This window comes from Adiantum capillus-veneris, chromosome 2 (assembly GCF_014529385.1).
Source record: "Adiantum capillus-veneris isolate H3 chromosome 2, ASM1452938v2, whole genome shotgun sequence".
Taxonomy (NCBI): Eukaryota; Viridiplantae; Streptophyta; class Polypodiopsida; order Polypodiales; family Pteridaceae; genus Adiantum; species Adiantum capillus-veneris.
In genome coordinates, this window is record NC_140932.1 from 108,891,750 (window position 1) to 109,035,928 (window position 144,179).

General features: G+C 40.8%; 4 protein-coding genes and 1 pseudogene across 7 annotated transcripts; all 5 read right to left on the reverse strand.

Moving 5' to 3' along the window:
- Positions 1-42,425: 42,425 nt before the first annotated feature.
- Positions 42,426-43,304, reverse strand: LOC147463366 (uncharacterized). Its single transcript, XM_086496318.1, has one exon. The coding sequence runs from the start codon at positions 43,302-43,304 to the stop codon at positions 42,426-42,428; it is 879 nt and encodes a 292-aa protein (XP_086352444.1).
- A 115-nt stretch (positions 43,305-43,419) lies between these two features.
- On the reverse strand, positions 43,420-44,613 carry LOC147463367 (uncharacterized). Its single transcript, XM_086496328.1, has 2 exons — positions 44,139-44,613; positions 43,420-43,871 (listed from the first exon to the last, which is right to left on the reverse strand). Exons 1-2 carry the CDS (start codon positions 44,611-44,613, stop codon positions 43,420-43,422), a joined length of 927 nt encoding a protein of 308 aa, XP_086352454.1.
- A 3-nt stretch (positions 44,614-44,616) lies between these two features.
- On the reverse strand, positions 44,617-45,663 carry LOC147463368 (uncharacterized). Its single transcript, XM_086496340.1, has 2 exons — positions 45,259-45,663; positions 44,617-45,189 (listed from the first exon to the last, which is right to left on the reverse strand). The coding sequence occupies exons 1-2, from the start codon at positions 45,661-45,663 to the stop codon at positions 44,617-44,619; spliced, it is 978 nt and encodes a 325-aa protein (XP_086352466.1).
- Positions 45,664-60,020: 14,357 nt separating this feature from the next.
- On the reverse strand, positions 60,021-60,636 carry LOC147463369 (uncharacterized; annotated as a pseudogene).
- Positions 60,637-82,283: 21,647 nt separating this feature from the next.
- Positions 82,284-121,001, reverse strand: LOC147463370 (uncharacterized). 4 transcript variants are annotated; one of them, XM_086488418.1, is made up of 13 exons: positions 119,862-120,999; positions 99,053-99,419; positions 98,120-98,975; positions 97,963-98,003; positions 97,808-97,876; positions 97,610-97,710; positions 97,459-97,537; positions 97,234-97,332; positions 97,073-97,141; positions 96,909-96,958; positions 96,747-96,828; positions 82,958-83,052; positions 82,284-82,870 (listed from the first exon to the last, which is right to left on the reverse strand). In XM_086488418.1, the coding sequence occupies exons 1-13, from the start codon at positions 120,782-120,784 to the stop codon at positions 82,786-82,788; spliced, it is 2,916 nt and encodes a 971-aa protein (XP_086344544.1). In that variant the 5' UTR covers positions 120,785-120,999; the 3' UTR covers positions 82,284-82,785. The 4 variants fall into 4 exon arrangements, with proteins under 4 accessions (XP_086344544.1, XP_086344570.1, XP_086344562.1 ...); XM_086488444.1 differs by having other exon boundaries at positions 119,873-120,072; XM_086488436.1 differs by lacking the exon at positions 82,284-82,870 and having other exon boundaries at positions 96,928-96,958; positions 119,862-121,001.
- Between the last annotated feature and the right edge of the window lie 23,178 nt (positions 121,002-144,179).

Genomic DNA, 144,179 nt, shown 5'->3' on the forward strand with positions numbered 1-144,179 from the left:
CAGATTCCTGAGATGAAGCAAGAAAGATTTTGCGAAACTTGGGGATTGATTACAATTCTATCCACGCTTGTCCTAATGACTGCATTCTTTTCAGAGGGGAATACATAGACATGGAGAAGTGTCCGAAATGTGATTCCGAAACATATCGAGTAGATCTCCACGGGACAAAAATTCCACAAAAGGTTTTGCGACATTTTCCTCTGCTTCCTCGCATCAAGCATTTCTTCGAATGTAAGTCCATGGCCGCCCTAGCATCATGGCATGAGGAGAATAAATCTTCGGATGGTGTGCTATGAATTCCTGCAGATTGCGCAGCCTGGAAACATATAGATGGAACATGGTCGGATTTTGCCAGGGAAGCTCGAAATTTGCGCTTAGGCCTGGCTATGGATGGCGTAAATCCATTTGGTCAAAGATCAACATCTTACAGTGTATGGCCCGTTGTCATCGTCAACTACAACATTCCCCCGTGGTTGACTACGAAGAAGGGGCACCTATGGCTAAGCTTGATTGTGTCAGGGCGATATAAAGTGGGGAATATGGATGTGTATCTTCGTCCACTATTGGAAGAGCTACAACAATTGTGGATTGGCATAGAGGTGGTGGATATGAGCCGACACACAGGACGACGGAATGCTTTGATCAGAGGCATTCTAATGTGGACCATGCATGACTATCCTGGGCTAACAGAATGCTCAGGTGATCTATTGACACTCCTCACTCAGACACTGTAAATCTTGTTTTTTCCCATAGTTGATCTATTATCATGTGTATACATGCAGGGCTTCAAACAAGCGGATACAGAGCATGTGTCACATGTGGACCTAGACTGAATGCACGTAGGGCACCCTCACTGAAGAAGCAAATCTACGAAGGTCATCAAGCGTATCTTCCTGAGAATCATGTGTTACGCGATGGCTTTTTGGGAAGAGAGCCACCAAAGATGTCTGCACAAGCATGGTTAGAGCAGAAGGAGATGTGCGATGACGGATTGCCTCCAAGGATGAAGAGACTATCTCTATGGTACGAGTTACCATACTGGCTCCGACTCATGATCAATCACTTGCTCGATCCAATGCACATATTCAAGAATGTGGGTAATCTACTATGGGACCATCTGACCGGCAAGAAAGATACTTTGGGAGCCAGAGTTGACCTTAGAAATGTGGATCGTATGGAGCAATATTGGCCGCAAACAGCGTCTGATGGATCGATAAAACTCCCTAAAGCACCATGGATTTTCACAGGAGCCCAAGAACGCAAAGTAAAAGAGACCATTCGATCTTTGCGGACCCCCACTGGCGTAATGCACTCGCTCCGAACGTGTTTTACTAAAGAAGGAAAGCTTACCGGTTTGAAGTCACACGATTGGCATAAAATGTGTCAAGTACGTTCATAGTGGACTTTAATATCATTGCATAAAATGTGGACTTTAATATCATTGCTGCACATACTTTACAGTTTATTTTACCGGTTGCCATTGAGGGATGTTTGTCTCTCGACATCCGTAACACAATCTACAAACTTGCAAAGCTGGTGCAATGGATCTCACAAAAGGAGATCAACGTAGACTCCATACCATTTGCCAAACTAAATGCTGCGGAGCTTGTGTGCATGTTTGAGAAACATTTTCCTACTACCATGCTAACCATTCAGGTGCATCTTCTTGTTCACATAGTTGATGAGGTGGAAATAGCTGGCACAGTTCATTCCAGATGGATGTTCTTCTTAGAACGTTTCATGAAAACGCTTAAGGGATATGTGCGTCAAAAGGCACGTCCGGAGGGTAGCATGGCAGAAGGTTGGTTGGTATCAGAGTCCCTAGTGTACATTGGAGAGTGGCTAGACGGATTTGATAAAGCTCGGGACACGCTATGGCGAACCATAGATGATGAGCGCATATCTGGGATTGTCATGTGCAATCTCGGTGTTGAGAAGAAGATGACGGAAGATCTAGAGGCTAAAATCAACCGATTTTGCATGCTTCACAATCCAGTGATGCAAAAGTGTATTTCACAATATGAGGATGCAAAGCAAGAGCGACAAAGGGCAGGAATCGAGTGGAGACGGGGAAGACGACCACCGATGCACTATCCAGCGGTTCTGGAGAGCCTACCAACCTTCATGAGCTTAAGATGGTTGCACAACCAATTGAAAAGCACACAACAATGCGGTGACGAAGTGACTGAGGAAGAGTGGGAGTACTCTCGGGGTTGCGCGACCAAGGTAAGTTTGCAATGTACGACTAGCAAGTGACTTTATTTATAAACGTTTGAACGGACACTCATAATCTTTGTTTGTTGTAGTATAAGTCATACACAGCAGCATGGTGTAAAGGTCGACATTTTAGGGTGGAACGAATCGACAAAGAGCGTTTTACTCAAGATTGTGGAATCATGGCAAAATTTGAACAGTTTAGTCGACGACGTTCCTCTGATGCAGATCCTGCGGTGGCGGAACTCACTTACTTCGGCACGCTGCAAGAGATTTTGAGGATCGATTACAGAGGATTTTTTGTCGACTTGTTCGACGTGCAATGGTTCAAGATAATCATGGAGGGTCGCAACGCTACTGTGCGTAGAGGAGAGTCTGGTTTTCTTGAGGTGGATTCTACTAAGAAATGGACTGACCTAAGAGACACTTTCGCACTACCCGAGCATTGTGAACAAGTAAGTATGTAAATAGTTAACATCCCCCTTTTACAAGTTATGTGCTTGAAAGCTCTCATGTAAGTTATGTGGCTCTGGCAGGTAATATTTCATCCTACAAAGTCTACATCAAACTGGTGGTACGTCATAGAGGTAGCCCCTCGTAGTGCAAGGACGTATGAAGGCTACCATGTGCCAATCACAACGGCATCAATGGAGGAGATCAGAGAAGATGCTCAATCAGAAGCCGCTGCAGTGGTGCCAGACGAGCATCAAGATGCTACTACTCTATATGGGGTGCATGCAGAGGAGCTACAAAATGAAACAGAGGATATGTGTTTAAACGGAGAGCTCTATATAGATATAGGAAGTTATGATGAGTTATGCGAGGATGAGAGAGAGATCTCTTAAAGCCACAAATATTGTATTTGAACAATTTTGCTCCGTGTTGTAAAAGCTCTGGCTCTCTAAGTACCTTCCATGGTGTATAACGCTCTTTTCTACTCGCGCTCACATCTTTTGATTGAAAATTCTGAGTTTCCGACTTGCCTCTTCTATCACTCAATTCATTGCGTCATTGTATTTATATGCGTCATTACGTCATTGTATCTAATGGTCTTTGCGTCATTGTCTACTCTATTCATTCAATATTAAGGTTAAATATTCGTGTGTTTAATGCAGGTATGGATGATGAGGAGTTTCTTTCTTCTTTGTCACCGCAACAGAGACAGTGGTACGTGGAGCGTCATCGCTCTGGCGCATCATCGCGCGTTCCTACTCCATCCGCATCTCCCTCTCTTTCGGAGCATTCGGCGCGCTCCGAAGCTTCGGCGTCGACGAGAGGAGCTTCACACTCGTCTAGACACCGGCGCTCTAGTGGTGGCGGTGGCGGTTGTTGTGGGGATTCCGCCACCGATGCCTCCACACCGCCTAGTGTTCGACGAGGCTCTTTACCCTCCCCTTCTTTGCCCGCCCCCACACCAGCCACAGCATCGCCATCTACGCCAGGTTTTGCACGGCTGACTGTTCCTAGAAGCTACACACCTCTACCTACTCCGCCAGGAGCCACCCCACTCGACACTCCTCGGTTCGGGACCCAGACGCCGGTGGAGACACCCGACATCCGTACCCCCATCGACACGCCGCTAGAGACCCCTGCCGGGACACCCAAATTCACGCGTCACCGGCCAGAGGGCTTGTCTTACTCCGTCGACTTCAGCGGCGGCATCATCATGGATGATGACGGCAAGAAGGTGATCTCGCGCATGCGTGGTCTTTTCTCTCAGCTGTTTAGACACTACATACTAAACAAATGGAGTGAAGTACCAAGTGATTTAAAAAACAGAGTCATCAGCATACTTCATGATGAGTTTCGCGTTCCAACACGGGATCAGCGATTCAATGAAGACCTGATGAAGATTCGAATGCGCGAATACTGCAAACACAAGCGTTCCGAAGTGCAAAAAGCAATCAAGAATGGGTAGAACAGGCCAGATTGGCTGGCCAAAGAAGATTGGAAGAATGCGAAGAAAGCAGCGCACGAGAATCCCGACAAGTGGAAGCAACAAAAGGATGCAGCCAGAGCGCGAATAGAGGCAGGGAGCTCGCACCACTTGGGGAGCGGTGGATGGGCATCATTTGAGGCCGATTTTGTAAGTGTTTTCACATTGCTCTTTATGTTCGATAGTTTAGGGTTTATGAGTTTTTTAATTCTAGCATAATGAAATCTTTGTATATTTTGACAGTGGTCGATGACAGGACGTGATCCCACACCGTACGAGCGCGAGTACGCAGGCAGGAAGGGCTTAAACGCCCTGATGGACATTCTCAGTTCTCGCGGCGGCATGGTTAGTATTAGGGTTTACTCTTTTCTATTTTTTGTATTGTTTTATAAATGTCGTTATATGTTTATACTTACTGAAAGCTGTCTTATTGTCTTTTTTTGCAGAATCCGACAGATACGCCGCTTGGACGCGATGAGACGTCTGACTAGACGACGTCAGTTTAGCCGTAGCTAGATAGCATTAGTTTAGGGTTTCTCATAGCTTATGTATCATGAGACGGATTTTATACGTCTTTTTGAACCATGTATATTATTACATTTGTCACCGCAGTTCCTTTTGCCAATCAATTCTTTATGCCTATGATGTTGTACAATTGTCATTATTACATTTGCCAATCAATTCATTTTGCCTATGATGTGTACAATTGTCAATTTTGCAAACAATGCGTCTTGTGGGTGACTATTTTGGGTCTATTATCTACCCTTGCACTTTTTTTAAAAAGTGAATCAAGTACAATATGGTTGATGGGTGGCAGGGCATTCAATGCCCTGTCACCAAAAAACAATTCTCTCGGGCGTCGCTATAACCGTCGCTATTTATGGCTCTGTAGCGTCGCTATGAGCGTCGCTATAGTCTTCTGTGTAACCGTCGCTATGAGCGTCTCTATATAGCGACGCTTATAGCGACGCATATAGCGACGCTCGTAGCGACGGTTTTAGCGACGCCGGGGGTTATAAAAACCCAGTGTATTTTCGTCGCTAACAGCGTCACAAGAGCACACAACCTCTTGTAGTGGAAGGCCAAACAATTGACCTTATTTCGAATGGAGACTCCCTTAGTGAGTCCAATAGATCCTTCATATGTTGTTTCACCGGGAGTCTCAATACAGTCTGAGCCCACAAGCAATAGTTTTACCTTTCCAAATTTAGATCATCTTTCTCTCACAACAACACAACGGCCACCATGCCTACCCCAGTGAGCATGGCAAAAAATACACCATGGACCTCGTTCGTTAGTAAAGCACGACTACCTAGTAGCACAATGCCTACAACATTACCTACAAGTGTGTATCAATCATATGTACCTGTTGCCCCTCATGCTCATTTAGCTCCTACACCCCAATTGTTTCAACAACTTATGCTCCATGACCACCCTATCCAAGCCCTTATTCAAATGGGGCCGTACCGGCTAGCATTAACATGTCACATTCTGCGTCTGCTATGCCTAGGGCCACACATATGAACTTCGGGCCACCGCTTGGCACAACATCGTACCAAGCCTCGCACCCAAGGACTGCCCGTATGTCAAACCCAATGTCAGACCCTAATCCACCTGCAGTCTTGAAAGCACTGCTACCCACTATACCTACTCACTTGGGTGACTTGGAAACATTTGCTGAAGCCAATTGTCGATCTATTGCTGAAAATATGCATAGCACATCTGATAGAGAGCCTAGAAGCAAAGCAGTACAAGTAGCTAAGATCACACAAAAATTTAGTAGAGACGAAGATGTTAGAAAGCATATCAAGGTATTTGAACACGTATGTGATTCTCTGGAAGAGCACAATGAACTACATAAGTGCAAGGCTTTGAGCTTGACTCTGAGTGGGAAGGTAGGGGATTGGTATAGAACCCTAAGGAATGAAGAGTGCACGCACTCTCCCGCTCTTAGGAGATTTTTCTTGAAAGAGTACATAGGAGAGGTAATGCTTTGGGTTGTAGCCTCTCAGATCCAAAAAGGACAACGAGAGGAAGGTGAGTCAGTGAGAGACTTTATTAGTCGCTTACAAAATTGAATTTCCATTGGTATCAAAACGAGTGTTTCAACAATAACCAATTTCTTGATAGATTCATTAGAGGACTATGACATGAGGACATCTATATTGGCCTAGTCATTAGAGGTATCTCTACGTGGGAAGTAGTAACCACCAATGCAGTCCAATTGGAAGACAATTTAATGATTGCAAAAGAAAGAGTGTCTATTGAGCCAAAGTCTACTAGCTCGCAAGTGATTGGGCAAGAGCTGATGACCATAAAACCCATTGTCAAAGAGAAAAAGCAATCTGAGATGACTTTGGCTGACCTCACCAAGGCTATTCCACAAAACAATCATATGTATTGAAGAAGGGAGCATGGTACTTAGTTTGCTTTGGTCCACACAGTACCAGTGAATGCCCTACATTTAGAGTAAAATTTAATGGTAATTGCAATGCATGTGGGAGGTATGGTGATCAGCCAAGGATTGCATAGTGTACAGCTCGGCTGCCTACATTGATGCATGTCCCACCTCTTGAACAACCATCACATCACATGGTCTCTAGAGTCCAAAATGTTGTTCAAACGACACCATTACCATCTCTAATGTTAGGACTGCAACCCACGCAACTGAGAGTCGCTCATGTGAACCAAGTGGGTTGCGAGTCATCTAGTGCTTGTGTAGAATGCGAGGACGATATAGAACCTAATATTTCCTATGGGATCAATGCACTTGAGGAGTGTCCACAATACTACATGGAAGGGGATAAGTCAAGCATGTTTGTAATGGAATTGGCCTATTTAATTTGAGAGTAGCGGAAATTAATGAGAGTACTTTTGAGAAATGACTTTGTGAGCATAGCGGGTGAACATAATTGAAGATAGCAACATAATCATAGCAATTAGTTAACTTGGCATGAACAATACTTTTGCAAGAGAGAGAATTTAGAGAACATGACAACAGTTGAGGACCAGATTTATGTGGAGCCGGTCCCCCCTCCAATAGGCATTTGTATTATGATTTCTCCCATTACGAGAGACTTGTTACAATACAATCTTTGTGTTCCTTGTGACCTAGGTGATGCTATGAAGATGGAAAGCTTCATGCATCACAAACATAACATAAACTTGAAGAAAGCTTTAAATATCCCAAGCCTCAGTCCCAAGAGCTCAAACACCTTCGAAGGTGGAGAGAGCTAGCAGGGAATGAGGGTAGGGAAAAGGAAGAAGAAACATTTCGTAGGAGAAAGAATTAGTTCCTCACTTATCATAAATCTTGTTGCTAGCATACATAATAGCATAGTAATGAAGAAGAAGGAGATGGCAAGCTTAAGCATTGAAGCATGGCTCTTGGTTGGATTTGCACTCCATATCCAAGAGTGTTGGTGTAAGCTCTCAACCTCTACTTGCTTGGAGAAGGAGAGGGAGCTCTTGCCCTTTGCATAGCACACAATGAGAGTGTTTGTGAGTGTGTGTGGGTGAGTATACCCCCTAAGCAACCCCCTAGCTTGCTTGGGTCGACCCCCCCTTGTAGCTCCTGCTTGAAGCTCATTGGACCCCTCCAGGCCTAGCCAATCACAAGCAGGAGGCATTACAAGCAGCAAGGGTAGCCTTGAAACAAGTGTCCCCCTTTCCCCTTTGAGAGAGAGGGCTAGATAAATGCTAAATCTCCTAAATTATTATTGGACCCCTTGGGTGGCCAACCAATAGGCTTCAGGCACACCATGAGGGCAACATGAGGAGGAACTTGACAAGTGTCCCTTTTGCTTTATTTGTACCATGCATGCCTTGTGTGAGTGTGTGGGTGTTCTCTCTCATCCCCCCTCATGCAGGGCTCACCCCCTCCTTGTAGGGCTTGAATCTTTGACTTTTTGACACCTCAAGCCCCTCATGCATAGGCCCAGTTCCCACCACAAGCTTGGTTCATAAGCAGTTTAAGCTTGGGCTGGGTTCTCATCTCAAGTTCAACCTTAGCATCTCAAGCATGTCAAGCACCTCAAGCACCTCAATGATTAAGCACCTCAAGCACCTTAGTCATCAAGCATGACAAGCACCTTGAGCTGGGTTGGGTTCCCACGCCTCAAGCTCAGCCCTAGCTTACCTAAGGTCAAAGGCCTTTTACACACATTATTGGAGGTCTTCAATGAAGCTAACCCTAAGGTCTTATGCTCCATTTGTTAGCCTTGCTCTTTGATAGACCATCTCTCATTTGGGCCCCTTTACCATTGGCCCGGTGTTGAGAAGATCTATAAGCACATGTCTATATCTTAACATTTGTTCCCCTTTATTCTCCCACATTAAGTGATCAATTTAATATGAGAAAATCATTTGGGGTTGGTTAGATATTAGATATTAGATTTTATGACATGTTTATCAAGTAGCTTCTCTTGCAACAAGAGGCCAAAATATCAATCTCACTGCCAAGAAGGCTGAATGACAACAACTTGGGGGGGGGGGGGGGTCACCTAATAATTATGTGACTATCACATGAGTATAGCAAAAGGGGTTGTTAAATTTTAAATTTTCTCACATTTTCACATACAGAAGGGTATCATAAAATGGAATTGGAAAAAAAAATTATATTGAATTAGAAAAGTGTGTATTTTTTATTCATAAAAAAATTATAGATAAGGAGTTCTATAAATAATCCTTGAATGCACATGATATACAAAATTTATACATAGTGACCCGCCACAAATGCTTGTAGTGGAAGTAGTGTGTACCATTGAGGATACATTTCCTTGATCCATTCGTGCTAGCCAAATCCACCCCTTGGTTCACATGGTCGAGGAGGTTGCTATATGTGGAGTAGTGCATGGACGATGGATATTATTTTTGGAGAGGTTTTTAAAGACTCTCAAAAATTTTGTGCAACTATGGGCCCATTCAGAGGCATGCATGGTTGAAGGATGGATCGTGTAAGGGGAATTTGTTTATATTTCAAAGTATTTGGTACAAATTGACCCCTCTATGCCTCACAGATGCGAAGGATGTAAGGATGGCGTCGGACTTGCCAAGTGGCAAGGGAAAAATAATTTAACATGGATATGGATCTACGCGAGTGATCAAAAACTTTTGCATCCTCAATGCAAAGGTTATGACCAAGTGGGTGGACTTATGGACAATGGCAAAGGCAAGGCATTTGCAAGAGAGTGAAGCACAAAAGCAAGCTCATGGAGGCAGGAGGGCATCCTCGATTCCTCAACACCTTGCATGTTTCCTAGATCTCATCAGTGCCAAGTGGATTCATGAGAGAATGGCCAAAGCAAAGGCATGTGGAGAGGACATCACCAACAAAGAATGGGAGTATGCACGAGGTTACATGCCAAAGATAGAGTACTCATACACTTAAGCCATATTCTATAGTTTTTTCTTGATTATAGATTTGTAATTGATTGTATAATTTTTTTTGTTTTTTAGTACCTTTCCTTTAACTCTATGTGATCAAAGGGTCAACACTTTCATCCACGCCACATTGATGAGCATCGAACCGCCATGGATTGTGGCGTCATGGGAAACTTTACCACAAATGTTGATGAAGCCAGATACTATGGGACTATTGAAAGGATACTAAAGGTCAATTTTTGACCCTTTCATACCTTCATCTTCGAGTGCAAGTGGTTTGTAAATGTGTCTAGGCGGCATGAGAATGGGCTCTACATGATGGTGAACTCTAGTGTGCATCACACGGGGAGGTATGCCAACTTAGTTTTGCCATGCAATTGTGAGTAGGTATATAATTACCTTCTTTACCCTTATTTGCTTGTAACATGATACCAATGTCAGTCCTTTGAACTTATCTTCTACACGTCATCTATATCCCATCAATCCATCAACCAAAGATTTGGTTCGTAGTTCTAGTAACACCTTGGGGGAGAACCATTTTTGCCACTAATGAATTGGAGACCATTCTCAACCCTCTCCCATCTACTACTTTAGATGAGGAGGAGATAAAGGAGAGAGAGATCGATGAATCAAGTCCCACCGCTGCCAATCTTAGTGAGGATGATTGCTCATGATGATGACAATGAGATAGAAGATGAAAAATTCGCATGATGAAGCCAAAATGTCCACAAACAATGATTTAGTTTCTCTTTTTATTGATTTAGGAGCCATGGGTTTAGATTTAGATGAATCTACTTGTAGAAATATTTCTTAAGATGATTCATAAAATTTTTGTATATTTTATTCTATGAAAAGTTTTTGTCGTGTCACCCATTTATCGCTTTCCCTCTCTCACTCTCTCTCTCTCTCTCTAATTTTATCAAGCATGTTAATTTATGTTAATCAAGTGGATGTGATTAATTTAATGATAAAATATCTTTCATTTTTTGTACAATTATTTATAAAAATAAAAAATGCTTTGCAATTTTTAAAGAAAATAGAAGGAAGTACTAAAGCATTGGCTGATAATGCTAGAGGTAATAACAGTGGTTATAACCTCTCTCCCGTTCTCACATACACTTGCACACATTTTCTTCTGTTGTTGTTCTGAAGAGTTATGGGTGCAAGTGGAGCTAGTGTTTTGTGTTGTGCACAGTGTGAGAGTGCTTCCACTACTAAAGACAACTTTGAAGAAGAGCTCCTTTATTGTGCTCCTTGCTCAACACCTCTTCATAGCAAGAGAGCTCATTACCACTACTATGTAAATATTTTAAAATATGCGATAAATGCAAGGATGCAATTGCTCGGGTGAAATGCGTGGCGTGTTTGGGAGAAGATTGCGTGTCTCTGCGAATGCACAATACGTGTCTTACTTGGGGTTAGACATTAGAGACAAAGAGGCCAAATAATCATCGTTTCATGTCCCAATACCACTTTTTCTCAATTTTTTCAAAAATCAAATCATGTTCTTTAAATTTTTTCACAAGTAGAATAAAAATTTGAATGTTTTAGCAACAAAGCAGGGAAAGGGGTAATAGCAACGGGAATAAGCATGGTAATACGAGCGGAAATATTGATGGTGATATGCGTGGTAATATTTAATTTGCAAAAATATGCCCTCCGTCCCTCTCTCTTCTTTGGCTAGCCCATTTTGGACTCTCTCTCTACAAAATGCGGTAAAGGACCGCGATAAACCATTTGGAAGTTTTATAGTGTAACCATCTCATCCCAAATTTTTTTACTTAGTTCAACTTCTCACAAAATGCAGCAACCTTTGAGAAGAAAGCATATGCGTTTGCATATGGAGAGAAGCCCTAGCTTCACCTCTAGAGAACACATTCAACAAAAGTATTTGCATCTTAGGTGCTAGCCTCCTATTGTATCTTCCCTTTCGAAAGCCATCCAAAACTTTCTTGGCTACCTTTGACGAGCATATCCTTCTATAATTGGTACATTGCAAGAAACTACACTTTGTGCAAGTGTACCCTAGACCTAGCCTTGTTGAGAGCATATTTTGCAAACGATGAAATTCTAGAATGGAAGCTCATCAACAACTCTCAAAAGTGAACCATAGTGGGCTTATGTTGCCTAAAGCCTACCTAAGCATGATATTTTATTTCAACCACCTCATCCTATATGTATTTGCTTGGCCTGTCTACTTCTTGAATAATTCCACACGACTTTGAGATGCAAGCATAGGTTTGCCAGGCATGATGTTTATGCCCATGAGCCCCTATCTAGTCAACTCATCATGAAAAGTCAACTTTGTGCATACTACTACACATCTTTGAGATACATCGATAGGTAATAGCATTTGAATCAAAGCCCTATGTTGAATTGCATGGAACACATTCACCAAACTTGCTTTCTTATGGGCAATAACGTCTTCTAGTAAGTCTAAAGCTATCATCCATGTCAATGTCTTAGGTAATGACACATGCCTTCAAAAAGCAAGCATGGGTGATATTATTTGGAGAGTAGCCTTGGCTAGCTCTGCATTTCAAGAGCTTCTTTCTCTACCAACATGTTTAAGTGCAGTTGAGAATAGTCGAGTGTTCCTTCACCTAGCCCTGCATTGTTGAGCATATTCTACAATCAATGCAATCTAACAGATGATATACCTCATGGCATACATGTTGAGGAAAGAAATTCAAGGCACAACATTTATATCTAGGAGCCTTTGATCGAGCTTGACATATATGTCATGTTTTTTCATATTGTAGCGCATTTGATGTACATGTCAGCTTTCAAATGTGTACCACATTCGACAAATATGTCTTCTTGAAAAATACCATAGTTTGGAAAGATGCAAGCACATGTTATTTCATTCAGAGGGAGGGCCTCAATTTGCATCCCACCTTGACAAACAATCTCATCATAATTTTGTTTACCCATGCCATCGTGTTGCATAACGTCACATTCCTTCAAGATGAAAACATGGGCAATTGCATTGTTTAGAAACCATGGTTGGGCCTTCATGTGTTCCACATTTCAAGAACTTTTGTCTTTGTCAAACCTAGAATAAATGCAGTCCAAAAGAGGCAGTGCTTCTTGGCCCGTGCATTAATATGCTTATTCCACAAGTAATACACTTCAACATATGATATACCAAACAACACAAGCATTCATGAAGTAGATTGGTAAGAGACCACATCACAAAGAAAAAACTTACAAATGATATTTGCATATTGTATGTACACATATCATACACATGGACGCAAGCATGCCCCTTTTCTAACCTCTTTATGATTTTTTTTGCCAATGTCAGAACATCTTGTATAATGCTACATGGATTTGGGATGCAAGCATGCACAATCACATTTCAAGAGTCCCTTGCTTTGCATCATATGAAATTTTCCAATGTAAACGTCTTGTGGACCTTCCCATGTTAGGCATCTCCTACAATTGTTGCAATCAAAGTGGGGATTCTGAACTGGAAGCATGTTAACACTTGTAGTGCTTTCAAAAGACCACAATTAGCATACACGCCTAGCAAAGCTCCTCCAAGCATGAACTTGTTTTCAGACACCCTTGGCATAGAAATTTGTTTTCCCCATGTCACATGCTTTCAAAATGCACATATAGAAGTTCACAATTGGCGATAAAACGCCAGCTCTACCTTCACTACAAATATAAATAAATAAATAAATATTAATATTAATATAAATACACACACACACACACACACTTATCATTGTTTCTGACTTAGATTAATACATCTAGTTACACATACCTATACCTAAACCATTGACTTTGTTAGTTGCTGCTATATCGTGTGGGTAATTACCTGCCTAGGATAATGACTAATAATAAACACTTACACACACACACACACACACACACACACACACACACACACACACACACACACACACACACATACACTCAAGCTCTTGTCACCTACTATTTATCGACTGCTTTTTTTCTACACCTTAAAAAACTTACTGCCCAAATTTTAAACCTAACCTTGTTAAAAATAAACACACCCCCTTTGCTTATAGGCCTTAAACTAATTTCCTAGATGAAACCTAGCCCTAAACTAGTTTGACTTGGAAACCCATACTATGGTTTGCTAACCTACACACACTTAGCAACACCTTTGGGTTTAATTATACCCTATTGGACTCTATTGAGATTTTGCGTTGGGGAACCGTCCCTAAAGGGGGAAAAACAATTGAAAAAAAGGGGATATTTTTACCCCTGTACATTTCCTTATGTGACCTTTCATTAGGTCTCTTATCCCAATCGCGATGGTCTTCAATCCCACCACTGCTCTCAAGGCTCGACGACAGCCCTTGTTGCTCTACGTGCATGCCCTCTCTCGTGCACTCTCTCCTACTCTCATGGTTATACCATTGCCATACATTGGCTCGTGTGCATTACTGGGGCTTACAATATCCTACCTTCTTGGACTCTGTGTGGATCTCATTAGCATGATATGAAAGCATCTTTGCCTGTTTGTAGCTATGTGGCTCCCCTATTTAAAGGTGAGGGAAGCTCTTCCCCTCACTTAGCCTTGCTTGCGTCGTGGGTGTCTTACGAAAGTGAGTTTTGAGTGCTTCTCTCTGTCGAGAAATACTGTTGATTAGCATCTTTGCTTCATGGAGTTAGTTGAGCAGGGCTCTACGTCTGAGGTTGGTACTCTACCGTGAAGGATTTCTTGAAAAGGTTTGTTGCTACTACAGTTTAATCCTCTGGTTGATTCACAGTTCGCTTAAAATTGTTAGTGAATACCTGTCTTTATACTTGCTATTGCTACACTCATCTCTCTCTCTCTCTTTAAGCACTGAGCGTTTATGGTTTTCTACCGTAACTGGCTAATTATGAGAATGTTTGAAACACTGCAAAGAAGAATGTGTCATGTTTTCATAAGGTGATAAGTTTATCGGCTGTAGCATTTGGTTGCAACTTAGGTAACTTACTTTGAAATTATTTTGGATTTGAGACAATACTCCACTTGCTTCTTTCGATAGTCTTGAGATTGATTGAGCAATTGTAAGCTCCCTCTCTATTATAATGGTTTTTTTCTAGGTGATGATTGGTCATTTGCCGGGTCGGATTGCTTGTTAATATGGAGCTATTAAGATCTCTTACTTGATTTTGTTTTGTTGTTTGTATTTAAATCTGTGCACATTTCCCCTTTAGGGTTATAAAGGGTGTTTTATCTCAAACCGAGACAACCATTGATACACACTTTGGGGACTGATGGTTCTTCACTTGCATGATGATGTGTTGGTAACCAAGAAAGTTTATTTCTTTTAAAAAATGTGGATAGATTTCATTAAAAAAACTAATTTCGTTCATACAAACTCTGGTTCTTTTTTATACCTCAGTTGGTAGCTTGTCGACTTGGTTTGATGTCCGAAAATACCCTCAATTGAGATGCCTAAAATCATATAGTTCTTGATTTTTTTTTTTTGAAAGAGAGAGAGAGCACTTACTCTGATAGACATGGAGCAATGAAGATCATATGGTAGATGTTGACTAGTTGGGGGATCATATATACCTCTGAAGTGGATTTACAAAACACAAAACTATATGGGAAAAAAATAGGGATAAGACACTTGGATTACAAGGGGTAATGGCCTTCTTATCAAAACTTAATCCTCAAAACTTTGGGTAATTAATAACCTTATAACCTATTAAACTCACTTGGATCTAAAAAAGAGTGATGACCTTTTTGATCTCAACTTCAAACAAATCTAAAAAAGGAATGATGACCTTTTTGATCTCAAGTTAAAAACAAATCTAAAATGAAATATAAAAAACACACCTTTCACTTAAGGGATTGGGCGTTGGCTTTGTAATTGCAAAAAAACATGCAATAACTTCATGTCATTGCTTCCTTTGGACATTCACAAATTAATTGGATAGTAGTTTAAGTTTAGAAAAGGTTGTAAAAGTAGGACATGTATAACAACTGATAGGGTTTATCGACACCTATAATACATATTCAAGGCTAATGAATATGTTGTCTTGTTTACATGGATGTAGATGAGGACTGTATCTTTACTTAAGATCTTTTTTGGCTTAGCTGATGTTTGTCATTGATACGACTATCCTCTTTCACTCCCTGAATCAAGTAGTCATGATTTTCCTCTGTATAAAAACACTGAAAAATGATACCTCATTCTTACTATAATGTACAAAAATGAATCAAATACTGAGTCATTTTTATGTTATTTGTTGTCCCTTGTCTAAAGCCAATTCTCATTTGAGTTGATATGTTCTTTTGTGTATATGTATTAGTCTAAAAACAACAACACACACATCCTAAACACAAGGTTTTTTCAGTTTCTGGAAGATCGAGACGTTGGATTTAGAAATTTTTGGGACTATAGAGCTATAATGGACCCATTGTCTATAATTCTTGTTTAGGTTGACTAATGTTAGGGTGTCCATCTTAGACTATAGTTCTCGATTCTTGCTCGCGGCTATCATAATCTTTGGACTAATTTGCCGGTTTTAGGTTTGCAGGTTAATCCATGCCTACTTACCTTGGCTCTGATTGATATTTTAGGTACTCAATAATGACAAGATGACTGGTTGCATGAGAGTCATCTATGACCCACTGAAACATGCAAAGATTATGGAACAAATTACTCAATTCTTAAATAATTAAAGTGATCTCTTATTCAAAGTAGTCACATCCTAATCTTTTAAACTTCTAATTACAGGCCTTATCCCTTTCCCAAGGTCTTGAGTCATCTTCAGAACCTCTTTTTGTGCTAGCTCCCTTGTCCTTCGATCTATTAGCAATTTGGATGCATCACAATGTATCTATGAGTCTGCTTTGCTGCTGACAAAAAGTCATCCATCCTACATATGCTTTCCTTCAATGATTGGCTCAAAAATTTGGTGACTCTAGGCAAACATACTAGTGATGGTGTGTCTATAATTTCTCAGTATATCTATCAACTTCCGGTATTAACCCTTCAATACAATCAAGACCTTACTCGTTTTTCTTCCTCTAGTGTTGGACTTGCCAATTTTCTCAAAAAATTGTGTGGCCTTAATCCTACTTTCATTAGTACCCCTACTAGTACTATTGTTCCACAAACTGGTAGCCTCTTTTGTAGAGACAATGCTACTCTTGAAGCTATTAAGGAAGTTCAAAATAATATGTGCACAATGACTCTATCCGTTTAGAGATGGTGCCTAAAGTCTCTAAAGTTTTCCCTTTCTTTCTAATCAGACAAATTGAATGGAATCTTTTAGTATGGACCATGATCAACTATGGATTCTTCCTAACAAACCTTTTTTTTGTACCTATACGCATTGAAACTTGGGTTTCTCTTGCCAACTTACCAGCATCTACAGTTAAAGACTGTAGACTCAAAATTTTAAAGGCGGATAGTTTTTGGACAAAGGATAACTCATTAAAGCCCCTTTTAACCTCAACTTTATTGATCAAACTAAATTTGCCTCTATTTTTGGCCTTTACATTCACACAAAAGGAAATATGGAGTTTGCCAAGAGAAATCTTGACTTCTACACAAAATCAATCTAGAATGTCTATCGTCCTTACTTGAAATGTGATTTCACGTTCCTTGACCCAAAAGCTTCCCATGATTCTAATATTCTGTGGTTTGATCACACTATTTGGTACATTCTCACCATTTAGAACAACTCTTCCCTAAGAATTTCATTTATCTTTTATTTGCTTCTGGCTTGGTGGGCAAGCTAAATCCCTTGTTATAGCTCAGATTTCTTTCAATGCCTTTCAAACCTTGATGCTTGACATTCTCAAAGAACTTAAATATGATGAGCCTAGAATTTACCTCGCCACCTATGCCACTACAAAGGTGTCAGAATCGCCACTGGATTATTCAAACCCTGCATTGAGGAGATGACTCTCCTACCCTCAAAAGACCTAACTCATTAGCTATCCCCAATACCTCTTTTACATCTTTTTTAGCACATGGCACTTCTACTAGCTTTAATAGAGGGAAGTCTCATAGTTTTACTAGAGAAAGAGGTAGAAGCACGCCTATTCAACGTCTCCTTGACATGTAACTCATTTTGATATGCATGTGAATTTTAGTCCCTGTGGAAGAAAGACCATTTCTAGCAAATCTTTAGTGGTTCATCATATCTATCTACTTTGTTTATACCACAACAAACTCTTAGATTGTTTTCACCCAAATCTATCTTTTGTGAATGTTTTGATATACTTTTTAGCAACCATAACTTATTAAATAATGTCATGATTGGATGTACATATCATCAACCTATTGAGAATTTACTGTACAGCAATGAATTTTTACGGTACAATGACATCCCAGAATTTCTTGTAAATACGTTGTTTGTTGCAATTGGTGATTTAGGTAAGTATGTTTGCACTTGCGATCTTAGAATTATTGATAATCTTAATGTTCAGAATATCATTGGTAAGGGATTGAATCACATTCTTGTGCTTCGTAAGCACCCTTACCTTGCCCTTTCTACTTTACTTAACTGTTTGACTGACATAGTCAACACTCTCCAACTAGAGATGACAGTCCTACTGGACTTGACCAATCTGGTTTAAAAATGTTTTCTACAAAAAAGTTGCTCTCGTGCCATATAACTGGTTGTCTACCAATTGCATTTGGATCACACCAGAAATTAGCTTACATTTTCAAAAATTGTCAGTTAAATGGTTTATAGTGGGCCTTGATAAGGCAACTAAATGTCCTACTTTTATATACAAAAACCTTGGATGGAATGCTGCTCACTCACACATCACTGGTGATGAGTTCTGTTTACTTAAACTATCTCCCAATACTGTCACTAAACTTATTACTAATCATTGTAGAAATCTAGGCTATTCTCTGGAGGTAGTCAAATAACATGTATTATTCCCAACTTATAAGCACCGCAAGCATAAATTTCGATGGATTTTAGATGGTTCAAATGGTATCTTTACACGCATTACTAAGGACATTACTTTACTAGCTTAGGTCTCATATTAGCAGAGTTTGAACTAGTATGTGTAAAAAAACAAAAAATGTGTCTGGATTTTCTCAGAATCCATCACAATCCTTACTAGCTTGTAGCAAACTTTACACAAGTAACACTCAACCTCCCTAAATAAAGTTTCTATCTTTTCTCAGCAGATATCACTCAATGTTACAAAAATATTCCCCTTAATGGTGATCTTGGGTTAAAAAACATTTTGAAAAGTTGATGAAAATAGCATTTGATAATGCTAAACTAAGAGGTCTTTCTCACATTTCTCTAGCAAACAAACCTAGATAGGTTAAAAAGACTAACACAACACATAGTGCTCACTTTAGTGAGAATAAGTTGTACGACTTTATTTCATGGCTTCTCAATAACTGTACTATGCAATTTGGTGGCAGATGCTACAACTAATGTCTTGATATTCCTATGGGTTTTCTTTCTCTCACCTTATATGTAACCTTTACCTTGCCTATATTGAATTCAAGTGGTTTCTTAAAACCATAGAGAACAATAGCATAAACCATAAACTTTCCCTCTTTAACTCACACCTATAGGTATGTGGATGATATTTTTATCCTTGATACTAGGTCTTTTTACAATGAAATCACATCTATCTATCCAAACTACCCTAAAATTGAACCTACTTTAGGTATAGGTTTTGATACTCCTTCAGATTTCTTTTCCACCTCTTTACAATTTTTGAACTTCTCAATTTCATTACGTAGCTCGTAAAATGGCAACTATGATATCCGTTTCAATTGGAAATGGGACAACCTAAAAAATATCCACTATAGAATTTGTAAAAAATAAAAGTAACCGACCACATAAAGCTGCACTAAATTCTTGTATTAATTTACTTTACTTCATACTTTATTCCTCTTTTGATAGCTTCATAGCTTGGGAGGATATCAATCACCTCATTAATAAATATTGCCTTAATGGTTTCAAAAATACTGACCTAATTAATACTATCACAAAAGCTATTCATATAATTATTGGCCTGGATTTGAGTGGTCAAGAGCCTTTGATATGTAATTTTAACCACTATTTTCCATAAGTTATGATTTACAAGGCAACAACATAGGAACATAGGATAGTTATTAATGGAGAGATATGTAAATGGCATTCAATTATGATGCATTAATAAATATTTGTGTGAGATGGCTAATAGGTAAGAAGAAATTTAAACCATTGAATTATCTAATGGTGAGATCAAATGCTCACAAATAAACTCTCTCTTTATAAACTCTTTCTCTATTCTTCTAACATATTTGGATTCGATAAATAGGCTCACATGGGTTCATTGAGGGACTCAAGTGTTTTGGGGGGGGGGGGGGGGGGGGGTAGCCTTTGCCCCCAGTTGGTGTTGATCTTCTCCCATCTTTTTCTCATCTTCTCTCTTGTTATATGCATAACACTCAACTCTAGGAGGTGCACATGCACACGATCCCGTACTCTCTCTCTCCTTTTCTCTATCTCTTTTAAATTGTGCACATTTTTTTTTATCATGCATATGTACAATTCATCAGGTACGCAAATTGTTGATTATGTTGCTCATATACTATGTTATTTTGTCTGTTGGTAGGGTCGTCATGCACTTTGTCTATAGCAAAAATCTTGGCCCAAATCCAATAGATCTAGTGAGCCCTAAGAAAACCAACAAAAAAATGTTGGGTATTTTGTGTATTTGCAAGGCCTCTACACATTCTATTACAAAAATCTTGGCCCAATTCCAATAAACCTAATTAGCCTTGAGCAAACTAGTAAGAAAAAGTTGGCCATCTTTGAACACAGAAAAAAGGTCAGGTGCATGAATGGTTTAGCATCAACTGGGAGCATCAACTTAGAGCATCAACTGAGAGATTATAAAGCTAATCTTACTTGAGTTTTGGGGGACCTAATATGCTATATAGCATAGTATATGATGATGGTTGAGTTTTTTGATTGCTGAAGAATACGATACATTTTAGAGTAGCAAGTATAACTTTCTCAATATTGCTAGTTCCTTAGGCCAATTGTGTTTATTTTGTAGGTAGTAACCATATCTAATCATAGACTACAAACTTGGCTAGATATTGAGTAGTTTCTATGGGTTTCTAGAGGTCATAATGCTCAACCCAATTTTTTCATGTTTGTTGTATTTAGCACTTTATCATTGCCCCCAAGGTTCCAATTCTAAGAGATTCATTACCCTTTTGACATGCTCCATGGCTCCTTTTGAATCCAAAGGCCCAAAGGGAACCAAGAAAACCTGTATATAGTATCTGTATTGAGCGTGACTATAGAAACTTTGATGATAGGTCCGCAGAATGGCAAAAATGCAACTTTTTTGTACCTATTTTTTTTGCCCAAAAAAAAATTAGTGAGGTAAAAGCAACCATATTTTTTGGTCACCAACCCATTGAAGTTAATGGGGCATTTTATCTCATGTCCTACAAAAATCCCAACTCTTATTTATATGCAATCAACCGTAAGAAATTGCTGTTTTGGGCAAAATGCAATGGTCCATCAACTTTGGAGGTTTGTAGTGACCAAGTGATGAGAAAAATTACAAGTTTCTCATTCCCAAAACCCTGAAAGGACACTTTTATGTCCTGTTAGGTTACCATTCTAGTGTTAAACATAAGTACCCAGATGCAAGGAAAGATAACTCTAAAACAGGGTCAACATCTAGAAGTAGAGAGAGAAAATAGCTTTCAAGAGAAACAAGTCCGTAGCAGCCCAAAGTAAACCTAAGTTCATAACTGGTGGATCACAAGTTTGACTACCATTTGAGTTCAGTAAAAAAGACCACCTAAACCTAGTATATAATGCTTCAAACTATGAGTGCACATGTGGTGCATGCAAAGTGCAAGTGTGGGCGAGGGAGGATATGAGTGCACACAGTGTTGGTGGAGCTCAGTGTGAGGATTAACCCCTCCCTATTATTATTGTTCTCTATTACCAAAGAATAGTAAGGTTAGTACGATCAGTGTGATACGTGTCCGGCTAGTTGGCTAGAAACCTAACAATATTCCACTTGAAGACCAACATGGCCCATGTGGTGATATGTGTGAGTATGTACATATGTACAACTATCAAGCAATCTTGTGGCTTCACCCTACACTTGTCATCTCCTTGCAATGTGCAAACCACTCTGAGGGTAGGCTCTTCATGAGAGAATCTATAGGGTTGTCATCCGTATGAACCTTGACTAGCTCAATGTACTTGATAGCCAATATGTCTCGTATCACAGAAAATGGACTTCTATGTGTTTTGATGTGGAGTAAAACATGGGGTTCTTTGCTACCATGATTGAATGACTATCACAATGCAACACTGGAGTTTGAGTAATGCCAAGATCTCCCACTAAGCAAGCTGATCACACACCTTTCTTGCTAGCATAAAAAACAGTTCCACATGCCCTTCTATTCACTTTGCCTCTTGTTCCCACCGCCATAAGTTGTATTTTGTTGTTTTGAGTCTCGTAGATTCTATGTGAGATTTTAGGAGAGTTTTCCATGAAGATATAAAGTGACATTCATCTTTTGAAACTTTCTTAATTGTGACTGCACTTCCTTGCATGCTTCATTATCCTTTGATGTGTGCTTTCTCTCTCTCTCTCTCTCTCTAGTATAATCATTTTTAGAGAGAGAAAGCCATGGTAAAGATGAAAATTCATCAAAATTAAATTTTAATGGCATAACCCTCCCTTGAAATCATACATTTTGTATATTGAGATCTTAGTTTACATTAAGCCATGAAGGAACTTGTAGTCTTGCAATAAAAGAAGAGAATCCTTTGACTAGGGTTCTACATCCATTTAGCATCTTCAAGTGCATAATTTCCAAACTTAATAAAATACCTGCGTATTACCTTTCCAATTCATAGAATGGTGTCTTTGTGTTAAGGATTGTTGGCTTCTTGATATCTTTCCAACACTTTCAACACAACTTTGATTCATTAAAACAAATAAATGCAATAAAATAATTGATTGAATAATCACAACACAGGACACCATATTGGGTACCAACCATCCCCCTCAATCAATATGATTGAGTATTTTCTTCCATCTCTTTATTCATCTCATGGAGCATGAATTACAACAAGATAAACATATGACAAATTAGAGAGCATGAGATACATATTCAAGAGAGTGTATGCCATGATTAAGAAAGAAAATTACCATAAAAACGATAAAAAGTGTATCTTCTATAGCTTTGCTCTCTTTGCTTTGAAAGGGGGCTAAATCACTTGGCCATGCTACTTTTGGAGTGCTCGTCTTTCTCGTGAAGAGTCAAAAAGCTGATTCCTACTGAAAAAGTGCGGTGCATACGAAGACACAATTTCAGGATTCTCTTTCTCTCTCTTCATGCATGCACCCAAAAATAGAAGTGGTTGTTTTTCACTTAAACTTTAAGAATGGTGGGTAAAAGAGAGTTCTATTTACATTGCTTCTTTTGAATGGGTTTTTAGAATAAAACAAAATCACAATTGATAAAATATCCAAAAGTAGTAATTGATGACAAGAATAGCCTCGGGTTGTAGGATTTCCTCTTGTTCATCAAAATCTGGAAAATCCTCTTCAATGGTGTCCGTTGGAGTATACTCTTAAACGGTGTAAGTAGGCTCACATGAAATGCATTATGTATATGCCAATGTTTAGGCAACTTAACTCCATAAGATGTTGTATCATGGATTCTTTACAAAATTTGGAATGGACCATAGTACCTCTTAGCGAGTTTAACATAAAGCTTTTGATGTCTTGTGGGTTTGCCTTGCTAGTTCTTGCATGTCTTTTGATAATGGAGCCTTAGGAAATTTCTTCTTTTTGAGACTCTAAAAATCTTCTATGATTATCAAAAACTCTTTTTTCCTTTTGTTGTGATGCTTGAATAACTTCTTTCATCTTTTGAAAAGCTATCTTGATCACACACATTTTCATTAACTACTGCAAATATCTTTTGATGCACTTTTAAGATAGGTAAAGACTTGGAGCGGACTTCAATTATATTAAACTATACCAAAGGTTAGTATTTCTCTCACATTCATTACCTTGGTCCTTCTTTCCAAAATAGCTTTTGAGAAGATCAAGAATAGTCAAATTTGCAATTTCACTTTGGCCATTCGTTTGAGGATGATATGTTGGATAGAAATTAAGATATGTACCCATATCTTCAAATAACCCCCTTCAAAAGAGACTTGCTATATGTGGATCTCTATCAGATACTATTGTTAGAGACTATTGAACTTGGCATATCATGATACTTAAAATTTTGAGAAATAAACAAAGTAGCCATGTGATGCAATTTAATAGTCTTTTAAAGAAGAATAAGATGAGCCCATTTACTTAATCGATGAACCATTGTCCAAAAGCCCATATTTCCATGTATAGATTTTGGGAAATGAAAAATGTAGCCATGTGATTTTCTTTAATAGTCTTTTTCATAGGAAAAAATGATCTTTTTACTAAATCGATCAACCATTGTTTAAATGCCCATATTTCCATGTATGGACTTTGGCAAGGCAAAGATAAATCCATAGAAATACTCTCCCATGGAGCTTCTGGGATCCAAAAAGGTTGCAACAATCCATGAGCCTTGTGTCTATCATACTTGACTTTTTGACATATTATGCACTGCTCTACAAAGTTTTGGATGTCATGTGTTTGTATGATAAAAGGTGTGCTTAGCAAGTAGTGCTTCCATGTATCTAATGCGTGAATAATTGTAAGCCATTCTTTTTCATAGATCAAAGTCCTTGTTCTTGTGGATGTACTCAGAGACTTTCATACGAAATGGGATTTCCTTCTTGGGAAAGGACTTCCCCAATGCTATCACCACAAGCATTGCAATGGACCTCAAAAGGCTTAGTGAAATCTAGTAAGACCAAAAGTGGCTTTTTCATAAGCTTTTGTTTGAGCTCATTAACGGCATGATTCTCTCTAATACTCCACTAATTCATAACATTTTTCTTAGTTAAATCAAGCAGTGGAGTGGCAATTATAGAGAATTCCTCTATGAATTGCCTATAGTAGGAGCACATGCTTATAAAGTTTTTTAGCACATGTAAGCTCTTTGGTTGTGGGAGGGTTGTGGCCAATCACTTATTACTCTAAGTTTTTTAGGATCCATATGAATTCCTTCTTCAGAGATAATATGACCCAAGCATATTATCTTATTTATAAATAATTCCCTTTTCTTTTCATTTACATAATAGATCTTGTTAGCACGCAGTTCTTCAAAAACCTTTAAGTTCTCTTTGTGTTCTTCCAAAGTCTTGGAGTAAATGATTTTATCATCAATGAACACTATTATGTATGCTATATGCTTTTGAAAATTTATTTCCATCAACCTATTAAAGATTCAAGAGCATTGGTAACGCCAAAAGGCATTACCAAGAAAATTGCATACAAAATGCGGTCTTGTATATGTCGCTAGGTTCACAATGGAGATGGCATAGCTGTCGGTTGGTTACGTCATGCCCTTTTCAAAGATAGAAAAGGAGGTGAGCTGTTTGTATGCGGTATGCCGACCTTCTTTGAAACATTTCCGGATAGCCACTTTGAAGGTCAATTCTATTGAAGTAAGAAGAACCTTGTAGCTTATGAAATATATACTCTATGTGAGGAACTAGAAATTGATTCTTTAATGTGCTCTTATTCAGTGCATGATAGTCTACACACATATGGTAGGACCCATCCTTCTTTTGCAAAAAAGCACATGTGAGAAAAAAGGACATGAAATTGGATGTACCATTCCCTTTTTTGTAAGCTCATTAACTCGGAAGATAATCTCCTCTTGTTGTGCATGGGAAACATGATAAAGAGGTCTATTATGAGAAGTAGTTTCAGGCACTAACTCAATCTTATGGTCATTATTCCCTATTGAGGGAGATAATTCACTTGGGATAGAATCTGCAAAGCAATCACTATATGATTGAAGGAAAGATATGTGATTCATTTCATCATTAGAACATGGCTTGCTATTAGATTCCATAGTAGTGGGATAGAAGTCTTTGACAAAAACCATATACAAGAAAAGAGAAGACTTTATTGATTTTTGTATAGATACATGTGATACCATTAGAATTGTACCATTAGAAATACATCCCCATGGGGAAAAGAGATACAAAGAATTATTATTGGTCAACGTAGCTGTGTACATGGAGCCTTATCTTTTTAACTAATGGTGTGATTGGAACTTGGTCCACTTTAAGGTCCAAATGCATCAAGTGCCATACCCAATTCTTCAATTCTTATACCCAAAATTTGAGCTGACTCAACCGAAATCAAATCAGAGAGAATGAAGGCACTTTGATCCCTAACCCTACCCCAAGCACAAGAGACATGGTTGGCATAAGGAGAGCCCTTCTTGGCAGTTTTTGTGGGGCATACATGATAGATGTGCCCTTGGTCTACACACTTAAAACACCAATTTTCTTGAAATATGCACTCATTGCAAGGATCCTTCTCACTCTTCTCATATGCCTTATCTTTATAAGGCATCTTGTTGGAAGAGAATATCTTGGTACCAACCAAGATATGAAGTGGTGGATGACTTCTAAGATTGTCTTTGGCTTTTGCAAATTAACATATGTGTGCATATCCTCAGAAAGCCTTGTACAATATTGTTGATTTTGCTCTAAGAAGTCAACTATTTCTAAGACAGTAGCTTTGAAATGGTGATCCTAAAACATGTCTGCATACATTTGATTTGACCCCCCTTTCTCGGGAGCTCAAGGCCATGCCAAATCCCTAAGCACACTTTCTTTGGCTTCATCAATGAAGAATTGCCATAAAATAGCAATTCTACATTCTTTCCTAGTCCCTTGGATTCGCATACTAGCCCACCAATGACAAGAACCTTATTTTGAGGCGGAGTCCTTGTGGTAAGAACCATGCCATGTGCAAACATCAACCCTTGCACCATGGGTCTTAAATTGGGATTATGTTGAGCTTCATGCAACCTTTGTACTAAATAACTTTTTGCATGAGTTTTTTTTGCCAAAGCTTCATCTTCCTTAAACTTTTCATGACAATTTCTCTCATTTGGTGGATGGTTCTCCATGGTTATCTTTAAACACCTTATGCCTTTTTTTCTCTTTATTTCAATCAAGTATCTTAGAAGCTAAAGAAAAGAGTACTACTCCCAAAGAGAATATGCTAGAACCATTATCTACCCTCTTCAAAAAAGGAAAACCTTATAGTCTTTGATACCAATGAAATATTTTTTAATTTTAGATTGTTTTATGCATAAAATCATTTTATTATGTGTTACATTTTTAAGTGCATAACCAAGCATCATTTCCACATACATATTCAAAGTAGCATGCTTATAACCAAATTAAGGAAAAGATTATTAATTAATACATGAGACAACACAAGACTGAGGGGCAAATTTCATAAGGCTAACCCCCCCCCCCCCTTCAAAAGGCTTTTCATTACTCATGCTCTTGGAGCTCTTTACAGTAAAGATGAGCTTGAGTATATATAGGACCATGGAGACTCTAAGATCTCCATGACCCAAGCAACTTAGCAACTTTCTTGATCATCATTTGTCTTTCTCCTCCTCTTCAAAGCATCAATGAATACTCAAAATAACTATATAGAAAAAAAAAGGAGTAAAATCCATAGGGCTTTGATCATGATTTTGACAAAAAGAAGCTCCATTGCATGGTAGTATTATAGGGAATACTAGTAGAGGTTGTAAAATTTTAGACAATCTTTGAGAATCTCGTCAGATGACCTCTGTAATTTTAGAATTAACTCTTGTTTTCTTCTATGAAGTTACAGAGTGTGAGAAGAAATTAATTTTGACTGCAGCATTTGTTGAACTTGTGAGTGATGATTTCAAGCACCAAGTTCAAGACTATGCAAGTGTATATGCAAGCAGCTGGGGTGAGTTTTCTACAGCTATAACACGGGTATTCTTGGAACATCAAGACCAAGAGATGGAGCAGAGTGGAAGTGGATGTAACCAGCTAGAGTTGGTGTCTCCTGTAAGCCATGCAAGTGTCAACACATCCATACAGGCCAATTTAGAAGCAGTAATAGATGCATATCTTTTGCAAGATGCAAATTTATTGTATGCAGATGAAGCAGACATAGTGCAAGCTATTTATGCACGTTTGGGTCTTGTAACCTTCGTATCTCAAGATAATGACTCTCATGATGCTATCCAAGCTCCTGAAACGGCTCAAAGCGACTTAGAGGATGATGCAAACTCGTCGGCTATGATAGATGATTTGGACACTCCTTTTGATTCGTTTGAAGATACACATGAGTGTATATACAAGGATGAGGATGCTATGGTTTTGACAGAGGATGTGAAGGGAAAACAGGTGGAAGACGGCTATGTTAGTGATGTGCTACAATCTACTTTTGAGCAGATCCAGGAACTTTTACCAAGTTTAGAAGAGCCGGATGCCTATACTGAAGACATATACCAGGATGAAGAAGCCATTATTAATGATTTCCTATGCGAGTTTGATGCATGTGGTACTACCCAAATGGATATGCCTAGCTGCAAAAGTGCTAATTTAGAGAGGGTGACTGAAAATCTCTTCCTTTGTGAGTATAGCTCTGCTAGTAGCATTGCGGATTGTGAAGTACCTCAGTTAGACGAGGTGGAAGAAGAGGAGTGCATTGATAGAGTAATATGTATGTCTTGTATATATAGAGTAGCAGATGTGATGCAAATGACTCATGAAAGTGTGCCTTATTTAGAGCCAGATGCAGCAAGCTTTCACAATTCCATGATAGAGGAAGGAATGACAGATGCAGATTCTATGCATGAGGATTGGGGTTCTGCAGATGAAGCTATGAATCTTCAAGATTCACAAATCAAAGATAGAAAAGTGTTTGGTTATGCTATACAGGTTGAAGTGACATTAGAGGATAGAGTAGAAGAGCAAGAAACCTCTTCGGATATGGTCTGTGATTGGGGTGATATTTCTTATCTGTGTGAAGATGCAAATAAAGATGCTTGCCATAAAGTGCCTACTATACAGGGTTCTAAGAAATTCGGTTGCCTGCAGGTATGCAAACAATATCTGAGGCATAAAAGGGATTTAGGTCTTGTGTCACAGGGTATAAATTGCAAGCAGGTTTGTGAGCATCTATCTGCTATGGATAGGAAGGGTATACATGGTGATTCCTTGAAGCAAGAAGAGGATGCTAGCTCTATGCTGACACCAAAGTCATGTAATGAAGAAGGGTTCTCCCTAGATGAGTGGAGACATGATTCAGTTGAAGATAATTTAGCGATGAGTCAAAAAGGAAGAAGGGGTGAAGATATTGTGTCAGAGACTAACTCCAAGGAGGTTTTTGAGCAGCCGGTTACAAGTGACCGGGAGCATACCTACCAGGATGATTTGGAAAGGGAATTAGACACCATATTTGAGAGGTATGCAAAGTTTTATGCTATAAAGCTAGAGAGGTATTTGGTAAAAGGTGAGAGAATTGATGAGAGGTTTACCATGCACATTTTTGAGGTTTCTCTCGATGTTGAGAAAGGCTATCTAGAGGATTCTTTTGAGAATGAAGATGCAGATTCAGACTTCTATGCGATAGAGGTACATATGGATTTACAGGTTGGTCAGAAGGTTGAAGTGCAGTTTCAAAAATCTTTCAAGTATATTACAAGAAACCTGGAATTGTTTTTTGAAGAGGAGGATGAGAAACTTATGTCTCTACGTCATGAAGATTTTGCGCATAATGGAGATTTGTTACAGATGTTTTGGAGACAGATGTATATAACAATTCCTTCTGATCCGAGAGCAATTAAAAGATGAGGAGAATCTCAATGCTTAGTACAATACAAGTTTTTGAGTTATCCATATGATCCTGGAGGAGGTCATGGGATGACAGGGGATACAATTGCTTTCACAAGTTACCATGAGGTTGGCACATGCCGGAGGATGTGCAGGTTTAGAGGGGGTGGATGTCGTGCTATGACACGTACATAGTGGGAACGCATGCTACAAGATCTATCTTGTATTCTTTTAGATACATAATTATATTTCCTATAGTGTACATATGCATATTTAAGTATAATAATAAGCCTTATATCTCATCCTATTATTTTTCTCAAGGGTAACATATCCTTACTTTACCATCAGAAAATGCTATGGGAAAAGCATCAATAGCTCCGCCTCTTTAACTTGGGGCAAAAAGCATTGATTCTTTATTTCTACTATTTGATTATCATCTCACACCCTAGCTAGATCCTATATCTAGGGTAAACTCCAATATATATATATTCTATGTATTTTTTATACTTTTCTTATATTTCTTTTTAAACAGCTACTAGGAGAGAATCAAATCCTAGTGGGACACTAGGTGGCATGATTTCAAAGATACACTTATTTTAATGCATTATTGCAAGCATGATTACAAAACTTTGTCAAGGAGCAATGTCATGCTTTCATATGGCATGAGGTGTCCTTTGGAATTAAATGAAAGTCTAGGCTAAGGAGACCACATGAAGACTTTTGCTGCCATAAATGGACCCTATTGTGATGAATTTTTTACACAAGGTTCCGATCCGAATCGGAAAACGATTTTAAAATGAAAATCGTAGCTAATGAGCTGAAGTTTTTGCCCATATTTTTACTTTTTTATTTGGAGCCACGGTTGAGGAGATATGATCAAAATACTGGACCCCAGTCTGCCCACATCATGCAGGGACAGCTCATTTCCAACTTTTCCAATTCCTGTTCACACTGGCTCCTCTCTTCTTGTGTAAACCTTTGTGGGTTCCCTTCACCTATAAAAGGGGACCTCTTCTTCCTTGGAAAGAACTCAAGCATTCAAGCCATTGATGAGAGGAATTCTTGAGGGATTGAGTAGTAATGCCTAATTGTACTTAGCCCCATTAACATAAGCCCAAGCCTACACTTTCTCCTAGAGGAAGACTAGCCATTCTTGTACACTATCCTTGGAAGATCAACTCTAATCAAAGAAGGTGTTGTACTTGGTGTATCAATCAAAGTTCTTCTCTCTCCCATTAATAATGGTGCCGAAGGGTTTCAAGTAAGATGTGTTCTACATTGATGTTTTCTTGATTTCTTGTTGTTTTCATTTTTATCTCTAATCCAACATATATATATATATATATATATATATATATGTATCTAATCTCATCTCCTTAACCAAACCTATCTCTCTCATTCTTAGTAATTCATCCTCTCTAGGTTCTCTTTGCTACAGGTACATCTCTCCCCGCAGTATCCTTATTGCCTACGGGCAAGAATAGGGTTTGGGAGGGAAACTTCTCATCTCTTCACTTCTCTCATATCTACATTTCTCACATACTGTCCTAGATGAATAACCCACATGATGATCATTTCTATCGCTTTCACTCTGTACGATCTATTAGAATTAACGTATGGATTAGCCGTAAAATACACTTTCAACAGCGTATAGTGTTTCTCTTCGGCCTTGAAAGGCTCAATGAAATACTTCTATCACCGGATCCCATCATACTACCTCTCATAGACTATAATTTTTCTTTTGATGTAAGCATAGTTATCTTGCTATGAACCAAGAGTATTTGTACACACAATTAATCCCAATCACTAGACAAAATATATATATTATGGTAAGCACAAAACTACAATTCCAAAGAACAATTCGTAGCCTATTTGGTCAGCCAAGATTGAATGCCATTAACTCATCCATTAACCCTTTCATATTACCCATGATATGATATGACCATAGCCTTGATGTTTTCATCTTCGTATTGTTTTGACATTCTCTTTTGCGTTCTTTCTTTGTGTGTGTGAGTGCAAGAGAGAAAGAGTGAGTCTTCTTTGATTGCACTTCTTTCCAAACCCTAGTCTTCATGGCATCTATGGTTTAACTCCTTCATATAGTTTTTGTTGAGTTCTCTCACAAACTCTCACAGCCATAAGCCTGGTGCTTTCCTGGCAAGACCGCAAATTTCTCGACAACGCACAGCTTGAACTTGGTACTGAAAGATTGGTACAATAGCAAACAAACCATATGGTTCACCAAAATAATTGATACAGCACGTCAGGTTGTGAAATTTATCTTGAAATGACAGAGAGTGCTCGATTTGTATAGGATGCGCATGTCAGTGATGCTGAAACTTCCTTTTGAAACTCGGTTTTGCACACACTTTTATACCTTAGAATCACTTCTCCGTAATAAATGTGTTGTGATTGACACATTCAGTTGCGCGTCCTTTGATGAATGGCAGCTTGAGCAGAAAGAAACAGTGAAGGATAAAATTACATGTCTACGTGGCAATGTAAACAAGGTTGCTTGGTGGAGGAATGTAATGGATGCATACCATGTAATGATGCCCGTGTTCGTGATCCGCAATCTTGATCAAAGGGCGCCAAACTTGGGCAAAGTGTGGATGACATAGTGTTCAGTCCAACAGAGTCTTGAAAATTCTGAAGAGCTGAAAGAGTCTGTAGTAGATAAGGAGTGGCGGTTACCATTCTCTGGCAAACAGCGGAAAATTTTGGCTAAGTATTTTCATGCAAGGTGGAAGAGCGCTCATAGTCCACTCCATAGCGTCACTTACATGCTCGATCCAAAGTATTGGAATTTAGATCTGATGTCCAATACAGAGGTGGTAGACGATTTCTATCACGTTCTACTCCAACGTTCAGGACCGAATTGATTGCATCAAAGAAATGAGTGCATTTAGATTAAAAGAAGGTCCTTTTGCGAATGATTTTGTACAGGTAATGGCAAAAGAACAACCTGCATGGAAATGGTGGATGATGAATGGTGGAGAGCATTACTCTACCTTATGTCCTCTTGCAATGAAAGTACTCGCACAATGTGCAGCAAATTCAAGTTCAGAGAGAAACTCGAGTATGTACAAGTATGTTCACAGCACTATTCGCAACAGACTATTAGCAGACAGAGCAGAGAAATTAGTGTATATGTATTGCAACAAAAAGATACTGAATAACATCGAAAGTGCTGGCTACGAGGAAATGCCAACCTGGTTGTATGTTTGTCAAAACGAAAATGAAGAAGATTTCAATGTTGGTGTATCTCAATGCACTGTAGACGAAATAGAAGAGAATTTGATAATAGATGTGGAGGTTGAATTACAAGGAGAACTACAACACTCAGAATTAGAACCAGATAACAACTCAACTGATTCAATATAGCTTGAGAGTAGAATGAGCAAATGTCAAAAACCATTGTAAAGACCTTGCATTCAAATGTGTTTTGAGTAATTACAATGCTTCATATTTTCGATAGTACATAGTTTGTCGGGATATTACATAGTTTGTCAATCTCAATTGTGTTGCCCTGAAGCAGCATCTTGCTCATCAAACAGATTTCTAATTGTGTTAGGGGTATCTGGGCATGCTTGCTTGAATTTATATTCATTTTCCATGCCAAACATAATATACATTCCTTGTGGAATATCTTGTGAACACATTGCGCATCGACTATTGTTTTGCATCGAACGAATAAGACAAACTAAATGATAATAGTGACCACATGTCAATGTATAGTGCCCACTCCATCCATCAAAATTCTTGTAGCAAACTGGACATTGGGAAGATGAGGATGCATCTGAAGTAGACGAGGGACCAACTCTGGATGCAAGACAAGGTGGATGATGTGTGTCCCTTGTACAGGTGTTGGATTCACTCTCTGTGTTAGGGTTTGAACGTCCTGACTTAAGCGGTGAATGCTTTTCTCCATCCGGACTTGTGAGGGTTGCGGTGTTTGGGTGGCTATAGAAAGACGTGTTATTTCTGCATCTTTCTCTGCCAACTGTGTCGTGTAAATATCCTTCTCTTTCTTTAACTATAGGTCGGCGCCTTCCACTATCAATGCCAACTCATCTCGGGTGAAAGTGACACAACTCTCCCTTAAATCATGAGTGGCAACAATTGCCTCCTTTGACGAGAAGTCTACTGGTCGCTGTTGCACAAAGTGAACATATAACATTTTGGCAAAATATAGCGCACAATCTGCATTGTGCAGGGGATGGCCATAAACCTCCAAATAAATCCTCTCAGCGTTATCTTTTATACCATCATGTGTGCACTTTGAAATTCCTTTCTTGATCTTTGCATCCTCACATGGCCATATTGTCTTGATTATGTCCTTTGTCACTTCTTTATTGATTTCTTTCCACGGCATATGGTTTGGATTTGCCCACTTTGAGAGTCGGCGAGCAGTACACGTCGCTTGTTGTGCCGACATGCCGTGTGCCAGAGACTTCATGCGCTGAAATGCATTAACAGCCGCTTGTTGTTGATCATCAGGCATTGATTGGGTGCCAATATCTATATCTTGATCGGCCATTTTCTCTTAGAGCTGCAGTCAACAGAGTGGCAAATATTCAATATCATTGGCAAATATATATTCTCACTCATTGGGACACTGCGCGAAATGCACTAAAAACCACCAATTCAAATGCGACTAATTGAACCACAAGGCAAATTTGAAATATTGACAATTAAATGACAAATTTGAAATGATTAAAGATAATTGACTAAAGATGATTGACTCAATTAGGTGAACCACTTCAAACTAGATAATACACTTCAATAAAAATTTGAATACACTTGACAAGACATGTATATCATAAAAATGTTTAAATCGGATAAAATGATGGTGCAAGTTCAACAAGTGGACGTTGCACAGGATTAGGGTCTGTCTTTAAATGTTCTTTGGAAAACATCAACACGTCAGAAGCATTCCTTCTTTGGTCCCGATCTTTTAACTTCATCCAACAATCTACTTTAATTCGAATAGCCCTCATAACATCTTGGTCCAGGTGGTGAAAAACATCGTTTGGAAAATAATTTTTTTTTGCTGCACTCCAAAAATCTGCCAGCATGTCGAACAGGTAGCCCAATGCATAAATGTCGCTGGATTTTGAGTATGCATCTGCGCCCGGTGGATCGTATAGTTCGAGAGCAATCCACGGTCTCTTAGCCATCTCGGTGTTCCCTGCTCTCTATGCATTCAAAACTGCTTCGTCCGACTGTGCAGTTGGAGACAAATAATTATTTGCCACGCGCTTAGCAGGTGTTCTCAGCATCATACCCCAATCAATGATATTGACGCGGGGTTTATTGGCGCGAGTAAAGTCCAACATTACGTTGAATGGGTGCAGGTCACAGTGCACTATACGGGCTTGGAGGATAGTCGCAACGCCGTCGATTAAGGCATGACAAATTATCGGCATCTGCTCGACCACTGCTTTGATCCGCACCGTGTCTATCTCGCTTACAGGGTTGTTTGCTACAGGCAATGACCTCCAGCCGTGTTATAGCATGTGCATGTGTCGTCTGAACAATCCGTGAGCGAACAGTAAGCGGCACATCATGTCGCCCACGGTACCCCCATTGTAGTATGGGAATATCGTGATCCAAGGAGACTCTGTAGTAAACCCAATGCACCCTACAATGGAGGGGTGAAGCGTTTGCACTCCCTGCTTTGTCTGAAAGCTGTCAAATTTTGCCTCACTCCCTTCCTTGTAACATTTTCCCACATATGTAATGTGGTCTGGAAAAAATGAGATGCCTTTGACAGTGTACAATGTGCACACACCGAAGGAGCCAGCTCCAATCCTCATAACTTCTGCCAAGGCTTCGTGAGGGATACCGACAAGATGAGCGCACTTTGCATTCAAAGCAGTGCGCGTGATTGTCCCGATGCCGCTCGCATCGGATCGACCTCACAAAGCTGCTTGTGCATCTTGTGCCATCTTCAATCTCTTGGGTAAAGCTGCTTGGTCCTGCGCTTTCACACGCTTCATCTTTACCTTCTGTTCTTCCCACAATTTATCCCAGAGCTCTAACTTTGACATGTGGCAAGCAGGTGGGATATCTTCCTTTAAGTCTCTGCAACATACTTTCATATTGCCCAACATTGTCTTGACTTTATGGTGGGGGTCAAATTCTCGTATCCCAGCTGGACTCAACAACTCGTATTGGCCTTCAAGTCGCAACCTATGCTCTGTGTTCTCCCATATAGCGCTAGTGATGTCTTTGATGTAGACATCGCTTTAACTAATCTGCTGTATGCGGTTAGCTGCACATGATGAGATTGCCAAAATACATTCTTTACGAATGGCACGCATAATACATTTCTTCTGATATGGTGTCATATTTGCACTAGACAATACAAAAACAATATATCAAATACAAATTCATGGTTGCGAATGACACTACCACTCTCACACTATCTCAGGTAAACTCTTAACCATCACTTGAAGACTTTAACAAATGTTATGGAAATATTGATAAAAATTGAATATAATCTTCACTTAAAATTGTAATCTATTACACGTGTAAAAAGCAGTTCAAACAAATGGTTTATAAGAACTTAATTCAGATCAAACAATACATGTTAACGGTCTTTAACATTTCAGCATATATTGAATTTTGTATCTTATATTTTTCTATGTGCGCACATACTAATTCAAACAAAGTACACACCGACTTAAAATCTTCAAAACATTTAAAACATTGAAAGTATACAAATTGGACTAGCAAATTGCGTTCACACACTTTTTTACATAGCATTTATGTAAATGTAGCAATCAAAAAACGATGATAATTGATGCTCTTTAAAAAGATATAAAAGAATATTTAACATGCAAATTGTATGTATTTAGATTTTTGCAAAAAAATTTATGTAAATGAAGCATTAAAACTAGCGATAATGCTTGAGAGCCCTTTAAAAAGATTAAAAACAAATATTAAACATGCAATCTGTGTGCAAATATTTTTTTTTATGTAATTTATATAAATGGAACATTTAAAATAGCGATGATTGATAAATAAAGTATTCTATATAAATGACACATTTAAAATAGCTATGATTGGTGAATAAAGTATTCTATATAAATGGAACATTTAAAATAGTGATGATTCATGAATAAAGTATTCTATATAGATAGAACATTTAAAACAGCGATGATTGATGAGTAAAGTATTCTTTTGAATATGATTAGCTAGTATATAATTTCAAATGGACAGTTAAAAACAACAAAATCAAACAATTCATACATTTGTTATATGAAATACTCTTCACAGTCGCGTTACCGACCAAGTATTTCATATACTTAATACTTAAAAAATTAATTGCTCATGCACATACAAATTATATGACGTTCGTACGGCCGGGTTAACGACTTGAATGCCACATTTATGCAAAAACATATGCTTCTAACAAACGACACTCTATTAGCCGCGTTACCAACTGAGTGCCGCCTGAATCTAAGGAAAAACAATGGCCTACATACGAACATTTCTTAGCCGCGTTACCAACCGATGCCCATATGTAAGGGGAAGGGAAGTTGACTTACCATAAGGATACTAGATTCGCCACGATACCGACGTAGTACCCAGACAGTAAGCCAATACTTACCACAATGACACCATCTTCCCCGCGTCACCGAGGTGATGCCCCCGTGATAAGCACTATTCCGGAGAACAGCTTACACACACACTTCCATTGTGTGATAAGATACCTTATTACTGTCGCGCACTACGACAAAAGGCATGCTACCACACAACGTATACACACATACACAACACATACCCAGACCGTGTGGTCAGATACTCTATTGCTGCAGCGCACTGCGACGCAGAGCATGCTCCCACACGACCCCCTCTCTCCCTCTCTCCTCTCTCCTCTCGACGTACCTGCAAAGGTGGTGCAAGCGCTCTCTCTCTCTCTCTCTCTCTCTCTCTCTCTCTCTCTAACCTCTCTCTCTCTCTCTCTCTCTCTCTCTCTCTCTCTCTCTCTCTCTCTCTCTCTCTCTCTCAGAAGGCGAAAGCGATAATACACCCAGCGGGCCCGATCGGGCCCGCGTATATATAATGCAAACAGCTCGCCGGGCTTTTTTGCTTCCCCGACGGGCCTGCAGGGAAAATAATAAAACCCAACGGGCCCGCCGGGGAAACAGGAAAGCCCGGCGGGAGTTTTCTGGGTTTGCAAGTCACCCTAAACCGGTTTCTATGTGATCATGTTTACTATGATCATGTAAATGTGTCAATAAGACCTTGTGATCACACAAAATTTGACGTAATTACGTAAATATTAAATCCCTGCCTAGAATTCTTATGAGATCTTCAGAGAAATTTTCATGCACATATAAATTGGCATTCATTTTTTGACACTTACTTCTACCCATTAGTGTACTTTCTTGCTTGCCTCATTGTCCCTTTGACATGTGCTTTTTTGTATCGCGAACGGTGTCCTTGAGAGGGTCGCTACAATAAAAATACATATCACATGGATTCAACATTAGGGATTATTTTGTTCTATATTTTCTCACATTTTTCACATACAAAAGAGTGTTGAAAAATGATCTTGAAACAAAAATTGAGTAGAAAAATTCACAACTAAGGGATTTTATAATCAGTCCTTAAGCATATGCGATATATAAACTTTACATATAGTGAACCCCCCCCCCTCCCCCCCTTTGAGTTTTTTATGCTTTCTCTCTATAAAATAGTCATTTCTAGAGAGAGAAATTCCATGGTAAAGCCTTAAATTCATTAAAATGAAATTTTGATGACATTTTTGGGTCTATGGGTACAAATACTGTGATCTCCTTCTATAGTAAGTACCTTTAATCAATGGAAAAATGATTCTAATGATTCATCTACCTATTCAATTTATTACTTGCTAAAGGATTTGTGTGCTGAGTTAACATTGTTGCTGAGTCCAAATGAGCTAGCTTTATTGGTTGAACACTTGTCCTCCGCGACCTGAGTCATGGGTTTAAATGCGGCGAGGCGACCTTGATAGTGGTCATGAACGCTCATTGGATCATGCGAGTGGGGATGCTTGTGCTGCTACAAAAAACAACATTGTTGCTTCCTCAAAAGGGATAGAGATCTCTCCTTTTTACAAGATTCTACATCTGAGATTATATTGGATCATGCTCACACTTGCCCTTAAGGGATTCAAATAACTCACTTTATAACTATGTGACGCTAAGATAGATAATTAATCTTTAGCACTCTACTTAGAGCGTATGCTACCACATTATATCGTTTTTGATGATATCAAAGCTTTTAATCATACTTTTGAAGGATTTTTTATGTTTAGCGGTGCTTTCCTTCATATCCATTTGAGATGTAAATCATTTAATACTCATGACCAAATACAGTCTCAAACCCATGTAAATAGGGTCACTCGTCCTTTTGATCATGGAGATTTGCATATAGTTCTCTCTCATAAGCAAATTAGAACTCAACGAAGTAATTTTGCCTGGTCTATTTTAATTTTTACTCTCAAAAAGCCACGGGTCTACCATCTTGAGTTAGAACTGTGTCAATTGCCCAATTACTAGCATTTATTTCTAACATTAAGGGTTTGTGAGGATCCACAATCTATAAGACAAGAGTAATAGTACACACAAATATGTTGTAAGCTTTGTAAGATTCGTAATAGATCATCATTTTTTGAGGAACCGTAACCTCAACATGCTACTATAAAACTCTATCACTGCATGCATGAGCTCTGTGCACGGGTTCGGAAGCTCTAATGAGGCTAGGGCATATTCGAGCATGGTGCGCACGGTGGCAGAGGTGACTGGGATCTGCCTTGCACAAGTACGGGGCTATTCTCGGGTGGGGAACCCTGGCTGTACTTTGCCCGTTGCCTCTTCTGCCTTCCTCAACCTCGTATTTTTGCCCGCAGTGGCTCAGCAATAGCCCCCCTTCTTTCAAAGGGCCTTATTGGTGGGTGTGAGTTATCTATTTCTTGGTGCTGTCGATCGGCACAAGGCAGTCATGTGGTGGGTGCTAACTCCGTGGTAGCAACAATTGGCTTTGGTTGGTCTATGTGATGGTGCTTGGCTCTCCACAAAAGCATGAAGGGTTTTGTGTTTTGGCTTCCCGAACGGGGTCCTACATTTGTGTCAAAGAGCGGTCCAACTTCTCCCCTTGCGACAAGCTTCTCATTCGATATGCTTCTCTGGCTTTGTGTGGGAGGGTACCTATCCTACAGCACGAGGCTTGTGCCCTGTGGCAACCATGCAATTTGTTTTGTGGTATTATCTATGATGGTATTCTTTGTATCTTGGGTTTGAGAGCTCCCTGCTGCAAAAGCCCTCAAGACGATCTGGCTCCCTTATTACCCATGGACCCTTGAATTTTTTTTGGTCATGGCTCAAGTTGAGCATGGCGCTGATGTGGGGGTTTTTTCTTGATATAACCTCTCAGATAATGTGAGATTTGCTATTCAAAAAAGAGACGAGCAATAGTAAAATCTACTCAAAGCCTATCAAAGTCTCATTGTTTCTCTTCTTCCTTGAGGCATTGATTGGTTTGTCATGGGAAGTGTTAGCTTAATAGATTTATTTGCAATATTAGCTAGGCAACTCAAGAAAATCACATAAATCTATTGGCTTGTGGAAGAACTTCATTCCTCGGATCCATCCAAAGAGCTTATATACATAGAAATATTATTGTATTTGTGTCTCTAAAACATACTTGTGCTCCTTTGTATTGAGATTGCCTTCAAAGAGCAGTTCGAAAACCAGGTGTGCATTAAGACGCGATTCTAAACATGTTTGTTTATTATGCATGGTATCCCAAACATAAAGCAATCTCAAAAACTTATTGTGTGCCTCACAATCAATTAAACAATTCATCACAACTTTTTTGCAGACACTTGTTCTTGATTACGATAGCATGCCTGCCTCAATAGTCTACACATGAATGCATAGAACCATCTTGCTTCTTCACCAAAAAAATTAGTGAAACCCATGTCGAAGGACTATTAGAATTAATTAATCCACATTAATGGTAGTTAGCTAACTCAAATTCCACCTCCTTAGCACCTTCAACACTAAGCCCATAGATAGACTTACGAATAGGGTTGTTGCCCTGTACAATGTTGTTGTCATACTAAATTGTACGCTCAAGGGGAAACCTAGCTGGTAGTCACGAGGAAAAGCATCTTGAGGTTCATTCAGTAGTTACTAGATCTATGTTGTGTAGATTCAGATAAGAGAAAGGAAGAAGGAAAAGCATGTGTCATTGAGGAATTTCATTGATGGTTCCCTTTATATTGCGTGACAAAATAGTGTGTGGTCCTAATTAACCCCTTTGAATTAGGATGTGGCATAGAAAATAAGACATTGGTTTTCTTGAGTGTAACAGAGCCATTTGCTCCATCACGGGGCTCAATAGGCTCTATTTCATAAGAAATTGTTTTGAGGAGAGTCCCCTTGTACATGGAGATGGACTTGGGCAAAGGGTCAGACCATATTTTGAAAATTTGTGGCATCCTTATGGTAATGTCCCATTCTTTCTCAAGCCGCAACAATCAAATCCAAATGAGATGTTCAATGTTGCTCATGCAACACGTCAAAGGAGCAAGTAGATCCATCACTTGCAAACCTTGCTCACAAACAAAACGTACTCGCATCCACATGAAGAACTACATTTGGGTTGTGATGCATTTCTCTCCACTTTTACAGAAGAGGATGTGCATTATCCTAGTTGCACTCAATTTTGTGGCCACTTTATATATGACATCATCAAGATTTGGTATGTGGTATGGCAGTGCACCTCATTGGCTTCATGCATCTATGCAACATCTATATTGTATAGATGTTTCACCATGCTTAATAAGAGCATGCTTGCTGAGAAGAAGTTCCAGAAGTCTAGGAGGCAGTATATGAGGCCAATATCTTCTAGCTCTACAAGTTAAGGAAAAGGTGGAGACTTCTTGCTAAAAAAAACTAATTATCCTTGGAAAGGTTTAAGATTCGGGATAGATTATCTGTGTGGCATAAATTTACCCATAACTTGCCTATCTTTTGTGATAAGATTTAACTTGTCTATCTTTTGTGTTTCTTACATTATAAGGCAAGTGAACCAAAGGGATAAGTTATGCAAATGAACTTATAGAACTATGGCCACAATGTCCTAAAGCAATTCCATGCAATTATAAGCAATTACAAAACTTTTTAAATTTTAAAAAATTCTAACGGGGTTCCTTGGTATGTAAAATATATTTTTTTGTGCGAGGGACCCGCCGGGGGGGGGGGGGGGGGGGGGGGATCCAACTTGGTTTGCACACTACATTGGACCCCCCATTTTTGCATATTTTGGGTTTGCCTAGGTTTTGCCCAAATTCATGAGGAGGGGCAACACGTTAAAGAGGCCCATCGATCAAGATACCATGAGGTGCTCTAGGGCTCTAAAAGATAATAACATGAAAAAGAACCCCTTCAACCCATTGTATGATCCTTATAGCCATTTTGTTTTGGAAGTCGAGTGCTTTCCTCTGATTAGGTTTCTTCTTCAAAATTTGCATGTTTATGGCCATTCCCATGTGACCACACACAATTGATCTTAGTTAAACAGAAACCCATTGTTTAATTTACACGCTCCAAAAATACTCTAAATATCAACTCTTATCTTTAGAAGTGCTTATAAACCAACTAATTAATTTAATAGATGCACACTAAAAGCATCTAATAGTCACTTTCTTTAAGAACTAGCACTAAAAAGTTGTTCCAATGTAGAAAGCGTAAAATATTGGCACATAAACAAATTTTAGTGAACTTGTTGCGATTTGAATTGTGAACTAGTATGGCCGGCCGCCTCCGGCGGTCTCTCTCTCGTGCAGTGCTCAATGTCATCATGGTCACAGGGCACAGTGGCCAGAGCATACATGATTTGGTTTGAATCAAGTGTGTGTGTTTGTGATGATTATTTGTGATCACATTTTGGTACAACAAAGAAGCCACCAAGGCAACAAAAAAGAAGAGAACATTCCCAAAAGCTATCAGTAAAACACAATAAATTCTTCCAATTCCCTCAATTATTTCAATTATAGTCCTTCAATAAGAGACAACGAAAAATAGAATGACAAAGACCCAAAATATACTCAAGCTTACACGTGGAATACCCATGGTCCAATGTTGTGAATCTAACCTTATATATTTGTTAGTTGTAAAACCTCTTTGTACACAATGTTTTGAGTGTAAACCATTGGTGGCTCTGCGGATTCATTTATATTCAATCTTTGAGCATCATCAAGAACTATTTTGATGGCAGATGAAGATCTCACACGGGACATTGCAACATATAGCTGACCATGAGTGAAAACTGGTGTAGCTAGATACAAACCCAAAACTTCAAGTGTTTGACCTTGTGCCTTGTTGATTGTCATTCCAAATGCAAGCCTCACAGGAAAGTGTCTACGCTTCATTTCAAAGTGTAGTCCATGAGAAGCCCCTATAATAAAGTCTATTCTGGGTATGAATACCCTTTCTCCAGCATGTGACCCAGTGATTACTTCTGCATCAATAATCCTGTGGTGAAACTGCTTACATATCAACCTTGTACCATTGCACAAACCTTGTTGAGGATCCAAGTTGCGAAGAAGCATAATTGGGGCATTCTCTTTCAATTGCAAAGAGTGTGGTGGAAACCCTCCCCCAAGATCAAGAGAATTCAAAAATTCAGTTGTATAAAGAATACTGCTACAATCAGATGAACATACTGAGTCTGCACTCACATATTCCTTGAATATTCCTCTCATTTTACCCATGGCCAAGTCATTAATGGCATCAACCTCCTTATTGCGAGGAGCAAGGATACCTCTATCCTTAAAAAACCTCTTGTAATCTTGAATGTGTTGCATATCTCCATATATACAATCAATGAGCCCTTCAAGACTATTTCCTAGAAGAAGCATGTTATTTGCCAATGGGACATGGTCATTCAAATCTCCATGACCATCACCAATGCGAAGTATCCAATCTGCAAATTCTCTTGCAAGTGAATTATTTGAGCCTTGAAACACACGCATATTGTCTGTTAGCCGCAAAACCTTTATATATTTCCATATGTGTGAGTGACACAAAGATGCATTCACAATATCTGCACGACTTCCTTTGCAGACAACAGGCAAGATTTGTCTAAAATCACCCCCAAACAAAAGCACTTTTTCGTCCAAACAATAAATCATTTTGCATCACGTCCCTCAACGTTCGATCTAGTTCCTCATAAGCATATCGATGGGTCATGGGAGCTTCATCCCATATGATCAAGGCAGCTCTCTTCAAAAGTTCAGCAAGCTGACTGTTCACTTTGATACTACATGTTGATTCCGAATGTAACTCTAATGGTATTTTAAACCTTGAGTGAGCGGTCTTTCCATTGCTAAGAAGTAAAGCTGCAATGCCGGATGATGCACATGCCAAAGCAACCTTTTGTTGACCACGAATGCGAGAGAGCAAGGCGTTATAAAGATATATTTTTCCAGTTCCACCCGGTCCATCTAGAAAATAAATACTTCCTTCTGCCTTTTCAACTGCCTCCATGACTTCATTATATGCAATGTGTTGCCCTTGATTCAAAGAACTCTCCATTTTATCTGCCAAATCATTTTGTTCATGTGCATTGAATATTGTCTCCTCACTTAGCAATCCACCACTACACTGGAATAAACGTGCTTGATCTATGCTAGGCATTCCAAAATAGTCAGCAAGTCATTTTCCATATTGTTGAAGCATATAATATAGGGTAGATAATGCTTGGTTGTTTGCTATTTCATGACGAACATGCTCATCAAGCGTACGTGTGCACAAAGCATAAAAAATGTCCTCTGAAAGATCTTTGGAGAAATTATTCCATAGAGTACCTGGAGACAAAGGCTCACAAAACACCAAAATGATCACAAATAATTGTCGCAATTGTGGTCCCAATCGTTGCAAGGATGCCTCCTGTAGACACATTGACCATTCAGCATCATTTTGTAGTAGGCCCCTAGCATTGCAAGCTTCCTTAAAGGTAGGGTAAGTGTGCCCACTAAAAGTTTGAAGGTCCTCAAAGTTCCGTGAACCCTTGCACTCGTTAAGCAACATTCGAAGGTAATAAACCTCCCCAGCTGTGGGAACAATGTTGTACATTCTTCCGATGGTGTTGCCCTTTTGTCTGTGAGCCCATACTTTTCTGCGTGCACTCCAAAGCCATTCAGTAGGAAAGTCTGTGTAGAGAAAATAATTTGCTTCCGGATACCTTTGATTTTCCACAAACCACTCTGTCAGTGTTGTCTTTCTATTTGCATCATTAGTGACTACTCTCGCCAAATCTGCAGCATCTTCAAAAGCTACCATATTCTATAAAGGAAGATGAACTTGTAATCGCATTGTATCGGGCTTCTCAACATGTAGGTCAAATCCAAATATCCTCCAAATTGCCTTCAATGTCGATACATAACGTGCCTCTAGATAGCTCTTAATTTCATCAAGAACACCTTCACCATCTTGCAGCAAGACTGTGGCTCTATCATGGCCCTTATACACATATTTGTAAAGATATTTTACAGTTGTGATAGTCGAGAATATCTCGACATTGATATGAGCTTTATATCTCAATGAGAGAAGTGGATTATATGGCACAACCCATCGATTATCCAGCTTCATTTGTTTTGATAGCACATAATTTCCATCATCTCGTCGCATGTATGTTGGATATCCAACGCCATCAATGCAAGTTTCTGCACAAAACTTGCGTGGATATTTAAATCTGCACCTCCCTTCTACCATGCATGGTGCATTTTGATTCAAGACACCACATGGACCGTGAATGTTACAACGTGTTATAACATTGTGCAAATCAGGGAACCTGTCTTTGTCTGGTAGCTCAGCACAAACCATTTTATCATAGTGTGAAATATCAGTGGGCTTGTACTGAGATGCAAGTATCAACAAAATATGAGCATGAGGAAGTCCTCTTTTCTAGAATTCTATCACACTAACATGGCCAATGACATCTCCAAAAATAGAACCGTGTATAAGCAATTGCATCAAGTCTTTAAACTTATGATAAAAGACTCGTGATGTCAAATCAGGACGATCATAAGCACTTTGCCCTGGCAATAAGGCATCATCAATCTCTTTCCAGCGTGGATTGCATGTGAAAGTTATAAATAGGTCTGGCTTCCCACGCTTGCGCACAGTTGCCATGGCATCTTGATAGAGCTGATACATATGTCGTGGTCCACCCACAAAAGACGAAGGCAAAACAATCCTTTGTCCAGCATTAATACCTCTCACTCCTTCCACCACATCCCTAGCTGCCACCATGTCTGGAAGGCCTTGACAAGCTTCAACACGAAGTTCCTTGTGATGGTTTTTCAACCATAGTAGCCTAGACTCCTCCATTGTGTTGTAAGCATCAACAATGTATTACTGCAATAACCTAACCCCTCATAAAAGACACTCTGTGGTCTCACTCCTTACTTGTATCCTAAAGGTATAATACTGCTTTTGAGTCATAAAGCGTGTTCTCCTTTCAGTATTCCCACTGGCATCATCATCGGGGTTAGCATCATTATTGATATTGAGAAGAGGTATGTACGGGTGCCAGCCATCTTCTCCTCTTGGAAACAACAAAACATATAGTAAAGGCATATATGAGCGATGAAAGGAAGAAATTCTTTTAAGTCCTCCTCTTCGATATTTCAATAAAATATCACGATGCCCCACATTTCTTTCATCTCCATGCCCAGGTATGATTGATGCAACTTCTGAACCACGGGGTGCTAGGTACTGCCAACCATTTGAACGTGCTTCAGTAATTACCATCTGGACCTCAGGTATTATAGAATCTTGCATCATTGTAGCGGCATGACGAAAGGCATTTGCATATGGGTTCTCACGATGCATCATCGTTTGCAAACTTTGCAAAACATCTCTATCCACATTTGATACATGGTGTAATCAATTATTCAACTCATTCTCTGTGTCAAAAAAGTACAATTGTGCAAAGCGAGGGATTCGATCTATTGTTTCCCCTGGAGTCATAGGCCCAATATTATGGTACATAGATCCATGAACTTTAAAAGTGTATATACCTCTCCCTCTAGAAAATTGCTCATCTACATGGGCCCCCAATGATGCAAAAGCTAATGCATTATTATATGCCCTTATGTTTCTGAGAAATCTTTTGCTTCTAGGAGTAGTCCCCTGCATCAACTCTTTAAGCTCCATCGGTGGATCACTTAAATTCAGCAAAGAAACTTTACCCGATGAGCAACAGTACTTTCCCACAAATGTTTGTATTATGGTACATAGATCCATGAACTTTAAAAGTGTATATGCCTCTCCCTCTAGAAAATTGCTCATCTACATGGGCCCCCAATGATGCAAAATCTAATGCAGTATTATATGCCCTTATGTTTCTGAGAAATCTTTTAATTTTGCTTCTAGGAGTAGTCCCCTGCATCAACTCTTTAAGCTCCATTGGTGGATCACTTAAATTAAGCAAAGAAACTTTACCCGATGAGCAACAATACTTTCCCACAAATGTTTGTATTGACCTCCCTTCTACCTTCCAAGAAAAAGCACCACAGATAGAACATCTAAATTCCAAGATGCCCAAGCTGTGTAGTACGCATTTACCATGGTGAAGAGAAAGCATGGAGCTATGCTTTAAGAACAAGGAATCTGGATACACTGTACGAAATGAAAGGTTATATTTCTCAACTTTGGAGAAGTCACCCTCTCTAAGAGCATTGTGAGGATTTGTGTGGACATCCTGCAAGGGTCTATAAGTTTCAGTATTGTAGAGATTATTTTCAAAGTTAGCAGCAATTGGTCCTTGCTCATTGATAGAAACCCTTGATGAATAGGGGTCATTCGAAATATGAATTCTTGATGAAGAGGGGGCATTGATATAGACCATTGATGAAGAGGGTTCATTTGAAAAATCAACCCCATGCAGAGATCTTCGAGCCCTAGACCGTGCAACTTCCGGTCTTGCTTTTCGAGTAGCATCACACAATCTGCTACGTCTTGCATGTCTAGGAGTCAAAGAACGTGGTTGAGAAGACACCATTTGTTTTTGTTTCAAATAGAGATTGAATTATTCTCACATTACATTACAAATGAATAGCATACATCATCATCATCAAAAACATTCTTAAGAAAATCAATTGTTCTTAACATAAACATCATAAGTATCATAGCTCATCATTCAATAAGAGCTTACATATTGGGTGCATTACTTGGTGCACCTGGACCACTTGGCATAACTATACGACCAATCCTTTTGTCAATTGCATTCAAACGACTAATAGATACTTTTAAGGATTGAACTTCATTCCCTAGTTTGGTTACTTGCTCTTTCAAGGCTTCAACTTGCTCCTTGTGCTCTTTAAAGAGTAAAGAGAGTTTCTCCATGACCTCGTACTGAAAGGTTTCAGTAAACCTATAGAGCTCATGTTGATTGAGCTCCAAATGTCTCATTGTTGAGAAGAACTCTTCTCGAAAAGTCTCTTGGTCACTTTCACTTGTAGGTGCTTGAACCTCTTTCCAAATTTTACATAAATATTCATTGGACTCGTGTTGGTTAGATTCATTACGTTCACAAAATCCTTGAATAATGTGTAAACTCTTTGAAGAACCTTCATCATCCCCATAAATTCTTGATCTAGCAAGTTTCTTTTTTGCTTGTAGGCTATTACGATCTGGAGGTGTAGACATGATAACCTCATCAACACCATGTCCTCCTATAGCAGCAATTGGAGAACCACCGGAAGGGCTATCCATCACTGCACGGACATATGAACATGAGTTATTTGAAAAAGGAACATTTATATCTATCATAGACTTTTTTTTAAATTTTTACTATCTCTTTTTTACTACACTGTCATTTCTCTCTATTTATCCCATTCTTTCTTTATTTTTGCATCGAGTTTAATTTCTATTAATTTCATTTTTTTTGCGATGTTTACACTAAAATGGTCATCTCTTAGTTCAATCCTTAAAAGTACACGACTAATAGATACTTTTTTTAAGGCATGCTAGAGAGAGAGAGAGAGAGAGAGAGAGAGAGAGAAACTCCCATGCTTGCAGTGTTTGCACACAACAAAATCATAAACTAAAAAGGTCCATAGTACAAACCTATGTCAACTCACTTGCTGTGGGTCAATAATACTTACCTTGGCCAAAATTGTAAGCATATAGATTGGCAACTTCTCTCTCTCTCTCTCTCTCTCTCTCTCTCTCTCTCTCTCTCTCTCTCTCTCTCTCTCTCTCTCTCTCTCTCTCTCGCTCTCTCTCTCTCTCTCTCTCTCTCTCTCTCTCTCTAGCATGACCTTCGAGAGGGTTCTGTAGTGCTCGAAAAATACCTAGGTTTAGTGTAATCCCACCTACAAATTTTTAAATTTACCTCTAAATTTATATTTAAAGGTGAGAAAACCTACAAAAATTTGAAAAAAAAAATAGTGTAATTTTGTTATTTTCTCTTCACAACAGCTAGTACATCTAGGTCTCCTCCATCTTGCACATGCCGACCTAGCTAACAATATTTCAAAATGTTAAAATGTGCGCTATGCTACTCGCTTTTCCAAAGCTAAACAGGGTTACTCTTGTAATAGAGGACGTTGGGCAAGCGATAGGCTTGCCAAGTTTTTCAAAAAAAGTTTTTTTCGAGCGAGCCACGCCAATTACAGGAGCCCTCATGCTATCGCAGAACGCCTATGTGCCACCCTCATGTCCATGCAGGACCGCCTTGGCCTCGAATGCCTGGTCGTAGCATTGATAGCAGGGAAGGCACTGCACCCACTCTATGTCGCCACCCTCATGCTCTCGTAGGGCTAGCGTTTCAGCAGCGACAAGCCAACTCGCTATGTCGCTGTGTCCCACCCTCATGCTCTCGCACTGCACCTACGCTATGTCGCTGCATTTCTCCCACCCTCATGCTCTCGCAGGGCTAGCGTTTCAAGGTGAATGCATGTATAGGTGGACTACTTTTGCCACTATATAGTATATAGTTTTTGGGGTTGAGAAAATGGGTGGTTTAGGCGTTTGAAACAGTGGGATTAAATTCAAAATTTATGGGAAAAAAAGGGTTAAAATTTGACGTGTACTAAGTGAAAGCGCTTAGTGGTTAATGATCACCTCAAGGTACTTTCAACCACTTAATGCAAATATTCTCTCGAGTCTCGTCCCTCCCTCTCTGTCGCGCTCGTTCCTCCCCCCTCTCTCTGTCTCGCCCGCGCCATTCAGATTTCTGATTCCCTCTTTCCTCCCTCCTTTGCGTTTCTCTGCTAGCCGAAGCAACAAGCAGCAACATCACAACAACAGCAAGCAAATTCAAGAGGAGTACTTTTTGTTGGGCTGGTCATCAACTTCAGTAAAAATCCCCTGCAGGCAGCAGCAACAGGTATGTGGCATCATGTAGCTTGAAGCATTCTATCTCGAATGTTGGTTAAATTTAAATGTGGATAGTTTTCCTAGGTAGCATTTCCAGGTAGCATTGATCCATGTTTTAACATGCTTCATGCAGATGTAGAAGCGTTGTATGCTTGTCTCTGAATGTGTGGCAAGATAACCAAAGGGGGCTTGGCCTAGTGGTTAAAGTGAATGGGTGGGTGCGTAAGGACCCAGCTTCAACCCCTCGCGATATGGTCTGCCCTCTGTTGGGGAGGGTATTGCAAAAAGAAAAAAAAAGTGTGGCAAGATAATCGTGGATTGTAACTATTAATGATGCATGTGTGAGTTTAGAATTTATTTATGGAATGTATATGCATTGTGCACATCTAATTGATCACCCTTGTGAATGCTTTATAAAAATGCATCATCCAGTTTGAAGCATCATGCAGCTTGAAGCATGAATGCAGATTTTATCAACTGTGTGTGCATGCTTATACGAATGCATCATGCAGGTTCAAGCATGAATGCATTTAACTATTGATGTTGTATCTATGTGGCATTTGTGATCTTTTCAGGATGAAGAACCAGGCTACAAAAGGACCTTCAGACTCTGACAAGGGTACACCTAGGAAGGGAAAGAGCTCTACGCAGGAGTCGCCTATCAAAACAGGTTAGATGCATTGGTTTTATGTCTTGTAAAATTTCTGAATTTTTTGCACATGCATGCTACAAAAAGAACTTCCGAGTCCCCCAAGGGTACACCTAAGAAGCAAAATGTTCAGCAGGTTAGATGCAGGTATTTCCCCCATGGATTCAATTAAAGTGTTGCTTTAGTAGGAAAAAGTAGTGTGCACACCACTAGTAAATATCAAGTGGGTGAACCCCACTTTTTATGGGTATAGCACCACTAATAGGCTGTGTTGAAGTGGTGCACCTGCAGCACCCTTTAAAGTTGGGCAGAAACCATGGTTGCGTCACTACATAGTTATGCTGATATGGTGCACCATCTCTTAAAAGTGATACTAGACCACTTTAAAGTGCTGGCAGCACTAAAAATAGGTAAGGCTCTAGTAAAAACTGGCGATACAATGGGTGGATCATTTTCCAGTGGAAAACCCTAACTATTTTGTGGTGAAGCATCACTTTTAAGCGAAGCATCATGATGGTGCACCACTTTTCAGTGGTTCTACACACTTTTAAGGTACCGAATAACGTTCTAGTTAAGAAGCACCACTTTATAGTGGTGAAGACCACTATAAAGTGGTCAACACAACTATAAAGTGGTGCTTCTTAACTAGAACGTTATTCGGTACCTTAAAAGTGTGTAGAACCACTGAAAAGTGGTGCTTCTTAACCTGAACGTTATTTGGTATAAAGTGGTAAACACCAATAAAGTGGTGTTCACCACTTTTTGTGGTTCAAATCACATTTAAGTGGTGGTGCGTGATGGTCAACCACTTTGAGTGCTATAGAACCAATTTTTAGTGATGCTTTACAAAAGTGCAATAATCTTTAGTTCTGCATCTTTGCTAAAAGTGGTGGTTAAGTGCTTTTAAGTGATGAAGCTTTACAAGGAGATACCACATTCTATTGGTGTAGCACCAATAGAATGTGGTGCTACTTTTTAGGAGTGTAGCACCACTTTTTAGGAGTGTAGCACCAGTTTTAAGTTGTGTACAACAATTCACATCGGTGTAGCACAACTGAACAGTGGTTCAGCCCACTTTTATGTGCTGGAGCACCACTTTAAAGCGGTGAAGAAACACCAAAACGTGATGTATCACCAGCAAATAGTGGTGTAGTAGGACTTTTTAGTGTTACCTAACCAGTTTTAAGTGGTTGAGAACCATTTAGTGGTACACCACCACTTAAAAATTTTGCAGTACCACTGAGAATGGTGCAGAAATCATTTCAGTTACTTCTTATTGTTGATAAAACAAGTTTAATTATGGCTCATTATATACTAACATGCACTCATATATGTTTTTACAGGGAGGTGGACAGTACCACAAGTGGCCTTACCCACTCAAACAAAATTTTGCTTCACCAAGGAAGATTTTCATACCGAATATGGGCTATGCTTGGTTGGCCAGGATCCGAAGCTCCTATGTGATGATGATTTCTCAGATGAGAAGTGGCTTAGCGTATGGATTTACAAGCACCACCAAAAGGAGAAGATGCATTTAAAGGGGCTGAGGCCTGAAATGTATGAAGAATGTCTCCTGCTATACCACAAAGTATATCAGGGAGCTCCCCCAAACAACGAGGTAGGCGTGCATTTTGCACATGGATTTACGTGGCAGAAGTGAAAGAGCGCTGAAGATTCTGAAGGTTTAGTTGCATGGGCTGTGTATGCTAAAGGTGTTATCAAAATGTTACGCCAATAGAAAACTTTAAATAGGAAATTGGAGAAATGGAGGTCCACAAACGGTCCATGTCTTGCAAGCGAGTGGAAATTTAATGCAGAAAATATGCCTAATTACACTGACAGTACTGGCACAGGCTTTGACTGGCAGACATACTCAGGTGGACATCAATTTTCAGGGCAGGCTAAGGAGGAATTTCTAAAGAAGCGGGCCTTTGGCTCGATGGGAACATTTGGAATGTCAAATGTTTCCTCGACTACATTTTCTGCGTCAACGGCTGATGTAACAGCTATTTCTAACATGAAGGCTAATGCTGCTGAAAAGTTAAAAGAGAAGCAGCAATGTCTCGAAGCAATAAAAATTGATTTAGATAAATCAAACACAAAGAGAGATGAGCATGTTGGTTTGATGCAAGGCGCTGCCAAGATCATAGAAAGACTGAACAAGGATATGGAGGAACTCAAGTTGCATAAGGCTGGGCTTGTACCAAACGAGGAAGCAATGGCAAAGCTTGAGACCTTGATTCAAATCAGAAAGGAGGCTCTCAAAGACATGGGACTTGATATTGAAGTGCACAATCTTGATAACCTAGGTGAAGAGGCAGCACAGTTACAGGTATGTAAGCTTGATTGATTCACCTAGTAGTAGTTGATATTACTTAAAAGTGATTAAACTCTAATTAGAAAAAAATGGTTAGACACCATTTTATATGGTAAAAGACCACTTAAATGTGTTTATATAACACTCTTAAGTGGTACCACATAAAGTGATGAAGACTCTTGAAATGCACAAACACTTATACTGTTTTATAAAGTACGCAGTGCTATTTTTTTACAGGGTCAGCATGACACTTTGTTATGGGAAGTAGAAGTGGCGATAGGGCATCTTCGATTTGTGGAAATGATTATTAATTTTTTCAAGTCAAGAATGCCTATCCTTCCTGTTAGGCCGCCTGTTCATTTGGGATCGGACAATAGCTGTGTGCAGTTAGGTGATTGTGTTGCTTGTGGGATGTCTATCATGTAGACTGTTGTTACCGGTGTCTACATGCTCCGGTGTCAACATCCGTATCACCCACTTTGTTTTGTAACTGCCTGTAAGTCTGCCAGCCAGTGTCTATTTCATGGATGTGAGGAACCTTTAAAAGATGCTTTGAAGCTGCTGGCACCTGGAGAGGCAAACATGGATGAGCATGTTGGTACACGGAATCGATGTTTTTATACCTTATGATATGAAGCTGATTGTAGATTCATTTCTTGACCATTTTTTTTCTTTTCTCCACGTAATTGCAGAGAAAGATCCAATGGAAGGCATCTTTGAATCTCCTGTTGATGGAATTGGTAATATTCTGTGGAACATTCTTCTCTTTGAATGTTCACATAACTTAATATTGAGTATTATTACATTGTCTTTTATGTAGCACACTCCCAAGCTGGGTCATCACGCAGCCCAATATTGATAGCATGTGTGGTGGGTGCGGGGATAAGAATGCATCCCAGAAACAAGCAGGTGAAGACACTCCGGACCAACAAAAGGCAGAAAAAAGGGCTGAAAAAGAGCAGATGTAGTGGGAGCTCAAGGTGACGCATCCAAGGAGTCAGCCAAGGTACCTCTGAAGCCAGAACCTGCAATGAACAAGGACGTAGAGGACGTTGAAAAATCACTTGAGAAGACAATTGAAAATGATACAACAGTGAACTTGTCAGATGAGGACGCGGATCTTCTTATTTCAGATGTTTGTGCAGAGATTTTGGGGCATAGGAAAAAGAGGAGCAACACTGAAGAGGGCGCCACACCAAAGAAAAAAGCTAAGGTTGCATCCGAGCCTCCAGAGCCTACTCCAGGAGGAAAAAAATCCAAGAAGCCTTCATCTGCTCAGAAAAAGACTAACCTCCAAGCACCCAACCTTAAACCTCCCAAACCAAAGTCTCGCAAGAAACTTCTATAGCCCCTATTAACCTTTTGTGCTTTCTAGCCTCTTTGTAATTTGGTCTTTCTACCCTCATTTTGATGATAATGAAACGACGGCTTTATTTTTCGTTCACTAGTTGTTTATTGCTCATTGATTGTCTATTTATTGTACTCATATTGTTCATTGACTGTCTATTTATTGTATTCGTATTGTTCTTTCCGACATCATCATGAGCATCTTCAAGTAGAGCTTATTTTTTCTCCAGTATCTCCTGCCAAGTGGACTGTTGTTGCCATAGAAGTTCAGGAAATTAATGAAATGGAAATCAATAGCCTGGAAGGTATACTTTTCAAGTGTATTTTGAAAAGGTTAAATGTCAGTCTGATTGAGGTTTTTAAGGCATGGTACTTGTCTATGGCAGAACTTAGCTGGATTGGAGATGTTCAAGAACTAGATAAGAAGGTTGAAGACATAGCAGCTAAGTAGGATGTAGATGTAACACCAGATAAAGTAGAGGAAGACCAAGAACCAGTAGTTTGCCCCGAAATTGAGGAGATTTCGCCAAACTGCCCTGGATGGGGATATCTTGTTTCGAATTTCTGCAAGATCAAAAAGCTCATCATCCTTGATCTCGATGGACTATTCGTGAAACGAGATATAAGCAAACGTGATCCAAAGACTGGACAACTTAAACACCCTCCACGTCCAGCTTTCGACAGAGTTAAACTAAAAAGAGTGGACGAGAAGTTGTGGATCTACTACCGTAGAGATGTTGAGCAATTTGTTTGGGATTTGAGGCAAATAGCAGATGCAATGATTTGGAGCACTTGTACTGCTGCTAACATTGAGCTAATCCTCAGTACATGTTGGCCAGACAAATGGGAACATAGGACTTATTACTTTAGGGATCTCTTCTCAAACTGGCAATGTGAGAAGTGGTCGTATTTTGAAGTGATTGCTGGAGCTCCAAGAGACCTTGCAGGTGAATCTGTGTCTTTCAAGCCCCTTCACCATGTTTGGAACAAGTTTCCAAAATATGACTCCTCTCGGACATTGCTAGTAGATGACTCCAGATATAAAAATATGCGCAATGTCTGGGACAACTGTATATGTCTACCCACCTTTGATCCTCTTGATGAAAACCAAGACCCTGATTATCTCATGTGCACACTGTTGCCATGGCTGTGCAGATGGGCACTAACCCCCAATTCCCTGGAGTATACAAAGGCAAACCCCATCAGCAATCCCAAAGATGAACTTTCGAGTCTAGTCTTTGAGCACTTTGTTATAAATGGAGATGAAGGAGATTGTACATCTGTAATTTAAGAAATGTACATTCTTGGTGGATATGTAGACGTTTCTGGATAATTGTTGTAATATACTTTTTGTAATATACAGAAGTTCTGGCACTTTACATGTCTCTGCACTATACATGTCTCTACACTTCTGAATGTCTCAGAACCACTTTTTAGTGGTGCTAAACCCCTAAAACGTGGTTAAATTTTTATTGTGTTATTGCAACAGTTCTTTTGGAACTGCAACACCATTTAATGGTGATGTTTGGGGGGAGTGGTGAAGCATTCTTAACCACTTTTTAGTGGTGCTAAACCACTTTAGCACCACTAAAAAGTGGTAAATTTTTATTGAGTTTTTCTGGAACTGCAACACTTTTTAGTGGTGATGTTTGGGGGGGGGGGGGGAGTGGTGAAGCATTCTCAAAAACCAACATGTCAATTCCATCGTACGTTTGGACCGATTCCATCTTGTTCAATCTTTCACTAGATGATATAAAATCAGATTTGATTTACAATTCAAAGGGCATGCTATTGTATATTGCCTCATGGTTTTCATTGGAAAGTTCGAACACTTCTCCTATGCCATCGAGCACTACAGGCTCCACAGGGAGCTTTATTGCCCTTATCAAGTGGGAATATATGAAAACTACTGGCTTGTTATCCCACAGCTCATACAAGTTTGCTTGTAGGGATTTATACCAATGGCCCGTGACCATATAAGTATGCTTCTCTATCTTGTTGCCCCATGCATCAATTTGCTCGTTAGTTGTTAGGCCCTTAGCTACTACACACTTCAAAATGTAGAAGTCAACAGCCTCCTCATTATTCTCTTCAAAAGTGACAGCAAAATTGTCTCCAGGTGTGAGAGCATCGCTTAAGGAGTCATAATGACCTGCATAAGTGGCACCATGGAACTCCTCATCGTATGAGTCTCCGTATGATTGGGAATCATTAGCAAGTGGCTCCAAAGTGTGATATTGCCACGTCTCCACATGTGATATGTTCATACACCTTCTCCAATGGCCAAGCTTGCAAGGAAAACAAAAGCATGACAATCGTTCTGATCGCAATGCACAAGTGTTGTTCTCAGAATACCCATTCACACAGTGCATTTCTCTTGATCCCTTCAATGGTGTGCAGTCCCATTGATGGGATCGTTGAACATCGCCTAGCTTGACCTAAGAGACAACTTCGACTGCACAAGTCAACCGCACGCTATTTTGCTTCAATTGCTCATGAGTTAGAGCCCTTTTAATGACAGCCCCAGCCCCATCATGTTCCCCCTTTCTATGTCCTGAGCCAAAAAAATTCCACTTCATTTCCATGCCAATAAGGCTCCAATATCTAGCAACAAAGTAAAACGGTCGCTTTGCTTTAAATTGTGAAGTTGCGCCATCTGACCAAACCCAATGTTTTTTTAAGCTTAGCCCTTGATCTCTCAACCATTGAGCATGTAAGAGAAAAGCATGTTGCACAAATAAGGTGTCATGTTGTTTATCATCTGAGACAAAAAAGTGCATGGTCTTCTTTATTGCACCTAATGCAATGCGGAAATAAGTAATCAGGACAAAGATAGTGACCTGCTTAGTGTACCAATGCATTGACTGGATCTCATTTTGCTCCTTGAAGGAGTAGTTCTCTGCAAAGTCAACGACGGAGACAGCCACATTATCTGGAAACAAAGAAATGCAGTCCTTGAACTGTTGTGCTTGCCACCTAAATATGAAATTGTGAGTGACATACTTCTTCAAGTGGTCTTGGTACACTCGCAAAAGTTCTCTAGGAAGCATTCTCTTGTGAACAATGTCTTTCACAGTGCTCTTTCTAGCTTCATTGTTTAATCCAGTAGCACCCACTATATTTTCAAAAAACTTCACAGATACTTGCTTACTCTGCTCAACTTCTTCTCTTGGACAGATCTGAATATTACCTACACCACAGGCATTGCATGTTCCCATTAAGCATTGGTAGCTACGGAAACTATGTTCTGCAAGTATAGGGTAGAGTATAGACTCCAACAGTGAAGTGGTACTCATACTTGCATTTTTGTATGCAAGACATCCATGGTTGACAACTTCATCATGATAGGCATATAGGGTAGCTGCACGTGCAGCAAGAACCATGAAGATCAAAACTTCGAGTTCGCATGTGATTTACTGCCTCTTTAAGGAAAATCATTTGTACATGCACAATACAACAGCAGGTATAGCGATCCCTCAATTTTCGCACAAAGAACGGTTTCATAGACTCGAAGCAACGTTGCGAAATCTGAATATCTGCATACTTTGTCTTGAATCTTAAATAAAGCTCCACCTGCAATATACATGTATACAAATGTTAAAAATAAACTTAGCATTCAAAACTGGTTAAATTTTTTCAAAACATTAAAAAGTGATTCTATATCACTAAAAACTGGTGTGCACCACTAAAAACTAGTAATGATACATTCACTAGTATTGTTTTACCTATGAAAATAATGCACCACAAATACAAATTATTGTAAAAACTAGTAACCATACAAAAAGGTAGAATATTAAGAGGTTGTGTGAGGACAACTTAATAGTGGTGAGAAACCGCATTCAGCGTAACTAAAAAGTGGTTTGGCACGACTTAAAAGTGAATTCAAACCACTTGACGGTGATGAACCGCCAATAAAAAATGGTGTGCACTGCTTGAATATGGTGGGCAACGATTAAAAAGTGGTGAGTAAGGACATGAAAGTTCTGGGGAGGTTCAGAACTAGCACTTAAAAAGTAGCTGGGAGGGACAAAATACTAGGAGACAGACCATCATTAGCACTAGATAGTAGTCCAACACAACTTGAAGTGGAGGAGCTCTTGTGAAAAGTGTTTGATGACCACTTTAGAGTGATGAGCGACTAGTTCAAAGTGGCCAGTCACCAATTAAAATCTAGCACTTAAAAAGTAGCTGGGAGGGACAAAATATTAGGCGACAGACCAGCATCAGAACTAGATAGTGGTCCAACTCAACTTGGAAGTGGAGGAGCTCTTGTGAAAAGTGCTTGATGACCACTTGAGAGTGGTGAGCAACTAGCTCAAAGTGGGCAGTCACCACTTGAACGTGGATTCTGGTCACTTGAATGCGGTTTCTGGCCACTTGAAAGCGGGAACTTGCCGCTTGATTGCAGTGACAAGGTTTTAGCTACCACTTGAAAGTGGTGTCTCGCCACTTGGGAGTGGTGCCTCATCACTTGCATGGAGTGATGACTGACGTAGTGACTTAGCACATGAAAGTGGTGTCTCACCACTTAACGACCACTTGAAATTAGTGAGCAGCTACTTCAAAGTGGGCAGTCACCACTTGAACGTTGATTCTGGTCACTTGAATGCGGTGTTTGGTCACTTGAAAGCGGGTTTGGTCACTTGAAAGCGGCAAGCGGGAGCTTGCCGCTTGATTGCAGTGACAAGGTTTAAGCTACCACTTGAAAGTGGTACCTCACCACTTGATGACCCACTTGAGAATGGTGAGCAACTAGTTCAAAGTGGGCAGTCACCACTTGAACGGGGATTCTGGTCATTGGAATGCGGTGTTTGTCCACTTGAAAGTGGTGTCTCACCACTTGGGAGTGGTGTCTCACCACTTGCATGGAGTGATGACTAACGTAGTGACTTTGCACATGAAAGTGGTGTCTCACCACTTGATGAACACTTGAGAGTGGTGAGAAACTAGTTCAAAGTGGGTAGTCACCACTTTAACGCGTTTTCTGGTCACTTGAATGCAGTGTCGGCCACTTGAAAGCGGGAACTTTCCGCTTCATTGCAGTGACAAGGTTTTAGTTACTACTTGGGAGTGGTGCCTCACCACTTGCATGGAGTGATGGACTGACGTAGTGACTAAGCACATGAAAGTGGCTTCTCACCACTTGAATGCGGTCAGACACCACATGAAAGTGGTTTTTATACGTGTAAGTGTTGTGTGCACCGCTTCATTGTGGTGTGATAGCACTTGTAAGTGTTTACTAACAAAACATGTTCAAACTCCACTAATATGGTTTTGGTTACCATCATAAGGTGGTGAGCACCATCTGTGCAGCAGCAGTAAAAAGTCTATGGCACTACTATAATTGTTGCACCATGACTAAAAGCTGCTACATCACTTGGAAAAAGTGAGCTGCACCACCAAAAACGTTTGCACTTGTAACACCCCTACGAGTTTGTAAAACGCGTCTGTTAGCATTGGGTAAACAAGACTTTTTAGTGGGTGAACACCACTTTGTAGGGTTTACGGTGAAGCGTTGGTGCCTTTCTAGTAAAAACTGTTTCTTAAACATTAAAACCTGCTGCAAAACATTAAAAACTGGTTCAAACACACTAAAAGGTGGTATGGAAACACAAGTAAAAGTGCTTCAAAAACATTTAGAACTATTGATCAAATTTTAGAAGTGGTTCAGATACAATTAGAGACCAGTATAGTAATGTTTCAGATACAATTAGAGACCAGTATAGTAATGTTTCACCACTTTTTAATGTTGCAGCACCACTAGAAAGTGGTGCAAAACACCAAAACAAGCTGCAGCACTAATAAAAAGAAGTATAGAAACATAATGTTGTGGCAGTAATGAGTTGTAGCACCAATAAAAAGTGGTATAGAAACATAATGTTGTAGCAGGAATATGAGTTGTAGCACCAATAAAAAGTGCTAAAAAAATATATATCAATTACCTGAGGTGGATTGGATGCTTTACATATGAACATCTAGCTAGTCTCTTACTACAAACATCTTTCTTGTTGGGGAACACTCTCGTCTCATCCTTCCAAAATTGAAAGACTATGTCTTTAACAGTTTGAGTGATGTGAGTTCTCTTTGCATCATCTCTATGACACGCAGATGCAGGGAACGAACCATCAGATTCACTTGACACTATTAAGTGATGTTTGGCTGAATATAAGTTTCTTTTGTGGATCCCCATAAGCTTGGCAGCTTGCGGTATGCTCATGTCAGTGTTTTGCTCCTTGCTTCCACCATTCACCAACATCAACATTGCTGATTTCTTCACAAAAAACTCGTCTGAAGATCTTGGGACCTTCACATGATTCAAAGTGTTGCGGATGTTTCTCAGCATAGTTGCTTCCAACTCTTTGGATTTACTCTGCATAGTAAGGAAGCAAGGATGTTGAAGAAGTTCATCAAAGATTTCCTTCCTACCACTTGCATCCATTCCCACGGATAATGTATCAAAGTGTTGTACCATAGATTGACATATCCTTCGTTTCTTTCTTTCATCCATCTCCCCCGTATTGCTTTCCATCACAAAGTTGACCGTTGCCTTACGTTGCTTTCGTTTCTGAGCAGCCCAATATTCCCTCATTAATTTTATGCGCTGAAGTTGAGCTTCTCTACTCAATGACGATGAGCTGATAGACAGTTCTCCACTGTGATCCATTGTTGCAGTACTTTCAAAGGATTGCTCTATAAGAAATACAATACAAATCATAACTACACGCTATAATTTTAATTAATACATGGCACTTCTTGCACTAATTAGCAAGATACTAACAAAGCATAATAAGTGTTTACATACCTCAAGAATCATCAAGTAGAAGAGGAACTTATAGAGATAGAGTTCGTGAGAGAGAGAGAAAGAGTGCTGAGAGAGAGAGAGAGAGAGAGAGAGATGAGCACGAGCTCAGACACAAGAGGAGCCATGCTTAGAGAGAGAAAGAGAGAGAGAGAGAGGGGGGGGGGGGGGCTGAGCGATACAGAAAGCTCAGCAAGAGCTCTGTGAGAGAGAGACAGAGAGGAGCTAGATAGAGCTCCAAGAGATATCTCAGAGACAAAGAAAACTTAAAGCAGAGAGAAAGCTCAGACAGGTTGTAGCGGGAAAGAAGAGGCGGACAATAATCCAACGTTCAGCAGTAAATTACATTTAGTCTCATTAATTGTGGTACGTTAGGAGACTTAATTGACGTACCTTAGGAGAGTGATATTCTTTTTGAGATTTGAAGCACTTTTAAAACACCCACTTTTAAGCGCAAAAAAGCAATGTCCTTGACATTACTTTCCAGGCCACCTATACATGCTTTCACCCTTCAGCAGCGGCAAGCCAACCTAACCCTCAAAGTGCAACTCTCCCTACACAACCCTAACAGAGCTCCCTTCTATCTACTGGGCGACAGCGCCGCCTCCCTCCTCTAGTACGGCTCCGCCATGGGCTCCACACCACTGCCACCTGTCACCATCCTGGCGCGATCGTCCATCGCCCTCTCTGCTGCCATCACGGTTGAAGGGTCCACACCCCACATCTACGCTGATGTGACCTCCTCCTCCAGAGGGTATAGTTGCAGAGAGTGTGTGTGTGTGTGTATGAGAGAGAGAGAGAGACGTTGACGTGACCTCCTCCTCCAGAGAGTATAGTTGCAGAGGGTGTGTGTGTGTATGAGAGAGAGAGAGCGCGCTTACTGCACGAATCTTCAAGAAAAGCTTGCACGGCCTATTGCAAACGCAGAGAGTTAGTTACTAAGCTCAGAAAAACTTCTCTCTCTCTCTCTCTCTCTCTCTCTCTCTCTCTCTCTCTCTCTCTCTCTCTCTCGCAACACACAGACCTTTGCAACTGGAAAGAAACCCCACCTACGCTTTGCACTTCGTTTCGCTTTGCACTTGGAAAAAAACCTTAACTGACCTCTGCCTTTTTAGAGCTGCACCGTTATTGCAACCCGACAATCTTTAAGCGCCCGCAACCCGATTCTCCTCGCCCACAGCTTGATGCAACTCTACCCGCAGCCCGACGCTACGCTCCACGCCACGTAGGTTGTGCTAGTGCCATGTAAGCACCCGATCAACTGCTAGGCAGTGGAAAAGGCAGATGGTCATCTCCTGGCTACGAGCATTTGCAGCCATGTGGAGATGACCTCTGCCTTTTTAATATAGATATAAGATAAGATTGTGTCTCAAATGATGGTCGCTAGCTCTAATTTAAATCCACCGCTTTGGCCCTAGAGAGTTTGTTGTGTGTGTGGTCGATCCAATTTGTGCCATACCTCTCTCTCTAGAGAAAAGGTGTCGTCCTTGATTACACCTTCCTTAAGTTGCATTATTCGTTGGTTGACTTAAAATTTTTGAGAATTTTTTATTCCATAAGCCTTGAATAATATGATGTATAATTTGAAGACATACTAGCAATACATGTCATTGTCATATATAGTACGGTGTATTATTTGGAAACACATGTTGACTCGAATTATTGGTCAACTTTATACGATTGAATATTATCTGATCGAAACATATTTACGCATAACTTTATCCAATTGAAGAATTAGTTTGTCTATAAATTAGACACAATTGTGTGTGCCTATCACTTTTACTAATGCGCTCTCTAAACTCTTCTCAAGGCTCTCTTATGGTGAGTTTTTATATAAAAACGTATCATTGTAATAATGTAAAATGTTAAAAAATTCTATATAAATACTGTCTAAAGTAAGTTAAATTGTTAGAGAGTCAAGATATGCATGTCGTCATATGTTGCCTTGGTCCCTAGGCTATATCTTTGGGATTTTGTGCTCTTGTATGTAAAATGGCTGAGGTGAATACACTTATATTTGTGCTGGTAGATGTCTATGGTTAGATCGATCTTGCAAAGGTTTGTTGAGGTGAAAAGAATGGTGATTCTAAAATGTATACCCTCACGTGTAGGGTGTAAAGGCCCTTTAAGAGCCTTTCACAATTTCCTACTGCTTTCTAGCATGCCGACATAAAAGCATTAGCAAGTCTTTATGCAACTTGGTGTGCAAACAATCACAAACAAGGCTTGATTGGTAGCTATAAGATTTATTGGGTTGGGTTTCTTTGTAGCATGTGTTGCCTTACATGAGTAAAAGATCGTGTCAGGATATTCAAGGCATCAAAGTCGCACCCATATGGTTCTTTGAACTCTATATCAAAGTATATCTCCCTACGCAAAATCTTGATATTCATATGAAAGGCTTTTGTGAGAGCATGTAAGTTAAATTAGAGCGAGATTGTTGGATAGAACGTAGACAATGCATCTTTTTAAACTCTTAGTCCTCTCTAAATTATCACCTACTCTCAACTCCAAGACCACTCCATATGTTCTTGCTTACTAATCTAATGCATTTAACGAAATAGATACTTAGATAAGCGAATAAATCGATGGGACATACTATTGGCTCAATTTCCTTGAACTCCGTCCCCATCATCGTTCTAGATTCTCCCCTTCACCGATTTCCAAAAATCGATGGGACATACTACACTACTACTGGCATTACTAAATTTAAATCCTATTAGTAAACGCGATCCCCCCCCCCCCCCCCCCCCCCCACACCCGGCCACCCCCCAAAAAAAAAAAACCACGTGTCTCTCCCCTCCCCCCCCCCCAACTAATTGTCTCCTCCTTCGCCTTGCTCCTCTGCAGCGCCTCGCCCACGCCTCCCGTACCGCCTCAGCTCGCGCTGCTGGTGCGCGTCGAGAGTCTGTGTGAAAGAGAGAAGCACTCTCCAACCTGGCGCAACTCTAGAGAGAGAGAGAGGTGACCCAAGCAACAGTGCTCAGTCAGCACCCTCCCTCATGGTCTGTTGGTCACGACAGAGAGAGAGAGAGAGAGAGAGAGAGAGAGAGAGAGAGACTGCGGGCCTTGCACCCACTACTTGCCTCCCACTCTGCGAACCTAAAAGAAAGCACGCCGCATACCAGAGAGCCCCCACTTGCACGTTAGAGAGAGAGAGAGAGAGAGAGAGAGAGAGAGAGAGAGAGAGAGAGAGAGAGAGAGTAGAGAATAGGCTTGTGGGAGAGTGGGAATGACCAAAGAGGGATAGCGATGGAAAGCTTTGAGTCGAAGCCTGCGTGGAGGGCGTATAAAGAGAGGCAGGTCGCGGTTTTGAACTCTCCAAAAAAAGCCCCCGGCATTCCAAACCGCACACTGAACCTCTCCTCCTGCTCTGTCGCTGCCACGCGTTGGAAACCGACTCTCTCTCTCTCTCTCTCTCTCTCTCTCTCTCTCTCTCTCTCTCTCTCAAATTCTCTTCTCCTTTCTTCTTCCCTGCAACAAAATTCGTGTGGATTCTCTCTATCCCACTCTCAACCTTCGACTAAACCTGCAATTCAATTCAAACGGTGTTAATGATGCATTTTTTGAATTTCTCCAGCTGGTACCCCATACTAGGTTTATGCAATTTAAATATATAGGCAAACCAAGGAACAAGACACATATAAGAAATTAAAATTTATATAAAAATATAGTAATATAATAAATTATATAAAAATATAATAAATCAAATAGATCGATTAATAGATAATAAAAAGGCAATTTGGTTAAAGGCGTGTTTCTTAGGAGATTTGATATCAGATTGAACGTGGTGGTTTGCAATGTCATTAAAATGATCTTGATAGTACCTGATCCACATCATTTTAAGCTGATGAAGTTGAACATTTCTTATGAGAATGGTTTAAAGTAGATCAAGAGTCTTTTTAACATTGCAATGATTGATAGATAGATGAATGCATACATGAATTAATATATTGATGGATAGATATAAAAGAATTAAACTAACATATATAGACAAATAGGCATCTAATAAAGTAAAAGGACGAAGAAGATATGAATAATTAGGCCCATATATAATATAGTTCTTGACTATAATCTTTTTTGAATATTTATTCAATGAATTTAATTTTGATCGAATGCAATTTGATCGAATGCTTTTTACAAATTAGTTCTATTTGATTATTTTTTTGAGAAAGTGAAAATTTTAGGGATTGTTTGCTCTAATATGATAATTCGAGATGAATAATGCAATGTACCAGTTGTGTAAACTAACATAGCACCATATATCATGAGACACTATAGCATGGGATGGGTCGAATGAACATACTCAATGCTATGATGTACACAAATGCATGCGATGACTACAAATAAGTCCCAAGTGTCACATTTATTATATAGAGTGGAATATGTGTCTAATCGCTCGGTGAAATCTGTTGAAAACATCTCGGATGCACATGTCCAATTGTTATATCAGGCTAAGTAAAACATGTTCTTGGGCTCAATGTGAGACTGTCATAATTTCATTTACATAATAGATCTTGTTAGCACACAGTTCTTCAAGAACCTCGTTTAAGTTCTCTTTGTGTTCTTCCAAAGTCTTGGAGTAAATAATTTTATCATCAATGAATACTATTATGTATGCTATATGCTTTTGAAAATTTATTTCCATCAACCTATTAAAGATTCAAGAGCATTGCTAAGGTCAAAAGGCATTACCAAGAAAATTGCATACAAAATGCGGTCTTGTATATGTCACTAGGTTCACAATGGAGATGGCATAGCTGTCGGTTGGTTACGTCATGCCCTTTTCAAGGATAGGGAAGGACGTGAGCTGTTTTTACGTCGTATGCCGACCTTCTTTGAAACATTTTCGGATAGCCACTTTGAAGGTCAATTCTACTGAAGTGGGAAGAACCTTGTACCTTATCCAATATATACTCTATGTGATGATAGCCACTTTTAAGGTCAATTTTATTGAAGAAATTGATTCTTTAATGTCCTCTTATTCAGTGCATGATAGTCCACAAACATATGATGGTAGGACCCATCCTTCTTTTGCAAAAAAGCACATGTGAGCAAAAAGGAGATGAACTTGGATGTACCATTCCCTTTTTTGTAAGCTCATTAACTTGTGAGATAATCTCCTCTTGTTGTGCATGGGAAACATGATAAAGAGGTCTATTATGAGAAGTAGTTTCAGGCACTAACTCAATCTTATGGTCATCATTCCCTATTGAGGGAGATAATTCACTTGGGATAGAGTCTACAAAGCAATCACTATATGATTGAAGGAAATATATGTGATTCATTTCATCATTAGAACATGGCTTACTATTAGATTCCATAGTAGTGGGATAGAAGTCTTTGAACAAAACCATATACAAGAAAAGAGAAGACTTTATTGAAATTTGTATAGATACATGTGTAACCATTAGAATTGTACCTCCCTTTTGTTTAGTACTAAGACTCATAGCTTTAGCTCTATGATGAAAACTTATGGCTCTATTAGGATACTTAATTTGATCAACCATGCAATTAAACCATGGATTTGTTAGAAATACATCCCGATGGAGAAAAGAGATACAAAGAATTCTTCTTGGTCAACGTAGTTGTGTACATGGAGCCTTATCTTTTCAATTAATGGTGTGATTGGAACTTGTTCCAATTTAAGGTCTAAATGCATTAAGTGCCATACCCAATTCTTATACCCAAATTTTGAGCTAACTCAACCGAAATCAAATCAAAGAGAATGAAGGCACTTTGATCCCTAACCCTACCCCACGCATACCATAGTTGAGTGGCTTCTTGATTGACCTCTATAGGACAAGAGACATGGTTGGCATTAGGAGAGCCCTTCTTGGTAGTTTTTGTAGGGCATACACGATAGGTGTGCGCTTGGTCTACACACTTAAAACACCAATTTTCTTGAAAAATGCACTCATTGCAAGGATCCTTCTCACTCTTCTCAGATGCCTTATCTTTATAAGGCATCTTGTTGGAAGAGAATATCTTGGTAGCAACCAAGATATGAAGTGGTGGATGACTTCTAAGATTGTCTTTGGCTTTTGCACATTAACATATGTGCGCATATCCTCAGAAAGCCCTGCACAATATTGTTGATTTTGCTCTAAGAAGTCAATTATTTCTAAGAAAATAGCTTTGAAATGGTGATCCCAAAACTTGTCTGCATACATTTAAATCGACCCCCCTTTCTTGGGGGCTCAAGGCCACGCCAAATCCCTAAGCACATTTTCTTTGGCTTCATCGATGAAGAATTTCCAAATAGCAATTCTATGTTCTTTCCTAGTCCCTTGGATTCACATACTAGCCCACCAATGACAAGAACCTGATTTTTGAGGCAGAGCCCTTGTGGTAAGAACCGTGCCATGTGCAAACATCAACCCTTGGACCATGGGTCTTAAATTGGGATTGTGTTGTGCTTCATGCAATCTTTGTACTAAATAACTTTTTGCATGAGTTCTTTTGTGCCAAAGCTTCATCTTTCTTAAACTTTCGATGACAATTTCTCTCATTTGGTGGATGGTTCGCCATGGTTATCTTTAAAAACCTTATGCCTTTTTTTTCTCTTTTATTTCAATCAAGTAGCTTAGAAGCTAAAGAAAAGAGTACTACTCCCAAAGAGTATATGCTAGAACCATTTTCTACCCTCTTCAAAAGAGAAAAACCTTATAGTCTTTGATACCAATGAAATCTTTTCTAATTTTAGATTGTTTTATGTGTAAAATCACTTTATCACATGTTACAGTTTTAAGCGCATAACCAAACATCATTTCCACATACATATTCAAAGTAGCATGCTTATAACCAAAATTAAGGAAAAGATTTTTAATTGATACATGAGACAACACAAGACTAAGGGCCAAAATTTCATAAGGCTTAAACCCCCCCCCCCCCCCCCCCCCCCCCCCCCCCCCCCTCTCTTTCAAAAGGCTTTTCATTCCTCATGCTCTTGGAGCTCTTTAGAGTAAAGATAAGCTTGAGTATACATAGGACCATGGAGACTCTAAGATCTCCATGACCCAAGGAGCTTAGCAACTTTCTTGATTATCATTTGTCTTTCTCCTCCTCTTCATCAATGAATGCTCAAAATAAGTATATAGCAAAAAAAAGGAGTAAAATCTATAGGGCTTTGATCATGATTTTGAACAAAAGAAGCTCCATTGCATGGTAGTATTATAGGGAATACTAGTAGAGGTTCTGAAATTTTAGACAATCTTTGAGAATCTCGTAAGATGACCTCTATAATTTTAGAACTAACTCTTGTTTTCTTCTACAAAGTTACAGAGTGTAAGAAGAAATTAATTTTGACTTTTAAATTTTCTCCATCCAACCTTGTATGAAGGAGTTATGCCCGATCTAGTGAAGATTACTTTTCCCCCTCCCTTTTCAACAATAGTAACTTTTAATTTCTAAGAGGAGGTGGAAGAGTCAAAAGTTTTAAAGTATGAACGTCGAGGTTTAGGGAATACTAGTAGAGGTCCTGAAATTTTAGACAGTTTTTGAAAACCTTATGAGATGACGTCTAAAATTTTAGAATTAGCTCTTGTTTTCTTCTACAAATTTGCAAAGCTTGAAAAGAGCTAAACTCAGATTTTAATTTTTTTGCAATCCAACCTTGTATGAGGGAGTTGTACCTGATTTAGTGAAGATTACTTTTTATCCTCCCTTTTCAAAAATAGTAGCTTTGAATGTATAGGAGGAGGTGAAAGCGTCAAAAGTATGAATGTGGAGGATTAACGTTTTAGGCCCTCATGCACATCCACATGCCCTACTCGCTTTGCTTCCAATTCTCACCCATCTTAAGATGTTTTTGCAATTTTGAGTCTCCTAGAATTCTTATGAGATCTTAAGAGAAATTTTCATGCACATATAAAGTGGCATTCATTTTTTGACACTTACTTCTAGCCATTAGTGTACTTTCTTGCTTGCCTCATTGTCCCTTTGACATGTGCTTTTTTGTCTCGCGAACGGTGTCCTTGAGGGGATCGCTACAATAAAAAATACATAATACATGGATTCAACATTAGGGATCATTTTGTTCTATATTTTCTCACATTTTTCACATACAAAAGAGTGTTGAAAAAATGATCTTGGAACAAAAATTGAGTAGAAAAATTCACAACTAAGGGGTTTTATAATTGGTCCTTAAGCATATGCGATATATAAACTTTACATTTAGTGAAGCCCCCCCCCCCCCCCCCCCCCCCCCCCCCTTTTGAGTTTTTTATGCTTTCTCTCTCTAAAATAGTCATTTCTAGAGAGAGAAATGCCATGGTAAAGCCTTAAATTCATCAAAATAAAATTTGGATGACATTTTTGGGTCTATGGGTACAGATACTATGATCTCCTTCTATAATAAGTACCTTTCATCAATGAAAAAATGATTCTAATGATTCATCTACCTATTCAATTTATTACTTGCCAAAGGATTTATGCGTGTTGAGTTAACATTGTTGCTGAGTCAAATGAGCTAGCTTTGTTGGTTAAACACTTTATAACGATGTGAAGCTAAGATAATTAATCTTTAGCACTCTACTTAGAGCGTATGCTACCACATTACATCGTTTTTCATGATATGAAAGCTTTTAATCATACTTTTAAAGGAATTTTTCTCTCTAGCATTGCTTTCCTTCAAATCCATTTGAGATGTAGATCATTTGATACTCATGACCAAATACAGTCTCAAACCCATGTAAATAGGGTCACTCGTCCTTTTGATCATGGATATTTGCATATAGCTCTCTCTCATAAGAAATTTAGAACTCAACGAAGTAATTTTGCCTAGCCCTATTCTAATTTTTACTCTTAAAAAGCCACGGGTCTACCATCTTGAGTTAGAATTGTGTCAATTGCCCATTCACTAGCATTTGTTTCTAACATTACGGGTTTGTGAGGATCCAAAATCTATAAGACAAGAGTAATAGCGCACACAAAAATTTTGTAAGCTTTGTAAGATTCATAATAGATCATCGTTTTTTGAGGAACTCTAACCTCAAAATGCTACTATAAAACTCTATCACTACAAGCATGAGCTCTGTGCACGGGTTCGGAAGCTCTAATGAGGCTAGGGCATATTCGAGCATGGTGGGCACAATGGCAGAGGTGACTGGGATCTGCCACTGTGTGCACTATACAAGAAAAGAGAAGACTATTGATTTTTGTATAGATACATGTGATACCATTAGAATTGTACCTCCCTTCCCTTAGTACTAAGACTTAAAGCTATAGCTCTATGATGAAAACTTATGGCTCTATTAGGATACTTAATTTGATCAACCATGCAATTAAACCATGGATATCTTAGAAATACATCCCCATGGAGAAAAGAGATACAAAGAATTCTTCTTGGTCAACGTAGCTTTGTACATGGAGCCTTAGCTTTCCAATTTATGGTGTAATTGGAACTTGTTCCACTTTAAGGTCCAAATGCATCAAGTGTCAGTCCCAATTCTTTAATTCTTATACCAACTCAACTAAAAGCAAATCAAAGAGAATGAAGGTACTTTGATCCCTAACCCTACCCCATGCATAACATAGTTTAGTGGCTTCTTGATTGACCTCTACAAGACAAGAGACATGGTTGGCATAAGGAGAGCCCTTCTTGGCAGTTTTTGTGGGGCATACACGATAGGTGTGCCCTTGGTCTCCACATTTAAAACACCAATTTTCTTGAAAAATGCACTCATTGCAAGGAGCCTTCTCACTCTTCTCATATGCATTATCTTTATAAGGAATCTTGCTGGAAGAGAATATCTTGGTAATTGTTGGGGTATAAAGCCCAATGTGGTCGCCTAGGTAAGTGGGCGGGCCGTCAGGTATGTACACATATTCTTTTGTTAAAACCTAATAAGAACTCACTATGCTCTACACATTACAGTAGAGCGAGTTCACCATATCGTCGTGCTCTTCTTCTCGCACTCTCTCTCGCGTCGCACTTCCGCTCGTCCTCCTTCAACTGGTATCAGAGCTCAGATCGAGGCTCGGGGCAGCATTTGCAGGTAGCCAGAGTTACCTGCTCAGATTGGAGTGAGATTAGACAGGCAAAGACGCGGCCCCAAATCCTGTAGGAAAGCTTGCAACTTTGCAACTTTGGGGTTTCGGCCTACGACTGCAGGTGCTGAGGATATCGGCACTCCCAGAGTGCTGATTTGTGGTTGTCTACACATCGAAGGACGGCTCACAGTTCTTGGAGGTGTGTCACATACGACACGGGCGCATCTATACACAGACTGTTGGCGACATCCACTAGTTCATCAGGTAGCTTGTGTTTGCTGCTTGATATTCCAGATTTCATCCTGACATTGCAGGTACTTCCACATGGGATGTATTGTCAGAGATGATGTATGTCTGTTGAGGGTTTGTTGGCTGTGAGTCACACAGCAAACAACCGCCGCAGCGGTTACAGCATATAGTGGGAAATTTGTGGATGTATGACTTTGTGGGAAGTCTATGTATTGTCAGATTTACTATAGCCTTTGTTGAGGGTCGAGTGAGGTTTTATTGAGCTGGGGGATTCTCGAATGTTGAGATCCTTTCGGTGATACAGGTCTTGGAGCGATCCCTCGAGCACCCTTAGATAGGCAGCTAGGATGTATTGACTGTGAGTTAGACAGTTGGGATTGCATCTTTGCTTTACTGCCGTTGAGGCATTGTCACAGTCTATGCTTACAGGACAGTGACAGGTTAGTGAGAGACAGTACAAGTGCAGGACAGGTTTACCCACAGCTTACAGTGTCAGAGAGGCAGTGGTTTTTTGAGTTGTTTTTGGTCTGTTTTTTTAGTACACCATAGCCATTTTACAAAGGAGACTCTGCCAAAATTTCTACAGAATCTAAAGCTTTCTTGGTTCATTTGACAGGTTGATATTGGTTCAGAGGTCAATTTACAGGGGAAACTCTTCCGAATTTTTCCCGGGAAAGTAAACTACTGTGAAGCGTAGCTATGGCTGGATCACGGGACACTGCTCTCTACAATATCAAGAAGCTGGATGGAACCAATTTCCCATTGTGGAAGAAGCAGATTTGGCACGTGTTGGTACAAAAGAAGCAGATAAAATCTATAAATCTCAAGGGGATAAAACCAGAAGATATGGACGAAGATGAATGGAGCGAAATGGATGAAGTGGCACTTTCTACCATTATGCTGACTTTGGCAGAAAGCGTTTACTTCAATGTAGCAGACGAGATGTCGGCTTATGAAGCATGGACAAAGCTGAGTGATCTTTATGAGAAGCAGAGTGCAGCTTCACAGGTATACTGGCTTAAGAAGCTTGTTGACTTGAAGATGAAAGAAGGGACACCTATGTCCAATCATCTGAATGAATTCAACACCATCTACAGTCAATTGTTAGCTCAAGGTGTCAAGTTTGATGAACCTGTTAGAGCTATGTTCCTGTTGATCACATTGCTGGAAAGTTGGGACACTTTTCGCACAGCTTTGAGTAATTTTGCACCTCCAGATGGTTTGACCATAGCAGGTGTAGAAGGCAGTCTGCTTACTGAAGAAACCAACAGAAAGACAATGGACAAAGGCAAAGGAGCAACCTTAGTTGTCAAGGGAAGGACCAAAGAAAAGTACAAAGGTGGAAAGAGGAATCAGTCTCGTAGCAAGTCCCGCAGTGCTAAAGGCAAGAGTGACATAGAATGCTACCATTGTGGAAAGAAGGGTCACATGAAAAGAGACTGCAGAGAATGGAAAGCAGAAAAAGGCAAAGAGAAAGCTGAAGACAATGGTGAGAAGAACAAGTCCTCAGTGAAGATTCAAGAAATAAATGTGACAAACATTGTTGCAGAGGATGACAGTCTAGTGTCATGAGACATCTACTTCTTGAAAAATACAATGGACTCAGCTCTTCTTACAGCATCTGATGGAAATGCACTGAGTGACTGGATTATAGACTCAGGGGCATCACTTCATGTGTCTCCAAACAAGGAGTGGTTTACCTCTTATGTGACCACTAAAGATCATGTTCGGCTAGGCAATGGGCAGACATGTGAGATCTTAGGTATTGGAGATGTTCAATTGAAGTTTCAGAATGGCTCTTTTTTCACGCTGAAAAATGTGAGACATGTTCCCGCAATTACAAAGAGCTTGATCAGCACAGGTTTACTTGATGATGCTGGCTACGTCACCACTTTTGGACAGAACATGTGGAAGATATCCAAGGGTTCTATGACAGTAGCACATGGAGTAAAGTCTGGAGGACTTTACATGATTTATGTATCAAATGTCTCTAAGAATGTAATCAATGTAACCGAGCAGCCGAACGTTTCTTTGTGGGGCAAGGAAGATTTGGTATGCCAGTTGTTAAAGAGTTTTTATGGCTTAAAACAATCTCTAAGGGCATGGTACCATAAGTTCCACAAGTTTATGCTTTCTCGAGGCTACAAACGTAGTGAGTTCGATCATTGTCTATATACAAAGAAGGCTAAGGATGGCAGTTGGCTGATCCGCACTTGGAAGAAATTTCAGCTTTGAAGTCAAAGATGGCAAAATCGTTTGACATGAAAGACATGGGTGAGGCAAGTCATATTCTTGGTATGCGCATTGAGAGATATAGATCAAAGAAGTTGATTTGGTTATCTCAAACAGAGTATATTGACAAGGTTTTGCAACGTTTCAATATGGAGAAGGGAAAGGCATTGAGTGTTCCATTGCCACCATATGTGAAACTTAGCAAACAAGATTGTCCTGTGTCTGAGGAAGAACGGGCTGAAATGGATAAGATTCCATATGCATCTCCAGTGGGTATTTTAATGTATGCAATGATTTCTACTCGCCTAGACATTGCATTTGCAGTGGGAGTAGTAAGTCGATACATGTCAAACCCAAGCAAGAAACATTGGGAGGCAGTGAAAGGAATATTAAGATACTTGAAAGCTACAAAGAGTATGCGTATATGCTATGGGAGTCAGGAGCTAAGTGTAAAGGGTTTTACAGACTCAGATTATGCAGGTGACTTAGACAACCGAAGGTCTACTTCAGGGTATGTCTTTACATTGGCTGGTGGAGCAGTATCATGGCGTTCTAGATTACAAGATTTTGTTACTCAGTCTACTACAGAGGCTGAATATGTTGCAGCATCAGAGGCATGCAAAGAATCAATTTGGCTTAATCGACTAGTAACAGATTTGGGAATCAACGAAGAGATGCCTGTGTTATATTGTGATAGTCAGAGTGCTATACAATTGGCTCTCAATCCAATTTATCACTCAAAGACAAAGCATGTGGATGTGAAGTATCATTTCATCAGGGAAATGCTCGAGGATAAGCAAATTCAGCTTGTCAAAGTTCACACCACAGAAAATCCTACTGATCTACTTACAAAAGGACTTCCCTCAGAGAGCTTTGCGCATTTTCGCAAGCAGTTGGGTGTAGGGTAGTACATCACTTCTCTACATCTCTTGTATATTAGCTTGTATAGTAGCTTCTCTCACACTTAAAGTACCACATTGGACTTTAAGGGGGAGGTTGTTGGGGTATAAAGCCCAATGTGGTCGCCCAGGTAAGTGGGTGGGCCACCAGGTATGTGCACATATTATTTTGTTAAAACCTAATAAGAACTCACTATGCTCTACACATTACAGTAGAGCGAGTTCACCATATCCTCGTGCTCTTCTTCTCGCACTCTCTCTCGCGTCGCACTTCCGCTCGTACTCCTTCAGTAACAACCAAGATATGAAGTGGTGGATGACTTCTAAGATTGTCTTTGGCTTTTGCACATTAACTTATGTGTGCATATCCTCAGAAAGCCTTGCACAATATTGTTGATTTTGCTCTAAGAAGTCAATTATTTCTAAGATAGTAGCTTTGAAATGGTGATCCCAAAACTTGTATGCATACATTTGAATCAACCCTCCTTTCTCGGGGGCTTAAGGCCACGCCAAGCCCCTAAGCACATTGTCTTTGTCTTCATCGGGATAAAGAATTTCCATAAAATAGCAATTCTACATTCTTTCCTAGATGATTCATCTACCTATTCAATTCATTATTTGCCAAAGGATTTATGCATGCTGAGTTAACATTGTTGCTGAGTCCAAAAGACGTAGCTTTGTTGGTTGAACGCTTATCCTGCGTGACCCGAGTCATGGGTTCAAATGCGACGAGGCGACCCTGATAGTGCTCACGAATGCTCATTGGATCATGCGAGTGGGGATGCTTGTGCTGCTACAAAAAACAACATTGTTGCTTCCTCAAAAGGGATAAAGATCTCTCCTTTTTACAAGATTCCACACCTGAGAGTATATTGGATCATGCTCACACTTGCCCTTAAGGGATTCAAATAACTCACTTTATAACGATGTGAATCTAAGATAAATAATTTTTAGCACTCTACTTAGAGCGTATGCTACCACATTATATCGTTTTTTCATGATATCGAAGCTTTTAATCATCCTTTTGAAGGATTTTTTATGTTTAGCGGTGCTTTCCTTCAGATCCATTTGAGATGTAAATCATTTAATACTCATGACCAAATACAGTCTCAAACCCATGTAAATAGGGTCACTTGTTCTGTTGATCATGGATATAGTTCTCTCTCATAAGCCACAAGTCTACCATCTTGAATTAAAATTGTCTCAATTGCCCAATGACTAGCATTTATTTCTAACATTAAGGGTTTGTGAGGATCCACAATCTATAAGACAAGAGTAATAGTACACACAAACATTTTGTAAGCTTTGTAAGATTCGTAATAGATCATAGGAACCGTAACCTCAACATGCTACTATAAAACTCTATAATGAGCTCTGTGCACGGGTTCGGAAGCTCTAATGAGGCTAGGGCATATTCGAGCAGGGGAACCCTGGATGTACTTTGCCCGGTGCCTCTTCTGCCTTCCTCAACCTCGTATTTTTGCCTGCAGTGGCTCAGCAACAGCCCCCCTTCTTTCAAAGGGCCTTAGTGGTGGGTGTGAGTTATCTATTTCTTGGTGTTGTCGATCGGCACAAGGCCATCATGTGGCGGGTGCTAACTCCGTGGTAGCAACAATTGGCTTTGATTGGTCTATGTGATGGTGCTTGGCTCTCCACAAAAGCACGACGGGTTTTGTGTTTTGGCTTCCCGAACGCGGTCCTACATTGGTGTCAAAGAGCGGTCCAACTTCTCCCCTTGCGACAAGCTTCTCATTCGATATGCTTCTCTGGCTTTGTGTGGGAGGGTACCTATTCTATGGCACGAGGTTTGTGCCCTGTGGCAACCATGCAATTTGTTTTGTGGTATTGTCTATGATGGTATTCTTTGTATCTTGGGTTTGAGAGCTCCCTGCTGCAAAAGCCCTCAAGACTTCTGTGCAAGTGGCTCCCTTATTGCCCATGGACCCTTGAAATTTTTTTGGTCATGGCTCAAGTTGAGCATGGCGCTGATGTACGGGTTTTTTCTTAATATCACAAGAAGATTTAGAAATTTTCTCATGTAGGAAAACGGAGTCTTTTCCAGTGTTTTTCATACAATGAATAACATCATGAGCTTCTGCTCGAGAGGCACCGCATACCTAGCTAGGTACGATTGGGGGCAGGGGACCCCCGGCCCCCCCACCGGGCCGGTGGTCCCTTGCCCCCAATCGTACCTAGCTAGGCATGCAGTGCCTCCCTCACAAAAGCTCATGATGTTGAGGTAAGTCACGATGTGGAAATTATTGTGAGAATTGGTCCAAAACCTCTTGTGTATAACCTCTCACATAATGTGAGATTTGCTATTCAAAAAAAAGAGGAGCAATAGTAAAATCTACCTAAAGCCTATCAAAGTCTTATTGTTTCTCTTCTTCCTTGAGGCATTGATTGGTTTGTCATGGGAAGTGTTAGCTTAATAGATTTATTTGCAATATTAGCTAGGCAACTCAAGAAAATCACATAAATCTATTGGCTTGTGGAAGAACTTCATTCCTCAACCATGCTTGGATCCATCCAAAGAGATTACATAGAAATAATTGTTGTATTTGTGTCTCTAAAACATACTTGTGTTCCTTTGTATTGAGATTGCCTTCAAAGAGAAGTTCAAAAACACTAGAAAGATGTTCCAAGTTCTCCACTTCGAAAAGAAATAGATGAGAAAAAAACAAACTTATCGAAGTGTAGATGCAAGAGACTATCTATTAACAATCTTCTTCTTTTTGCATAACTCACGAACGTGAGTTTATTATATTAGAAACTGAATGGCATAACCAAAAATCAGGTGTGCATTAAGACACGATTCTAAACATGTTTGTTTATTATGCATGGTATCTCAAACATCAATCAATCTCAAAAACTTATTGTGTGCCTCACAATCAATTAAACAATTCATCACAACAGTGCATAGAACCATCTTGCTTCTTCACCAAAAAAAATTAGTGAAACCCATGAAGGACTATTAGAATTAATTAAGCCACATTGGAGGTAGTTAGCTAACTCACATTCCACCTCCTTAGCTGTAACAGAGCCATTTGCTCCATCAGGGGGCTCAATAGGCTCTATTTCATAAGAAAATGTTTGAGGAAGTCCCCTTGTACAAGGAGATGGACTTGGGCAAAGGGTCGGACCATATTTTGAGAATTTGTGGCATCCTTATGGTAATGTCCCATTCTTTCTCAAGCCGCAAGACTCAATCCAAATGAGATGTTCAATGTTGCTCATGCAACATGTCAAAGGAGCAAGTAGATCCATCACTTGCAAACCTTGCTCACAAACAAAATTCGCATCCACATCAAGAACTACATTTGGGTTGTGATGCATTTCTCTCCACTTTTATAGAAGAGGATGTGCATTATCCTAGTTGCACTCAATTTCGTGGCCACTTTATATATGAGATCATCAAGATCTGGTATGTGGTATGGTAGTGCACCTCATTTGGCTTCATGCATCTATGCAACATCTATATTGTATAGATGTTTCACCATGCTTAATAAGAGCATGCTTGCTGAGAAGAAGTTCAAGAAGTCCAAGAGGCAGTATATGAGGCCAATATCTTCTAGCTCTACAAGTCAAGGAAAAGGTGGATATTTCTTGCTAAAAAAAAGTAATTATCCTTGAGAAGGTTTAAGATTGGGGATAGATTATCTGTGTGGCATAAAATTTACCCATAACTTGCCTATCTTTTGTGATAAGATTTAACTTGTCTATCTTTTGTGATAAGATTTAACTTGTTGCATAGTTTTCTTACATTATAAGGCAAGTGAACCAAAGGGATAAGTTATGCAAATGAGGTGATAGAACTATGGCCACAATGTCCAAACCTAAAGCAATTCCATGCAACGATAAGCAATTACAAAACTTTTTTAATTTTAGAAAATTCCAACGGGGTTCCTTGGTATGTAATTTATTTATTTTTTTGGTGGGAGGGACCCGGGGGGTGGCGGCAATCCAACTTGGTTTTGCACACCACGTTGGACCCCCCATTTTTGCATATTTTGGGTTTGCCTAGGTTTTGCCCAAATTCATGAGGAGGGGCAACACAATAAAGAGGCCCATCGATCAAGATATCATGATGTGCTCTAGGGCTCTAAAAGATAATAACACGAAAAAGAACCCCTTCAACCCATAGTATGATCCTTATAGCCACTTTGTTTTGGAAGTCGCGTGCTTTCCTCCGATTAGGTTTATTCTTCAAAATTTAAGAAACATAAGGAAAATGGAAGTGGCAATTCAAATTTTGGTGTTTTGGACACCATGGTTGTGGATGGAGTGCCCAAAAGCCTAATTTGGACACCTAGAGAGAAGAAAACTTTAAAAAATAGTCCAAAAAAGGGGGCTCTAGTCCAATACGGGGTCAATAACCTCCCATTTTTTAGGCTTCTCATTGTTCACCCACTTTAAATCCTTTTTTCTCTTTGGTGTCCAAAATAGGTAAGGTTGGAATCATGCTTGGAGTTTTTGGGTGTTCTAAGTGCAACAGTGGTATCAAGGACACCAAATTTTGAGTCCAATTCCACTTATTACTTGAGCAAGAAATTTTTAGGATATATTTAGCAAATATGGTAGATATTGTGCAAATCTTTAAGAACTTAAGAAGAAAATAAAATGAGCACTTTCAAAGTTGGTAGGAGATGAGCCATGCCTTCATACAATGATCTACTTTTCTACTAATGAGCCCTACTGCATACTTTATCCTTCACGTAAAGGTAGGGCTATCTTAAGGTTTTCAAGATTTATTAAGGCTTTTCAAGCCACCTCACGAAAATCAAAATTGGGTGTTCATGAGCATGCACAGGAAGTTTTGGACAAATTCTCATAATATTTCCCACATTGTGACTTACCTCAACATCATGAGCTTCTGTGAGGGAGGCGCTGCATACCTAGCTAGGTACGATTGGGGGCAGGGGACCGTCGGCCCGGTGGGGGGGCCGGGGTCCCCTGCCCCCAATAGTACCTAGCTAGGTATGCGGTGCCTATCGAGCAGAAGCTCATGATGTTATGCATTGTATGAAAAACACTGAGAAAGACTCTGTTTTCTTACATGAGAAAATTTCCAAATCTTCTTGTGATGACATGTAGCGTACTGCAAGCTTTTGTTCCTTGGATCTTGTTTTCATACAAGTACACTAGCTCTAGTCATGTGGATTGATAGAAATCCATTTCTATGCATACAATAAAAAGCATATGTTTGATAATTTGTTGAACATCTATTTGAGAACTTGTTTAGAATATCGTTTGAAATTTGTTTGGACCTATTGAAACTTTTCTAAACTTGTTCGAGCTTGATTAAACTTTGCACAGATCTAGTGAAATTTCAGACATGTTTGACTTTGTTTGAACTTCCTTGGATTGGAAAAGATCTAGAGATTTACGAGACCTGCTTTTGCGATTTTGACCGAGTGCAGTGGTTGAATAGAGTCCCAAAATTGCTTTTATGGTTATTGTTGTAGTTGGACAAGAGTACTAGGACCCATACTTTGTAGTTTGTGTAAGGTTGGGGTAGAGTCCCAAAACCTATTATGAGAATTACCCTAGACCCGGCTTAATGATCGGATATCGTCCCAGGTTGAATCTCCACGATTGGATAGTATTCCAAGATCGATTATGACAGTCTCACATTGAAAGGTTGGACATGAGCCCAAGGACATGTTTTACTTAGCCTGATAAAACGATTGGACATGTGCATCCGAGATCTTTTCAACAGATTTCATTGAGTGATTAGACACATATTCCACTCTATACAATAAATGTGACACTTGGGACTTATTTGTAGTCATTGCATGCATTTGTGTATATAATAGCATTGAGTATGTTCATTCAACTCATCTCATGCTAATAGTGTCTCCTGATATTTTGGGTAAGATGCAGCGTTCTAAGTATTAAGTTGACCAATAATTCGAGTCAACATGTGTTTCCAAATTATACACCATACTATATATGACATGTATTGCTAGTGTGTCTTCAAATTATACATCATATTATTCAAGGCTTATGGAATAAAAAATTCCTCAAATTTTTGAAGTCAATCAACGAATAATGCAATTTAAGGAAGGTGTAATCAAGGACGATTACTTTTCTCTAAGAGAGGGGTATGGCACAAATTGGATCGACCACACACACAACAAACTCTCTAGGGCCAAAGCGGTGGATTTAAATTAGAGCAAGCGTCCATCATTTGAGACGCAATTCACAATTCAAATCACAACAAGTTAAATGAAATTTGTTTATGTGCCAGTATTTTATGCTTTCTACATTGGGACAACTTTTTAGTGCTAGTTCTTAAAGCAAGAGACTAGTAGATGCTTTTAGTGTGCATCTACTAAATTAATTAGTTGGTTTATAAGCACTTGTAAAGATAAGAGTTGATATTTAGAGTTTTTTTGGAGCGTGTAAATTAAACAATGGGTTTCGGTTTAACTAAGATCAGTTATGTGTGGTTACATGGGAATGGCCATAAACATGCTTGCTTATTCGTGGCTCTTGACGTAAGGACCACTATTCTCTCAAGGGAGACTACGCTTTTCGGGGCCAAGTCAAAGTGTTCAAGTGTGAAGTGTTCATGTATAATGACATACAATTCTTGTGCATGATTCAAAAAAAGCACTCCACTCGATTTGATTTTGACCTATGCTTATTTGCACTTTGGAAAAACTATAGGTTTTTGTTATGATTCTTCAAAAAAACCTATGATTTCAGTATGTCAACTTTTTTTAATCTATATAGTTAAAGGGTCTTTGGAAACATTGCAAAGAGCACCCATGAAACTAATTTGGAGAGATCACCACTCATTTGTGAGGAAATCAAAAGCCCTCATAGAAGACGCTATTCGCACTTAAAAGCAAGAGGATGACAAGAAAGAGGATAAGGGCAAAGCTAAACTTAAACTCATTAAGGCGACCACCAACCATGACAAAATCCTCTTGTTAGCCTCTTTATTATTTGCAATGTTTCTTCATAATTATTTACCCAAAGGCATATCATTTCACATTCTTTCTTGGTAACATGTTTCTATTTCTTAGTAACATGTTTCTACACTTCAAGATCAAGTTGCAAGCAAAACCGAGCATTGTATGTCTGGTAAGTATGATAGATAAGATATAACAAAAATTGCCAAGCAAGAAGAACCTTGAGAAAGCCACAAGGTTGTGCTAATTTATCACCACCATTGATAAAGCAATTTGTTTCATTCACTTATCCATACCAAACAATGAAGGAGAAGATATAGCAAGAAGCTCCACCTCTCTCTCTCTCTCTCTCTCTCTCTCTCTCTGCATGCACAGTACCATTGCGCAATATTGTTGGCATCTGATCTACTTTCTGCCAAGGCTCCTCAATGAGTGCTTCACATACAGAACAACCATTCACATTTATTGCCGACTCCTTTGCTTATTGTTGCATTTCAAAGATATTCCACAGTAAAATTATTTATCTTACCATCATTTTTTTTAGTATGCTTCAGTCCTCATTGACCCTTCTAAAAGTGAGCTACAATTTCACAATATGAACAGGTCAACTTCGTCATGGCATTTTTCCAATGAGACCAGCTTCATGTGTACTTGTTGACACATTTTATGCTAGACAACCCAAAACCCATCTAAGTTAGCATATGCTCTTCCTTAAGAACTCGCTTTAGACTTACTTGCTATAGGCAATGAAATTTGAGGTTATTTGTTCACATTTGAATAAGTACATGTGTTTGCAGCTTTTGCTTAATCTTACCAATCAGGGCAGTATCATGCCGAGTTTAACAGGTTCTGTTAGCTTGCATTCATTTTTTGAGGTGCTTCTCATTACATTTATACCATTTGATTGATCCAAACACCCTAGCTACAAATATTTACAACACCCTGCTTGATTTGATTTTGACCTGAGTTTATTTGCGATTTGAAAATTTTGCAAGTTCTTTTTTATGACTTTACTGTCTATTAAGTTTTAATAAGACCTGTGAATTTCAACACCCCTTTTTTTGTATATCTGCTTGTAATAATGTTCTTTGGAAACACTCTAGAGATTACCCATTGAACTAAACCAAAGGCCCTTGCACAAAGATCTGTGTTCTCAACAGATTTCCAATGTTCCATCAGTTCTCCGCCACAATTTTCCTGAGAAGACTTTTTTGGCAGATTGTGCACATTAATTCTCTCTTTGCATTGCTATATCCCATGAATTGCATTTTTGGGTCAATGGCTTAAAATCATACAAAAACAGCCTTAAGAATGTATGAGACAAATACCAATGTTTCAACAAGGATTCCTAGTCAAAAGTGTTCAAGACAAAAGGGTCGTTTATCTAATCTAGACAACTATCTGCAACCATCTCATTTTTTTGGTATTGTGGTAGAAGTGGGTACAAAAACCCACCCAACATTCTTTTGCTTCCATTTATCTTGCTTGAGGCCCGGCGTCGCAAGAGAGACGGGCATTCCAAACGCACCTCCAGTCTTGATTGTGTTAGCTGATATAAATCAATATTGTACAAGGGCTATCCATAGCACAAGAATTTCCCTACATATACATCAAATTAGAGAAATGCTACCGAGTGTTGCATCCCTAGTAATTTCCCTCATAAGTCTTCAAATTTGGTAGCACCTGCTTTAGATGAGAGATCACCTTTATTTTTAAATTTATTAATTAGGCCCACCTGGGGCATGTTCTTGCATCTCCTTCAGTTGATCCATTAGATCCTGAAAAGTCGGTCGAAGTCTAGGCTCACTGCTCACAAGCATCACACGTTTATCAGTTCATGTATGACAATTAGTCGGCATTGTCGCTGTTTATCCAATCCATGCTTCTTAGTACCTATGCATACACTCCTGGATGATGCGGCTCCACCCAAGGTCCAAATCAGCTGGTATTTGCAGCCTCTGATTCATGAAACCTACTACTCCTACTACCTGCATAGGACAAAAGGATTACTACTACACAAGCTCTCGGCTAAATTAAGTATATTGATCAATGCATAGTTCTACAGCCGCTTTAAGAGCTCTGATGCTGTTGTCTTCTAGTACATGGAGCCCATGGTTCTGCGGTCTTGTGAATGAAAGATAACTTGAAAATTTTTCATAACATGCTTGGGCATTTCCTATATTCATCCAGATAGATATTAAAACCAAACCTTAGCAGAAGATGAGCCTTTCAGCACTCTATGGACATTGGAATGCCACAGCACTTGACCAACGGTCTAACCTATCTTATCCCCAAGAAGGGTCATTCCCCGTATGGTTTTTGTTGAGATACCAGTCAATCTAGAGTGCCCCTTCGCTGATAAATAGATTTTTGAGACCTCAGCAGGCCCTTGAATCGCTTGCTTTCATGGTGAGGAATTCTGGTTTTGTGATGGTTTGGCTTTTGGACTTTGAGAAAGCCTATGATCATGCAGATTGAGGGACATATGATTTGCATGAGGCTTTCAAACTCATGGATAAATGGCCTTGCTGCACTCTTTAGTTAAGACTCAGGCTCATAGTCAGGTGCTTCTAACTGAAACGAGTCAGCAACGCTTCATGCTCTCTTAATCATTAGGTGGGCAGCCCAGGAATGGAGTTACATAACGAATGTGAGAAGTTGATAGATGCAATTTTGCAGATGATTTGGATGTTTTAGAATTGCCAAGAGGCAAATTGCGGTGGTGCCACTTGGGCTTTTTGGGGGGCTTAAGGGGCAACAATTAGTGCAAGACTGTTGTTGCCTTTGCGCTCCCTCTCGAAGGACGGCTTTCCGTGGATTCCACCAGGTAGTATGTAGATGGTGGGGACGGGCCTTAGTCGGGCGCTTACTCATAGTCAGGTTACATAGTCGGATCTGGTAATTAACATCTGTAATTACTGCAATAAATATAACAGTGTACAGTCAGTCCAGACCGGGTGGGTACCTATAAATAGGACCCGCTGCTTAATTTTGAGGGTCTGTCACTCCGTAAGCTACAGCGAATCTTTGTAATCATTGAGTTGTTGCTCCTATTGTTGCTTAGCTCTGTTGTATCAGAGCACCTGGTACCAAATGTACATTCCTTCAATATCTGTATACCAGATCTAGTTCTTGTGTCAACAGAGCTAAGCAACAATAGGAGCAACAACTCAATGATTACAAAGATTCGCTGTAGCTTACGGAGTGACAGACCTGGTATCAGAGCACCTGGTACCAAATGTACATTCCTTCAATATCTGTATACCAGATCTAGTTCTTGTGTCTAGTCTCTTGACTTTGTACTTTCATTTCGGTCTATATCTGATTTTCGTATTTGTTTGGAGTTTGAATCTGAATTTTTCTATTTGATCTGACATCTACTTTGAACTTCCAACCTAGAATAGCTATCAAAAGTGATCAAGCATGGTGAGCTTAATATCTTGACATAAACCTATCTCCCAATTGGAATTGTATCATTTTAAGGAAGGCAAGGATGTCTCGATGATAGCACTGACGAACCTGGAAGCAGCAAGCAGCGAATCAGGAGGAAATGTCAGGTGCTAGAGACAAAGAGGCCGGTACAAGCAATGGGCCGGGAAGAGGCAAGTATCAGAACACTGCTGGTAGGTGAAGAGGCAAAGCTGATTTTGCAAAGCACAATTTCAATTGCTATACGTGTAGAAAATATGGACACTTTGCAGCCTAACGTCCTGAGAGTACAAAGGCTGAGGTGGCTGAAGGGAAAGCAGTCGACCTAGTTCCGGTGTGTGCGATCACCAGGAGCGTTGGAGTCGTGATTGAAGAGTTCTGAGATGAGACAGTAAAAGGAAACGAAACAAATTGAAGAGGCTCAGAGATGGGAGAAGCAAAGGACCATCTGGAAGGCCAAGGAGGTTGACGAGTGGCAGGAGCAGAGGGCTTTGGTAGCCAAGATCACAAAGGATCTAGCTAAGAAGATGCCAAAGCAGCTAGAGTGCTCAGAAGTCAAGACCATCCAAAGGCTTTTGCCGAAGCTTCTAGAGGTTCTCCCAAGGAAGCTCCCAAAAAGTGAATCTCATAACAAGCTTGACCGAGGATAAGAAAACAAATCCAAGGATGGAAAATGTTCAACAATAACAATCTGATTCCTCACCAAAGGATCAATCAAAAACGAGGCACGGAAGGCCAGTAGCGGCATGGCACTACAAAGGCAATCATTCGGAGAGACGATCCTCCAGCTCAGAAAGCAGCTCTTGGAACGAGCAAGATGAAATCTATGTTAAGGTCTGCAAAAGGATTCAAAAGCTAACTTTAGAATTGGATGACATCAGACGTACCTTACCAGAGGCTACTAAGTTTATCAGAAAGCAGAGAAATAAATCATTAGAAGCTATGGCCGTGGATCTGTCTAAAATAAAGGATGATGAAGTGTCAATCATCCAGATAGACTACAAGCTAAGGAAACAGTCGCAACCACTGTCAAGTGTGATACTGGATGGCGGGGCTAGAGTGAACATCCTCGGAGAGCATGTCAAACAAAAGCTAGGAATTCAAGAAATGAAACAAGCTCCATTCACAATAAGGATGGTTGATCAGAGAGTAGTCCAGATGAGTGGCTTAGTCGAGAACCTACAAATCAGCGTGGGAAAGAAGAAGTTCAAAACCAGCTTTCTGCTTCTCGTCTACCAAGAGTCTATAGTATGTTCTTGGGTCGCCCTTGGCACAAAAGTGCAGGAGCCATCCATGATTATGCAAGCCAGACATTAACAATTCAGGGACCCAATAGGCGAATTCACTTAAAAACGAACAACGAAGAAGGCAATGAAGCCAGAGTAATTGTGTAGGAAATATGCCACGAAAAGGATCGAACGAATGCTGGCGTTGATGAATATATATTTCCGTTAGCAAAAATCGACTTGAATACGGTGCTACTGGATCGAGAGAGAGCAAAATGACAAAGGCAGTAGTATCCAGAATACTTCACTAAGTCTAACCCAAGAGAAAGGCGAGTAAATTTGGATAACAGGTCTCTAGAAGAATCAGGTCACATAGCTAAAGACTTCATACTAAACAAGGGTCACATGCAAACGATGCAAACACGCCTGATCGGAACAATGAATAGATAAATATAGAGGTAGGTCTAGCGGAACTAGGGAATCCCTTTAACGAATATGCAACAGGGATAAGGATGGATAAGGAAGTAGAATTACTGGCAAAAAAGGAAAGGTGGTGAACCAAATTGGTTATTGCGAGATAATTAAGAAATTGCAAAGTGGAATCTTGGTTCACATGAAAATCCGAAAATGGTCAAGATTAACAAACATCTGAAACCAGAGATAAAAGAAAAATCCAAGCAGCTATTCCAAAAGTATAAAGGTGTTTTTGCTTGTACAAACCCAAAAGGGGTAGATCTAGAGGTATGTCAACACAAGATACCACTGAAACCAGATGCACGACCAGTGAGGCTCCAGAGGTTTATAATGAATCCAAAGCCAAGCAGGTGAAAGAAGAGATCAAGAATTTGCTGAAAACAAGATCGGTCACACTTCCACTAGTTCTTCAAGGTTCAGTTTTCCTGTCCTCTCAACCATTTTCCTTCCAGTTGGGCACGCCAAATCATTACTTTGTGATAGTGGCAGAGTATGATGGCAGATGTTAGGGCTTTTTGCAAAACATCTGATATTTGCTTGAGGAAGGGCAGACCAACAGTAGTAGATATGACACCTCGGATCACCATACAACCATTGGGAGTTTTCATGAAGTGGGGTCTGGACTTCATGGGTCCATTCAAGAAGGTGACTTCGAGGAAGAATAAATACATTGTGATGGCCACATGTTATGTCAGCAAATGGGTGGAAGCAACAGCATCACCCAACAACACAGCAAAGTCGACAGCGTGGTTCTTCTATGAGCATGTTGTGTGTAGATATGGTTGTCCGATTGAGATAGTTTCAGACAAGGGAAACCATTTTATCAATGAAACAATCCAGATCCTGACTGAAATCTTCTCGATCAAGTACAGAAATCAACAACATACTATCCTAGATACAATGGACAAGCTGAGAGCTGTAACAAGACCATTCTGACCAAGATTGTGCAGAAGGAACCACATACCTGGGATGAGAAGCTTCAAACAGCATTATGGGCTTATACGACAGCATACAAGATCACAACTAGGATGACCACTTCGAACAGTGTACAGAACAAAGGCAGCAGTGCCTATGGAGTTTGTTGTTCCTAGCCTCTCAGGATGGCCATTGAACATGATATGGACTATAACTCAACATTGGAACTGACCAGATGAGCTGAGGTGTTGGATGAAATCAGACAAAGGGCAATGCTGGAAAAGGAAGTGGTCTGATAGAGAAGAAGGCATGACAGTAAGCTAAAGGTTAGGGAGTTCAAGAAAGGGGACTTGGTCTTACTATATCAGATGAAGTTAGGCCCAAAGAAACCTAATCTGAAAATAGCTTGGTCGGAATCATATGAGGTGGATTGGGTATTCTCGAACGGCACAGTCAGACTTAAGGATTTATCTCAACTCATGTTGCCTGGGGTCTATAACGAAGCAAAGATCAAGTTATACTACTCTAGACTAGTGAACCTCCAGCACCAGAAAACCAAAATAAAGAGTATGATTTTGAAGATCAACCATTGGATGTAACAAACTTGGACACTCCAAGTCAAGAATCAACCGCGACAGCACCAAATAACCACTTCAAAACAATTCACAGATCACCATAGATTTGCACTGGCCCGGCGGAGTTCCGTGCCTAGAGATATTGGCCCCAAAGACTGGCGCCCCTTTCGGTATTTCTTTTTGTATTAATCAATCATCAAAGTACAAGAGAGCGGTTAGGGTTTCACTCTCAGACTCTGCGTCCAGATGCCCTGAGAAGTGAGGCCCTCACCACTAATTTAAAGGTTACAAGGGATGCCCAAAAGCAGAGCCCCAAAAGCTTTTAAAATCAAAAGCATCAGTTCTCTCTCTCTCTCTTAGAGAGTCTTTTCTCTTTTTTTTTTATAAAAAAAAAGCAAAAGCAAAATTCGCGTCGCTCATCATTTTCCAAAAAAAAAAAATAATAATAATAATAATAATAATCCGCCTCCGCGATTTCCGGAATTTAGGGTTTGCAGGAATTTTAGGGTTTCTGGCAGAAATTAGGGTTTTTGCTGTCCGCCACGTCATCACTTTGTGACATTGGATCTGTTTATCATCGAACCAGACGTAGTTGGGACATTTGAAGGACAAGATGCAGGTGGTGATCTGAGGAAACCCAGAACCAAATGATTAAAAGTCAGAAGGCATCTGAATCTCATAACGGTCACACTGGCGGTGCATTAGAGACCGAATCTTTAGGAGTATCCCACAAATCATCATTAGAAGGACAAACCAATGCATGGATGACACATCAATATCGGCAGGCATAACTTCGAGGCGCGCAAGGATTGGTACATTCATGGCTCAAATTAGGATTATTAAGAGGAGAGTGTGAGACCCTGCGTTTATTCCTTCACCTCCTGCCCGTATTGAGCCTTCACTTGCAGAGCCTTCTCCTACATCACCTTCACCTTCCCCAACTGCTGCGCATCCCGACACACCTGCCTATTTGTGGTTTACATCACAAGTTTGCATCACCATCTTCATCGAGCGAGTTTTCGTTTTCAACACAGCCTGTCACAAAGCTCTGCTATGGGTAAAAGAGGAACATTGAGCTCTCAAGCCATGAAGGCCACCATCGACGAGAACGTTCAAGAACTTGAAGAGTTACATCAAGAAGAAGCCAAATGTTTTGTGCCTCATCGGAACACCAGTAAGTACATGTTTCAGCAGAATGAGCGAGCCTACTAAAGATATGGGGCATGGAGAAGGTCTTGGAAGCCACCACGATTCCATTTGATGCTACAGTAATTCAACGAGTTATCGACACTTTCAACTCTGATGTAGACACAGTTCGTATTAATGGAAGGACTCTTCAGATAAAAGTTGCAGCACTATCCCAAGTTTCAGCCTGCCCTTTGATTCAAAACCCCAACCCTACTCAGCCTCAGCAAATGTGATTAGCAGTTTTCTGAAGGAAACTCCTCAGGCCAAAAAGAAGCGAAAAGATGTGGGCCAGGGCATTCCAATCTCAGCGCTGGAACACAAAGCAACCTACAATTTTTTTGTTGACGCTATCAGTCTGAAAAACAACCCCGCGTATGTATCCAAAAAGCTGTTTAGCATGATTCTGGCCAGAAAGATGAACACCAAGGCAGTAATCAATTCAAGTCCCATTCTATTTAACAGTCTAGTGACCCAAACAGCAAAAGTACAAACCGAGCATCTGTTTGAAGCATGGTATGTCTGGTAGTTTTTCTACTGGGCAACCAGAAAGCCAGTGCATGCGAATGTTCAAAATTCCCTGTTGAAGATCAGTGGAGGTGAAGCACCCAAGGACCAGACCAGACTACTGGTCTGGATTCTCATACAGTACCGGAACAAAGAGGGATCTAGAACAGACAGAAGCGGGACCATCGGAACCAGCGAACAAGAAGCAAAAACTAACAAAGGAATAATGCAATCAACTCAAGGCCCAGAGCTAACAAACTATTTTTGCATCAACAGTCCAGAAAACCATTTATCAACGAGCTCTGATCAGGCTACTACTACTTCAAAAACCATGTAGTAACTTCTTCTATTGTGGAAACATCAGTAGATCGGCTTTAAGCCCTACACAAGGATCAAATGGTGGGCAGTTTGGTTGTGGACACCTCTGGAAAGCTACCTATACCATATAAAGTGCCTGTGCTCACCTACCAGAATGATAGGACAGATACAAAAACAATCACTATTGGATGCGTTGTCACAATCCAGACGGGATGGAATACTACAGTAAACGCCATAGTCAGATGATGGAAGCTCAAGAGTTCTATCAAGCAAGTCGACATAACCAATCTCGAGGCTGAACTAGAAAAGTAGATCATCAGGTCTGAAGAATTGAAGCAAGAGCTGCCTGCCACAAAAAATATTCTGATTAATGTTGAATGTATAGAAGATTAGGATAAGAAGACCATCAAGGCACTCAACAAAAGGTGGAGTTGTTAAAGAGTCAGAAATCCACTCTAAGTACAGATAAATGGAGATTGACCAAAGACATGAATGCACAAAGGATGAAGCTAGATAAGAAGACTGCGACGGAGACGGCACCAGATCAGCTAGCAACAGGGCAGCAGTAGAGTACGGCTCTCACCAGAGCAGATAGGCAAAGCTATGCTGATTGATCTAGATTCAGAGGAGGACCCAGACCATTCTACCTAGTGCGTTAGCCTGAACAAAAGATTATGACAAGAGAAGGCCCTCCACTTCCAGACCTTTTTACATGATGATGACGCATATTCGGATCTGCAGGGGTCCCAAATGTTGTATGTAGGGGCAAAGAGAATGATTGACCAATGGAAAATAATCAGCTATCATGAACAACAACGTGTAGGCTGCCTCCACACCCCAACACCAACCAACTGCTGGACAGGGTTCCAGAACATGTGTTGACTGCAAATGATATGTTGGTGAACCCTCGGGCTCAGCAATTAACTACAATAAATGTTCAGAGCTAGGGTTTGCACTTAGAAATGCTGCTAGGAAACCGCTCTTCGTACAAGTGTAAGAAAGATATCAGATTGGAGATGCAGGCACTATTAAGAAAGGTGCAAATTGATAGGCGGATACTAGACCAAAAAGTGAAGATTTTGCTTGAGAACAATGCGCCATCAGCAGAGGCCCCAAAACCAAAATAAGCCTCTGGGAACAAGAAACCGCCTTGAAAAGTTTGTTCCATCTGGTTCGGATCCTGCGCAAAATGATGATGCAAGAGAACAGAATTTCATTGAATTAGTACTTGATTCCCCAATGCTTATGTATGCCTTGCCCATGAAAGATGATGAGCTTCCCACGTTCTACCCTGCTTTGTAACCGAAATACAACGAACCAACTGATCAACAAAGGTACATCAGGATGGTAGACCAGATCAAGGAATGTTATGAGCAAAGTAGGCTCTTTGAATTGCTTGGAAGAATAAGCTCAATGAAACTGAACAGAAAAATTGCTTCATTTTAAGGGCCTATCACTTTGTAGGCTACAATGAGTCTTTGTAATCATTGAGTTGTTGCTCCTACTGTCATTTAGCTTTGTTGTATCAGCACTTGGTGCCATTTGTACTTTCCTTCAATATCTGAATATACCAGCTCCAGTCTTGTGTCCAATCTCTGACTTTGTACTTTTATTTCAGTCTATATCTGATTTTCATATTTGTCTGGAGTCTGAATCTGAATCTGCCTATCTGATCTGACATCTACTCTCAGCTTCCACCCTGGAATAGCTGTCAGAGATGACCAAGCCATTCCATAGTACTACATAGGCTATCAGATGGGCCTTAATCTTTCACTAGAGCGGCAGATAGTGCTACTCCTCCTGAGTATTTGTAAAAAGCTTCTTCGTTGGAGCTCAGCTTTCCTATCTCTGGCTAGGAGCGTAGTGGTGACCAACCAGGTATGTTGAGTAACGATGTAGTGCATCGCCTCTGTGCTTGATATTCTCTAGCTCCTATACAAGTCAGGTTTAATGAGTTATCAACATTGTTTTTGGTCTAGATGAGATGATCAGCCAACACACACCAAGGTAGCGTAATTGGTCATCACTATTCTGACCAGCCATGGCTACTAGGGAGTACGCAATCCTGCTCGTCAGCCAGGGAAGCATAGCATAAAGAGGACATATCAAAAGAGATACTGGCGAAAAAAATCTATGGACACTTAATACACAAGCTAGGTTCTTGAGTATCCTTGTATGGAGCCATGCTCCTTAATCCAAACATAATCACATGCCTTGCATGCATCCAAATCGAGTTAAAGGGACATGATCAAGCTTTGGAAATGTCAAAAATTTCTTGTAGAGATAGCCATGCTATCTTTCTCAAGTTCGTATAGTGATTCTACTAAATAAATTCTAGATCAAATTAGAATATAAATAAACCAAACAATCCCTAACCTTTTTCTAGTCTCTTTGGTTCTGTAAATTATCTATGTAGTTCTAACGAGAGAGGCATTTTTCTTTGCCCTTGCAGCCCCATGGATTTTGTAGAAAGACTTTTGCAGGCAGAGATTGGAGGTTGCAAGGTCAAACTCCATGCCTTGCATGGATTCTTAGGCTTCTTCCAGGGAAAGAGCTGTGGAAGGAACTTCTGCAGGACATGTTTTGAGCTAAGAGTTCCTCATCAAGTGGACCTTGGCTTCCTGACACTTGTTGCCGAGATGCATAGAGTGGTGCTTGGGCTAAGGCTGGGAGGCTTGTTTTCACGTCATCAATAGCATCGCACCATTGACAGACAATGAAGCACACGTGGCCTGTGCAGGAAGGGTGCTTAGTGGACACTGCTCGTGCAGAGCTAGGGGTGGAGTCCACTCAAGGTTTGAGGAGGCCTAGGACGGCCATAGGGTGTGTAGCCCGACACACCATGAGGATGGGTCATGTATGTTAATAAAGGGACTCCTATGGTTGGGTGGTCATTCATTACTAGTGCTCCTAAGTCAAAGAGCTCACACTAGAGCTCTTCACGAGAGGCGTACAACGCCCAGGATTCCCGCTTATGTTACCCTGGTATCGGAGCAGGTAGTTGCCACTTGTGGATTGAGATCCATGCGTAGATACATCTTTATACAGGTGATAAGTTACTTTTGTCTCTGATTTGTGCCTACTTTAAGAACTTATCAGAGGAAAAGGGTATGGTTAAATCACATCTGTATACTGTTAAATAAATAAAGGGACTCCTATGGTTGGGTGGTCATTCATTACTAGTGCTCCTAAGTCAAAGAGCTCACACTAGAGCTCTTCACGAGAGGCATACAACGCCCAGGATTCCCGCTTATGTTACCCTGGTATCAGAGCAGGTAGTTGCCACTTGTGGATTGAGATCCATGCGCAGATACATCTTTATACAGGTGATAAGTTACTTTTGTCTCTGATTTGTGCCTACTTTAAGAACTTACCAGAGGAAAAGGGTATGGTTAAATCACATCTGTATACTGTTAAATAAGAGCCTGTAGTAAGAGATGTGTTATGTGCCAATTTTGTGAGCTCATGCAAAATTAAGTATAAGTAATGCCACAGTAAAGCTGTGTTATTGAAGCCTGAATGGAAACGACAAAAGCTGCAATAAAGGTATTGGAGGAAGAGCTGCTTAAGTCGGTATTGTACATCAGGTCGCCACTGTTAATGCAAACCTGAATGGAAATGACAAAAGCTGCAATAAAGGTATTGGAGGAGGAGCTGCTTAAGTCGGTATTGTACATCAGGTCGCCGCAGAAGGGTGGTGCTGCCATGAGCACTACTGATGTTGCACAGAGGGTGCAGCAAGTACCGCTGGCTGACATGAAAGTGAGCTCATGAGCTTCTGAGAGAGCTCAAAATGCAAAGGCCTTGAGCTGTGCACTCAACACAGCATAAACTGTGTTCGACACACATGCAGAGATAGAAAGGTGGGGCATGGAAGTTTGCGAGAGCAAGGGCTGCGAGAAGCTTTGAGACCCTCTAGCTGGGTTTGCATCACCTCTGCATACTAGCTTGTGTAATAGACTTGGACACTCCAAAGCAAAGATCTAATGCAACACACATGAGAGAAAACTAAAAGAACTGAACAAAACTAAGGGAGAGACGACACGACACCGCAAAGTTCCACACCCAGAGATACTAACCCCAAAGATTGGCGCCCCTTCTCGGTATTTCTTTATTATTATGCTTACAAAATTACAATGTCCGAGGGTCCTTGCTCTCTCTGCACTACTTCCAAGCTAACCTCCCAGAGTGAGAGGCCCTAGCACACTTATAAAGGCCCCTGGCCAAAAGCAGTACATGAAAAGCTAGTCTAAAAGCATTCGGAGGCCAAAAGCTAGCGCCCTCTTGGGCTGTCCGTATGCAGTGCTGCGCCAGCATGTCAGCACGATTTGCGGCACAAATCACGGAAGTCCATACAGCCACATCACCGTCCATTCACATAATTTGGGCCTCTTGTTTTATTTTAATAAGTTTTAGGCCCTTCGGCTGGGGTACCATAAGTCGGGAACACTTTGTTGGCCATTCTTTACATTAGGTCATGCCATATCATCACTTTGTGACACATCCCCCTCTTGAAAGAATTGTAATCGCCCTAAATTACACCTGCAAAACAGAGAGGACAAAAACTAGTTCAGCAGACACTGACTCTTACCAACGTACTAGACCACATAGATCTAGCACTTGCACAAAGACGACAATCACTGAACATTCACATCACATTTACATCACTATCCCCGTTGAGACCTTAGATGAGAATCATGATCATTGTAACTTATTTAGCAATCACATCCAAGCCACGCTGACCTCTGACGGATGTCTTGATTGACTATTTCTTGTTACTATCATATCCACATAACCCCTCAGGTGAACAAGACACAAATGCTACAATCATTTCGTCTTTCAAACATGCACTCAAACAATACACACATGAGAGAGCACATGTAAAAGATTCATTTTAGGAATTCCTATTTCAAAGTACTTCTTTACATAAAGTCATTCAACAAAATATTGTCAGTTCGTCACTATCCCTGAAATCTCAAAAAGAAATCAGAGACTTTATTCCATCGAGGTAACCTGTGACTAAGGAGCGGAGTAACTCCCCTCGTCATTCTGCACTGCACCATATTCAACCTGCTGATTCATCGGTAACTCTTGGAATAGTCGATGCTAAACCAAACGCTTCAAGGTAAAGCTCTAAAATTTGAGGAGTATCTGCTAGGTCCTCCTCCATCCACTTGGCATCCAAAGCCGGGTAGTTCCTGAACTTGACTAAGTACCGGCATGTCAGCTTACCTTTCACTTTCCTTTCCTTGTGAGCCAGGACCTGTTCTGGAATGACAATTGTCACAAATTGATGACGTGTCTGTCCAGGGGCCGAGCTGCTGAAAACCCTAATTCTGCAAACCCTAACCCTAAAACCTGCAAACCCTAATTTCTGCCAGAACCCCTAACCCTAACCCTAACCCTAAAAACTGTCCTAAATCCTAACCCTAACCCTAGCAGCAGGCTGATATTCCCGGATAAAGCGCTGGCATGCTGATGTGGCATCGTACGGCAGGGCTGAATTTGCGGCAGCTTTTTCAGTTGCTTTTGCGGCAGTTTTCAGTTTTGCTCACGCAAGAGAGAGAAAGAGAATGCTTTATTTGAAAACAAAAGAGAGCTTGAGAGAGAAGAGCTTTTGGCTATTATTTTTTATACTTTTGGATCTGAAGCTTTTGGGGCTCTGCTTTTGGCAACCCTTGTAAACTTTAAATAAGCGCTCTCTTGTACTGTGAACATTGATTAATACATAAAGAAATACCGAAAGGGGCGCCGGTCTTTGGGGCCAATATGTCTAGGCACGGAACTCCGCCGGGCCAGTGCAAAATCTATTGTGAACTGTAAACTGTTTTGAAGTGGTTATTTGGTGTTGTTGTGATTGATTCTTCTTTTTCTTCACACCTCGCCTGGCTCCAAATTCCAACCATGTGGCAAGGTCAAATTCACGGAGATGCTACAAAGCCTTGCAAACAAGCTATGAGATGAGGTAAAAGGTACACTACTCCGCTTTGTGAAATTTTTGCCCCTTTACGGTATTTCGATCCATTCACACCGTCTGCACATTAAAGCAATCAAGGCAAACTAGTTGCTGGACTTCGGAGTCAAGAGTGGGATGCACATTAGGAGCTGACCAGTCGCCGCCCCTCTTGTTTATTTGGACAGCTCTATTGTTTCCGTATCTTGGAGAGGCATTTAGTGCCTCCTGCTGAGATTATGCAGGACCTATGGGCCGAGTTGATCCACACCCTGCACAGCCCATACGATATGACTCCAAGAAAGCTCTGACAGCACCTAGCATCGCCACTAGCAAGCAGGGCCTTTCTTTGCAGCAGAGTGAAGTTCTGTATACTGACACAAGAGGCCCCCTGACTTGAGCTTTTTTTTTATCCCAATTGTATTCCTCCCTATAACTACATGACGTCTGTAGCTCGTCATTGTCTGCTTTCAACTAAAAGAACAATCTTCTTATTGTTTGCAAGCGGGGGTTCATTGCCAAGCATGCAGCATTAGCCACTATACCCCCAGGTCTGTAATAGGCCATGTTGGGCTTGACATGTCATCATCCCACATGCTGGAGATGACAGTGAGTGTTGAAGTATCATAGGGTGCCCAGTAGTAACCTTATCAGGTAGTTGATCACTTCTTAAACGTTTACTTTGGGTACTAAATCTCCAGGGTAAGCACTTGGACCAAGAATGCAAAGACAAGGTATAAAGTACAAGATAATTTCTGTGGTGTAATGTACAAATGATCCATAACACTGCGGACACGAGTTGGAGGGGACACGTCCTGGCCATGAATAGCTGAGCTGTCTGCTCGCAATCTGGGTAATCAGAAGCTCTTGCCCTCGATATTTTCCCTGAGATAGACTAGAGTGTCTGTTCTGGTGCAAAATGATCCACTCCACATTGTACATTTGTGCTCTCACCTCTAGCCCACACGCATCATTTATTAATGTCGAGAATTCTTGTCCAAAAGCATAATTAACACACTTGATGGAAATTAAAGAAAAGGTGGGCATTGTGTCAACTGGCTAAAATTCACAAGAAGAAAGCTACATGACCATGGTTGTACCTGCATTGCATTCAGACCATCCCAAGGAATCTTTCCTGTCGCTAGCTCCCACAATATGACACCAAAACTATATATGTCAGCCCTGCAGTATAAGCATTATCCATCTGTTATTGTATAATCTTAAAGCTTTGGAATGCATAAGCTCGACACACAAGTATTTACTTCTCGTCAGATGGCTCACTTCGGAGAACTTCTGGAGCCATCCATTGAGGCTGCAATGGGAAAAAACAATTAATGGTTTTCAATTAAAATTAAAGAATGATATAGTTCTGATGGTGCAAGTCAGGGTGAAGCATCTATATTTATTGAGCTTTAAAGACACTAACCGTTCCCTTCCCTGACTTGGTTGTCAGAAAGGTCGCATGTTTCATCCGAGAAAGACCAAAGTCTGCAACCTGCTTTCGTATCAAGAACAAAAGGATTGCATTTTCAAAACAGTGGGTTTAGACAAGTGTTTTCTCAACTGTTTTACAAAGCCCCACATTACCTTAACAGTCCAGTTCTTGTCAACGAGTAAATTTGATGATTTCAGATCTCGATGAACGATCGGTGGGTTGCAGTGGTGAAGATAGTTCATCCCACGAGCCTGCAATAAACAGGGAGATCAAACATAAATATTAGCTGCTTTGACAGGCTTGAAAATCTGCCTACATGTCTCAACTGTTTCCAATTAAAAAGAACAAAGGATTTCTATAAGTATGGGACAGCCTACTATATCCAAAGCCATTCGCAGACGGCGTCTCAAATCCATTCCCTGAGTATTTCTGTGAAGCAGGCGAAATAAACTGCCCCTGTTTTTAAAGTTCCGTTAGCTCATATCCATATGTAATTAGAATAAAATTGCTGCAAGTTGAAAGTACAACCGAGGTAAGAACTCTGTTACAATTGACAGATGAGTGGATGACGTCACAGCTCCCATGAAAAGCACTATGTTTGGATGTCTGAGTCTCTTCATAAGAGCAACCTTTCTTCCAAGCAAAATTAAAGCTGTAAAAGCATATTGAGAGTTGCTAGTCCTGCTAAAAGCACAGAAAGCGAACACCATGGCCGCTAGTGATTACCTCCGTTCTGAAGTCATGAAGAAGTGCTGGTGAATATTCTTTTTCTGTGAACACCTTTACAGCTACATCCTAAGAGACAAAAGGAGAAAGACGCATAAAAGTAGAAGTAAATTCACAACTGTGTTTCAATAAACCACAAATGAAAGTTAACATACCGAGCCATACCAGAGACTATGATATACAGTCCCACATGAACCTGGAAAACAACATAGGAGAAGCCAATCTTTCTTTAGGAAAGACTTGCAGATATGGCAGTTTGATATTTCCCCATAATTCTATGCTTCAAGAGAATGTAGATACGCTTTTACCCACCTTGTCCAATTTGTTCACCAAATGTTAACTCCTCCCATGCAATTTCACAATCAATGGCATCACTTTCCGCAGCATGCGGTCGTAGCAAATTGATAGAGGTATTGCTTGCATTGCTGCTGCTCATTGGCAAGTGTAACATGCCATAATTCTGAGAGCCAGCAGCATCTTTCACACTCAATCCTTTAACAAGGAGAGATTGATCTTTCTCTGCTTGATCCATTTTGTTCTCTGCATCCTCCTTCAACCCTAACTTTTCAGAGCTTCGGAGATCCTCATCACTAGTAAACAAAGACCTTGTTTGACTTTGATGATCATCAATCTCATCTGGGTTATGTCGCAACCATGGCATGCTCTTTTTGGCAATCCATGCCTCTGCCCTAAATCCAAGAGCCTTAAACCCTCCAGCTTTTTTCCCTTCATGCTCACCCTCATTCTCAATGGCATTTACACGCTTATGCTCTCCCAGTTTTGCAAGTGCAGCAACAGGTAAGATGTTGGATTGAGCTAACCCTGTCATCCACGATTCTGCTTTTGAACCCAAGACCTTCAGTACACCAGGCTTCCTTCCAATCCCTTCACCTTCATGCTCATTTAGCGAGTCACAACTGTGGCTGCTCTTAAGAGCTAATAACGAAGAGGGGGAGATGCTTTTGAAGAGAGATTTTGGCGTACTACTTCCACTTGAGGTAACATCTGCCACAAATTTATGATCTTCTGGATGTATTTCAGTACTGACAACATCTGAGCAATGGCTGCCTCCACTCCCACCTTCAGACTCGATTATCGAGTTATCAGATCGCATCCAAGAGACCTTGGAAGAGACTCTTGATGCTACCTGAAATGATACCTTCGATGCCTGGTGAAGACATGTAAGAAAATTACATTTTGACAAGAGTTTCTATGCATACAAACACAAGTGGTTGAAATCAATACCAAGTTAGTGATTGCCACTGTTAATTGAGAATGCCGTGGCTGCTGAATGCTTGCACCATGTGAGCCACCTTCATCTGCAATATCTGCTTGTTTAGAAGAAGTCTGTTGCAATTGCGAGTATACATCACTGGTAACCTCCACCACACCTAAAACACTACCATCATCATCATAGTACGGAGAATCTGTCACCATAGCTGTAAAAAATTCTCCAGATTTTTTCCTGAGATGAACTAGACCTGTCCACTTTTCTGCCAGCCTGATACGCTCTTTGAAGCTTTCAAATGCATGAAAAGCTAGCAATTCTACACCATTGTGTCCCAAGATTTCTGCTTCTGTGTAGCCAAAAAGCATTTCTGCAGAGTGATTCCTGCACCCTTTTTTGAATGTTAGGTCCTTTAACCAGTTTACAACTTAAAAAGTATGCATGACTGGCAGTTTTCAGATAAAAACCAAACATGAGCAATGACAAATCACGTCAATCATAATCTGCGTAGCTCTGGCCAATGCATCAATGCAAAGATTATGCCACCTGAGTAAAATTTAGGAAGAGACTAAGACGAGAAAAAAAACGGTCAAAAAGGTTCCAACAGATGAACACACATGGATAAAAATCTACGAGAGGCATTTTAACTTGGGTCAATAGTACACTAAAAATGAACATAAAATTACAGATTTTAGAGAATTAAGTTCCCTCCTTGGTCACCAGCCTTTGATGTATCGCCCATCTTTTGTAACTTTGTATCACTGGTGGATTTTCCCTATGGTTTGTTGTAATTGTCATAATTCAGGGGTTTTTTCACTACCAGCTCCGTTTAGTCTGTGTTGCCTACCGGCTTATGTAATGCATATGGGTATTGTAGCTTGGTTATGCTGCCCATGCCCGCCGTGCACCAGGAAGGGGGGGGGAAGGGGGGGCACGGGCTTATTTTTTCATCACAAGAGAGATTGCTTTTGGGAAGGGGTTATAAAAGCACTCCCTTAGGACATTTTAGGAACACAATAGCAAGCGAACAAGAGTGTGGTTTTTGCTTATGCACTTGACCTACACTGAAGGAGATCATCTTTTCAAGATTGTACCCAACCAGATTGAGGTATAAACAAATAACCGAAGGGGGGCGCTCAGTGATGGAACACGATTTAGGGCCGCCGACTCTCTTCCATACGAGCATCCCGCTCCACCATCTTTATCCATCCAGTTTAGTTCAGGTAAATCAAGTTGTTCTAAAGTGCCAAAGTTATTTCAAGCATGTAGTGATCAAAAGTTCACCATCCTCTTTCTAGCCACTAGCAGAAAGTGGTAGTGGCTAGAAAGAGATCATCTTTTCAAGATTGTACCCAACCAGATTGAAGTATAAACAAATACCCGAAGGGGGGCGCTCAGTGATGGAACACGATTTAGGGCCGCCGACTCTCTTCCATAGGAGCATCCCGCTCCACCATCTTTATCCATTCAGTTTAGTTGAGGTAAATCAAGTTGTTCTAAAGTGCCAAAGTTATTTCAAGCATGTAGTGATCAAAAGTTCACCATCCTCTTTCTAGCCACTAGCAGAAAGTGGTTACAGAGAGAGATTAGGCCATGTGAGACCGGCAAGGAGATAAAATAATGCAACAATTGTCAGAACAGCACAATGTAGAAGGTAGCTCTCAACAGCAGACGGGGGGGGGGGGAGAGAGAGAGAGAGAGAGAGAGAGAGAGAGAGAGAGAGAGAGAAATGAAATGAAATGAAATGTTATATTAACATCTTCAAAAGGCCAGAGTGACCTATGAGACCATACTGATACAAAAGTGGTGAATCTGTTACAATGTCTGAAAAGTGTGAAAGTGTGAAAATAAATGCGAAAAACTAAATACAAAGTATTAGATAAACTTCTTAGGAGCATTCTGGGTGTCTGGCTAGAATGCTTCTAATCCTTTGTTGTAGTCTCCTCCGGTGAAGTGTGCTTCTGCATCTCGGTCGTGGTCGTCTCGATTTCCTAAGCTCAATCGCCCTGTCAATGAGGGTGCCTTTAGTATGAATGTGGGTACTCCTTTGTGCTCGCTGCTGGCCTCTTACTTCTCCTTCCATTCCTGCTTCTCTCGATCCGAAGAAATCTGTGATCTGCCTCTGAGGCTGTAGTGCTCTTTGTCTTCTCATTAGATTATCCCTGTGCCGATGTAGTTCCAGTAGGTACAGGCCTAAGCACCTTTGATCTTGGTATTGCATGACTCTATCTAGAGGTCCAAAGCCTTCTTTAAATAGGCAATGGAAACCCCCACGTATCTCATAGTATACGGTGCAATGGCATATGTAGTGTAATTCTGTCTCCGGCTCCATTCCGCATAACTGCAAATTCTGCTCTCAGGTGGGATTCCCCTAAATCTGCCAAATTCAATTTCCAGTTGGTGTGAGGATGTACGAATCTGACCAATAGCACATCTCAAACCATGAGACAGGTGGGTATCCATGTAGCTCGGGCGAATCACAAGACCATCTTCAGATAGCTGTAGGAAGTTTTCTTTGTAGTCGGCCATCTTCGTGCCCAATTCTTGTGTAGCGTCTACCCATGTCCTCTTAGTGTCCAACTGTATAAGATCCTGGCGGATGATTTTATTAATCTCCGTTCGTGTGATTGCCAGTGATGGAGCCTCAAGAGAGTATTGGAAGGGGGGTAATCTTTCCATACTGAACCCGTGTCTCCAAAACCACGGGGACAGTTGCGCATACCAGCATGATGTATCTCCTTTCATTGCTAATTGTCGAGAGGATTCGAGGGCCAATCTAGTATATCGGCAATTATTTGTATCCCATAAACCATGTATAAAGGACACTGATCTGGTAAGAACTTCAATTTCTATCGGAGGGGCAGCTAGTTCCGCTCGGGTAATCGCGTGTGGTACGGAGGCCTTGGTTCTAATCATTCGGGAAATCATAGATACCAAAGGTCTCTCCATTGACTCCAATTATCATGATCCACAGATGGTCCCCAAATCTGGACCCCATAAAGCATAGCCGAAGCCACCACAGTATCAAAGAGCCAAAGTTTTGTTCGTGGTTCCTAAAACTGCACTTATGAACACATCCTCTCCAACCCTCCCAAGGCCGCAGAGGCTCTGGACAATCTAGCATCCGCTGCTTTCTTAAGAGTAAACTTCGGTCCTGTAAATACCACACCAAGGTATGTGTATGCATCTGTGTACTCTACTGTATCCTGGCCATATGCAAATGTAGGTGTCGATCTCCTAACCCACTACGGTGTGGTGTTAAACACCATAACTTTGGTTTTACCCAAATTTACCGACAGTCCGCTGTCCTCCGCGAATTTATGTAATGCATCTAACTGCCTCTGCATTCCATCTGGTGACTCTGCTATCAATACAATATCATCTGCATACAACAACAGAGGGATCCATGACCCTGCAAGTTGAGCACCTCTGTCACCCTCTCTATCAATGTAATCTGATACCTCATCTATATACATACCAAATAAAGTAGGGGACAGTGGGCATCCCTGCTTTACTCCAACGGTGGAATGAACAATGTCAGAATCCCCTTCTGGAGTACGTACATAGCCAGTTATTGACCCGTATAAGGCCATGATCCCCCAGATAATCTCTTTGGGGACCCCTAACTCTTGCATTCTGCGCATCAATCTGGCCCTTGGTACTGTATCAAAAGCTTTTCGAAAATCCACAAAGCAACAACACATCCTTCTCCCGCTTGCTCTTCCTTCCTCAATAATGGCTCTGAGCGTAAGAATATGATCTAAAGTGGAATAACCCCTCCTGAATCCAGCTTGCCCTGTTGCCCTTATGCCCTCATTCTCTGCCCATCTACTCAATTTTTGTTCCAGAATGGATGCGTACAGTCCAGTCAATGTGTGACCCACCATAATGGTACGGTAGTTCCCGGGTATCATAGGATCCCCTGACTTGAAAATAGGTACGATAGTAGATAATTTCCAAGATTCAGGTAATCCTTCACACATGACTCGATTAAACAGACGAGCAAGGACTTATGAAAGTAGATCCCTTGCATGGATCAGATGTTCTGCTACTAAACCCTCATGATCATATGCTCTTCTTGTCTTCATCTTATCAATGGCTTTTTCCACCATTTCCGTAGTAAAGAAAGTACTGGTAGCAGGGCATGGCTCTAGCGAATCTGGTAATCGAGGCTGTCCAGATACCATATATAATGATGTTACATATTGACCCCAAATCTCAGGAGAAGTAATTGTCGGAGGCGATGAGTGCTCGTGAAATAAACGCCAAGCCTCATGTGAGTCTTGACTCAAGAAGAGCTGATATAAATCCTTCTCCAGTTTGGCTAACAATGCCCTTTTCTTGCGACGTACTATACGCCAAAGAGCAATCCGAGACTGCTTATATGTGATGATCCCAAGTGTAAGCTCTTTCTCGACCTGGGTTCTCGTCTCTCTGCATTCCTCGTCGTACCAACTGTTTGAGGCATGTTCCCAGATCCTCTCTTCTGATCAGGCTGAGTACGTGGGTAAGCCTCTTGTGCTGCTCCATGTAGTATCTCTGTTAGCTGAGAAGTAATCTCCTCTACAGTATATACTGGCTCGGCTGCCCACATCCTATTATAGATCTTTTCCACATAGACTAAATCAGTCTCTGGCGTGAAAGTATATCTTGTGTGTGTCTTCTTCCTTTGTACTTGAGAGGCATTGTATTGGAAGGAGATTGATAAGGTCAAGAGAGCATGATCCACTGCAATCCCAACCGGTCTGGGTCCCACCTTAAAGTCCTCGATACTAGAAATAAAGCTTGGTGAAGTCATGACATAATCCACTGTACTGGCCCCATGCATGTGCGGGAAGCATGTGAATCCCCCAGATAAAGGGAAATCTCTAGACCATTAAGTATGGCCAAACCATGTGTAGTTGCCATTTCCATGAGATGTCTCCCATATTCAGTGTGCTCTTTATTCTATGAGTTTCTAGTAAGCCCCTCCTGTGATAAATCCACTTCTCTGAGCATTTCCTCAGAAGTATCATAGAATATTGCTTGAGAGTTGGCCGTTCTGGCATTAAAATCTCCTAAGAGAACGATGTCTCCATCTCTAGAGAACTCCCATATGTCATTATTCAATATGGAGAAAGGGGACTGTCCTTTAGGTGAGGAGTAGACTGATGTACTCGGAGGGAAGTAGCATATAGCGATATATAGAAATCTACCTGTCTCGGCTCTCATTCTCACCCACATATACCTTGCTTGTTCATCTTTCCTGATAATCTGTAGTAGTGGTTTCAGCTCCTCTTTGAATAAGACTGCTACTCCTCCTGAACCCCGGCTACCTCGTAGAGATCTCTTGTCTGGTCGACCAGCTATTTCCCATAAATACCCCTTCACATGTGGCATAAGCTGTCCCGGTATCTGGTCTATCTCTGAGTAGAAAACTATGTCTCTGTCCCTCAAGCTGTCTTCAAAGGCACCTACATCTAGCCTATATGATCCATTACAATTCCACGCCGCTATCCGGAGCGTCGCCCCATAGGTCTCGCACCGTCATGATGAGCGCTTTTCCAGAACCACTACTTTCCCTCCTCTATAAAAGGCGATTTTCCCCTTTTCGCTTGCTGCCCTAATCTCTGGCATCAACTCTTGAATGTGTGCCACTTGTGCCAATGTAAGGTCATCTCCCAAGAAAATACCGGTTTTCTTAAAAGTTGGCCTCTTCTTTAGAAATTCTTTCCTTATTTCTATATTCGGGAAGCGGAGAATAAGTGCCCTATCCTTTACGTTTCCCTTCTCGTCGATTCCTTTCTTGCCCACTCTCCATGCACTTGTGTGAGTAGGCTCTGTGATGCCCATGCGTTGTAGCAGTTCCCTCACTTCTTCATCTACATTCTCTTTGTCTTTGACTCCTGTGACCCGCACATGCCTCTAGAACCAGATTCTTCCTTTTCTGCTCTTCCTCAATGGTCATATTAATAATGGTGGAGGTAGGTGTGGTCTCAGGCATTTGGGCCTTCCCTTTCTTCGCATCCTCAATCCATTTCTCTGCTTCATCAACCTTTTCTTGTGTCTTAACAAGACATTCCGCCCATGAAGATGCCGTTTTCGATTTCTGTTCATCTCCTTCTCGTAGAGCTTTCATCTGATCCTTCATGTCCTCGAGCTCCTTCAGCACCGAAGGTTGGTCGTCTCTCTTCTCCTTAGTTGCAGATTTGCAAGCCGCAAGTTCTCCTTTTAGCTCCTCGATTATTGCATCTTTTTCCCCCATGCGCTTTTCCATATTTGTTCTCCATGCTTCAAAACTTGATACTACCTCATCGAGTTTCTTTTGCATAATGCATTCTGTTACATTTACTTCGGCCTTGATTAGGTTTCGTAATTCCGTTTTCACGATCTGAATTTCCTCATTCTATATTCCCCGGATCTCTCTCCTTAGTTCTCTCATCATGTCTCCATACATGGAGTTCCTGTAGCTCTCAGCATTCGCGTGCATTTCCTTCCTGATGTCATCCCTCATATAGTTTAGCTCTGATTTGAGCATCACCTGGACCTTCTCCATCAGTAGCTCATCATGTATCCTGGAGGTTTTCCCAACTCGTAAGGATCCTGGTGATAGTACAGTATCTCTGTTTCTCCGTTTCAAAGTAGCCGTTGTTTTTTTTGGGGTGGTGTAGCTATCTACACCCGGCCCTTCCCCTACGGTAGGCGGATCCATCGAACCCGAGCCACAAATGTGGGGTAGGGTACTAGGGTGAGGGACTGAGAATAAGGCAAACTTAAAGGTTTATCTTAAAGCTTAAAAACCTTTGCATGTACTGTGAGTGGCTTATCTCCTTTGAATTTATAATTGTCTGTTGTTACGACTTGAATGGCTCACTGAAATATATAGGTAGAATAAGGCAAACTTAAAGTTTTATCGTAAAGCTTAAAAAACCCTTTAAACTTTAACGTAGGAGATCTTTGTCTTTCTACGCGTAGATGAAGGGAAGGGGGGGGGGGGGGGGGGGGGGGGGGGGGGGGGGGGGGGGACTTGCTACGCGTAGGAAGTCCTTCTACGCGTAGGAGAACTTGCAGAGAGAAGAGGGCTTGTGTGCGTACGGAGCAGGTCTCGCGTTGGGCTGGTTCTCTCTCTCTCTCTCTCAGCTGCTCTGTGACCTACGCACAAGGTGACTTGCTGCTCTCTCGCGTGAATTTGCTCTGTGACCTGCGCGCCCTGTCAAGCCATCCTCGCATGAGGAGGAGCTGGTGTGAGGAGTTTCATGTGAAGCTGCTTTGTGACCTGCACGCCCTGTCAAGCCACCTGAGCGTTTTCTGGTGCTCCTTGCGCATTCTACTCTGAGACTTGTGCGCCGTATCCTATGCCCTACGCGTGAGAGAGTTGTTGAAGACCTGCGCGCTCCCTGCCCTCATCCCTATGGTCAGTTTGCTGATGAAAATGAAAAGCTTCTCAAGACTCTCCCTCCACCACCAGTAGCTGCCTACAGAGCTTGCCTTTGTGAGCTATGGTGCATGCGTCCTCTGCAGTCTTCTTTCTCGTAAAATGAGAGAGAGAGAGAGAGAGAGAGAGAGAGAGAGAGAAATGAAAATGAAATGTAATATTAACGTTTTCAAAAGGCCAAAATGATCTATGAGACCAAAAGGCTCCGTGTGGTGAATCTAATACAAGGTCTGGGTACAAAAAGTACAAGGAACTAAAAAGAAAATAGTGGGTAGGGGTGGGGTAAAAGCTGATACAAAGGGAAGACAAAGGGTGAGCTGATACAATGGAGCTGTCTGACAGTCGAGGCATCATATACATATACATCAGTATCCGGGACGGCTCCTATGTCGCGCCAATATGGTATGGATCCTTTGTCGCAATCTGCGTCGATCTCGAGAGGGCCCTCTCATCCGTGGGCGACAGGACCCGCCCCAACTCTATCGCCCGATCAAGCAGTATGCCGCTGGTGCGTTTGGTGTTGTTATGCTGTGGGGGCTGCTTGAACTCCTTTGTTGTGACTGAAAGAAATCTGTGATCTTCCGCTATCCCTAGATCTCTCTCATTGTGCCCCTTTTCAAGAGGTCCTCTCCATGTTTGCGAATCTCCAGTAAGTATAATCCAAGGCATCTCTGATCCCAGTATCTCATGACTCTAGAAAGTGGCCCAAAACCCCCTCTGAATAGACAGTGAAAGCGGCCTCATATCTCAAAGTATACTGGGCAGTGACATATGTAATGTAGCTTTGTCTCTAGCTCTATTTGGCACACCTGACAAATCCTAGACTCAGCGGGTACTCCTCTAAATCTGCCTGTCTCGATCTCTAGCTGATGTGAGGATGTGCGTATCTGACCAATGGCACATCGTATCCCGTGGGATAGATGAGTATCCATGTATCCTGTTCTGATCACAAAACCATCCTACGTGAGTTGGAGAAGATGCTCTCTATAGAAAGTCATCTTCGTACCTAGCTCATGTGTAGTTTATCAATGTCCTCTTCGTACCCAACTGAATCAAGTCCTATCTGATGAGCCTGGTAATCTCTGCCCTTGTGAGGGGGATGGAGGGTGCATCCAGAGAGTACTGAAATGGGGGTAGCCGGTCCATACTAAAGCCATGTAACTGAAACCAAGATGCCATCTCTGCATACTAACATGATCTATCTCCCTGCAATGCCAGCTGTCGCGAAGATTCTAGTGCTAATCGAGCATATCTGTCTCTAGGGAGAGCCCAAGTGCTATGCATAAATGAAACTGATCAAGTGAGTGCCTCCACTACCAATGGAGGAGCAGCGAGCTCCGCCCTAACAACGTCATGTGGTATTGAGGCCTTGGCCCTAATCATCCGAGAAATCATAGACACCAAGGGCTTCTCCATACATCTCCATCCATCAGTCCTACCAGCTCTGCTACGATGATCAACTGAGGGGCCCCATATCTCCACTCCGTACAGCATGGCCGAAGTGACCAAAGTGTCAAAGAGCCAAAGCTTTGTCCGAGGTTCCTGGAACTGAACCTGTGAACATATCCTCTCAGGTCTCCCCAATGCTGCATATGCTCTGGTCAATAGCGTATCTGATGCACGCCTCAGGGAAAATATTGGACCATTGAAAACCGCCCCAAGATAAGTGTATGTATCTGCATACTCCTCAGTCTCTCAACCATATGTAAAAGTGGGGACGGACCTCTTTACCCACTACGCCGTGGTGTTAAACACCATTACCTTGGTCTTACCAAGGTTCACAGATAATCCACTGTCCCGTGCAAATACATGCAGTGCATCCAAATGACGTTGCAAGGCTCTGAGTGTCAAAATCTGGTCAAGAGTTGAGAAACCTCTCCTGAACCTTGCTTGTCCTGCTGCCCGTATACCCTCTCTCTCTACCCATCCACTTAACTTATGCTCAAGAATTGATGCATATAGCCTAGCCAGAGTGTGACCAACCATGATGGTTAGGTAATTCCCAAGAAGCATAGGATCTCCTAACTTGAAGATAGGCACAATAGTGGACATACTCCAAGTCTCCGGGAAACCCTCATACATGGCTCTATTAAACATCATAGCAAGAGGCTCTCCAAGCATATCTCTGGCATAGATAAAGTGCTTTGCTACCATACCATCATGATCATGTGCTCTTCCTGTCTTCATCTTGTCAATGGCTTTCCTTACCCTCTCAGCAGTAAAGAAAGTACATGTTTTTGGGCATGCCTCTGGAGGGTCAGGCAAAGGTGGCTGCCCCGATGCTATAGAGAGAGATGTAGCATATTCCCCCCATGTCTCTGCGGAGGTGATGGCTGGTTGGAGGTGGAGAGTGCTCATCGAAAAGCCTCCATGTCTAACTAGAGTCCTGACTCATAAACAGCTGATACAGATCACGCTCTAATTGAGATAGGTAAGCCCTCTTCTTTCGTCGCACTAGGCTGCGGAAGATAATATGTGACTATCTATGTGTAGTAGTACCCATGTCATAAAATCTAATATCTAATATATAATCGACCCATATTAAACTGATCGCTTAATGTGGGAGAATAAACGGGAACAAGGGTTAAGATATAGACTTGTGCTTATAGATCTATCTCAACACGGGGCCAATGGTAAAGGGGCCCAAATGAGAGATGGTCTATCAAAGAGCAAGGCTAACCAATGGAGCATAAGACCTTAGGGTTAGCTTCATTGAAGACCTCCAATAATGTGTGTAAAAGTCCTTTGACCTTAGGTAAGCTAGGGCTGAACGTGAGGCGCGGGAACCCGACCCAGCTCGAGGTGCTTGTCCTGCTTGTCATGCTTGATGGCTAAGGTTCTTGAGATGCTTGATGATTGAGGTGCTTGAGATGCTTGAGGTGCTTGATGATTGAGATGCTTGAGGTGCTTGACATGCTTGAGATGCTAGGGTTGCACTTGAGATGAGAACCCAGCCCAAGCTTAAAGTGCTTAAGGGCCAAGCTTGTGGTGGGAACTGGGCCTATGCATGAGGGGCTTGAGGTGTCAAAAAGTCAAATATTCAATCCCTACAAGGAGGAGGTGAGCCCTACATGAGGGGGGATGAGAGAGGACACCCACACACTCACACAAGGCATGCATGGTACAAAGAAAGCAAAAGGGACACTTGTCAAGTTCCTCCTCATGTTGCCCTCACGGTGTGCCTGAAGCCTATTGGTTGGCCACCCAAGGGGTCCAATGATAATTTAGGAGATTTAATTAATTGATTTTGCATTTATTAAGCCCTCTCTCTCAAAGGGAAAAGGGGGACACTTGTCCCAAGGCTACCCTTGTTGCTTGTAATGCCTCTTGCTTGTGATTGGCTAGGCTTGGAGGGGTCCAATGAGCTTCAAGCATGAGCTACAAGAGGGGGTCGACCCAAGCAAGCTAGGGGGTTGCTTAGGGGGTATACTCACCCACACACACTCACAAACACTCTCATTGTGTGCTATGCAAAGTGCAAGAGCTCCCTCTCCTTCTCCAAGGAAGTAGAGGTTGAGAGCCTACACCAACACTCTTGGCTATGGAGTGCAAATCCAACCAAGATCCATGCTTCAATGCTTAAGCTTGCCATCTCCTTCTTCTTCATTACTATGCTATTATGTATGCTAGCAACAAGAGTTATGATAAGTGAGGAACTAATTCTTTCTCCTATGAAATGTTTCTTCTTCCTCTTCCCTACCCTCATTCCCTACTAGCTCTCTCCACCTTCGAAGGTGTTTGAGGTCTTGGGACTGAGGCTTGGGATAGTTAAAGCTTTCTTCAAGTTTATGTTATGTTTGTGATGCATGAAGCTTTCCATCTTCATTGCATCACCTAGGTCACAAGGAACACAAAGATTGTAGTGTAACAAGTCTCTTAATGGGAGATATCATAATACAAATGCCTATTGGAGGGGGGACCGGCTCCACATAAATGCGGTCCTCAATTGTTGTCATATTCTCTAAATTCTCTCTCTTGCAAAAGTATTGTTCATGCCAAGTTAACTAATTGCTATGATTATGTTGCTATCTTCAATTAAGTTCACCCGCTATGCTCACAAAGTCATTTCTCAAAAGTACTCTCATTAATTTCCGCTACTCTCAAGTTAAATAGGCCAATTCCATTACATTGGTATCAGAGCATTTGGTTTCTCTTTTCTTGCTTAAGAAGAGAGGTCCTTAAGTAGCCTATAAATGGTTGATGTTGTTAATTATATTAGGGTAAGTGGAACTGGGATCTATTATCGGTTTTGTTGAGCCCACTATGTGGGAGATGGTGCACACCTCGAGAGATTTGGACTTAATAATAGAGTCTTTTTAGACTTGCCTACGCTTTACCATTATTGAGCCATAAGAAGTCCGAAAGGAGCTAGCCCTCGGCAACTCTGCTATGTTAGACCTACTCCTCTACTCTCTATAATTAACCATTTCAAGCCGTGGGTGTAGATACTTAAGAGCCGATTTTCAAAGGCTAAGAGGAGTGGCAACTAAGGTTTTGAATTGCCAAAGCATACACTAAGTACATACATAAGATTTGTTAACATGGCTGACAATAATCAAGAGAGTAGAATGAACATTGATAGCTTTGATTTTGCACATGAAGGTGCTAATGATGATGCTCCCATGTTTGTGAATTATTTCGTCACTAGGTTGCAGCAAGCTATGGGCAACCCTGCTTTGCAAGCCGAAGTTACTCAACAACTTCGTGCTTATGGAATTTCCCTTCCTCTCCAAGAGGAGAGAGAGCTTAGGCGGCCTCTTGCAGAGACCCCCAAAAGAAGACTCTCTCCCATTCGAGAGGAGGAATCCAAAGAGCAAGAAAGCAATGAAAGTTTAAGTTCCTCTGAAGATGTGGCTCCACAAAGACGGCGGTCTAGACGATCGCCCACTCCTCCCAAGAGGAAAAGATCAACACATAGTCCTTCTCCTCATCACTCTGAAAGGCAAGAGAGGAAACAAAGGAAGAAAGGGCTAGGAAGGGGTCACCCTCATCTCCTTCTTCTTCTCCTTCTTCTTCACCTTCTTCCTCTTCCGACGAAAGTTATGGCTATTCTCCTAGAGAATACAAGAGGGGAGGACATCACAAATCATTTCCTGCATGGCGAAGGTCACAAAAGCTAAAGAAGTTCAAGGAGGGAAGAAAGAGTATCTCTTTTCTGACCTATGATGGCACCTTTGGTGCTACCGACAAAGTGTTGGCCTTCATCCAGCAATTTGTGTCACGTGACACATCCAACCCTATGTGTCCGTGTACAAGCTACACCATAACAGGGTTCCCGTCAGTCCAGTCAGTTTAGATTAGAAGTGATCTGGCACTTTTGTGAGTCTATTCGTAGACCGTGCATGCCCAGTCACTTAGTGTAGATGCATATCCTCTGGTTGCACACAGCATAAGCATAAGCATTTCCATCAAATTCCATCAGAGTCAGTTTGGGAATTTTTCAACATCCTATTTTTAACATTTTTCACTTATTTATTAAGTGACTTTTGTTAGAAACTCAGTAGGGCAAATTGGGTAAGTTAATATATAAGCAAACCCAAGTTAGCACAATAGGGCAGATGAGCAAAGAGCACAGCAGGCTTCCAAGCAACAGGTGTTCCCTCCCTCTCAGCAAGATCCTCCCCAAGCCATCTTGGTGAGGCCACTCCATCATCAGCCCCAACGTTTTATAATCGCCATCATTCTCCCTCCCTTGGCGTTTCTCAAGCATCAGCCCATCGCCATCAAAGCTCCCCTTTCCTGGCGTTTTTCTCCTTACCGGCAACCATCCCTCAGCGTTTTACTAACGCTAGCAAGACCTGCAGATTCTCATCGTTTTCAGCCACAAAAACGCAGCCTCAGCCCTGCAGTAAGGCAGCTTTTTCAGCCCTTGACATCAACCCAAAAACACAGATTGACCATTACAAGAACCTCAGAGTTTTGTCATCAGTAGGAGCCTCTTCAAATCAGAGAATTTCAGCCATAAAAACAGCAGTAAAACAGGGATTTTCAGCCATACGAAACAGCCCCAAGATCTCCCAGATTCTTAGCCATTTTGCCCTTGTGGACAGCAGATAGAAGAGAAACCAATTCAGCCCTAAAGTCATCGTCGTCGTCATCGACATAGTCCCCGTTTGCATCAGTCCATGCATCATCATTGTACACCTTTGTGCAATCAAAAGTAGACCACTCTCGCCGACGAGAGTGGGGCCTTCGGAGGAGGGTTTTACAACCTCTCGGGTGTCGTATCTCTTTTCTCTCCTTCTCTCAGTCTCATACACTTGCACGCACAATATCCACTCACTTTGTTCGTGATCATAGCACTCTCCATAAAGACGGAAGGCTCTCTCCTTCCCTAAGAACTAAAAGGAACCTTGAGCAAATAAAGATCAATAATCTTGAGAAAATACAACATTCATTCCGCTGCACCTTACATTGGTATCAAAGCTTTGGAAGTGTTCTGCATTACTCAAGGAAAGAACCACAAGAACCACAAGAATTTTTTTTTGCTTGTTGCGGTCACACGAACCCAAGTTTACTTGGGCGTGTCGATTCCTAATCGTGTTTTGTTGAAGAGTGACAAGAATCCCAAGAAAGAAGGGCTTGTCCAACCTCCCCTTGTGTCTCTTTTCACTCATTGAGAGCAGACCGTGCACTTAGCGGCCGGCCAATCGACGTGAGGTGGGAAAAAGCAACCTTGGTGTGAGCGCAAGGCCACCAAGGGGTGCGCCCGCAGAAAAGAGTAGAACTCGGGTGAAGAGAAGATCCTTCTCCAACGCGATTTGCAAGCAAAAGGAAACCTCAAGACCCTCAAGAACCAAGTTCCTCGTGAACTTAAGAACCAAAGATCCTAGTGCATGGTCGTCACCCGAAGCGGAATGGATACTTCGCATACAAGTGATGAGCATGAGAGAGGCGACGAAGGATTCTCCCCACCAGGAGATTTTTCCAACCCTCCCCCTTCGCCATCTACGCCACGAGTTGTTCTAGCTCCTATGGAGATGATGGTCAAGTCAATGATGGACATGATGCTGGCACAACAAGAAGCGACTCGCGTCACTTTAGAAGCGAATCGCGTTGCGTTGGCACAACAAGAAACCAATCGCCTTGCTTTCGAACGCGAGCACGATGAACGAAATGAACGAAAAGCAGAAAGGGATGCCGAGCGTAAAGCTCAATGGGAGATACGCACTCAAGAATTTATTTCCCAAGTGCTAGCCTCGAAGACCGAACCACCTAAAGATCGTGCGAATTCCTCAAGTGGAACCACAATGCGGATTCCAACAACCCAGTCACCAAAAAGTTTACTTTCAGTAAGTATGATGGTAAGATGGATGCTACGGTGATTCATTCTTGGTTGCATCATTTTAATGCTTATTTTGCGACAACTAAGAAAACAGGAAATAGCAAAGTTTTGACGGCAGCTATGTACCTTGCCGGTGATGCCATCAATTGGTACCACGCATGGCAAGAGGCACAGCTAGCCGTGCACCTAGAGACAGCCGACGATTTCACGTCCCTCTCTATTAGTTGGGTTGATTTCCAAGACAAGCTCAAGGCGCGGTTTATGCCACCTCAGTACCTCGCACGATTGAAAGAGGATTGGCGCAATCTCAAGCAACATGGTATGCCAGTCATGTCTTTTTCTAACCATGTTTTGCAGCTAGGCACTCAATTACGCAAATCGGATGATGAGCGCAAAGAGGCTTTTCTCTTTGGGTTAGACGAATACATCAAGTTTGATGTTGAAGTCTTTGACCCCGCAGATCTCAACAAGGCGGTAGCAATCGCTCTCTCCCAAGAGATGAAGCACAATAAGGGAAAGCCTAAGGAGAACAAGTCTTCTCAAGGGACATCACAGAATTCTCAGAACACATAGAATGGTAAGAACGGTAAGAATGGTAAGAATGGTCATTCTTCTAGCCCTTCTCCCTCTAATTCCTCGGAAAAGAACTCTAACAATGAATCTAAGGGTAAAGTTAAAGCACCTGCAAAACCTAAGCTAACCCCTGATGAAAAAGCTTCCCAAGGAATTATAGGAGGATACATCACGGCTGAAGAACAAGTGATTTATGCTAAAGAAGGTAGATGTTTTCAATGTCACGTCAAGGGTCACATTAAGAAGGCCTGTCAAAGAACCAAAGGCACCCACAGCTACCACAAGCACTGTCACAACACAACTTGCATCTTCTCATGACTCTGACACACACATTGATGAATCTCTCATGAAGTGTTATGGTCATGTAAAAGGACAGCGTTTTATCATATTGTTTGATTCAGGCAGTATGCATGATGTGATTAGTCCCCCTCTTGTTGAGAGAGCCCGCCTCGAGGTTAGCCAAAAATCTCCTCTGAGGTTTTTGGCTTCGCTCCTGGTATGGACTCTCTCATCACGAAGGAGTGCCTTGATGTGATGTTTACCGTTCAACAAGCTTCTTTTCGTAGGAAATTTCTTGTGTCTCCTCTCTCAAGATGTGATATGATTTTAGGCATTAAATGGTTTCGTGAACTCAACCCTCTCATTGATTGGGAGGCTAACACTCTCACTTTACATGCCAAAACTGATTCCCCCCTTATCATTCGTGCTGAGGAGGGCTTGCATTCCTTGCCTCTCATCTCGCATGTGCAGGTAAAGCGTGAATTATGACGAGGAGCACAAGCGGCATTCATCTATGTTGCCCCAGTTTCCCAGAGCATTCAGGCTCCAGGTAAGTATTCGAAGTTGTTTACGAAGTTTAAACATCTCTTTTTGCAGGATGATCTTCCACCTTGTCTCCCACCCGAGCGGCCGGAGGACCATCGCATCGAGCTTATGGAGGGAGCGCAGCCTGTCAGTAAGGCTCCCTACCGTTTGAACAAGTCACAGGAGGAAGAGTTAGAGCGACAACTCACAGAGTTGGTGGCTAGAGGATTCATACGTCCTAGTGTAAGTCCTTTCGCTGCCCCTATTTTGTTTGTTCGCAAGAAGGATGGTTCGTCTCATTTGTGTGTTGACTACAGGGCATTAAACAAGATGACCGTCAAGAACAAGTTTCCGATGCCTCGCATTGAGTATATCCTAGATAAGCTCAAAGGGGCAAAGGTTTTCAGCAAGGTCGATCTCAAAAGTGGATACCATCAGGTACGGGTATTCAAAGGCGACATTTTCAAAACCGCCTTTCGCATCGAGCGAGGGCAATGGGAGTATATTGTTATGCCTTTTGGATTGACAGGAGCCGTGGGTACGTTCAATCGTCTCATGGTAGGTCGTTTCGGCGATATGGTAGGTGTATGTGTGTTCATCTTTTTAGATGATATTCTCACTTTTTCTGCATCGTGGGAGCAACATGAAAGAGATGTCGAAAGGGTACTAACTCGTTTGGATGAGTGTCAATTGTACATTGCGTCTGAATTTTTTCTTGCTGAAGTCACTTATCTGGGTTATATCATTTCTCCATAAGGCGTCAAGCTAGACCCCGCGAAGGTGGAACAGGTTCGTAATTGGGATTTGCCCAAAACTGCATATGATGAGCATTCTTTTCTTGGTCTATGTCAAGCATATAGTTCGCACATAGAGAATTTTGAACGCATTGCTGCACCTATGACTAATATTTTGAAAGGGGTCAAGACTCGCCGTCAGCGCGTAGACTTGTCCGAGGCATCCATTGAGGCTTTCGCAGCTCTCAAGGTTGCCGTGACAGAAGCTCCGTGTCTTATCTTTGCTTCTTGGGATGATCCCTTTGAGGTATGGACGGATGCGAGCAATGTCGGCATAGGCACCGTGCTTCAGCAGCATGGTCGTCCTGTAGCTTTCCTTAACCGGAAGCTCAATAGTGCGGAAAAGAATTATTCAGTTTATGATAAAGAACTTTTGTCTGTCATTCACTGTCTTAAGCATTGGAAGCATTTTTTGTATGGTAGAGAGTTTACAGTACGCACAGATTATCAAGCCCTCAAGTGGCTCCAGTCTATGCCTAGTGCACATTGGAGTGATCGCCAAGCGCGGTGGTCACAATTTTTTGAGCAATTTGGCGGTTTGATTGAGTATGTGCCTGGAAAAGCTAACCCTGTTTGCAGATGCGTTGAGTCGCAAAGGACAGATTTTGGCTCGCCAAGAACCACATTTTCTATACAGGGCGAGTCTTTTGACAGCATGAAGAATCAGTATGCAAATTCGGAGTTTGGTAAGTATTGGTTGCAGGCTCTTGCTTCCCAAGGGCCCAGCAACTATCTCATTCGTGATGGATTGTTATTTTTTCATCAGCATCTATGTGTGTTGCCCTCTCTCAGGCCAACCATATTGCATGATGCACATGATTCTCTCACGGGTGGGCACAGGGGAATGAACACCACATTGGAAAAGATTGAACGTTTTTTTTATTGGCCTAAAATGCGGAAAGATGTGTTTTGTTATGTCACACAGTGCACTATATGTCAAAAAGTAAAAGCTCCTCGGGGTAAGCAGCAAGGCCCCTTGCTTCCGCTGCCTATTCCCGAGGGACCTTTTCAGGATCTCTATGGATTTTGTGACTAACTTACCACCAAGTCTGCATTCAAGGAACACTCAATGTTTAACAATTGTTGATCGTTTCAACAAATTTTGCATGTTGATTCCCTGTAAAGCCACAGTTACTGCACAGGATGTTGTACGATTGTTCATTAAGCATTAGTACCCCCTCTGTGGTTTGCCAAGGTCCATTGTTTCAGATAGGGATGTTAAGTTCACGTCCAAATTTTGGCGTGCACTCTTTGAAAATTTTGGCACAAAGTTGAATTTTTCATCCGCTTTTCATCCCCAGTCAGTTGGTCAAACAGAAATTTATAATCAGTTTGCTTTTGATGTGTTAAAATCTTATGTACATGATCAGCAGTCTCAATGGGAGCTCTATCTCCCATTGGTTCAGGCTATTATAAATGATTCCTTTTCTTCTGCTATTGGTCGAACTCCGTATGAGGCAGCTTTTGGCCGTTTGTTCCAGTCACTTTTGACTAGATTGGTCAGTCAAATGCCTGATGCCAATGCTGAGAGTCAGTCATTGGATGAGATTTCTGAGAGTGCGAAGCTTCGGCTAAGCAAGGCTCAAGAATCTTATTCTCGACAGGCTAACAAGCATCGTCAGGAGGTCTCGATCAAGGAAGGAGATTGGGTGTATCTACGAATCATGCAACAGCGTCTTAAGCAAGTTGGAAAGAAATGTCCTAAGTTGTCTTTTCGTATGTATGGTCCATTTCCAGTCATCAAAAAGATTAATGAGGTTTCAATGAAATTGCAATTGCCTAACTCATGGTCAATGCACAACGTTTTCCATGTTTCTTGGATGAAAGTGTTTCAGGGAACACCTCCAAAGGACGTTTCCGAAGAAGAAGAACTGGAGATCATCGATGAAGCTGAAGTCATGGAGCCTGAGCAAGTCTTGTTGCATCGGTTTTGCCATGGTTCGAAGAAACAAGTACGACAATATTTTTTGAAGTTCAAAGATCGAGGAACCCATGAAGCGGTGTGGGTAGACGAAGAGTTCTTCAAGGATTATCCAGAGTTGTTGGCAGACTACAAGGAAGCTATGCAACTCGGTACCAGTACCTCACTTTAAAAAGGAGGGGATGTCACGTGACACATCCAACCCTATGTGTCCGTGGACAAGCTACACCATAACAGGGTTCCCGTCAGTCCAGTCAGTTTAGATTAGAAGTACCTTTCCACCTTGGCTGCTTGGTCCACCCTCGCGGGCCCCGCACTTCATTTTGAGCTATCCTCAGCTAGCAAGATGATTGTGATACATGGGGGCCAACCAAGACTCTAGCTTGTCACAAAGCTTACGCCCGAGGAGTGGAGCAGTGATAGAGAGCTTTGCTAGGAGCTTATCTGCAGCCTGACTCTCTGGTTCATATGGAGAGCTCGTTGCTTCCGAAGAGCCCAGGAAGGGTGGCATCTTTTGCATCTACTGTTGCTGGTGATTGGCAACCAATTCAAACTTTTTCTTGGTGCTAGATGCTTTCATTCCTTTAATCTTCACTTTTGTTCTTAGCTAAGGGTTAACTAGTCCCCCTTCCACTATCTAATTGCTATGTTCATAGGCTTGACCTTCATGTAGTTTGCATAAAGTGGATCCTTGGAATAAGAAAGAAAATGCTTTATTAGGATGTTCACTTCGTTGTCTAGAGCCTTCTCCAGGTCAGGTGGAGCATGTTGTGTCTCAAACGGCTCCATTGACCATCTTCATCACCAGCATAGTCTTGCTCGTCTTTGTTGTCACCTTCCTCATCTCAGCTGCTTCTTCCACTTCCTCTTCCACATAGTCATACTCCTCTTTGTCATGATGATTAGGTGGTGCTACTTCCATGGTCAATTGCTGGAGTTGTGGATCAGACTCTTCAGAGGAGAACACTCAATTGGTGCTATGATGCCACTGAAACCGGCAAGTCACCAGCAAGGCAGTAAAATAATGCAACAATACAACAACTAACGGAAAACAACACACCAAACTGGAAAATACACTTTAGTCAAAACACACACTGTGACGTAATTCCACTCTCAAAGTGATTGGCTTCTCCGCACGCGCCCCTTGCAATATCTCTTTGTGTTACAACTGTCCTATGTGAGCCCACTTGCATAATCCGAATTAACTGGTGTCCACTAGACCATAACAGAACGCAAATCAAATGGTCTAGTGTTTCCAATTAAATGGTGATACTCCTCAATAATGCTAGCTTTCAAAACCGTTCAGATGCAAAGGCCACGATCTAGTCTCCAAAATAGCAGCAACTTGAAAAGCTGATCAGAATCGCCTCAATGGAAAAGGGACTCACAAACATTCGCTGGGTAATATGTTCAAAAGTACGATAAGGGGATAAGCAAACACTTTAATCACAAAGCTCCTCGACTCCCTACTCTACCAACAAAGTCAATACCTCAACACACACATTTAGACCCTGATATCTGAGATCATCCTTAAAATCGGTCACCTGAATAGCGCTCGTTCGGCTATCTAGCTCTTGAAACCTCCCTGCTGACAAAAGCCTAAAAGGCCAAAACACTAGTCTTCTCTATCACCACAAAATTGCCCACACCATATATGACAGTGAAAAAAGGCATTCAACTTATAAAAACCTCAGTCACTACACGTAGCGGATGGGGCCATGAAAGACCTTTTGAGAAGCAATAGCAACAAACTTGTCCAAATTATCTAAATTAAAGGACTCCGATGATCTCCTGATTTCTGTGAGCATACAGCAATATTCCAGGCGATCTAGACAACATTCTAACCCAAATGGCTTGTGTCGTGCAATCCTCTCAAGAATTAGCAATGTGATGAACCCTTTGTTGATGAAACCCAACGGACTTCAAAGAAACATAGAGATTACAATCTGAGGTCAGATTTCAGCGTTTCAGCAGAAATTGGCATTGCATTAACTGAATAGTAGCATATGAAATCTAAAAGAAACGCAGGATGTACCAGTAGGTCACCTCTCCAGAAGGCCGAAACATGTACACTGCTTGGTCCATGGACTGTAATATATTTCCATGGAGCTTGTCAGGTTGACGGAAGCTTAACAAAGCATGCTCATCGATGTCTCGGTTCGCACAGTCGTCATTAGCAACCGAGTCAAGTGAAGAGTGGGAGAGAGTTGAGGGCAAGAAGGTAGCATTTTTGTCAGCACGCATGAAATGGTGTGCCCGCATATGTGTACTGGTGGGATTTGCAAACATTAGGTTGTCTTCTGATGAAGATGTTTTCACAGGAGAAACGGGGGCAGAAGAAGCCCCTGTATCAGAAGAAATGCAAGCTGACGAAGACGTACATATGGCTGACAAAGATTTGAAAAGTGCATGGCCTTTAGAAGGTGTCATAGTGAAGGAAGGTGAAGCCATAGGAGATGATGTGCTTGATGTCGAGAATGTCGTAGGTGGATGCAATGATGATGATGATGACAATGGCAATGATGGGGACATTTGTGATGATGATGATGTTGCCAGTGTCTTCGACAATGTGGTGTGCACCTCCAATGACCTAAAAAGAGATGCTGTATCAACAGTCTTGGTTGTTTCTTTGTTACTTGAACTAATATCTGCAAAGGAAATGCGTCGTAAGGTGCTGTCTGCGGTAGACTCGACAGTAGAAGAGGCCAAGCTAGAGGAGGCCCTGCGACGGACAAGCTGAGGTGAAAGAGAGCGTGCTCTCTCATGCGAGCTCGATCGCCGGGCACTGTTGAGTCCCTTGGGTGGGTGCCAGTCCATGACCAGTTTCGACATCTCTGATTGCAAGTGTGCATGGTTGGCTTCAAGCTCTGAAATTCGGTCTAGCAACACCCGCGATGATCTTGCTGCACTGGAATTCGACGAGGAAGCAAAACCCGGTGGCTCTTCCGAGCCGTCCATGCCGAGCTCTTCTAGCTACAGCACCATATGGGTGGTGGTGACAAGACTCTCGAGAGGAAAATTTGATGTGTGCCACAAAGAGAGAGAGAGAGAGAGAGAGAAAGAGAGAGAGAGAGTGTGCGAGTTTGTATTTGAAAGAGAGAGAGTGAGTTGTGGTCGTTGCAACTTGCTCCTTGCGCGAGAGCAGGCCTACCGAGCTGAGTGGTGCGGAGAGAAAAGGGGGGAGAGTACGACCTGTGAATAAAGAGCAATTGGGTAGAGTGCTATATGATGGAGCAAGTGGAGAGTGGGCACTGGGCATATTTCACACAGAATGAGCCACATTTTGTTGGCCTAAAACTTGAGGATCGTGTCGTCGCAAGTTCCATGGCGGAAATTGCAAGTTCCCAACTTTCCTTTGAGATTTACCTTGCGCACGCATGGCAAAACTTTTGCAGCTCTTTCCAAGGACGGGCAAGTTGCACAATGAAGGCCTTTCTCAAGGAAGTGTGTTCAAAAATTAGCCTTGCACAAGGAAGAGTTAAGTTTGCTAGAAGCCTTGCAAGTATCACTTCTTTAATAGATAATGATTCTATTATATAATTGATCACTAGCGTGTAACAAGAATGTGTGCATATTAGAAGTATGAGTCACAGGCTTAATGTGAGCTAAAATTTGCAACCTCAATCCTTGTATTGGCATTGATTAAGTTGCAATAGCCACTAATATTGAGATAAGCACATGTTTGGTTATGTCCCATCCCCTTCTCTCTCAAGTTTAGATTCAATAGGTCATTGCAAATTTACATTGAAAATATCCCATTTGTAACACCCAATTCACCCACTTTGATTTTATAATAATTTGCACTTTTTCATGTAGTTTATTTGCTAAGTCACATTAAGGACGCATATATTACAAATTTGTAACACCCAATTCACCCACTTTGATTTTATAATAATTTGCACTTTTTCATGTAGTTTATTTGCTAAGTATCACAAATTAAGGATGCATATATTACAAATTTGTAACACCCAATTCAACCACTTTGATTTTATAATAATTTGCACTTTTTTATGTAGTTTATTTGCTAAGTATCACACATTAAGGAGGCATATATTACAAATACAAGGTTTGACTCCCTATGTGCAAGCAACTTCTCTTTGATTTAGAAATTTTGATCGCCTCAAAATAAGCCAGAACATGATTGTGGCAATGAATAGTAATTGAGTTTCACTTTATAAAAGGTGGTAGCTATTTGGTTGTAATATGTCTCTAGCCATGGTTTTGTTCGTTTCATTAAATTGGATGTTTGGCCATTAAAGATTGAGTGATGATCAAGTAGGCATACTAAAGTCAGAGTTGTTCTTTTCATTAAATTGGATGTTTGGCCATTAAAGATTGAGTGATGATGAAGTAGGCATACTAAAGTCAGAGTTGAGATCCATCATGGCAAAAGATTGAAGGATGTAAATGGCAAAAAAATCATAACTTAAAAGGCCATTGAGTTTGGCATGCAAAAGATGGGGGTTGGTTGCACACAAAATTTAAAAAAAGAGAGTCTAAAAGAACCTTGTGCACACCTATCTTCAAGGCCAATGGTTGAATTAGTTATTGCCACAGTCCACACACATGTGCAAATCTTTAGCTTTGAATTATTATCTTACACAATGAAGCCAACCTTCGCATATTTGTATCTTTTCATTTCTTATCCGTTGGTTTCTCTCACCTCTTGTTGTTACACAAGGTAATGCATGAATTGATTCGAGGCTATAAATTTCTACAATGCAATTTAGGGTATCAAATAATTTTCATGCTAGCACATAGACCAAACTTGGGAAGGGTTGCAACATTTTACAATGGTTGCAACATTTTACAATTGCATTTTGATGGGTTTATTGTATTAAGGCCTTTCCTCAAGGACAAGCAACCATGAAGGTTCCCCTTCCTTAGGATGTGTGAGGGCACCTTGCAATTTTCACCCCTAGTTACAACTTTAAACACTAACCTTAGAGGAGTAACACTTAATGTAGGAGGACTATTTTGAGCCTTAATCATGTTGATTTAGCATCACCCGTTGGGTCAATATATGGTTGTAAGAGCAAATCTATGGAAAGACCAACCACAAGCATACCAGCTATATAATTACCCCTTGTAACCCAGAAGAAGTGTGTTGTATTCTATGTTAGCAAATTAGTGAAGAGAATGTTGCTCACTTTCTAGCCTCTTGATTATGATGATTGTCCATCATCTTCATGTTGCTAGTATTCCTTTAGTAGATGTATAGTAGTGTGATTAAGGTTGTTGGACAAGCATTTAGTATTCAGCTATATGCACTAGATACATAGTGGCAATCCTACAGGTTCAACAACCTTGAGGCCATGTCTGTTGATGGATGCAAACACACCAAGTATGTGCATGTAATGCATGTCATAAGAAACAACATCTTGACAATCTAGCCATGTATACTTTACATGGAGTAGGGCTTAATAGACTGCTAAACCATCAAGTGCTTCCAGCCCAGACCCTTTTCACTATGATAGAAGAGAGAAACTTGCAAAGTAGACAAAGGTTGTTGGACAAACATTTAGTATTCATTTATGTGCACTAGATACATAGTGGCGATCCTACAGGTTTGACAGCCTTGAGGCTAGGTCTGTTGGTGGATGTAGACAAACCAAGTATGTGCATGTAATGCATGTCATAAGAAAGACCATCTTGACAAATCTAGACATGTATATTTTACATGGAGTAGGGCTTACTAGATTGATAAACCATTGAGTGCTTCCACCCTAGACCCTTTTCACTATGATATAGGAGAGCAACTTGCAAAGCAAATAGACAAAGCAGACAATAAAAGCATGACAACACCTTAATCACAAAAGATATAGGGATCAAAGGCACTCTCAAACACTCGAGGCCCATTATAGATATTTCGTTAATAAATTCATACATATTCACCAGAGAGGTTACTAAACCAATTACAAGACCACTTAATAGCCACCACCAACATCACCAATCAATCCAAAAAACATATCATTACTACATAGCATCATAAACATGTCAACATCTCCACCACTAGATTAATAGCACTAGCACCTGGTGCAGGGGAGTAGCTCCTAAGGTAGTTCCACTAGCAATAACTACACCAATTCCACTAGCAATAGCTCTACCAATCCCACCAACTATACATGTTATTGTTCCACTAGTACCCCCTATTCTATCATCACCGGCACTCAGAGTGCCAACTCTAGCATTAGAAGTTGTACCAGGTGTAGGTGTAGCACCATTACCACTAGTAATGAAACCACCATGGATCAAGGCATAATTCAAAGGAGAGAGAGATAAAGGGTAAGATTTTCATGTAGCCCAATTTGAATCTAGATGGGTAGACAATGGATACGATGCTCTCTATGGAGACAGGATTAAGGTTGAGGTAGTTTGCCGCCTCACTAACGAAAGCGACCATGAATTGATATAGCAAGTTCTAGCACCACCATTTTCATATATGATTAGCTAAAGCATTTTCATAAAAGAAACCCGATGATGTCTTGAAGAAAATTAGGAAGGTCAAACAAGGAGATTTGCTGGTGGAAGATTCAAGAGCTTGATGGAGAGATTGCAAGGACTAGACAAACCGGTAGTAAAGACATTGGTAGAGTACTTTTTGAAGGGAATGGGAATATACAAACATGAAGGGAATGACCTAAAGTTCAATGAATCCCTCTTATACCGAGCATGTGAAGGAGGAGATAGACAAACTGTTGAAAGTTGGGTTCATCAAACATGTCAATAGAATAGCTTGGCTATCCTCCATTGTCATTGTACCTAAGAAGAATGGGAAATTAAGCGTATGTGTTGATTATAGGAAATTGAATGGTGCAACACTAAGTGACCATTTCCCTCTACCATTTACACATTCACTATTGGATACAGTGGCATGGCATGAAATGTACTACTTTCAAGATGGTTTCTCAGGATATAACCGCATAGTTGTGTCACCAAAGGACATTGATAAGACAGTCTCCATCATAGAATGGGGAGTATGTGTGTACATTGTGATGAGCTTTGTTCCTTTTCTGAAGTAGCCTTCAAGACATTTGAGCTTTACATTGATGATTTTATGAAAGTGTTGGTTGATGACTTTAGTGTGTACAAAGCTTAGAGCTAACACATAAAGCATTTGAAGCTATATTTTGAGAGATGTAGGATGACTCTCAACCCCTTCAAGTGTGCCATGGTAGTGTCAAAAGGTTGTGGGCTATGTATTCTCAAAGGAAGGACTAGCAATTTGAAGCTATGTTTTGAGATATGTAGGATGACTCTCCATCCCTTCAAGTGTGCCTTGGTAGTGCCAAGAGGTATGTTGTTGGGCTATGTATTCTCAAAGGAAGGATTAGCAATTGATCCAAAGAGAGTTGATGCTATACAGAAATTACCCCCTCTAATAAATATGAAGGAGTTGTAAAGATTTGTTGGGTGGGTTAAGTGGCACAACAAGTAACAAGCAAGGGATTGAATATATGCGAGGAATAGCTCAAACTAAGGAATTTGAAATAGTCAAGAAATGGTGGTAGTCGAACCCAGTCTACATGCCCCACAATGGACACTACCCTTTCATGTTCATGTTGATGCATCAAATGTAGATGTTGGAGCAGTATTGATGCAGAAAAAGTAGTAGGGTTGGTATAGGCTGGTTTATTATGCAAGCGCACTTATGACTAGTACAAAGAAGAACTATAGTGCACACAAGAGGGAAGCACTGGGCATTATTGACTAGTACAAAGAAGAACTATAATGCACGCAAGAGGGAAGCATTGGGCATTATTTTTGCATTAAACAAATTTAGGCATTATTTGTTGGGAAACAAGGTCATCTTCAATGTAGACACTAAGCACTACTCTACTAAATCAAAAAGCCACAGTTGCATGATAGATGCTTCTCCTATAGGAGTGTCACTTTGTCGTAGTGCATACCTTAGGCAAAGTACATGCCATTGTAAAAACCTTGAATAGGATTGAAAATGGTGAGCCAACAAAAGGCATCAATGATCAACTACTAAATGTTGAATTGTTTACAATAGTAGGAATACCACTAGATTCTTGGTATAACTAGATGTTGAAGTTCTTCACTTGATAGTACCCTTGTAGTACAATGCCATCTTGGTTGTATAGATCAGAGGAGGAAGTTTGCATTGAAACACAAGCCATTCTTGGTAATTGTAGGGGCACTATATAGGAAAGGCATAAACCGAATCATCAAGAGATATGTGCCAGAGGAGGAGCAAAAAGTAGTCCTACATGAAGCTCATTTTGGCATTACAGGATGCCACTTTTCAAGTGAAATCATAGGAAGAAAGATCATGTAGTTAGGGTTATGGGGTCCGTAAAGCTACCATGTCATCAGCGTAAAACACGGGCGTCCGTACAGTGCCACATCAAAATGTCAGTGAAAAATCCGGAGCGAGGATCTGCAAGTTGGCTTTGTTCTTCAGTGGCTTGATATGTCAGTGGTTTGTGACAATTTTTTTAGAAGTCCATCTGAAGATAGCTCCTTTCTTTGTTAAAACATGTAGTGGAGCAGCAATAGATGCAAAGTGTGCAATAAATTGCCGATAATAAGAGGCAAGGCAATGGAGGATCACTTCCAAGTGCCTTATTCCCTACTTGCATCCTTCTTACACCTGGAGTATTCACAAAGTGTATTTGGCTCCCTTACCTTGCACTCCCCATATGGGATAATGTGTTGCCATGTGGCACCACTAGAGTCCTCTTACCTTTGGAGCTCCAAAAAAAACTCTCAACAAAGCTTCAAAAAAACATCTTTTGGTATCCACTTTGACATGCTCCTATTTTCTGCCCATTGGTTAGACGGATCCACTATGAAATTCTCTTAAAAGCGTGGGTTCCTGGCTCTGATTCCACTCCTCTACTTTGCATTTTGAATCACCTGTGTCCTTGAACGACAAGTCAAAAAACAATGAGAAGTCGTCTGACTCCTCACTGAACCCTAACTAGCAGCTTTGTTCATGTATATTCACATGTTGCAAGCCCATCAAACCTTAGAGGACAGCCACAGGCTAAGCGACCATTGTTAGAGGTCAAGTCGGACTAAGGGGCATCAACACCTTTGGTCAACACATAAGACTTGAGGGATATATTTATCATGAAAGATCTAATAGAGGTAAAAGACGACTAAAAGATTCACCAAAGCTAGGTGTTCTAGCTTAGGTCCAAGAAGCTTATCCAAAGCCCACAATTGGTGACACCTTTGACTAACAATGTGATGAGGATAAGCAAGGAAATCCCACATGAGTTAGAGACAAGTAACAAAGGGAGCCAAGGTTGCATCAATAGGTCATAAAGTGATGTTAGCCTTGCAGAATGTTGGGAAGTTTGTGCTCCAACATGAGTAGTAGATTGAGGAGCTGAAGGCACTACAAGACGAAAGAAGTTGAATCCATGTGCATCAAGGAGTGATTAGGGGGAAAGTTAGATGAAAGAGAGAGTCTGTAGAAAGCCATGCAGGAACAACAATAGTAAAGTCAAAAAGAGAAGGATGAGCTACAATATTGATGTGAGGTAGCAAAGAAGTTACAGGTAAGAAGCATAAAATCTTTGGATGTGTTTAAGTTGTGGCCCGATGACTTGTTGATAGTAGGCAATTCAAATTTAAAAAATGAAAAATCAAATCAAAGCATTGGAATATTTAGAGTAGTAGAATATTGTAGACATGGATGAAGTCTTGATGATTGAGGTAGACCTAGGTTTGTTGAAGAATGAATTAGTCAGTATAAGAAAGATAGTTTGGAAGAATATGTATGAGCACATTGAGCAAGTGATTAAGAAGCCATGGTTGACATTGAAGACATCATTTTTACTAGAGGAGTAGCATGTTCAAGCAAAGCAGTTGGCATAGTTAGAAGAGTGTTGCAACAATTCACGAACATAAATGAAGAGCTGAAGAGTGTGCTGAAGAAGCAAAATTCTTTGCTTGATGAAGAGTTTAAAACACCTGCAACAAAATTGTCAGCACTGCTAACTATTGAAGATGACATTCTTGAGATAAGTCCTGTGCAAAATTTGGTATGACAAGAAGAAAGTGCAACAACAACTTAGACAAGTGTGACAGAAGAATCGGTAATGCAGGAGGAGGAAAATGGACAGATTGTGAAGAAACAACCACTATTGAAACACCAAGTTGAACCAACTTGCTGAGGAAGCAGCTGCTGAGGCTACAAATGCTTAAAATGCCATAGTGTTTAAACACTAAAACATTTTCTTTTAATTTTCTTCCCTTTTGAGAAAATATTTTTTAAAAATGAGCAACATATTAAACTTTTAAGAAAAGGTATAGTGTGGCAATGATAATGAATTTAACTGATGTAGCTTGTGCACCTTGGATTGACTTCTAGAATTGCACTTTGCATCACTCGAGGCTAGTAACATTGAGAACTTTTTTGTGATCAAGGGATTGTTGGATATTGGTCTTGGAAATCAATCCATCCATTGGTTGTGCCTATGTTAACCTTAGACTGGCAACATGTAATGTAGGAGGACTATTTTGAGCCTCGGTCATGCTAAGTCAACATTGATCGTCGGGTCAATATGCGGTTGGAAGAACAAGTGTGTTGAAATACCAACCATAGGTGTACCAACTATTTAGTTACCCCTTGTAACCCAGAAGAAGCACTTTGTATTCTATGTTAGCAAATCGATGAAGAGAATGTTGCTCACTTTCCCATGTCTTGATTATGTCGAATATGATGATTTTTATCATCTTCATGTTGTTCATATGCATGTATGATTAAGGTTGTTGGACAAGCATTTAGTATTTAGTTATGTGCACTAGGTACACCCTCAACACTATCTTCAATGGGGTCTTCAATGTAGACCTTTTTGTGGGATCCACGACTGTGAACTACCCACACAAAGCTCAAGGGCCCTTCAATTGGCCAAAATTAAACCATGAATGTAATAGTAAACTTGGGCATTACAAGCCTTGACTAGCAATTACATCATGAATACTCTTACCCATGTCGACATCTTGCATAAGTTCACATGCCTTGAAGGTGCAAGCATAGGTGATTGCATCTGGAGAGAGGCCTTCCCTTTGCATTCAATTAAAATAGCCTAGAGCTTCCTTGGCATAGCCATGTTGAGCATATCCTACAGTCTATGTGTTCTAGGAGATGACATCTCAAAGTGGATGCTCATCTAAAACTCTTTGTGTGTTCGTGAGGGCACCACATTTGGCATACATATTGACCAAAGCACCACCAAGAATGTCTTTCTCTGACAGGCCTTGACTAAAAATCATATTGTAAGTTCTCTAACCCATGTCAATGCCTTGCATAAGGCCACATGCCTTCAAGGTATTGCATAAACCTGCCTTTGCATCCGATTAAGACAACCTAGAGCTTCCTTTCCATAGCCATGTTGGGCATATCCTCAATCAACACGCCCCATGAGACGACATCGTGGAGAGGATGCACATCAAAAAATCTTTGTGCTTTCATGAGAGCACCACATTTGGCATATATATCAACCAAAGCACCACCAAGAATGGCATATTCCTCCAACAACCCCTAATTAGGAATCACGTCGTGAATTCTCTCACCCATGTCAATGTATTGCATAAGGTCACATGCCTTCAAAGGTGCAAGCATAGGTGATTGCATCCAGAGAAAGGCCTTCTCTTTGCTTCTAGAGGAAACAATAGAGAGATTCTTTGACACAACCACATTAGGCATATCTTGCAATCAAGGCATTCCAAGAGATGAATTTAGGACATGATGCTTGTCAAGAACTTATTGTGCTTTTGTAAGGGCACCATATTTGGCATACACCCATCAGCTCATTGCCAAGCATAACATGTTTCTCTAGCAGCTCCTTGATTAGCAATCACATCATGAATTCTCTCACCCATGTCAACATATTGTGTTAGGCCACATGCCTTCAAGGTGCAACAATAGGTGATCGCATATGAAAGAAATCCCTTTCCTTTGCATCCAATGAAAACAACCCAAAGCTATTTGCCATAGCCATGTTCAACATATTCTATAATCAAAACGTTTCAAGAAGATATCCTAGAGAGATCTCATCAAGAACTTTTTGTGCCTTTGTAAAGAGCACCATGTTTGGCATACATATCGACCAACGAGTTACCAAGAATAACATGTTTTTCCAAAAGCCCTTGATTAGCAATCACATCGTGAGTTCTCTCACCCATGTCAATGTTTTACATAAGGCTGTAATCCTTCAAGGTGCAAGCACTGGTGATTGCATATGGAAGAAAGGCCTTCCCTTTGCATCTCGTGCAAATAGCCTGAAGCCTTTTCACCACAGCCATGTTGGGCATATGTTGCATCAATGCATTCCAAGTGAAGACATCCTATAAACATTGCTCATAACTTTTTGTGCTTTTGTAAGGGCATCACATTTGGCATACATGTTGACCAACATACTCTAGGCATAGCATGTTGCTCCTCACTGAAAATATCATCATGAATTCTCTCACCCATGTGAAGGTCTTGCATAAGCCTAGAAGTTTTAAAGGTGCAAGCATAAGGGATTGCATCAACAAGGCCTTTCGGGATTGGAATGGAGAGAGCTATTCAAGCGAGCTTTGGAGTGAGCTTTTTTCAGATATTGCTCAACTAACCTAATCTCAAAAAGAAGCTCGCTCTAAAAAGCTCACTCCAAAAAGAGTTTTTGGAGCGAACTTTTTTTCTCTCTCCTTCTCTCCTCCCTCTGTCTCCTCTCTCTCACTTCCCTTCTATCTCCCACTACCTCTCCCTACCTCTATTTCTCTCTATCTCCCACTCCTTCAATCTCTCTCTCTCTCTCTCTCTCTCTCTCTCTCTCTCTCTTTTCAATATCTCCCTCCCTCTCTCTCTCTCTAGCTCTCTTCTATAGAGAGAGAGTTTTGGGGGGGTCCAAGCTGTTTCCATCTGTTAAAGTCACCTGCATAGATGCATGGGCCTAACAGGTTAGGTTTGCTGCACCATATGATTATACTTATCTGACCCCCCCAAAACTCTCTCTCTAAAAGAGAGCTAGAGAGAGAGAGAGAGAGAGAGAGAGAGAAGGAGAGATAGACAAATAGATTTTATTATTGTCCTCATAGGTCAAATATGACCTATGGGACCAAAGTTACATGTGATGTAGTATGTGTGTGGTTGATAAGTGACTCTCGATGCTCCAAAATTGCAGTGATGAGAGTCGCAATGGAGAGCCCACATTGTGGTTGGGAGAGGAAAGTGTATAGGTCTAAATCATGGCTAAAAATATGAGGGAAGCAAGTTTGGATGTGACCAAAAGCTGAGCGCTCTAGTAGTGTGTGATACTCAGACTCTTGACCTTGCAATGAGCATAATGTGCATAGTCGATTTGACTCTTCTCCATTGCCCCAATGCCCTGTCTCACATCGAAGGGAGTGGGAGCTAAGCCGAATGGCTGCGATAGTGCATATCACTGACAAGGGGATAGCCTCAACCATGTAAGTGTGAGTACGGTTTCCTCTTTCAGCGAAGAACATGGTTTTGTAGTTGGGGGCAATACGGGTGGTGTAATGTATGAAGCGTGACCCACCGGATTCCTCCCAAGCCGTAGTACACTAGCGTTGTAGAAAAGCTTCATTCACTTGCGAGTCAATTGAGGCATCATGTAGCAAGTGTAATGCATCCCATCTCCCAAACCACTTCTTTATGTCTTGGATACATCCTGTCCTCAAGATCTTGCTTTTATGTGTCTTTTGAAATTTTTTGCTTGCTTCACACGCAATTGTAGGAAGTCAATGTGAGGGTTTTGACACATCTTTATCATGCACTCCACAACCCTTTCCATGCCCATAACCTCAATTGGAAGAGATCCAGACTCAAGAAGTAGGAGCATATATGGTGTTTATGTCTTAACTTAGAGAATGCTTGTAAGAAAATGCTTTTGGACATTCTCAAAATCTTTTCAAGTAGACTTTGAGATGCTCCCACCCCACACTTGAACTCCATAAAGAAGAACCGATGTCACCAATGAGTCAAAAATGTACTTCTTAAGAATCCATTACTTGATGTTTCCCGCACTGCACATGTTCTTAAATGCATAGTATGCTCTCTTTCCCACTTCCAAATGATGCATAGCACATTCATGCCACTTATGATTGTCTGGAACCTCAAGGCCAAGGTCCTTAAATCTCTCAACAACTTTAAGAAAATGCTTTTGGACATTCTCAAAATCTTTCCAAGTAGACTTTGAGATGCTCCCACCCCACACTTGAACTCCATAAAGAAGAACCGATGTCACCAATGAGTCAAAAATGTACTTCTTAAGAATCCATTACTTGATGTTTCCCGCACTGCACATGTTCTTAAATGCATAGTATGCTCTCTTTCCCACTTCCAAATGATGCATAGCACATTCATGCCACTTATGATTGTCTGGAACCTCAAGGCCAAGGTCCTTAAATCTCTCAACAACTTTAAGTGTCTCATTGTTGTACACAATGCAGGGCTTCTCCTTATGGTTGGTTTTCACAAGCATAACCTTTGTTTTGGATTCATCCACAATCAGCCCACTATGCAAGAAAAAGTTCTCAAGGACAACCATAAGCTTTTGTGCATCTTCTAAAGTGTGTGCTAGAAGCACTACATTCGCAAACAACAAAAGCATGATTACTGCATTGCAAATAGTGACCTCTTCAATGCCTTCTTCTTGCATAAAGTCAAGTACCAAATAGACCAAAGAGACTTGGTGACAATGGACATCCTTGTTTAATCCCAATAGTGCTTGCAAAAATTTCTGAAATTCCTCTTCCCATGCGCAATTGACACATCACCTTCTCATAAATTCAAGAAACCGCAAGCATAAACTCACTTGGCACTTGGAGTTTTTCCATCCTTCTCCACAAATTGTTAAGTGGAATCGCAGAATACCCGAGACCAAAATCTCAAACCATCACAACCCGAACAGGCTATTGAGGGGAGCCTTGCACCTTTAAGTAGCGGCACGACAATGCCACCAAGATCAATAGACTTTCCACATCTAAAGAACCCATTGTCGAGCCAACCACCAAGAGCAGATCGTGAAACAGGCCAAGACATTTCTTCTAAGATCTTATTAGATTTCTTGTTAAGCGGGGAGAACCAATCCTTCGAGGCTATAAGGGTGAGATACACGTCCTTGGTTTGCAATTTTAAAAAGTGTTCGCTCTTAGGCCATTGCCATGCTTTCCATTCAAACTTGGATTTGCAATTTGGTAGAGACCACTTGTCCACTCTTTCTAAAGATCTCTTGATTCGTAATCTTTCAGTCCCATTGAGGTTAAATTGGAGATTCAATTGGTTTGTATCTTAACTTCATAAGTGAAGGGTGATATTAGGAAATGAAAAGACCCATGAAAGTGGAAAGTACAAAGATTTTTTATGTCCATATAAAAGAGATGGTCGAGTGCACAATAATACATTTGCTTATTTTTCCCTCTAGTGTTTTCTTAAGGTCCTTGCACTGGTAGTGTTTTTTTTTGGAAGCCATTAGGAATACTATGTGAGCATTGGTTTGTTCTAAAAGATTAGAATGTTGAGAAACTACTTTTCTTTCATTTGATCATGAGTTCTCTCTTCTTTGTTGTGTATTTGTGTGTACTCATTTATATATATATATATATATATATATATATATATAGAGAGAGAGAGAGAGAGAGAGAGAGAGAGGTTGTTTGCTTTTGATTTTATTTTATTTTGATTTACAAAACAAGACCTTAGCGAACAAGGTATTAGGGAGTGCATTCATAAAAGTTTGATCCCATGACGTGAGATATTGTAATATTTTAATTTATGAAAGAATCTTTTCATTTAAAGACTTCTTAAAAGTTTCATTTAAAAAGATTAAATTTTTAATGCCTATTAGACCTACATTTTCTTATGAAAGCATTGAAATATTATTTTTCCTTAGTATGTCAATGAGTCTCTTTCTTTTATTATTTTTGTTTTATTTTATTTTGTTTTAGAATGCCAAATGTGATCTTTTCACATTGTTGTTTAAGTGGACCCATTATAACATAGTAGGCGATTGTGATTATCTAGACAATACGATTTGTATTAAAACACAACAAAAATGACATGTAGTTGTAGGCACCCATTAAAACCTACTCCCCATGACTCTTGTCTAGCTCCCCTTAACTTCACCAAGCCTTCATGACATCTCACCTTGTTACGTGTTATCTTATTCCTTTTTCTTTCTTAATATTTTGATGTTCTAGTAACTTCTTAAAAGAAACAAACTAACCATCACTTTAAACTCGCATTAAACTAATCATTACTTTCTCAATACAAATCCGAAACTCACTATCATTTTTGAGTTAGGTAAACAAACCAATTAAGAACTAAAAATGTTTTGCTTTGTAAATTATAAAAAGTTGTAAATGTAAAATCATAACATATAACTTCTCTCTCTCTCTCTCTCTCTCTCTCTCTCTCTCTCTCGCACGCGTGCGTGCGCACACACACACACACGCACACAAGCACACACACACACACACAACAAAGAAAGGCAACTCATGAACAAAGAGAATAAATTTTTTAAAAAACTTACCCTTTAGCCTTAGGTTTTGTGAAATTTAATTAGTTTGGTCCGTCCACTAAGTTATAACTCTATCTCTCATTGTGCAAGGTCTATAAGTTTGCAATTCCTTGCCTCTCTCTCTCTCTCTCTCTCTCTCTCTCTCACACACACACACACACACACACACACACACACACACACACAAATATACATAGAGAGAGTGGAGAGTCAATGAGAATGTCGAATGGCTAAAAATAATTGATGCTTGCTTTCCCTCACTTTCAATCTCATGTTTGACTAACTACATTGGTAGACCAAGCTCCATATAATTTTTTACACGTGGTTACCTCCGAGGTTTTTTGGATTCTCGAACATAAAATTTTGTAAGGGTTTAAATTACGTTATAATGGATCTTGGCAAGAGTGAGTGGGCTAGGGTAGCAATGGGAAGAGTTGTGAGCATTATACTAGGCTATGTTTATATGACTACACAAAGTTTGAGTATAGTAATGACTTGGGGTTGCATTGTGTGGAAAGTCAAGCTACAATTACTGAACAATATGGAAACACTCTCTTTTTTAAAATATTTAATACAAAAAGATTAAGAGAGAAATAATTTCTCTTTTATTTTTCAAACAATAGGTTGAGAAATAATGCCAAGAAGCCAATGAATGACACTAGCAAAGCCCGATACAATGCACACACACGGTGCACCAAATATTTGCACTACCTAGTCTAGCAAATAGGTGAACAAAGAGCTAGGTTAGTAGACATCTTCAAAGCCAATTACATCAAATTTTGTTAAAGAAAATTCTCAATGGCAGTTTATATAGCTACATGTCTTCCTTTATAGCTAGAGAACAATGTAGTATGTGAACATCCCCTTTTGGCTGTGTGTGCGTGTATATGTGTGTGTGTGTGTGTGAGAGAGAGAGAGAGAGAGAGAGAGTTTCTTATATACATAGATTAAATAAGCACATGAGACTTCATCATAAATTCACGAACCATAGATCACAACATACATTTTAAGTAGACATATCTATTTAGTCATTCACACTAAAAGATACATATGTCTGTTGTGCAGACCAAATCTTAGTTTCTCCGGGGTCTTACTAGAGAAAAGGGAAAGTGAGTGAGAGAGAGAAGAATAGTTACATCATTGTCAATTGTCCTAATGATGTGCAGGAAAGTTCTAGAGAACCTCAAAAACAAACCAACGTACCATACAACCACATCCTACAAGTTTATGAAATTTATGTAGGGGGGGGAGAGAGAGAGAGAGAGAGAGAGAGAGAGAGAGAGAGAGAGAGAGAGAGATAGAGAGAGAGAGAGAGAACTCATGCATCATCTTCTTGATGATATCAAGGTTATTTTCTTGGCTAATCGAACAACAAAATCTTAGAAAGTATGATTAAAATATTATGTGATATACAAGTCTACAAATCCTCATAAATTATACACCACATCTACCAAGGTTATATATCCTATCTATAGATCCTAAAACAATGAGGCCATGCTATGAGAAAAAAATGTATCCCCTCTACGTCGCTTGCTAACCAATGAACATCAAAGAATAGTAAGTCCAATGGAACAGTATAACAACTTAAAACAATCAACAATTACTTTATGATTTAAGAAGGTTATAAGGAAGGTTTTATAAGTCATCCAGCATCAACATTGACAATTCCAAAAGATGCTTGATTGTATAACAAACAAAGCTAGGATGTAAAAAGAAGCCTAAAGTATTGAGAAATGGACGGATGGTCAATAAGATATTTGGTGGGCTTAATAGCCATGTCATTTCTTGTCACATACATTGATGGCCAAGTAAGTTACTTACTCAACTTGATAGCCATGTGATGGCCATGCTACAAAGCTTTGCCTATGAGGGGTCTATGCAACTAACCTTCTCCTATCCTACATAGGAGCCAATTAATTTTCACATGCACATGATAGCTTTAAAGTATTGCTAGAAAGCAATCCATGTTTTTATCTTTGGCATGGTCATTCCAATATCCATCATATTATGTCATTTAATGTTACTATATTTAAATATGTCTCCTTGTCAAGTGCTACCACTTTGCCACTAAAACTCAACTCTATTGTCCATTCACACCACATTCACCATGTGAAGTTTGAACAAGCATAGTCCCTTGCCACCATATTTGATTCCTACCTTTAAAAAAACCCTAGACATTTAGTCATAGGTAGAGAGTACAATTGTCAGCGAATGCATTTGATGCATTTGAGTGCTAGAAGCTGGAAAAAGTACCTTGTGCATGTATGAACCTCAATATCAAATTCTACTTTAACTCAAATTCCATTAGCATAGAATAAAGAGCACCACATGAAATTAAGTATAACAAATAGGGCATCCAATCATGCAAGATTGAGGATAAGGGCATCATGTCTAGTTTGAAGAAGAAGATCATGTTACTTTTTCCCTTTTGAGCATGTTGAGAGTTCCAAATGTCTTAATGGTTTGATGCAATGTACCCTACCAAGAATTTTCCATAAAAATGAAAGGCAAAATGATTGTTAACCCTCACGGCACACGGACACCCTATCGCCTACGATGGACGCGTATTATGTATTATTTAGAGGCAGGTACCGGGCTTGTCGGACCAATAGGAAAAGGGTAAGAGTGATCGCCGATGAGAGGCGCACTCTAACTGGGACATTCAAGGGATTAGTTGGCTAAGCATGGGCGCCCAAGTGTGAATGGGGTGAGCTCATATAAAAGCCAACTAAACCTAATTTTTACTCATTCTCTCATTTGTGCAATAGAAGAGTGCTCTTGCTCTATCTCCATCTCCATCTTCTTCTTCTTCACCTCCGCGTGTGGGTGTGTGTGTGTGTGTGTGTGTGTGTGTGTGTGTGTGTGTGTGTGTGTGTGAGAGAGAGAGAGAGAGAGAGAGAGAGAGGGAGAGTGTGTGTGCGATCGAGCATTACGAAGGCACGACGGCGGCGAGGCGGTTAAGCGCGGCACGACTGCAGCTTCTTCTTCATCGCGGCGAGGAATCCACCACGAAGGCGAGCGTAGAGCGGTGAGTGACACACCCTTTGCTCTCTTGAGCTTGCTAGTTTAGGCTTGTTGTGTGCTTGGAGCCATCTGTGGCTCGCACACGGTGTATTGGCAAGTCCCTTGCTTCGACAGTGCGGCAAGGAGCGCACATTTTTGGCGCCGCTGTCGGGGATATGCCCTACACTAAGCTCGGTTAGCACTTTACGCTTTCTTGTGGTGCAATTTCTATCATAGGAAAGGCAGGGAATGAGTGTGTGTAGTTGTGTGGAGATTTCTGTTTTTTACGTTTTCTACGTTTTTTGGTTTGCACTGCACAGTTAGCATTTCTTGCGTTTTTTGCATTTTCTGCATTTTCTGGTTCTGTCAAGTTCCAATTTCTGCATTTTCTGTGTTTTTTCAATTTTTGCATTTTTTGCATTTTCAATTCCTGCGTTTTCAATTTCTGCATTTTCAATTTCTACGTTTTCAATTTCTGCGTTTTCAATTTCTGCATTTTCAATTTCTGCGATTTCAATTTCTGCGTTTTCAATTTCTGCGATTTCAATTTCTGCGTTTTCTGCATTAAAAAAAAAACCTTTTTTTTTGGAAAAAAAAATTTCTGAAATTTTTTAAAAAAAAAACAAAATCCGGAAAATAAAAACGCGAGTGAGCGGGCGGTTAAATTTTTCGAAAATAAAAAACGTGAGTCTTAAAACGGACGGGTTGGTTTGTATAAAAAATAGATCGGGATCGTTTCCCCAAGCCCAAGCCCAAGCCCAAGCCCAGGCCCAAGCCTCAGTCCTCAGTCTTACGATATATACTAGACTCACTCTTATATATATACCCTACTCCCTCAAGAGAGAATGAGAGCATGTGGGACAAGTCCTCCACTCTCCTCCCTTCTCTTCCCACTTGCACCCTTAGACTTTCTAGTTTGGGCCTAGTTCCCTACTGGAAATTGACAGTTTTAGGGATTCCGAGAGCATAGAGTGACCAAACGGAGGGCTATAAAGCACGGCACGACCCTCTGACCGAGACGCTCGTTTTGAGCTATCATACGCTCTATTCTATAGCCGGGTCAAAAAAAAAAGGACCAAAAAGTCAAATTAAAGAAATACTTGGGTTGCAAAACACCCAAAAATACTAGGTGAGCAGCCTTCACGGGCACTCACTGACACTTCTAAGGGATCAAGTCATATGAACCTACGCTCTGGACGAGTGTTAGAGCACGATCACATTGGTAGTGCCTCTGTTCATATGGACACCCATTACCCATCCACGATAAGCTCTAGACCCTCAGCGGGGACACAAGGTAGCACCACCCAAGACCCTAAAATAGCCGCTAGTGATTCCTCCTCCGACTCAGAAATCATGGAAGCATACCCTACCTAAAACACTGAGAGAGAAGGCCATGCACCTCCCGAAGCTCCACAGCCTAGTACTAGTATGTTTAGCCGTTTCATGGAAACATTAGGTAGAGCTACTCGCTCGGAACCTGATGCAAATGAAGCACACGAAGGGGGTGGGAAAATGGACTCTCCTTTCACATCGCACGTGGACCCCACACCCCCAAAGAGTGTCCATATGGATATCCTACCTGGGATGACGAAGTCAGACAATGTGGATTGGGTCCACCTAGCAGCAACCATAGACACTTGGGGAAATAGGGGGACGACCTGGGTAACACCTGAGGGGGATGAAATGCCTGTACCCTTAAATATGCTACAAGCAATGCATATCGCTTCCGACAAGACTCATCCTAATGTCACGAAGAAAACATACAAGTGGGTCCCTAAAGCTTCCTTAGCGACCATAGCTAGTGCAAAAAAACAGAAGCCTTGTAAGAAACGTGCCACTCGCTCCAAGAAAAGTAAGAAAATGTTGCGATGGATCCCTAAACGACTATTGGAAGCCCAAGGCTACTATCAAGGAAATGATCAAATCTGGGTGCCAAAACGTAGATTGTGCTCTTACCTATCACCTGACCCAAGTGAGCCCAATCCCGTATCTCCAAAACGAATCAATGATCGTGGAAAGAAAAAAATCACAGAATGCTACACCCCCGCTCCCGAGCTAGTTTGGGTACCAAAGAGAGAACGATTTGTTCCACCTAGCTCAGGAAGGGGGGAGTCCCATGAAGCTTCTAGCTCCTCATGTAATACATCCATAGAGGTAAAAACTTCCACACAGCCTCCATCTATAGTAGTGGACCTCCATGAAGCTACAAAAGAATCCACACCTCCCAGTGTTCAAGAATCACCTGATGAACCACTTCAAGTTCGATCCTGGGAGAGTACCTTACCACCCTTGTAGCTTGACGAGGCGCCTAGGGTAATAGAAAACTAATGGCAAAAATCCTCACCTATTACCAACTGGAACAATTGGTTTCAAAGGGTGACAAGCTCATTTCAAACGTTATGATCTACCCAAGGAAGGGGGGAGTGTTTGTGGACATTCATCATTCATTTGTTTCCCTCTCAACCTTTTTCCCTGACCTCTATACCTCCTAATCTTAAAGAATGTACATATAAAGCTTTATACTCACAAAAAACAAAAAATAAAGAGCAAGAGCAATTAGCAAACGAGTATGCACCTTAAAAGTCAAAACATTGACTCAGACCTACACATGTCACATCTGGTACAGTGAAACAGAAACCTATGCCATAAAACACCTTTGATCCTCATCACTTGAGTGATGGAGGGTAGGTAAGATTAGTACGATAGGAGTGTGTCTGTTTTAGAGTTGAGAGATTAGTGAAGTTCTCTTTTCCCACTAAAGTGCCTCCTGGAGGTATTCCTTTTGTTTCCTAGTGTGTACAGGAGCGTGTTGCTATTGATAGGATTTGGACCTTCATGGAACCTTTCTCTCGTTCACTCTTCAAATCAAGCGCGACCATCGACACAAACAGGTGTTTTATGTCCATTAGCATTGCCTTTATCGTTTTGCATCCATGTTTGTCTGCTTTGATTGTGATTGGTAGCATAATATTCAGCGCATTTGCTTACTATCAAACATTTAATTCAATGTAATGTTTTGTCATAATCACTTGTCTAGGTTTAAAAATCAAGCAGTCCGACTAAGCTAGTTTGACCAAGCTAGGTATTAGAAATCTTCTCTTAATACCATGGGGAATGCCTTCCTAATAAGCAATGGTTACTTAGGTTCTTAATCCGATTTAGGCAGCATTGTATGAAATGTACTAGGGCTTTCTAGTGGGCTTAACCCTAGTGACCTTTAGCTTAAGTATTATAAAGGGAGTTTACTAATGTGATGAGCCTGGGGAGGGTAACAATGTTATATGATCCCCCAAAGTTACAAAATTTAAATGCTGAAAATGAACAAACAAAAAATCAAAGTGCCACAATGTAAAATTTTAAGCTGGAAGAGAAATCCCTGCTTAAATTGGTACTTCACTCACATGTATCGCCTATGGTACTAGAGCCCTAGAGGTTCCCAGTGTGGGCGCTTTTCCTTGAAAAGCAAAAAACCCAAGGCATACAAAATAAGCACACACATCAAAATTGAATCAATGTGAAAAGACTTTGGGGGGTCAATGAAAAAGTAATCAGTCAGGCGATGATTTCATGAGAAATTCCTTTTATGGTAGCTTAACTACAAGGTCTTCTAGATATAGCCTCTAGTCAGCCCTCGAACATGAATACTTGGCTCTCGCGATTAAACAACTTAATTGACCACAGAAAATTAAGAAGCTTATCCATGGTATTAATATTCGATCTCTAGTGCCTTTCGACCGTCAAATTAGCGACCCCAGACTTGTTTAATTTTTTACCTTTACATCTGTTTATGCATTTGATTACATTGCAATTTAATGTTCATTGCTAACAAATTGTTTGAAATTCTTTTACCAATCAATTTGTCTACCTAAAATTGCATATTCTTTTTAAGAGAATGCAATTACTGTGCCAATGTTGTTTGATTTTGCAGTGACTGAAGAAGGCTAAGGACATTCATCTCAAATGCTCTTCCACCTCGACGAACCAGCTTCAACTCAATAGCTTCCGAGGACGGAATCTACATCAGGAAGGGGGGCATGTTAACCCTCACGGCACACGGACACCCTATCGCCTACGATGGACGCGTATTATGTATTATTTAGAGTCAGGTACCGGGCTTGTCGGACCAATAGGAAAAGGGTAAGAGTGATCGCCGATGAGAGGCGCACTCTAACTGGGACATTCAAGTGATTAGTTGGCTAAGCATGGGCGCCCAAGTGTGAATGGGGTGAGCTCATATAAAAGCCAACTAAACCTAATTTTTACTCATTCTCTCATTTGTGCAATAGAAGAGTGCTCTTGCTCTATCTCCATCTCCATCTTCTTCTTCTTCACCTCCTCGTGTGCGTGTGTGTGTGTGTGTGTGTGTGTGTGAGAGAGAGAGAGAGAGAGAGAGAGAGAGAGAGAGAGAGAGAGAGAGAGAGAGAGAGAGAGAGAGAGAGAGGGAGAGTGTGTGTGCGATCGAGCATTACGAATGCACGACGGCGGCGAGGCGGTTGAGCGCGGCATGACTGCAGCTTCTTCTTCATCGCGGCGAGGAATCCACCACGAAGGCGAGCGTAGAGCGGTGAGTGACACACCCTTTGCTCTCTTGAGCTTGCTAGTTTAGGCTTGTTGTGTGCTTGGAGCCATCTGTGGCTCGCACACGGTGTATTGGCAAGTCCCTTGCTTCGACAGTGCGGCAAGGAGCGCACAATGATTTACCAAGGAACTCACGTAAGCATGCAACAAAAATACGACCATACCTTTTTTTGATGCAACCAAGTTTTCCAGAAGGAGAGCATGTCCTAAGATCAACAATTAGAACCCTCATGCTAAAGAAGAGAAGATTATGTAGGAGAGGCTTTTAATTGAGCGCATTTTGGCAAAGAGTCATGCAAAACTAAAATCAATGTCAATCTCACTACACATAAGAGATACTAACTAGTCCAAGAGCATGTGCCTTTGCGGTTCTAATTGTTGTTTACAAATTTCTTGAATGTTTTCTTCTTCGTGGACAAGCAAGGTTGTTTTGAGCCTCCCATATGCATGTTAAAAGGGAGAGAAGCCAATTTCATCTTGCAAAGAGAGAGAGAGAGAGAGAGAGAGAGAGAGAGAGAGAGAGAGAGAGAGAGAGATATGAAAATGTTCTTGCTAGTTTGACCCCCAATATCTGCTCTAAAAACACGAAGATGCTTTTGCAATCAAGCTCTCCCTCAATAATTTGTTTTAACACTTCCATAAACTCCTAGAGATTTGAGGGGAACCCAAAACATTGCCTCATCTCCCTAGGAACTTATAGACCTTAAAGAGTCCCTTGGGCAAAAAGATCTCCTTGTAGCTAATAGTGCCCTAGCTTGGACTAGAGATTTCTACACTGGGAAGATTGATAAGCCAAATAAGGACATGCTTAATCTGCTCAAAAAGAAAAAAGCCAAGGACTTCGTACGTTTTCTCAAAAGTCCTAGTGGGACTATTGCTTCAAACCACAAAGAGAATTTTGATGTGGCCCATGATTTCTACTCCAATGTCTTCTATGACTGCTCCTCTAGAAATGAGGTTACAAGAAATGCAAGAGCTCACATAGCTCAGATTGGGACGAAAAGTTTGTAGCTAGGATTATGGATAAACTTATTTCGAAGGGGTGAGATCAAAGAGACTATCAAGGCTCTTAAAGATGGTAAAAATCTTAGAATAGATGGTACTCCTCATGAGTTTTATAAAGGTTATAAGGTCCTCCTTGTTCCCTACCTTCTCAAAGTTTGAATAGAAGCTGTTAGACTAAGAGCTCTTCCCACCAACATAAACACTGGGAATATTAAGTTAATCCATAAAAAGGGACACAAATAGGATTTGCCCAACTGGAGACCTATCTCCTATCTAACTTCAATATACAAATATCTTTGCATTATTCCTAGCTAGAAGGATCAACCCATCATGGATAAAATCACCCTACGAGAACAAAAAGGTTTTATCAAGGGGAGATTCATTCACGATGCCATTATCACTCTATAAGAGGCTATTGAGTGTGCATTATTCCTAGCTAGAAGGATCAGCCCATCATGGATAAAATCACCCTACGAGAACAAAAAGCTACAAGAACAAAAAGGTTTTATCAAGGCGAGATTCATTCACAATGCCATTATCACTCTATAAGAGGGTATTGAGTGTGCTATTGAGACAGGACATGACCTTATTTTCTTTCAAACTGGTTTTGATAAATCCTATGAGAGAATTGAGTGGAATTTACTCTTCAATCTTTAGCAGATATTAGTTCTGGCAAAAAGTTTATCAAATTTGTGCATGTGCTATTTGGTAATGCAACAACCAAAATTTCTATCAATGGAGATCTTACTAACAACATTCTTCTTGCCAGATCTATAAGGCAAGGTTGTCCCTTAGCTCCTTTACTTTTTCCTATAACCTCTGATGCTTGGGATGTCTAGTTAAGGATGGCTTAAGCAAAGGACTCACCAAAGGTATTTCAATACCTCGTATGGACAAGGATTTGTGTTCATTACAATTTTCAAATGATACTAGCAGTTTATTAAAAAATGATGAGTAATCCATCAAGAATTTTTAGAATTGTCTCACCAAATTTTGTCTAGCTAGTGGCTCACAAATCAACCATGGAAAAATAGGTTTCAAAACCAGCAATAACACCATACCTCTACTGGTGACTCAGACTGGATGCCAAGAACTTGACAATGGTAAGATCTCTAGATTGCTTAGCATTCCCATGGGCTTTAAGGTCAGCATGTCTCAAAGATTTGATTGGATGATCAACGCCTTTTAGAATTGATTTGTTGAAACTCTCTCGTTATGATTGCCAGTGCGAATTGGTTTGTTGAAACTCTTCATCACTT

Excerpts from the sequence above, each read along its gene's own strand:
- LOC147463368 (XM_086496340.1), bottom strand. The coding sequence starts at position 45,663 with ATGGAGGAGTCTAGGCTACTATGGTTGAAAAACCATCACAAGGAACTT. Across the intron at positions 45,190-45,258 it reads TTGGAGATGTCATTGGCCAT|TACAAGCCCACTGATATTTC; the intron begins GTTAGTGTGATA and ends CTTGCATCTCAG.
- LOC147463370 (XM_086488418.1), bottom strand. The coding sequence starts at position 120,784 with ATGGACGGCTCGGAAGAGCCACCGGGTTTTGCTTCCTCGTCGAATTCC. Across the intron at positions 97,711-97,807 it reads TTCATGACTTCAGAACGGAG|GTTGCTCTTATGAAGAGACT; the intron begins GTAATCACTAGC and ends CTTGGAAGAAAG. Across the intron at positions 96,829-96,908 it reads AGTGAGCCATCTGACGAGAA|GGCTGACATATATAGTTTTG; the intron begins GTAAATACTTGT and ends CTTATACTGCAG.
- LOC147463367 (XM_086496328.1), bottom strand. The coding sequence starts at position 44,613 with ATGGTAGCTTTTGAAGATGCTGCAGATTTGGCGAGAGTAGTCACTAAT. Across the intron at positions 43,872-44,138 it reads TTGTGAGCCTTTGTCTCCAG|ATAAAATGGAGAGTTCTTTG; the intron begins GTACTCTATGGA and ends ATGATTTGGCAG.
- LOC147463366 (XM_086496318.1), bottom strand. The coding sequence starts at position 43,304 with ATGCGTGTGTTTCAAGGCTCAAATAATTCACTTGCAAGAGAATTTGCA.